Source organism: Vicugna pacos, unplaced genomic scaffold (assembly GCF_048564905.1).
Source record: "Vicugna pacos unplaced genomic scaffold, VicPac4 scaffold_20, whole genome shotgun sequence".
In the NCBI taxonomy this organism is placed as follows: domain Eukaryota; kingdom Metazoa; phylum Chordata; class Mammalia; order Artiodactyla; family Camelidae; genus Vicugna; species Vicugna pacos.
The window spans coordinates 45,410,010-45,554,188 of NW_027328741.1; the positions used below are offsets into that span (position 1 = coordinate 45,410,010).

At 32.9% G+C, this 144,179-nt stretch overlaps 1 long non-coding RNA gene across 1 annotated transcript; it reads right to left on the reverse strand.

The window, feature by feature from the left end:
• Positions 1–26,924: 26,924 nt before the first annotated feature.
• On the reverse strand, positions 26,925–28,502 carry LOC140693714 (uncharacterized). The gene is made up of 2 exons (XR_012069413.1): positions 28,277–28,502; positions 26,925–27,205 (listed from the first exon to the last, which is right to left on the reverse strand). It is a non-coding gene; the product is annotated as an uncharacterized lncRNA (long non-coding RNA).
• Positions 28,503–144,179: the final 115,677 nt, after the last annotated feature.

Sequence of the window (144,179 nt, forward strand, 5' to 3'; positions counted from 1 at the left end):
ATTCCTTTGGTTAGTATGTTTGTTTCAACCACATTGTTTCACAACATTAACATAAGAGATCTTTTCATTCCTTTGGATCAGTTTTAATTTCCTTCACCAATATTTTCTGTTTTTTAACGTATAGGTTTTCACCTTACTTGTTACCTTCATTTCTAGATGTTCTTAACATATATATATAATTATATACATAATATTTTTAAACTCGTTTCCTACACAAATACAGCAGGCAGAATGCAGTGGCAAGACATATTCAAAGTCCTGAATGAAAGAAAATTGTAATCTAAGATACTTTATCAAGCAAGGCGATCTTTTAGAATAGAAGGAGAGATAAATAACTTCCACAAAAGGAAATACTAAAAGAATTTAGAAAGAGAAAAAGAAATAATGAAAGATCTACTCTAATTTAAAAGGAAGCAGGATGCCATAGAAAAGAGAAAAGTATAATTAGAAAGGCAATAGCTAAAATGACTTACAACAGAATAAATATCATGTTGTAAAACAGGACATCAAAATTTTTAAGGGCCAGAGAGTGAAACAGGACAATACAGAGTATTTTCTCCTTCTTTCTGTTTTCTGTAAAATGGGTAAGAGTTTGTATTCTTATCAGTTAAATTAAACAGATATTGTACGGGTCAATATAAATACAAAACAATGTAACCATAAGTCAAAATCTTACAATGAAGTCACAAAGCCAAAAGGAAATCAAGATAAAAGGAAACTTATCAAGCCACAAAAAGAAAAAGAAATGAACAAAAAGGAAATACCAAATCAACTGGAAAATGAAGTTCAAAATGGAAATAAACACCAGTCTATCAATAATTATCACAATGGTTAATGGACATTGTGGTTCAATCAAAAGATATATATTGTCAGGTGGGATAATATAACAAGACCCTACATTATGAAGCATACAAGAGACCTACTTTAGAAAGAGGAACAGATATCAATTGAAAGTCAGAAGATGGAAGAATATATTCCATGCAAATGCACATAGCAAGAAAGCAGGACTAGTAGTACTGACTTCACACAAAAGAGACTTTACAAGAAAGGACATAGACAAAGATAAACAAGGACATGATATAATGATTAAAGGAGCAATACTAAATGAGGGTATTATACTCATTAAGATATATGCACTCAATATAGGAGCACCTAAATACATAAAGGAAATACTAATAGATAATAAGAGAGAAATCACTGGGAACACAATCACAGTAGGAGACTATAACACCACATTACCATCACTGGAATGGTCTTTCACACAGAAAATTAATAAGGGAACAAAGATACTAATAGACATGATTAAATAATTGGAGTTGGTTGATACATTCAAAGCATTACTTCTACCCAAAACAGAATATACATTCTTTTCCAGTGCGTATGGTGCATTTTCTAGGAAAGATTATGAGCTCAGGCACTGAAGAAGTCTCAACAAATTTAAGAAGAAAAAAATTATTTCAAGCAACTTTTCTGTGTATAATACCATGAAAAAAGAAATCAATCACAGAAAAACAGGGAGAAAAATGTCAGCATCCAGATTAAAAAACATGGTACTAAAACAAGTGGGGGGGTGATCAAGTAAAAGAAGAAAATATAAAATATCTTAAGAAATATGACAAAACACTACACAAAGTCTAAGGAATACAGTTAAAGCAGACTTTAGAGGGAAGTTCATAGTGACAAGGCCCTCCTCAAAGTAGAAGAACAATTGCAAGTAAATAATCTAATGTTCTATGTAAACTAATCAAGAAAAGAAGAGCAAACAGAACCAAAAGTCAGAAGATAGAGGGAAAATTTAAAGAAGAAAGAAGAAATAATTGAAATAGAGATTAAAAAATAGAAAAAATCAATCAAACTATTTTTGAAATAGTAAACAAAATTGACAAATCTCTGGACAGACTCACCAACAAGAAAAGAGAGAGAACACAAATAATATAAGAAATGAAAATGGAGAAACTACAAAGTGTACAACAAATTTACAAAATATCATAGGGGAATTACATGAGCAACTGCATGGAAACAAACTGGATAACCAGGAAGTAATGGATAAGTTTTTGGAAATATTCAGCCCACCAATATTGCATCTAGGAAAAAGTAACCATTTGAAAAGACAGATCACCAGAAATGGAATAGAATTATCAATAAAATAAAAAATCTCTGTAAACAAAATTCAGACCCAAATAGCTTCACTGGGGAATTTGACCAAACATGCAAAGAAAAATCCATACCAGTCCTCCTCAAACTCTTCCAAAAGATTTATATGGAGAGAGTACTCCCAGACTCACACCATAAGGCCAAAATTAACCTGATAATGAAACCAGACAAAGACACTACCCCAAAAAGAAAACTATAGGCCAATATCATTGATAAACATAGATGTAAATGTGCTTAAGAAATTATTAACAAACAGAATCCAACATCACGTAAAAAAAATCATGAACCATGGTCAAGTTTGGTTCATCCCATGAACACAAGGATGGTTTAACATATGCAAATCAATCAATCAATTGTGATACACCATATCAACAAAAGAGAAGACAAAAATGATATGATCATCTCATTAGATGTAGAAAAAGGATTTGATAAAATTTAACACCTATTTGCAATAAAATTTCTTATCACAGTGGGCATAGAAGGACCATATCTCAACATAATGAAAGCTATTTATGAAAAAAATATAGCTAGCAAAATACTCAATGGTGAAAATCTGAATCCCTTCCCAAAAAACCTGAGACAAGACAGGATGCCCATTCTCACAATTTCAATTCAATATAGTCTTGGAAGTCCTAGCCACAACGTTCAGGCAAGAAAAAGAAATAAAAGTTTCAGACTGGAAAAGAAGAGGTAAAATTGTCACGATATGCAGACATGACACTATATACAGAAAAGTGTAAAAGCTTCACAAAAAAATTACTTAGGGTAAAAAAGGAACTGGGCAAGGTACCCAGAGTAATGTATAAAAACCAATTGTATTTCTTTACACTAACGTTGAATCAACAGGAAAACAAATTATAGAAACAACCACTTTTATAACTGCACCAAAAACTATAAAATATTAAGAATACCTCTGACCAAGTAGGTGAATGACTTATACATGGAGAACAAGAAAACATTGATTGAGGAAATCAAAAAACATTTGAAGAATTGAAAAGATACCCAATGGTCTCATAATGGAAGAAATAATATTGTTAAAATGGCAATACTGCCCAAGGCATTCCACAGACTTAATGTGATTTCCTATCAAATTATGCAAAACATTTCTTTTTAGGACTGAAACAAATGATCCTAAGATTTATATAGAAACAAAAAAGATCCATAATTTCCAAAACAATACTGAAGACAAATAAAGAGGCTACAGCAATAACCCGCCTGGTCTCCATACACTATTGCAGAGCTACAATAATCAAAATGACATGTTATTGGTACAGAAACAGGCATATTTACCAATGGAACAGAATAAAGAGCCTAGGAATAGATCTACAGTCCAATGTACAATTAATATTTTACAGAGTAATCAAGAATATGACAGAGAAAAGACCATCTCTTCACCAACTGTTGTTGGGAAAACTGGATAGAGGCATCAGAGCAATGGAGTTAGAACACTCCATCACTCCATACACAAGAATAAACACAAAATGGCCTGAAGAGTTAAATATAAGGCAAGACACTGTAAATCTCCTAGAAGAAAACATACACAAAACACTCTGAGATAAATCTCAGCAATGATCTCGTAGAACAGAGTATCCAGGTAATGGATGTAACAGCAAAATTAATAAATGGGACCTAATTAAACTTATAAGCTTTTGCACAGCAAAGGGAACCATAAACAAACGAAAATGACAACCTACAGGATTAAAAAAAATATTTAGAAGTGATGAAACTGACAAAGTCTTAATTTCCAAAATATAAAGACTTCATACAACCTAATAATAATAATAAAAATCAAGAAACCCTATCTGAAAATGGGCAGAAGCCCTAAACAAGCAATTCTCCATTAGAGACATATAAATGTCACATAGAAATATGAAAAAAAATTGCTCACTGTCATTATCTGGGAAGTGCAATTTAAACCTATAATGAAGTGTCACCTCACGATAGTCACAATGGCCATCATTCAAAGTCCACAGACAATAAATTCTGGGGAAGCTGTGGAGAAAGTGAACCCTCCTACACTGTTGGTACAAGTGTAGTTTGGTGCTGTCATTGTGGAAAACAGGATGGGGATTCTTCCAAAGAATAAAAATAGACTTAACATAAAATCCAGATATCTCACTTCTGGGTATATATCAAAGAGAACACTAATTCAAAAGTCACCTGCACCCCAGTGTTCTTAACAGTGATATATACAACAGCCACGAAATGGAAGCACCCTAATTGTCCATCAACAGATGGCAGTATGCAGAATTCATGCCATATTTACACAATGGAATAATATTCTGGCATAAAAAATGATACAGAAATGACATTTGCAGCAAAATGGATGTCCCTAAAAAGTGCCATTCTGATTGAATTATGCCAGAAAGAGAAAGAAAAATAACACATGACATGATATATGTAGAACCTTAAAAATAAATTTGGATGAGAACACTATGATTTGATCTACAAAACGGAAACACCCTTGCAGATCTACTTAATAATCTTATGGTTTCTACAGAAAGGGGATAGGACAGAATATATTTGGGAGCTGAAGATTTATAAATGTTATCCATTATATATAAAACTAGATTGTTTCAAGACGTCATTTGTATGACACAAGGCAGTATGTTAAATATCGTGAAGATAAATTTAATAGGAACACAAATATATGCATGAAGTGGAACACTGTGTTATACACCACAGATTGACACATTGTAAATGGCAGTATTTCAATGATAAATAAATGAATAAATAAGTAAATAAATAAGTAAATAAATAAATAGATAGATAACATTTAATAATAAAAGAAATACAAAGATTCACACTACTTAACATTCAGCTCAAGAATCTAAGAGTAAACAAAAAATAAAGAAGAAAATTGAATGAATGAGAGTAAGGCAAATAACAAGAGAAACAATTGAAAAAATAAAAAAAAACCTAAGTCTGTTTCTTTTAAACATAAAGTGGACAAATGTTTAGGTTCATTAAGAAAATAAAGACTGAAATAAAATTAGAAATAAAAGAGAAGATATTACCACTGATGTTGTAGAGATGCAGAGCATCATAAGAAATTACCACTAGCCAACAAATTGAATGACCTAGAACAGAAGACAAATTCCCAGAAACATATGTCTTCCAATACTAAATCAAGAAGAAATTAGCAAGTAAAATTGTGCAAAAGTGTGTATGAGTAAATCAGTAATCCAAATCTCACAAACCAAAAAATATTTACAAGAAGACTTTACCGGTGTATTTTGTCATACATTTGAAGACAATTTTTCACCAATTCTTCCCCAAATCTTCCAAGAATTTGAAGGGGGTGAAAGTTTCCAAACTTGTTTTATGATGCCAGCTTTATTTGCATAACAATTTTAGAAAGGACACTATACGCAAAATATAGAATATTAGCCCTGATGTACGTTTGTGCCAAAATTCTCAACAAAACACAAGCAAAATGAATTCAACAACACATTCAATATATCATACACATACATGAGTAAAGAGATTTATCCCTGGGTTTAAGGATACTTCAAAATATTCAAATCAATAAAGGTGACATGCCACACTAATAGAATGAGAAGTAAAACTCACATAATCATCTCAGTAGGTGCAAAAAGAGCATTGTATATAATACAACACCCTTTTAAGATACTCCCAACAAATTAAACTAACCCTGTCAGTGGCAAGATATCATATACACACAAACACTGTGTGGAGAGAAGCGAAGAAGTTCCCTGTTTATTTATTCTTAGAAGAAGCATTTATACAGGACATGCACAATAACTCACATATCATCTAAGTTATAACAATGTTAATAAAATTAAACTATTTATGTCCCCATGCTCCTGCAGTAAGCACAGGATGTTATATGATAAAGGATTCTTTTAAAGTTCATCACGGAATTTCATTAAGTAGGCCATCTCTTATCCAGCAGGCTGTGCCTGTCTTAGGTTGTCTTCCTCTGAGGATCTTACCCAGCATAGGCTATCCAGCCATCCATACTGGATACATTTAGTAGGCCATTTCTTCTCCAGCCTAGATATGTGACATTCCTCACAGCTTGTTTACCAGTTCAGCCCATGGGCTTATTCTCTAGAGCCTTCTGACATGGGCCTACAAACACAACATCCCTTGACAGAAAAATGGATGAAGAAAATTTGATGTATATATGCAATGGAATCAATACTTTGCATTCCTATCAACAGTGTCCACGGTGTTCCTTTTTCTCCACAATCTCACCAACATCGATAACTTTTCTTTTTGAAGAGAACCTTCTGACAAGTGTGAGGTCTTGTCTCAGTTTTGGCTTATGACTTTCCTAGTAATTAAATCTGTAAACATATTTTCATGTGTCATTTAGCCAACTTTATGTTTTCTACAGAAAATTGATTCAGATCTATCTATTCAGTTCCTATGGACATTTTGTTTAATTGGATTGTTTGGTCTTTTTTGTTGTTGTGGTGTATGAGTTTGCCATTTATTTTGGATATTAACATGAATGGAAAATATCTCTTTCAAATATATTCTCCCATTTTGCTGGTTGAATTTTAATTTTATTGATCATTTCTTCTGCAGTGTAGATGTGTTTAGACTGATACAATAATCATTTCTTAGTTTTGCTTCTGCTTCCCTTGGCAGAGGAGACATATGAAAAATCAAATTAAGTCAAGTGTACTTCTTATATTTTACCCTAGGATTCTTTGTTCTCAGGTTTTAAGTTTTATATATCCAGGAGTGGAATTGCTGGGTGATATGATAGGCCTATATTTATTATTTAAAGGCACTTCCATACTGTTTCCAAAGTGGTTGCACCAATTTTCATTCCCAACAACAGCGTTGGAGAATCCCTTTTTCTCTACAACCTCCAAAGTCTTTAATATTTGTAGACATTTGGATGACAGCCCTTCTCAATAGTGTGATGTAAAACATTGTTTCATTTTTGTCTTGCCTTTGTATATTGATTAGCAATGTGAGCATATCTTTATGTTCCTGTTTGTCATCTGTGTGTCTTCTTTGGAGAATTGTCTTCTGCTCATTTTCTGGCTGAGTTGTTTGTAGATATTTGAATTGGAGTTATATGAACGATTTGTGTATTTTAGAAATTAGCCTCTTGTTGATTGCATTGTTTCCTAATGTTTTCTCCCATTTGGAAGTTCATATTTTCATTGTGTTTATTTTGATGTGTTGAAGCTTTTAAGTTTAATTAGGATCTATTTGATTATCTTGTTTTTAATGTTTTCAGATTTGGAGAGTGACATAAGAAAACTCTATGACAATTTATCTCTTGTTTTGCCGATGTTAGTTTCCAGGAGTTATCTTGTGTCATTTATTTGATTCAGATATTTAATACATTTTAAGTTTATTTTTGTACAGTGCGAGGGAGTGTTCTTATTTCATTGATTTACATGTTGCTGTCTAGTTTTCTCAACATCACTTGCTGAAGACTGTGTTTTAGGCATTGTATATTTTGTTTACTTTGTCATAGTTTAGTTGACCATAAGTGTGATGTTATATTTCTGCCTCTGTGTTCTGTTCCATTTATATCGCTGTTTGTTCATTTTCCAATATTGTGCTGTTTTGATTACTGTATTTTTGTAATAAAATCTGGTTTCTGGAAGGGTTATGGTTTATGCCTCCAACTTTGTTCTTTTTGCTCATTGTTTCTTTTACAGTTCTGTTTCTTTTGCAGTTCCTTACAAATCTTAGGACTTTTTTTATTTCTGTGGAAAATATCATGTAGTTCGATCTGAATCACTTTATATCTGTAGACATCATTTGTAGTATGTATATTTTAACCATATTAATTCCTCTAAAGTAAGACCTTGAGATTTCATTCCATTTCTTTGCATCATCTTCAAATTTCTTTTTCAGTGTCCTATTGATTTTATTATCTTGGATTTTTCATAGGTTTTTCATTTTTTGATCTGATTTCAAATGTATGTTTTAAAATTATGTTATATTTCATTGTTAGTGTAAATAAATGTGACAGTTATTGTATATTAATCATGAATCATGCTACTTTGCTAAATGTCTTTATTAGTTTTAGTTGTTGTGGTGTGGAGAATAATTAGGGTTCTCTATATAGATTATTATGTCATCTAAATTAAAAACAGTTTTACTTCATTCAATACAACTTGAATAAATTTTTTTCTAGTACGATTGCTGTTGTTGGGACATCCCATAGTGTGTTTAATAGAAATGGTGAGTGTGGGCATCCTTGTCTTATTCCTTAATTTGGCTTTCAGTTATTCACTTTTGCATATTAAGTTGTCTGTGGTTCTGTAATTAATGACTTTAGTTATGTTGAGATATATTTCCTGAATCCTACTTTGGTAAGAGGTTTCTGTTGTTGTTGTTGCTGTTGTTGTTGTTGTTGCTGCTGTGCTTTTGTAATGAATAAATGCTGAATATTGTGAAATGGTTTTTATGGGTTTTTTGGGATGACCACCCGTTTTCTCTTTTTCTTTTATAATGTGTTGTATCAAACTGATTGATTTGTGTATGTTGAACTTCTCTTGTGACCCTGCAATGAATCCAATTTGTTTATGGTGTATGATACATTTTAGGTATTGCTGGATTTAGTTTGCTAATAATATTTTGTAGAATATTTGAATCTAAATTAATCAAATGTATTGGCTTGAAGTTCTCTTTACCCGTACAATATTGGTTTTGCTATTAGGGTGATGAAATCTTCATAGTATTAATTTGGGGGTTTCCCACATCTTCACTATTTTTGAATAGTGTGGAGAGTATAAGTCCTGCTTTGTATTTTTGAACAGTTATCCAATGGAGCTGTTTAAATCTGCACTAATGTTTAAAAATTTTTTTAAATGCAGATTCTATCTGTCTTCTAGTAATCAGTTTGTTCAAATTATTTTTTCTCCTTATCTCTTAGTTTTTCTAGACATTTGTCTATTTCTTCTAAGTTGTCCAGTTTATTGGCATGTAAGTGTTGACAAAATGATCCTTTTTTTGTATATCTGAGGTAATAATTGTTATTTCTCTTTTTTTATTTCTTACTTTATTTCTTTGGAGCATCTCTCTTTTCTTCATGATGCACCTGGATATAGGTTATTTGATTTTGCTTATCTTAAAAGAAAACATAAAACAAAATCTTTGGTTTTACTACACTTTTGCATATTTTTTCTCTAATTTATATTTACACCTGTAATATTTAGGATCATGTTTTTTTTCTTTTTTTAACTTTTTTTATTTGTTTAGAGTCATTTTACATAGTTGTCTCAAATTCCAGCATAGAGCACAATTTTGCAGTTCCAATGAACATATATACATTTGTTATCCCATTTTTTCTTCTGTGAGCTGCTGTTAGATCTTTTATATATTTTCCTGTGCTATATAGTTCAAACCTGTTTATCTATTCTATAATTTTGACCTCCCAGTCTATCTCTTCGCGCCCCTCACCACGTTGGCAACCAAAATTTTGTTTTCTATTTCTGCGAGTCTTTTTCTCTTTTGTATTTGTGCTTTTTTTGTTTTGTTTTGTTTGTTTTTAGATTCCACTGATAATCCATCTCATATGGTATTTTTCTTTCTCTTTCTGGCTTACTTCACTTAGACTGATTTTCTTCAGGGGCATCCATGTTGCTGAAAATGGTGATATGTTGTCAATTTATATGGCTGACTAGTATTCCATTGTATAAATATACCACCTGTTCTTTATCCAGTCAACTGTCGATGGACATTTAGGCTGTTTCCATATCTTGGCTATTGTAAATAGTGCTGGATATGAAAATTGGGGGGCAGGTGTAATCCTGAAGTGGGGTTCCTTCTGGATTTATTCCCAGGAGCGTTATTTCTGGGTCATATTGTAAGTCTATTCCTAGGCTTTTGAGAAATCCCATCCTGTTTTCCACAGTGGCTGCACCAAACTCTATTGCCACGAGCAGTGAAGGGCGGTTCCCTGTTTCCCACAGCCTCTCCAGCATTTGTCATTTGTGGATTTTTGAGTAATGGCCATTGTGACTGGTGTGAGATGATACATCATTGCAGTTTTGATTTGCATTTCTCTGATAATCAGTGATACTGAGCATTTTCTTATGTGCATTTTGAACATGTGTATGTCTTCCTTGGAGAATTGCTTGTTTAGGTTTTCTGCCCATTGTTGAATTGCATTGTTTATTTTTTCTTATTCAGGTGAATGAGCTGCTTATATACTCTGGAGATCAAGCCTTTGTCTTTTTCATATGCAAATTTATTTCCCATTCCGTAGGTTGTCTTTTTGTTTCACTTCCGGTTTCTTATTTTGCAGAACTTTGCAAGTTTCATTTTGTCTCATTTATTTACTCTTGCTTTTATTTCTTCTATGAGAAAATTTTAGAGACATATGTCACATAATATTTTGCCTATATTTTCCTCTAAGAACTTTATTTTATATTGTCTTATGTTTAAGCCTTTGATCCATTCTGAGTTTATTTTTGTTTATGGTGTTCTAGCTTCATTGGGAGTGTTCTAGTTTCATTTACGTGCTGCTGTCCAGTTTTACCAACACCATTTGCTAAATGGACTGTCTCAATTCCATTGTATTTTCTTGACTACTTTGTCTAAGTTTAATTGAGTAAATGTTTGTGGGTTCATTTCTGGGCTGTCTATTCTGTTCCATTGGCCTATATGTCTGTTTTCCTACAAATATAGTGCTGTCATGTTGACTGCAGCTCTTTACTATTATCTGTTTCGTTAGCACAAAGAAATGCCACTGATTTTTGACCTTAATCTTGTAAAGTGCTGCATTGCTGAATTCTTCGATCAACTCTAGTAATTTTTGTCTGGATCTTGAAGGGTTTTCTATGTATAGTAACATATTATCTGTATGTAGTGACTTTTACCTCTTCCTTTCCAATTTGCATCCATTTACTTCTCCCTCTTGTTTGATTGCTGTGGCTAGGACTTCCAAGATTATATTGAGTTGGAGTAGTGATTGTGTGTATCCTTGTCTTGTCCCAGATTTTAGTGGGAAGATATTAACTTTCTCACAATTGATTACTTTGCTGGCTGTATGTTTGTCTTCTATAGCTTTCATGATGCTAGATATGTTCCTTCTATGCCCACTTTGGTGATAGTTTTCATCATCGGTGGGTGTTGAATTTTATCAAATGCTTTTCCTGCATTTATTGAGATAATCATGTGGTTTTGGTCCTTCTTCTTGTTGATGTGCTGTATTACATTTATTGATTTGCATATGTTGAACCACCCCTGTGTCCCTGGCATGATCCCCAATTTGCCATGATGTATAATCTTTTTTCTGTGTTGTTGGATTCTATTTGCTACTATTTTGTTGAGGATTTGATGTCTGTGTTCATCAGAGATAGTGGCCTATAATTCTCTTGTTTGGTAGTGTCTTTGCCTGGTTGTGGTATGAGGGTGATTTTGGCTTCATAGAATCACTTTGGGAGTATTCCTTCCTATTTACTCTTCTGGAGGATTTTGAGAAGTACTGGTATGAGCTTTTCTTTGTATGTTTGGTAGAATTCCGCAGTGAAGCCGTCCGGTCCTGGACTTTTATTTGTAGGGAGGTTTTATATTGCTATTTTGATTTCATTTCTAGTGCTCTGCTTGTTCAAGGGGTCAGTTTCTTCTAGATTCATTCTTGGTGGACAGTATGTTTCCAGAATATTGTCCGTCGCCTCTAGGTTATCCAGTTTGTTTCCATATAATTTTCATAATATTTTCATATGTTATTCTGTATTTCTTTTTTATTTGTTGTAATTTCTCCATTCTCCTCTCTTATTTTGCTTATTTGTGCTCTCTGTCTATTCTACTATTTGAGTTTGGACAGAGGTTTTTCGATTTTAGATAGTTTTTCCAAAAACCAGATTTTGGATTGGTGGAATTTTTTCCCATGGTCTTTTTAATCTCTATTTTATTTATTTCCTCCCCAATATTTATGATTTCCTTCCTTCTGCTGCATTTGGGGTTTTTTCTTCTTCTTTTTCTAGTTCATTCTGCTAGTGGGCTAAATTGTTTATTTGTGATTGTTCTTCATTTATGAGGAAGGCCTGCATTGCTATAAACTCCCCTCTCAGCACTGCTTTTGCTGTGTCCCATAAATTTTGTATTGTTTTGCTTTCATTTTCTTTTCAAGGTACTTTTTCATTGCAGCTTTGATTTCGTCATTGACCCATTGGTTTTTTAATAACATATTACTTAATCTCCATGTTTTCCTTTGTTTTCTTGTTTCTCTGTTGTTCATTTCTAGCTTCATGGCATTGTGGTCAGTAAAGGTGCTTGAGTTTATTTCTATCTTCTTAAAATTGCTGAGGATTCTTTTGTGCCCAAGTATATCCTGAAACCTGGAAAATGTCCCATGTGCACTTGAAAAGAATGTATATACTATTTTGTGGGGGGTACAATGTTCTGGAACTATCCACCAAGTGTAATATTTCTATTGTATTATTTAAATTCACTGTTGCCTAATTTATTTTCTGTCTCAGTGATCTGTCCAGTGATGTTAATATAGTGTTGAAATCTCCAACTATGATTAGATTTCCGTCACTATCCCCCTTTATATCTGTTAATAATTATTTTATGTATTTAGCTGCCCCTCTATTTGTTGCATATGTATTAACGAATGTGCTATCCTCATCTTGTATCACTCCTTCAATCATTATAGAATGTCCTTCTTTATCTTTCTTTATGTCCTTTGTTTTTAAGACCATTTTGTCTGAAATCTTTACCGCAACACCTGCTTTTTTGGCTTTTCCATTTGAATTGAAAACCCTTTTCCTTCCTTTCACTCTCAATCTTTATGTGTCCTTCCCCTTAAAATTTGTCTCTTGTATGCATCATATTGAATGTTCTTGCTTTATTATCCAGCATGCTACTCTATGACTTTCGACTGGAGCATTTAGTCCATTAACATTTACAATAATCGATGATATGTTTGTGTTTATTGCCATTTTGACCTTTTATTTGCAGTTGATTTGATATTTCCTCTTTGTTCCTTTCATCTTCCTTTTATGGTTTGGTCATTTTCCTCTGTATTATCATGAATTTTATTTTGTTTCAGTGACTACCTGATAAGTATTTGTCTTGTTGTTACCCTTTTTTATGTCTTTTAGACCATTATTGAAACTGTTTTTATTAAACTCATAGTAACATGATCTCAAACCCATCATACCGAGAATAAAAATTTTAAAAGGAATGACCAAAAAAATAAATTCTCTATTTTCCTTCCTCCCTCTCCCACTCTCAATGATTTGTATATGTTGTTTTAAAATATTGTGTGTATTTTATTTGTTATTCATGAGTTATCACGTTTCCAGCTGTGAGTTTCACATTTCTGAAGGATCCTGCTGCTTTTCTATTTAGAGTAGACATTTCAATATTACTTCTAGCATGGGTCTATTGTTGCTAAACTCTTGTAGCGTTTTCTTGTCTGTGAAATACTTTATGTCTCCTTCTACTATAAAGGATAGGCTTGCTGTTTAAAGTATTCTAGGGTATATCACTTTTTCATTCAGGAATTTGAATATCTTTCCACTCCATTCTGGCCTTTAGTATTAGTTCAGTGAAATCAGCTGGGAGCCTTATGGGAATTCCTTTCCTCCCAACTATTTCAAAAAATGGAGGAAGGAAAATTCCCAAAGTTATTCTTTGAGGCCACCAATTCCATGATAACAAAACCAGTCACAGACACTACAAAAAAAAAGTAACCAAAATGTAAAGCCAATATCCTTGATGAATATACTCTCAAAATTCCCCAAAAATCATCAACAAATTAATCCAGCAGTTCATAGAAAGTATTATACACGATGATCAGTTGGATTCCTTCCAGAGTCACAAGGATGATTCAAAATACACGAGTCAATCAGCATGACTCATTTTTAATAAAGGAAGGACAAAATTCACAGGGCCATGTCAATACACACAGAAAAACCATTAGACAAAATTCAACATACATTCATGATCAGAAGTCTCATGAAAGTGATTACATTAGGAAAATCTCTCAACTTACTAAAGGCCATATATAATAAATTTTAATACTCAGGGGAAAGACTAAAGACTTCTGGGTAATTTCGGGAAAAACAGAAGGATTCCTACTCTCAACACTTCTGTTCCGTGGTAAAAGAAGAAAGGAAAAGGAAAGAAGAAGAAGTAAAGAAAGGCAAAATGGAAAGAAAGAGACAAAATTGACACCATTAATGATGACATAACAATCTACATAGAGTCCTAAGGGCTCTACACAGACTATTATGAACAATAAAAAATTTCAGCAAGGGAGCAGGGTATAAAATTAATGTAAAGAATTCTCTTGCGTTGCTACACATTAATCATGAGATACCCTAACATGTACGTTGAATGCAATACTATTTAAAATCCCATCCCACCGAATATCTTGGAATAAATGTAACCACATATATGAAATATCTACACACGGAAAATTAAAAAGCATTGACAAAGAAATTAAAAAAGATTCAAAGAGTTGGAAAAATGTCTTGTGCTCTGGATTGAAGGAGTTAACATTGTTAACATGGCCTTACTAAACAAAGAAACCTATAGATTTAGTGCAACTCGTGTTATGAAGCTTTAGTATTTCCCACAGAACCAGAAAAATATAACTCTAAGTTTTACATGAAACTATTAAAAATTGCCAAAATAATCTTCAGGTAAAACAACAAATCTGGAGGTATAAATCTCCCGGTTACCTTACTATAATACAAACCTACAGTAATAAAAACAGCATGGCATTGGCACAGAGATATAATCCATAAAATCATATAGAGAGCCTAGAAATATTTCCACACACCTATGAGTAATGGATGAATGATAAATGAGGCAAGAGTACACAATGGAGAAAAGACAGTCTCGTCAAAGGATGGTGTTGGGAAAGCTGGACATCTTCATGTAAAACAGTGAAATTAGAGCATTCCCTGACATCATATACAAAAATAAACTCCAAGTGTTTTAAGGACCTAAATGTAAGGCCTGATACCTTAATTCTGCTAGAAAGGAATATAGATGATACCCTATTGGATATATATCATAGGAATATTTTCTTATATCAGTCTCTATGGTAAAAGAAATAAAAGCAAAACTAAGCAAGTGGGACCTAAACAAACTTAAAAACTTCTGCACAGATAAGTACACTATCAATGAAATGAAAACATTGCCTGTGTAATTGGAAAACATATATGCAAACAATGCAAGTGACCAGGGGTTAATAGATGTAGGTTAATAGATGTAACATGGATTTAGGTTACCCAACTCAAGGTGAAAAACAAAAGTCCAATCAAAAACAATAGCAGAGTACCTGAGTTAATATTTTTCCAAAGAAAACATATAGATGAGTAACAGGCAGGTGATAAAAATGCTCAACATTACTAATTACTAGGTAATTGCAAATCAAAACCACAATGTGTTATCACTTCACACTGGTCAAATGGCTATCATCAAAAAGTCTACTAATAGTAAGTGTTGGAGACAATATGGAGGAAACAAATCACTTGTATACTTTGGTAGGAATGTAAATTGGTACAAATTCTATTTAAAACACTATTCAGATTTCTTTAAAAAGAAAAAAGAGAACTACAATATTACACAGTAATAACTCTCCAAGGATAAATCTGGGGAGAAACACTAAATTGAGAAGAACTAATGTTCACAACAGCACAGTTTATAATATGCAAGACAGGGAAGCAATCTAAAAGTCCACAGTAGACTATGGACTTAAGAATATATGATGGTTCTATAAATATGCGATGGAATAATACTCAGCCATGAAAAATTATAACACATTGCTATTTCAGCATCATGAATGGACCTAGTATATACTTTGTTTAGTGAAGTAATTTAGACAAAGACAAAAGTATATAATTTAATTTATATGTGAAATCTAAATAATAACACTTATCTGTTTACATCTATCTAAAGCTATCTATTGATAGATGATAGATAAATAATTAGATAGAAGGATATATACATAGGCACATGATAGATAGATAGGTAGATAGATAAATAGATAGATTGATAGAAACATGGTAGAAGGATAGAGAGATTTGATAGACAAGACTGAAGCAGACTGAAAGAAACCAGTAAACATTTATGTTTACCAAAGATGAAGGGAAAGGCAATTTAATGGTAGGACATTGACAAATACAATGTAATATACATAAAGGAGATAAACAACAAGGATAATCTGTATAGATCACTGAGTTATTCACAATAACATAAAATAATTGAATGTTACAATTATTGTAATCATTTATAATGCAATATAATCTACAAAGATGTTGGAATCACTAAGCTGTACATCTGAAACTACACAATATAGTACATCTACTGTACTTCAATTAAAATTAAAACATCTCATGTATAATTTAGTCATTTTTGTGCTGATAGCATCTTCCTTTAATATTGTTTTATTTTTACTCTTTACATTTTATGACTACAGATTAAAATTGTTTCTTATACTGTTTTGAACAACTTACCAGATTGATGTATCTATATTTTTTGCAACTGATTTCCTATTTTTCTCTCTTTAATCCATATAGAATAGTAGCATTTAAAAACATACCCAAAGAAACAGTTACAAATTTCTTGTGGTCTCTGCTTAGCATTTTGTTCAATGTTTTGTGTATTTTTGCCATTTTATTTTTCTTAGAATAGCTCTTTTCTTCACCTCTTGTAAGATGTGTCTGTTTTGCTTTTTTAAACCTTTCAGGTTTTGTTTGTCTGCTAAAGTCTTTATTTTCACTTTATATCTAAGCGATAACTGAGCAAGGTAGAGTATTCTTAGTTGAGAGATTTTTTATATCAGTAGTTTGAAAATGTCATTTTATTTACCCTTGACATATGTTTTCTGCTCAGAAATCTGCTGATAGCCTAATGGGGGTTCCTTTCTAGATTATCATAACTTTCTTTCACTGTCTTTAAAATTTTACTCTGTCATTCACTTGCCAATTAGCATATGACATATCTTGAAGGAGGTCTCTTTGTCTTAAAGTTATTGGTGTTTTGTTGGCTCACAGACTTGTATATCAGTTCCTTACCCAGGTTCGGGAAGTAATCAACTATTACTTCTTTAAATAAACCATCAGCTGCCATCTAATTTTCTTCTCCATCCAGGATTTCACTCAATTGTACACTTCCTGAAGAAGTCTGATGGCTATTGTAGAATTTCCTCACTTTTTAATATCTTGAATTTCTGCCCTCTCCTATCATTTCTAGTTTTGTTTTGGTGACTTTGCTAATCTCTCTTCCACAAAGACAGTCTTCTTCCAATGCTTTCTGTTGCATTCTTCATCTCATTTACTAAGTTCATCTGGTCCTCAAACAATGTTTGGTTATTTTACAGTTTCAGTCTATTAGGTAATGTTTTACTTACCATCATTTATTTTAATTCTGAGCTCACTAAACTGCTTTCTGAGTTTTGTTTTTGTATTGAGTTTCTGTATGACACCTATTTGGATTCTCTATTAGTTATATGGCAACATTCCATGACTTTATCTTTGTTTACTGCAAGGTTGACATTGTGTGAGTGTGTGTGTGCGTGTGTGTCTGCATCTGTGTCGGTGTCCGTGTGTTTGTATCTGTGTGAGTGTGTGCCCTAGAATGTTACTGTGATTGGTCATGATCTTGGTAAATTATTGCTCTGATGACACTAAATAACATAGAGGGAGTTGGAGTCCTTGCTTTTTTGTTCTGGTAGTTTAAATTACTGCACAATATTTGGTTTTATTTACCTGAGCTACCTCTGATAATAATTGAAAATGGCACTTTCCAGTCGTTACTGTCTGGATAAATAATTGCTTATATTGTCAATTCTTGGACATCTCTGGTAGTTAATGCCACTGTAGTCACTGGGAAGGTGAACCCTTCCTTTTATCTGTTATTCCTTGAGACTCAGTGTACACATTGAGGAAAGGTGTAAAGACAGGTGGGTAGATGGAATCAGACAAGTGTCTTAGCCATGTCCAGTGTTGCAAGGTACCTTGTCTCCACCACTGTGAATGGGGAGTAGGAAAAGTGTCATGAATGTCTGAGTGTCTGAAGGATGGAATTTCTGTCTCCATTGTGGCTCCCTCTTAGTTACCTGTGACCATGAGTACTGGTGCAGTTGGAGACTGAAGTTGTGTGAGCCACTGAGACCCTGTTTCTACTGGGTACTCTGAACCTGTGGGCTCAGATACCCTAGTCAGTGGGACTTGGATGCAGGCACCAACACTGCTCTTCCCTCAGTTCAGCCTCCTTTATTTATTTTACCCCATCAAACTTCAGCTGTACACATGCGTTCTGGAGTATTGTTTTGTGTTGTACTTATTTTTGTTGAAATGTGATCATTTCACTGACTGTAGATTTAAGTGGAGAGGCAGAAATAGCTTAAACTTATGTCACTTTTTTAAAACTGTATGCATTTTCATTAAAAAGCTTAAATTCTACTAAGGACATTATAAGAACAGTAAAGAAATTGAACATATCACTTCCCTTAATTTCAGAGTACTACAAAATATTTTGTTTTTCCTGTGTTCTTTTCTTCAATGTTTTTCCCACATACATGCACATTTTACTATAATATATGCCTATAATCTCCTTAAAATCATTTAAATTATTAAAATATTTCTCTGTGCTGTAAATATACACCTGTTGCTTCTCTAATTTATAACTAGTAGCTTGCACATTTCTGTCTTCTATATCCAAATTCCCTGTTCCCAGAGGAAACCACTACTTGGTACACTACACATATATATGTGATTCTGTCTCTGTTTTTTATGATTATTTCTCTTATATCTTTAGTTTCCTCATGTAAGTGATAACATAGAGTGTTTTTCTCTGTATGACTTATTTTCGTATGTGCAACACACTCTGGGTCCAGTCACATTACTCAGAATGGCAGAATTTTATTTTTTGATATGACAATGACTAAGTATTTATTATGTTATCTATATCTCATGTCTACTTCAGACAATCATCTGTTGATGGGCAGTTGAGTTGTGCATCTATCCTTGACTATTATAAATGATGATGTTAAGAACATTTGGGGTAATATATACTTTAAAATTAATGTTTTCATTTTTTTCAGATTTATACCAAAACCTGGAATTGCTGCAACATATAATGCTTCTATTTCTACCTTTTATGGGCACTGTCCACACTTTTATAATAGTGGATGCATCAATTTATATTTCCACCAAATGTGTACCTGAGTTCCCTTTTATCAACATTCTTATAAATGTTTGTCATTTGAAGACTTTTTATTAGCAATTTTGGTTGCTGTGAGATTATATTTCATTCTGGATTTTATTTACATCTTCCTAATGAATAGCAATGTTATGTTTCTTTTTATGTGCATGAAAATCATCCACATGTCTGTTTTTGAAAGTTTCCAAGAAGATCCTTAAACTGTTTTTAAGTTGGGGTCTTTGATTTTTAAATAATGTGCCTTATATACTATATATATATTATTGATATTAACAAAATGTTGGTTTCATTGTCTGAAATTCTTGCTATTCTGTGTTTTGTAATAAGTCTTGCTGAAGGTTTCCTTTGCTCTGCAAAAGATTTTGCACTTCACCCTTTTACAAGAAGTGGAATCCCTGTATCACATACTATATCTATTTTTTCCACAGTAATCTAAAAACTGTTATTGTCAGTTTTCCTTTTTTTTCACTTAGGAGTTAGAAGAAAAATAAATATTGCTATGATTTATCTCAAAGTCAGTTCTGCTCCTGTTCTTGGTCAGAAATTGTATAGTTCCAGGTTTTACATTTAGGAAATTAATCAATTTTTATCTTATTTTTATATTATGGAAGGAAGTGCTCTTACATCTTCCATTTACATGTACTGTCCAGTTTTCCCAGAACTACTTGTTGAAGAGACTGCCTTTTTTCCATTGTATACTCTTGCCCCCTTCATTGTAGACTAATTGACCATATGTGTGTGGGTTTATTTTAGGACTCTTTATTTGTTCCATTGATCTGTGTGTCTCTTTTAGTGCCATATTTTGATGCTTTCATTACTATAGCTTTGTTGTATGTTCTAAAGTCAGGGAGGATAATAACCACAGCTTTGTTCATTTTTCAAAGAAAATTTTAGAAAATTTGGCTCTTTCATATTTTTGAATAGGTTTTAGCATATTTCTCCTTGTTTTGTGAAGTAACATGGCTTCTGTGAGAATAGAAATTTACTTAAAGATAAAACCTGGGAAAAATAATAAAGTGTGGAGGATAAATCATACAATATTAAACAACAAATGGATTGCTGTATAAATCAAAAATTATATATGAAAATATAACTACAAAAAAATTCCATGGGGTATAGCAAAAGCAGTATTAATAGGGATGCTTATAGCAAAATAATCCCACTTATACAAATAAGAAACATCTCTCTCTTTTAACATAATCTTACAAACAAAAGATGTAGCAAAATATTAAACAAACTTATTAGTAGACAGAAAGACATCTGAAAGGTCAGAACATAAATAAATAAAATAAACATTAAATTAGAAACATCTAATCAAACTAAATAATGGCTTTTGAAAGAAAAATAAAATTGATAAACTTTTACCAGACTCATCAGCAAAATAAACAGTACAGATTAATAAGCTAAAAAAATGAATAAGAAGTTACAGCTTATATCAAAGTAACACAAAGCATCATAATGAGATAAAAAATACATGGCAATTAATATGCAAACCCTAGAAGAAATGGACTATTTGTTAGAAAGACATAATCTCCCGGATGGAATGAGAAACAGAAAATATGAACAGATTATCACTAATGAAATTGAACATGTAGTTAAATAAAATCTCCCAAGAAACAAAATTCCAGGCCTAGACAGCTTCACAGGTGACTCTGCCAAACATTTAGAAAAGAGCTATCACCTATACTTCTCAGAGAATTCCAAAAATTTGCAGAGGAAGGAAGGCTTCCTACCCCAATATTCTGTATCACACTACTACTAAAACTGGAACAAATACCTCATAAAAATGCAGGTTAAATACTATTGATAAGCATAGATACAAAAATCATCACTAAAATGTTAGCAAAGCAAACAATACATAAAAAGGATTATAAATTATGAATAATTCCATTTATTCCAGGGATGTAAATGTGATTCATTATGAACAAATTAATTAATATGATATACACCTAACAAATTGAAGAATAAAAATTATATGGTCACCTCAAAAGAATCATATTATATTTAGGCCAATTCAGTATCTATTTATGATTATATTTCTCCTCAAAGTGGGCATAAGGAAACATACCTCAACACACTTAAGGTCATATATGACAAGAACTCAGCTAACATGACTCTCACTGATTAAAAGCTGAAAGAATCTCCTTTTGGAGCAGGAAGAAGGCAAGAATGTTCTCTCTTACTACTTTTATTCAGTATTGTATTGGAAATTCTAGCCATAGCTATCCAAAATAAATATAAATATAATACAGTGAATTAAGAAAAGAAGTAGACGTATCTGTATGCAAATGAAATAATTTAAATTGAAATCCTAAAAATGATGCCACAGAACTACTAGGGATTATCAATGCATTTGGCAAAATTTCAGAATGTAAAATTAACATACAGAAATCTTGCATTCCTACTTACTAACAACAAGTTAACAGATAGAAAAATTGAGGGAACTGTCTCATTTACTGTTGCATTCCAAAAAAAAAAAAATCAAAAATATATCCAACCGAGGAGGTAAAAGACCTGTACTCAGAACACTATAAAATATTTATAACAGATATTGAAGATAATGAAAACAGATGAATGGATATACTCTGTTCATAGAGTAGGAAAACAATATTGTTTAAATGACAGTAGTAGACAACAAAATACACAAATTAAATTCAGTCCCTATTAAAATACCTAGTGCATTTTCAGACACTTACAAAAAATAATTATTAAATTTACATGTAAACACAAAAGAGTTGAAATCACTAAAAAAATAAAAGAAAAGAAAACAAACTATAAACCCAAACAACTTTGACAAAAACAAAGAGGATGTATCACTGTCCCTGATTTTAAACTATAGTACAAAGCTACAGTAATGTATATGGTAGTGGCACAGAACAAATAGAATAATGGAACACAACGGAATGCCAAAAAATGAAATCAGACAGTTATGGTCATTTAGCCCATTACTGAAATGAATATACAGTGGGGGAATGGGAACCAACAGGCACATGAAATCGGTCAACATCACTAACCATCAGAAAAATGCAACTCCAAAACACAATGAGATTTTATGTCAGTCCTGTCATAATGATTATTATCAAAAAGATAACAAATATGTGTTGGTGAGAATGTAAGAAAAAGAACCCTGATGCACTGATTGAATGAATGTAAATTTGTGCTGCCACTGTGGAAAAAAGTATGGAGTTTTATCTAAAAATTAAAAATGAAATATGATCCAATATTTCTATATTTGGATACTTATTCCAAGAAAATAAAAACACTAATCAGAGAAGATATAGTCAGTCCTATATTCACTGTGGCATTATTTAAAATAGCCAGGATATGGAAGCATATTAATTGCTCATCAATAGATGATGGATAAAGAAGATATGTGTTTATAGTATATATATTGACCCATCTATTAACTAAAGATTTATCTATATATATATACACACACACTAAATATATATATATATGTATATTTATTATTATGTACAAACACACATAAAAATACAATGGGGTATCACTCAGATCTAAAATGAATAATTTCTTGTCATTTGCAACAAATTGGTAGACTAAGAGGGTTATATGCAAAGTGAAATAATTCAGGTAGAGAATGACAAATGCTGAATTGTTTTACTCATAATTGGAATTTAAAACAAATGAACACAACAAAACAGAAAAGGAGTTACACATAAAGAAAAAAAGAGTTCGTTCAAAAAAAGGAAGGAAATGTGGTGAAGAAAAAGAAATAGTTGAGGAAAATTAAGAGAGAAAATTTTCAATTTGCAAACTAAATGAGTCAGTGAAAAAAATGTACTCTATGGGGAATAGTCAATAACTATGAAATATCTTTAGATAGCAACATATCATAACTAGATTTATTCTTCTGATCAGTTTGAAACATATTAAATATAGAAAAGAGTATGTTGTGTAAGAGAAACTAACACAGTGTTATACATTAATGTACACTTCAAAAACAAAGAAACATACTTATAGAAAAAAGATTACATTTGAAGTTAACAGAGGCAGGGGTTGGGAAAGGAGAATTTAATTAATGCACTCAAAAACTACAAACATCCAGTAGTAAAATAAACCTGTTATGGGGATGCCCCATAGTAACATGAAAATTACAATTAATACTGTTCTATGTTCTATATGAATGTTGCTAAGAGATTAGACCATATGTTTTCTCATCACAACCAAAAGACAAATTGCATTTCTTTAAAATTGTATCTAAATGAGATAATGAATACTCCCTAAAATTGCTATGATATTTATTTCATGATATTTGTAAATCAAATCACTATCCTGTGCACCTAAACTTTCACAATGTTTTTTGCCAGTTATATATCAATAAAAGCTGAAGGAAAAATGGAAAGTCAATGGTAATTATTTCCCATGTCATTTCTCATGATTGTTTATGCAGCAAGTAAACTTGAGTCATGATATAGTTATCCTAGGTAAAGATACTAAAAAATAAGTGATTCTAATAAATTATTCATAAAGATAATATTAAAATTAGTGTTTTACCATGCCTTAAACTTTCTTCATGTTAACAGCCCACTGTTTCTGAAGGCATCAAAATTTCACTCTGTGTATTCATCTGAGATTAGGGAATAGATACAAATTTAATAATGGCTGCTCTTGCTGTGAGTGATAAAGTTCACTGTCTCTGAATGATGGTCTCATCTCCCTGACAGCATCTGTAAGAAATGATCATGCTAGGTTGCTAAAAATCTCAGCAAGGTAAAATCTCAGAAATCCTACAATTCTTAACTGTTTTGCAATGGGAATGCAATATTGACAAAGACTTGATTTTGGATAAAAATGTGGTGTTTTCTCATGGTTTAATTAGGGGATGTGTGAATAATGCCAGAGATCCAAAACAAACATTCTTGCTCAAGTGCTGGGCAAAGATGTGTAAAGATTCTGCATTATTAGGACTGAGGACTGCTTTCAAAATGATGACTACACTCACTCTATTCCAGGTAGTCCAAGGAAAGAAAGGTTATTGCAATTTGTAGTTGAACAGGAATAAGTCAGTGGTTCAGTCTCTATAAATTAATCAACGGGTGTTCAAAGACAAAATAAGTTATGTCAACAATGAGAATTAAAAGAAAAAAGCTTGGATATATACTTAAATTAATAAGAGACACAGTCCTGTGCTGGGCTCTGGGGACTGGAGTATGTATATGCTTCAGTCCAATTCAAGGGTTCAGTGGCCTGGCCCTAGCATCAGTTCGGGATTCAACGAACAGGTAACAAATTGTATACTGGGAGAAATATAATCTACCTCTCCCTGATCGGAAGAAATTCTGGTGGCTCAATGGAACTCTTAATTCACAGAGATACTGCCAGATGCAGAGGAATAATTCACTGATTACTCAGCTAAGAAAAAGTTACTGCTTAACAATCCATCTTCACACACACACAGTGGTAGACAGATTTGCAGTATTTAGTGGGAAGAATTCAGTCGGCCGATCTCATAATAATTTTCAAAGCACAACCCCACTTTTGTAATTTTGCCAATAGTCTAGATTTCCCTGGTAGAAAACCACAGATGGACAAACAAACAAAATTCTTCTTTAGAATTTCTAATTTTGAAATTAAACTGTAACTTTTGACTTATCAGTATAGAACCCTGTTAAGATGATCATGGTAAGACCCATTGACTGATAAGAGAGCTGGAAACTAACTATTGAATCAATCCATCTGAGCCCCAGAATGCTAATGTAAGCAACAACATAGCCACCATCAGATTTGAGCTGACAAATATAAAAGTTTGATGTTTCTGTTGTAGGAACAACCACTGCTGTCCAGACACAGTTCTCCTGCTGCAAGTGGGCTCTTTTCTTCTCTTGGTAAAGGTCATATTGCTGGGATATTGCTAGAGATTACCCTGGCCCATTTGCCCATTCTCCATATTATCAATGGCTTTCTTCACAACTGATGACACATATTTCAGGACTCAAAGTGCCATTCAATTATTATCAGCTGGCACTGGCAGCATGATTGTGAGCAGAAGCCTAAGGCTCCCTGACATTGCCTACAATTTTTCCAGCATTTCAGTGCATTTCACATTCTGAAAATGCTTCACATTTTATTTTAAATTAATGGGAAATTGTCAAATCTTCCATGAATATTTCATATTTCCTAATATCTGCAGAAATTTGGTATTCTTGCAGTTGAACAAATTTTTAATTCCACAACCCTCACCTCCTTCTAGTCCTCACATATAAGATTGCAATTTTGTTACTGAATATGACCACCACATACAAGGGTCTAGTACCTATTAGATACTCCCTTGGTAAAGGTTAGAAGGGGGAAGGTTTTGTGGGTTGTACAAACGTTCATTAAAGGTTTGCAATGGCACTGTCTCTTCTGTACAAAGCTCTGATTCTAAGAAATAAATTAAATAGAAGTCAGGATAGTAATTGGTATGGGGAAGAAATTCAGCTATTTTGGGGTGGGTGGGTGATGAAGAGACAGGAAAAAACCCAACAAATGAGAATGGAATGCTTTAGTCCTCTGGAGGCATGAATTAAGAAGAAACTCATACTTTGTCTCCTGGACCTGCCTCCAATTACTGTCTTGAATGACTAGTATTTGGGCTATGAAACGAGCTATTTTGTGGTGAAGAGTAAAGACCATAACGAAATATTTTGAAAACCATGAGAGTTTTGTTGTTTCAGGAAAGTAGATTTTGCTTAAAGTCAACATGTATTTTTCATTCACTAAATACTAAAATGTATCAGGTGGCATGTGCTTTGCTTACTGTGCTGGTATCCAAGTTAGACAAGGAATGGGGAATAGATAGAAAATATCTGGAGGAGGTGGTTTCTGTGCTGACACTGGGAAAGTGTAAGTAGGTAAAAGGAGGACACCGAAATTCCAAGGATGAGCTGGAGCCAAAGTGTTGAGTTTGCAACTTAAATTGTTGACAAGCATTTGCCTGGATGTATCTCTAGATACAGTGAAATGTAAGGATATGCCAAGGTAGTCAGTTGCCAGATTTATAAATAAATGACTAAACAGAGTTAAGTTTGTGGGCTAAGAGTTTTTAAGGAATTAAGTGCCACCCTGAGGACGTAAGAATGTATTTGGCTGGAACATAAAAGCAAAATAAAGTATTGACTAGAAAATATAGTGTAGAATCTTGAGGGCAGGAAATTAAAGAACCAACTGGAATGCTTTGAGAACAGCACAAAGAAGACCATAGATAAAATTACTTCTTAAATTGTACCAAATGCTGAATGTGCCATCTGAGACTACATCATGTGAGCTTTATGATTCCAGGGATGACATAAGAGAGATCATGATACCTGGGCCAGTTCCTGCATTTATTTCCAGTTCCAACCTATCCTAACTTAACACTTTTAATTCTTTCCAGGATGAACCAGAAACCACTTAGTAATTTTCCCTCTCTCCATGTTTTAGTCTTTTTCCAAATTCTTCCATTTCTTCTTCTTCCTTACAAGAAATTATTTAAATTTACTCCCATATTTTTCCATCAAATGATCATATCAAATATCTATTTTTGTGTTTAAATGGTAACTTAGTCTCCCATTTAACTCTTAACTCTATTTAAAATAAATAAGGAAAATACAGATACACATCTATGTTTATTGTTCAAATAAGAAAATTGCAGATATTTGTCGACATTTGCCAACATCAATTTTAATCTTTGTTATCCTGCATAATCTGGTAGTCCTATGGTAGATCAGTTGTAATTTGATTGACGTCCATAAGCTGAAGATGGCTGATGAGTTGGCCTTGAAGGAGAGTTAGCTGATATATCAGCTATCACTGGCACTGGAAACCGTGTGTTGCTCCCTGGTTGAAGCTGAGAAAATCGACCTTCATTGGCAGATATGTTGTGATATCTATTTGGAAAAGTAGAAGGCTCCAACATCTGTCCAAAATAATTGCTCTGTGTGGGAGACAAGATGCTGTACTGAGAAGTAGAAGTTGTAGCTGTAATGAAGTTCACAACATGGCCATTTGCTTCAGTGTAGCTGCTTTGGGAGTGCCCGTGGACAGTGGTCAACTGATTTAAAATAGCACGTTGATCCACAGCAATTTGTTCTGGTGGTCTAACTGACATTGATGATGGAGGAGAAAAATTACCTCTGATCCGGGTAGTTGTATCACCAATTATGTGGCTAGTAGAGGGCTTTATTATTAGAGGCATGTTTAAATTTGCAGAAGGCAAAAATGCATTTTCTGCACTAGTGTCAGTCACAAAACCAGAGTTATGATTATCCACATAATCCCCTGCTTAAATGTGCTTCTTCTTGAATTCTTCAGCCAATGAAGATATCAGAGGGGCATTTTTAATCCCAACTCTTCTTTTAATTCTCACTAAAAGCTGGGGACAAACTAGTTTAAAATTTGGATAATGATAGAACTGCAGCTAGACCCAAAGGAGAAAGATTTTAGTAAAATTTAAACCAAAATACAAGACTACAATAAGCCTAACCTATAAAATCTCAGATTTCAAGTTTACAATGCAAAGATAATATTATCAAAATATGAACATTGCTGACAATATTTTGAAGTTCCTTATTTGGAAAATACACATTTAAATAGTATAGTCATCAAATTTAAGGGTTAGCATTTGCAGTAACTGTGAATGCCACTTTTAAAAAGCAGCTTTAATAACTTTATTTAGATTTCTGATAAGATTCATGGTTGCAAGAAAAGTTTCTCATAATCTTGACTACTTAAGACACTGACCTAATTTTTTAGAAAAAATAAAGTATTTTAGCCTTAGTAGTTTTATAAAATTTTCAAAATCTAGCTTTACATTTACATTACCATAGATTGGTGTACAAAATAAAATTTTATATATAAGTTACCAAGCGGTAACTAAAATATCGGAGTACCTTGCTTAAAACAGAAACTACTTTTTCTTCTGCTAGAAAGACATCTATACAAGCAGATCTTTGAAAATTCTGCCACTCTTTACTAAACCCATAAAGTTTAAGCTGTGTAACTTAACTTTTCATACTTCCAGTTTCAAATATTCTGAAAGAGGCGTTTCTTTCCAAAACTTCCTTCTTAAAGACATCTTCATCAATCACTATGGAAGTTCCATTATCATCCCACAAGATGGATTTAAATTGGTCACTCCCAGGCATTTTCCAGAGTTTTCTTGGAAATGCCAGAAAACAAAAATCATTATCTTCATCTGGTTTAGAGACACAATATTTGTAAAATGTTCGTTATATCAAGAATTCTTCAGACAATGTCTGAAAAGCATTTTCTTCAGTCATAGACTTCAAGTCCAAGTCATCAGAGAATATTTGTTCACACAGTAGAGATCTACTGGAGTTTACTGAACCAGTTGATCCATATTTATGGGACACATCTTCAAATTCTGATGAAACTTTTGCCATTTAAATAACTTTTTCTACAGCTACATTTCTAATCTGTGGGATTTTGAGCACTGCAGATTCAAATGATGCTGCAGCAGGCCTGTAAAGATAAACTGCTAGGCCATCATAATGGTTCTCACCCTGAGTAGATGTGACATCACAAAACGACTGGTCTCCTAGCAAATCAAGTGAAACATTCAGCCACTGTTTACTTCTCATTCATTTACTTAAAATGAAGCATATATGATGGTTACTTTTATAGTTTTCAGTAAATATTGTCCCCACAAAATCTTTTTAAATAATTTAATTTTGGGGTCTATGAAATAAAACCAATCTGCAACCTTTTGTACACAAATTTATACCAGATTGGTGAACAGAGTATAAATAAAGAACAAAATATATAAAATAATTTTAAAGTTTCGGAATTTAAAGTGAAACTTGTGTAAACTTGTACAGAAAAGGTATACATATTTCATTATAATTTGTAATTAATGTGAAACTAAATTTGATTTGGAAATGGAAGTAGTTATTTATCTGTGTACTTTACAATAAGTAGCTCTATATTCAAAACATGAGCAGAATAATTATCAGCTTATTTGGTATGTTTATAAATAAATGGTAAATATTTATGAAATAAAACTAGATTAAAAAAATGAATCAAATTTAAGAAATCCCAAAGGGGGGAGTTTTTGTTTTAAATTGTAATTCAGTGCTCTATGTAAAACAAAAGTAATTTAGTATTCTACTTTAAAATTAAAAAAGAGATAATCTTATAGTATACTTACTAAAGTTTATTTTTACCGTTCTTTCATTCAGAGGTTTTTCAGTCCCTAGAAGTAATAAACTTTCTTCTCATCTTTATAATCCATACTCTTGTGGCTTCTGTTAAATATTCCAAAATGATGTTGATAAATACACTTATACACAAGATCCTGGGTTCAATAAAATATGCCTCCATTAAGGAGCAAACAAACAAACAATGAAAAAACAAAGAAATAACAATATATGTGGGTTGGGATGGAAAATACCAGGTAATGCAATTTAGGAAGCAATATGTTTCTCAGTCCTGAAACAGCTGGCAATGTTACTATAATGCGGCATTTTAAGGCAAGTGTTTTGTGCACCAGTTGTTAATAATAGCTATGTTCTGTATCAGTAATCTGTAGTAGATCCAGTTCTAAAAAATTTGTATTATTTATTTAGATATAAATTCCAATAAGCATAAGCCAAATTCAAAATGAGTCATAGAATGTTTCAATAAATAAGTGTTCACTCAAGCTACAATGTAAATTTTTCCTTCAGTATGTGTATATTCCATTCAAAGTAAATATTAGCAAGCTGAATTCATGGCATATTATAAGTATTATAAAGTATAGTTAAGTTGGATTTAGTCCTGATTCATAAATTTTATTTAACGTATGAAAATCTATAAATGTGATCCATCCCTTAAAAAACAAAGAATTGAAAAATAACAATCTCAATATATGTAGGAATATTTTTCACAGATCTGATCTTAACATTTTTATAAAAAATTCTTAACAAATTCGCTCTAGATATAATATGACTAAACATAATAAAAGCCATATATGAGAAACCCATGACTCACATCAAGTTCAATGTTAACATACAGGAAGGTTTTCCTCTGGTCCTATAATAAGAAAAAGTAGCTCATTCTCACAAGTCATAAATTACACTACTAGAAGTCCTAGCCAGAACAACTAGTCAAGAAAAATTATAAAATGCATACAACTTGCACGCAAGCAGTAAAATTTTTAAAGATGACCTATTTATACATAGATAACAAACTTCATAGTCTCCTCCAGTGACTGATAGAAATAATGAACAAACCAAGAAAACTTGCAGAATATAAAATTAATATGCAAAATATCCATTGCATTTTTATATAGTAACAACACATTATCAGAAAGAGAAATTAGGAAGACAATTGCGTGTAAATTTATACCAAGAAGAATAACATAGGAATATATTTGATAAGTGAAATAAATTATCTAAGCATAGATCTATAAATTACAGCTGCAAGAAATATAAGTAAACAAAATATATAAAAGATATTCTGTGCTTACTGATTGTATACAATGTGAGGAAATATTCTAATCTATATTTCACTTGTTCAATCTCACCAGCACAACTTTTTCAGGAGAATCTCCTTTCTTCATTTCATACTCTTGCTTCCTTTTTCATGGGTTAATTGATCATAGGTGTGAGGGATTATATCTCGTTGCTCTATTCTCTTTTATTGATAGGTGTCAGTTTTAGAGCCAGTATCATATTGTTTAAATAACTAAAGCTTTGAAAGACTGTTTAACATCTGAGAATTTACACTATTAAATTTAATACTCTTTTTCAAGATTATTTTGTCAACTCATGATTTTTGTGTTTACATTAAAATTTTTGAAATTATTTCTTCTATTTAATGGAAAAATCTCATGGGTATTTTAACAAGAATCAAATTAAATATAGATTCCTTTGGGTAGTATGGTTGTTTGAAACACATTGTTTCACAACATTAACATAAGAGATCTTTTAATTTCTTTGGAACAGTTTTAAATTCTACAATCAATTTTTTCTATTTTTTATTATAAACGTTTTCTCCTTATTTGTTAACTTCATTTGTAGGTATTCTTTACATATATATATATATAATTATATACATTATATTTAGAAAAACGTTTCCCACACAAATACAACAGACAGAAGGCAGTGGCAAGACATATTCAAAGTCGAGAATGAGAGAAAGCTGCTATCTAAGATAATGTATCAAGCAAGGCTATCCTTTAGAATAGAAAGAGAGATAAATAACTTCCACACAAGCAAATACTAAAAGAATTTAGCAACAGAAAAAGAAATAATGAAACATCTTCTCTAAAAATGAAGAAGCAGGATGCTATAGAAATGAGAAAGTAATAATTAGAAAGGCAATAGCTACAATGACTTACAACAGAATAAACATGATGTTGTAAAACAGGACATCAAAATTTTTAAGTGTCAGAGAGTGAAATAGGAGAATACAGAGTATTTTCTTCCTGTTTCTCTTCTCTGTAGGATGGGTTTGAGTTTGTATTCCTTTCAGTTAATATAAACAGTTATAGTAACGGGTCAATATACATACAAAACAGGGTAGCCATAAGTCAAAATCTTACAATGAAGTCACAAAGCCAGAAAAAAAACAAGATAAAAAAGAAAACTTATCAAGCCACAAACAGAAAAAGAAATGAACAAAAGAGAAATACCAAATCAACTGGAAAATTAAGTTCAAAATGGAAATAAACACCAGTTTATAAATAATTTTTACAAATGTTAATGGACTTAGTGCTTCAATCGAAAGATATATATTGTCAGATTGGATAATATAACAAGACTCTACATTATGAAGTATACAAGAGACCCACTTTAGTAAGAGGAACACCCATCAATTGAAAGTCAAAAGATGGAAAAGTATATTCCATGCAAATGGAAATGACAAGAAAGCAGGAATTGCAGTACTGACTTCACACAAAATAGACTTTGCAAGAAAGGCCATAGAGAAAGATAAACAAGGACATGATATAATAATTAAAGGAGCAATAAAAATGAGGGTATTATACTCATTAAGATATATGCACTCAATATTGGAGCACCTTAATACAGAAAGCAAATACTAATAGATAAAAAGTGAGAAATCAATGGGAACACAATCACAGTAGGAGAATATAACTCCCAATTACCATCACTAGACTGGTCTTTCAGACAGAAAATTAATTAGGGAACAAAGATTCTAAAAGATACGATAAAATAATTGGAGTTGGTTGATGTTTTCAAAACAGTACTTCTCCCCAAAACAGAATATATATTCTTTTCCAGTGCACATGGAACATTTCCTAGGATAGTTTATGTACTCAGGCACAGAAGAAGCCTCAACCAATTTAAGAAGATAAAAATAATTTCAAGCATCTTTTCTGAGTATTATACCATGAAACTAGAAATCAATCACAGAAAATGGAGAAAATATGACAACATGTAAATTAAAAAACATGGTACTAAAACAAGGGGGGAGGTGTTGTAGTAAAAGAAGAAATTAAAAAAATCTTGAGAAATATGTCACAACACTTTACAAAGTCTATGGAATACAGTTAAAGCAGGCTTAAGAGGGAAGTTCATAGTGACAAGTTCTGCCTCAAAGTAGAAGAGCAATTTCAAGTAAATTTTCTAACGTTCTATGTAAACTAATCATGAAAAGAAGAGCCAACAAAACCAAAAGTCACCAAAAAGTGGGAAAATAAAGATCAAGGGAGAAAGAATAGAAATAAAAATTAAAAAATAGAAAAAATCAATCTTATTGTTTTTTGAAATAATCAACAAAACTGAAAAAACTCAGGACAGCTCACCAACAAGAAAAGAGAGAGCACACAAATAACATAAGAAATGAAAATGGAGAAACTACTAAGAGTAAAACAAATTTGCATAATATCATAAGGGATTACCATGAGCAACTGCATGGAAACAAACTGGATAACCTAGAAGAAATGGAGAAGTTTCTGGAAATATTCAGCCCACCTTTATTGCATCAAGAAGAAATTGACCATTTGAACTGACAGATCACCAGAAATGGAATAGAGTTATCAATAAAATAAAAAATCTCTGCAAACAAAATTTCAGACCCAAATAGCTTCACAGGGGAATTTGACCAAACATACAAAGAAAAATACATAACAGTCCTCCTCAAATACTTCCAAAAGATTGATATGGAGCTAGAACTCCCAAAATCACACCATAAGGCCAACATTAACCTGATAACTAAACCAGACAAAGACACTACCTAAAAAGAAAACTATAGGCCAATATCTTTGATAAACATATATGTAAAATTCCTTAAGAAATTATTAACAGAATCCAACAGCATGTAAAAGATCATGCACCATTATCAAGTTAGGTTCATCCCAGGAACACAAGGATGCTGTAACATATGCAAATCAATCAATCAATTGTGATACACCATATCAACTAAAGAGACGACAAAAAAGCACACGATCATCTCAGTAGATGCAGAAAAAGCATTTGATAACATTTAACACCTATCTGCAAAAAAATTTCTTATCCCAGAGGGAACAGAGGCACCATATCTCAACATAATAAAAGGTATTTATGACAAATATGTAGCCAGCAAGCTACTCAATGGTGGAAAAACTGAAACCCTTCTCACAAAAATCTGAGACAAGATAAGGTTGCCCATTCTCACAATTTCAATTCAATATAGTCTTGGAAATCCTAGCCACAATGATGAGGCAAGAAAATTTGATTTCCTATCAAATTATGCAAAACATTTCTTTTTAGGACTGAAACAAATGATCTTAAGGTTTAAATAGATTCATAAAAGATCCATAGTTTCCAAAGCAATATTGAAGTAAAAGAAAGAGGCTGGAGGCATAACCCATCAGGTCTACATACACTATTGCAGAGCTACAATAATGAAAATGACATCATATTGGTAAAAAAACAGGCATATGGACCAATGGAACAGAATAGAGAGCATAGGAATAAATCTACAGGTCTATGTTCAATTAATCTTTGACAGAGTAGCCAGGAATATGAGAGAGAAAAGACCATCTCTTCACCAGCTGGTGTTGGGAAAACAGGACAGAAGCATGCAGAGCAATGGAGTTAGAACAATCCTTCACTCCATAAACAAGAATAAACTCAGAATGGCTTGAAGACTTAAGTATAAGCAAGACACAGTAAATCTCCAAGAAGAAAACAGGCAAAACACTCTGAGATAAATCTCAGCAATGATGTCCTAGAATAGACAACCCAGGTAAGGGCTGTAAGAGCAAAATTAATAAATGGGACCTAATTAAACTTATAAACTTTTGCACAGCAAAGGGAATCATAAAAGAAGCCAAATGACAACCTACAAGATTAAAGAAAATATTAAGAATCGATGCAACTGATAAAGTCTTAATTTCCAAAATATAACGTCTTCATACAACCTAATAAGAATTAAAAAAAAAACAAGAAACCCGATCTCTAAATGTGCAGAAGCCCTAAATAAAGAAATCTACAATAGAGACATTCAAATACCACACAGATATATGAAAAAAATTACTCACTATCATTATCAGAGAAGGGCAATTCAAAACTATAATGAAGTATCACTTCACAATAGTCACAATGGTCATCATTCAAAAGTCCACAAACAATAAATACTGTGGAAGCTGTGGAGAAAGGGAACCCTCCTACACTGTTGGTAGGAATGTAGATTGGTGCAGTCATTTTGGAAACAAGGATGGGGATTCCTATAAAGAATAAAAATAAGCAAAATATACGATCCAGCCATCCCACTTTTGGGTATATATCAAAGGGAACCCTATTCCCTAAAGACACCTGCACCCCAATGTCCTTAGAAGTGCTATGTACAAGAGTCACAACATGCAAGCAACCTAATTGCCCAACAACAGATGACAGTATAAAGAAGTTATGCCATATTTACAAATTGGAATAATATTCTGGAATAAGAAATGATAAAACAATGATATTTGCAGCAAAATGGATGTCCCCCAAAAGTGCCATTCTAATTGAAGTAAGCCAGAAAGAGAAAGAAATATAATACATGACATTACATATGAAGAAGCTTAAAAAAATATTTGGATGAAAACACTATGATTTCATCTACAAAACTGAAACACACTAGCAGATCTGCTAGAAATTTTATGATTACTGCGGAAAGGGGCTGCCAGAGGATATATTTGGGAGCTGTAGATTTATAAATGTTATCCACTATATATAATAAAAGATTTTTTCAAAATTTCTTTTGTATGACACAGCACAGTAAGTTAAATATCATGAAGTAACGTTTAATAGGCACAGAATTATACACATGTACGGGGACACTATGATGTACACCACAGATTGACACATTGTTAATGGCATACTTCAATGATAAATAAACGAATAAATATGTAAATAAATAAATAAATGACATTTAATAATAAAAGAAAAACAAAGATTCACAATACTTAACTTTACACATCAAGAATCTAGGAGAAAACAGAAAGAATAAAGAAGAAAATTGATTCAATGAGAGTAAGGCAAATAACAAGAGAAACAATTGAAAAGATAAAATAAATACCAGTCTCTGTTTTTTTTAAAAATAAAGTGGACAAACATTTAGGTTGGCTAAGAAAATAAAGACTCAAATAATATTAGAAATAATAGATAAGATATTAGCTCTCATGTTGTAGAGATGCATAGCATTATAAGAAATTACCACTCGCCAAAAATTTGAATGACCGAGAACAAAAGACAAATTCCCAGAAACATATGTCTTCCCATACTGAATCAAGAAGTAATTAGAAAGTTAAATAGAGCAAAAGTGTGCATGAGTAATTTAGTAATCCATACCTCCCAAACCAGAAAATATTTACAAGATGACATTACTGTTGAATTCTGTCATACATTTGAAGACAATTTTTCACCAATTCTTCCCCAAATCTTCCAAGAATTTGAAGGGGGTGAAAGATTCCAAACTTGTTTTATGATGCCAACTTTATTTGCATAACAATGGTAGAAAGAACATTAGATGCAAAATATGGAATATTAACCCTGATGAACACATGTGATAAAATTCTCTACAAAACAGAAGGAAAATGAATTCAACAACACATTTAATGTATCATACACATGCATGAGTAAAGGGATTTATCCCTGGGTTTAAGGATACTTCAAAATATTCAAATCAATAAAGGTGACATTCCACACTAATAGAATGTGAAATAAAACTCACATAATCTTCTCAATAGGTGGAAAAAGAGCATTGTATATAATGCAAAATTCTTTTAATATACTCCCAACAAATTAAACTAACCCTGTCAGTGGCAAGATATCATATACACACAAACACTGTGTGGAGAGAAGCGAAGAAGTTCCCTGTTTATTTATTCTTAGAAGAAGCATTTATACAGGACATGCACAATAACTCACATATCATCTAAGTTATAACAATGTTAATAATCTTAAGCTATTTATGTCCCCATGCTCCTGCAGTAAGCACAGGATGTTAAATTATCAAGGATTGCTTTAAAGTTCATCACGGAAATTCATTAAGTAGGCCATCTCTTAACAAGCCGGCTGTGCCTGTCTTAGGTTGTCCTCCTCTGAGGATCTTACCCAGCATAGGCTATCCAGCCATCCATACTGGATACAATGAGCAGGCCATTTCTTATCCAGCCTGGATATGTGACATTCCTCACAGCTTGTTTATCAGTTCAGCCCATGGGCTTATTCTCTAGAGCCTTCAGACAGGGGCCTACAAACCCAACATCCCTAGAGAGAAAAATGGATGAAGAAAATTTGATGTATATATGCAATGGAATCAATACTTTGCATTCCTATCAACAGTGTCCATGGTGTTACTTTATCTCCACAATCTCACCCACATCTATTTCTTTTCTTTTTGATGAGAACCTTCTGACAAGTGTGAGGTCTTGTCTCATTTTTGGTTTATGACTTACCTAATAGTTTATAACTCTGAATATATTTTCATGTGTCATTTAGCCAACTGGATGTTTTCTACAGATAATTGATTCCGATCTATCTATTCAGTTCGTATGGACACTGTTTTTATTTGGATTGTTTGCCCTTTTTTGTTGTTGTTGTCGGGTAAGAGTTTGCCATATATTTGGATATTAACACTTGATTGGAAAACATCACTTGAAAATATATTCTCCCAGTGAGTTGGTTGACTTTTAATTTTTTTGATCATTTCTTCTGCAGTGTAAATCTGTTTAGAGTCATACAATCGTATTTTGTTAGATTTGCTTCTGCTTCCCTTGCCAGAGGAGACATATGTAGAATCAAGGTAAGTCCATTTTCAGAGTGTACTTCTTAAGTTTTACCTTAGGATTCTTTGTTTTCAGGTTTTATGCTTTACATGCGCAGGAGTGGGATTGCTGGATCATATGATATTTCTATCTTTATTATTTAAAGGAACTTCCAAAATGTTTCCAAAGTGCTTTCACCAATTTTCATTCCCACAAACAGCGTTGGAGTGTCCCTTTTTCTCCACAACTTTCCCAGTCTTTATTATTTGTAGAGATTTGGATGACAGCCCTTCTCACTTGTGTGAGGTAAAACATTATTTTATTTTTGTCTTGCCTTTGTATAATGATTAGGAATGTTAGCATGTTTTTATGTTTCTGTTTGTTATCTGTGTGTCTTCTTTGGAGACTTGTCTTCTGCTCATTTACAGGCTTAGTTGCTTGTAGATTTTTGAAATGGTGTTGTATGAACGATTTGTGTATTATAGAAATTAGCCTCTTATTGAATGCATTGTTTCCTAATGTTTTCTCCCATTTGGAAATTCATCTTTTCATATTGCTTATTTTGCTGTTTAGAAGGTTTTAATTTTTATTAGGACCTATTTGTTTATTTCGCTTTTACTCTTTTCAGCTTGGGAGCTGGACATTTGAAAAATTCGCTGCAATTTATGTTTTGTTTTGCATCTGTTAGTTTCCAGGAATTTTATTGTGTCAAGTATTAGATTGAGATATTAAAAACATTTTGAGTTTATTTTTATACAGTGTGAGGTAGTGTTCTAATTTCATTGATTTACATGTAGCTCTTTTGCTTTCTCAACATAACTTGCTGAAGACTGTGTTTTAGGCATTGTATGTTTTTGTTTCCTTTGTCATAGTTTAGTTGACCATAGGTGTGATGTTTTATTTCTGCCTCTGTGTTCTGTTCTAGTGATATAGATGTTTGTTCATTTTCCAGTATTGTGCTGTTTTGATTACTGTTTATATAATATAGTCTGAGATCTGGGAGGATTATGGTTTATGCCTCAAACTTTGTTCTTTATCCTCATAGTTCTTTTGCCTTTCTGGTTCATTTGCAGTTCCATACAAATCTTAGGACTGTTGAAATTTCTGTGAAAAATATCATGTAGTTCGATCTGAATCACTTTATATCTGTTGACGATCTTTTGTAGTATGTATATTTTAACAATATTAATTCCTCTGTACTAAGACCTTGAGATTATTTTCCATTTCTTTGCATCATCTTCAAATTTATTTATCAGTGTCCTATAGATTTTATTATCTTGGTTTTTTTCTTAGGCTTTTCATTTTTGATCTGATATAACATGGATTTTTTAAAATTATGGAATATTTCATTGTTAGTGTAAAGAAATTGACTGTTTTTGTATATTAATCATGAATCATGCTACTTTGCTAAATGTGTTTATTAGATTTAGTTATTTTGGTGTGGAGAATCTTTAGGGTTCTCTGTATAGATTATCATGTCATCTAAAATAATAACAGTTTTACTTCATTCAGTCCAACTTGAATAACTTATTTTCTTGTCTGATTGCTGTTGCTAGGACCTCCCATACTGTGTTTAATAGAAATGGTGAGAGTGGACATCCTTTTATTATTCCTTAATTTGCCTTTCAGTTATTCACTTTTGCATATTATGTTGTCTGTGGGTCTGTAATTAATGACTTTAGTTATGTTGAGATATATTTCCTGAATCCTACTTTGGTAAGTGTTTTCTGTTGTTGTTTCTGTTGTTCTTGTTGTTGTTGCTGTTGTTGCTGCTATTTAATGAATAAAATTTGAAGTTTGTGAAATGCTTTTTATGGATTTATTGGGATGACCACATCATTTTCCCTTTTGGTTTGGTTAATGTGGTGTATCAATCTGATTGATTTCATGTAATTTCATCCTCTCTTATGACCCTGTAATGAATTAAAATTTACATGGTGTATAATTCATTTTAGATTTTGCTGGATGTAGTTTGCTAATGATATTTTTTAAAATGTTTGCATCTATATCAATTAAAGATATTGACTTGAAATTCTCTTCGCCTGTATTTTGTTTGTTGGCTTTGCTATCAGGGTGATGATAGCTTCATAGAATTAATTTGTGAGTTTCTCACATCTTCACTATTTTTGAATAGTTTGAAAAGTATAATTTCTGCTTTGTATTTCTGTACGGTTTTGCATGGGAGCTGTTTAAATCTGCACTAACGTTTAACGATTTTTTAAATGCAGATTCTACCTTTTTTCTAATAATCAGTTTGTTCAAATTATTTGTTTCTCCTTATCCCTGTCTCTTTCTAGACATTTGTCTTTTTCTTCTAATTTGTCTAGTTTATTGGAATGTAAGTGTTCACAAAATGATCCTTTTTGTATATCTGAGGAAACAATTGTTATTTCTCTTCTTTTATTTCTTACTTTATTTCTTTGGAGCATCCATATTTTCTTCATGATACACCTGGCTAGAGGTTTTCTGATTTTGTTTATGTTAAAAAGAAAACAAAAACAAAATTTTTGGTTTTACTACTCTTTGCATGGTTGTTTTTTCCCTCTAATATATATTTGCACCTGTCATATTTAGGATCATGTTTTTTTCTTTTTAAACTTTTTTTAATTGATTTTTAATCATTTTACATATTTGTCTCAAATTCCATTGTAGAGCACAACTTTGTAGTTACAATGAACATATAAACAGTTGTCCCATTTTTTTCCCCTGTGAGCTGCCGTAAGATCTTTTATATATTTCCCTGTGCTATAAAGTAAAATCCTGTTTATCTATTCTACAATTTTGACCTCCCAGCCTATCTCTTCCCACACCCCAGCCACTTGGCAACCAAAACTTTGTATTCTCTTCCTGCGAGTCTATTTCTGTTTTGTATTTATGCGTTATTTATTTGGCTTTGTTTTGTTTTTAGATTCCACACATGTGCCATCTCATATGGTATTTTCCTTTCTCTTTCTGGCTTACTTCTCTTAGACTGATTTTCTCCAGGACCATCCATGTTGCTGAAAATGGCATTATGTTGTCAGTTTATAAGGCTGACTACTAGTCCATTGTATAAATATACCACCTCTTCTTTAGCTAGTCAACTGTCGATGGACATTTAGGCTTTTTCAATGTCTTGGCTATTGTAAGTAGTGCTGGCTATGAACATTGGGGTGCAAGTGTCATTCTGAAGTGGGGTTCCTTCTGGATTTATACCCTGGAGCGGGATTCCTGGGTTATATGATAAGTCTATTCCTAGCGTTTTGAGGAATCTCCATCCTGTTTTCCACAGTGGCTGCACCAATCTGCATTGCCACCAGCAGTGAAGGACGGTTCCTTTTACTCCACAGCCTCTCCAGCATTTGTCATTTGTGGATTTTTGAATGATGGCCATTCTGACTGGTGTGAGGTGAAACCTCATTGCAGTTTTGATTTGCATTTCTCTGATAATCAGTGATATTGAGCATTTTCTGATGTGCCTTTTGATCATTTGTATGTCTTCCTTGGAGAATTGCTTGTTTAGGTTTTCTGCCCAATTTTGGATTGGGTTGTTTATTTTTTTTTATTCAGTTGGATGTGCTACTTATATACTCTTGTGATCAAGCCTTTGACGGTTTCATATGCAAATTTTTCCCATTCCGTGGGTTGTCTTTTTGTTTTAGTTCTGGTTTCTTTACTGTGCAGAAGATTGTAAGTTTCATTAGGTCTCATTTGTTTATTCTTGCATTTATTTCTTCTACAAGAAAATTTTTGAGACGTATGTCAGATAATGTTTTACCTATATTTTCCTTTTGTAAGTTTATTGTATCTTTTCTTATGTTTAAGTTTTGATCCTTTCTGAGTTTATTTTTGTGTATGGTGTTCTAGCTTCATTGGGAGTGTTCTAGGTTCATTGAATTACATGCTGCTGTCCAGTTATCCCAACACCAGTTGCTGAATGGACTATCTCTATTCTATTGTAATTTCTTGCCTCCTTTGTCTAAGATTAATTGACCAAACGTTTGTGGGTTCATTTCTGGGCTCTCTATTCTGTGTCATTGGCCTATATTTATGTTTATCTACCAATACAGTGCTGTCATGTTGAACGTAGCTGTATAGTATTATCTGAATCATTAGCGTAATGAAATGCCACTGATATTTGAACCTTAAACTTGTAACCTGCTTCCTTACTGAATTCTTTGATCAGCTGTAGTAAATTCATTCTTTATCTTGTGGGATTTCTATAAATAGTAACATATTATCTGCATATAGTGAGACTTTTATCTCTTCCTTTCCAATTTGCATACCTTTTACTTCTCTCTCTTGTTTGATTGCTGTGGCTAGGACCTCCAAGTCTATCTTGTGTAAGAGTCATGATAGTGTGCATCCTTTTACTTTCCCAGATTTTAGTAGGAAGAATTTGACTTTCTAACTGTTGAGTACTATGCTGGAAATAGGTTTGTTATTTATAGCTTTCATGACGCTGTGATATAATCCCTCTATGCCCACTTTGGTGAGTTTTCTTATCATACATGGGTGTTGAAATTCATCAAACGCATTTCCTGCATCTATTGAGATGATCATGTTGTTTTGGTCCTTTCTCTTGTTGATGTGCTGTATTACACTGATTGACTTGCATATGTTGAACCACCCCTGTGTCCCTGGCATGATCCCAACTTGGTCATGAAGTATATTCATTTTTCTGTGCTGTTGGATTCTATTTGCTACTATTTTGGTGAGGACTTTGTGTCTGTGTTCATCTGTGATATTGGCCTATAATCCTCTTTCTTGGAAGTGTCTTTGCCTGGTTGTGGTATCAGGGTGATTGTGGATTCATAGAATGACTTTGGGAGGATTCCTTCCTTTTCAAACTTCTGGAAGAATTTGAGAAGAAATGGTATGAGTTCTTCTTTGTACGTTTGGTAGAGTTCCTCAGTGAAGCCGTCCGGTCCTGGATTGTTATTTGGAGGGAGGTTTTATATTGCTATTTTGATTTCATTTCTAGTGCTCTGATTGTTCAAGTGGTCAGTTTCTTCTTGATTAAGTTTTGGTGGACAGTATGTTTCCACAAATGTGTCCATTTCCTCTAGGTTATCCAGTTTGTTTCCATAAACTTTTCATAATATTCTTGTATGATATTCTGTTTTTATATTATATTAGTTTGTAAATTCTCCATTCTACTTTCTTATTTTCCATATTTGTGCTCTCTCTCTTTTCTTATTTTTGAGTTTGGCCAGTGGTTTCTCGATTTTACTAGCTTTTTCGAAAAAGCAGCCTTTGGATTGGTTGATTCTTTTCCTAGGGTCTTTTTAAACACTATATATTTTATTTCCTCCCCATTATTTATGATTTCCTTCCTTCTGCAGCCTTTGTGGTTTTTTGTTCTTCTTTTTCTAGTTCATTCTCCTGATGGGTAAAATTGTTAATTTGTGATTGTTCTTCTTTTTTGAGGAAGGCCTGTATCTCTTTAAACTCCTCTCTCAACACTGCTTTTGCTGTGTCCCATAAATTTAGTGTGGTTTTGCTTTCATTTTCTTTTTTCTCAAGGTATATTTTCATTTCAGCTTTGATTTCTTCATTGACCCTTTGGTTTCTTAATAACATATTGTTTAATCCCCATGTTTTGCTTTTGTTCTCCTTTGTTTCTCTGTTGTTGATTTCTAGCTTCATGGCATTGTGGTCAGTAAAGATGCTTGAGGTAATTTCTATCTTCTTAAAATTGCTGAGCTTTCTTTTGTGCCCATGTATATCATGAATACTGGAAAATGTCCCATGTGCACTTGAAAAGAATGTATATACTATTTTGTGGGGGTGCAATGCTCTGAAAATATCCACCAAGTGTAATATTTCTATTGTATTATTTAACTTCTATGTTGCCTAATTTATTTTCTGTAACTATGACAAGTCCAGTTATGTTAATGCAGTGTTGAAATCTCCAACTATGATTAGATTCCCAACACTATCCCCTTTTATATCTGTTAGTAATTATTTCATGTACTTAGGTACTCCTCTATTTGTTGCATATGTATTTATGAGTGTGCTATCTTCATCTTGTATCACACCTTCAATCATTATAAAATGTCCTTCTTTATCTTTCTTTATGGCGTTTGATTTAAAGATTATTTTGTCTGAAATCAGTACTGCAACACCTGCTTTTCTGGCTTTTCCATTTGTATGAAATACGCTTTTCCATCCTTTCACTCTCAATCTATATGTGTCCTTCTCTCTGAAGTGGGTCTCTTGTATGCAGCATATTGAAGGTTCTTGCTTTATTATCCAGCCTACCACTCAATGACTCTGACTGGAGCATTTAGTCCATTAACACTTACAATAATCGATGATATGTTTGTGTTTATTGCCATTTTGACCTTAACTTTTCAGTTGATTTGGTATTTCATCTTTGTTTGTTTCATCTGCCTTTTTTGGTTTGGTCATTTTCCTTTGTATTGTCATTAAATTTATTCAGTATTAGTGACTCCCTGAATAAGTTTTTGTCTTGTTTTTACCCTTTTTTATGTCTATTAGACCATTGGTATAACTGATCTTATTAAACTGATAGTATCATGATCTAAAAACCATCCTACTGAGAACAAAATATTTTAAAAGGAAAACCCCCCCAAAAAATTCTCTATTTTCCTTCTTCCCTTTCCCACTCTCAATGATTTGTATCTCTTGCTTTCAAGTTTTGTGTTTATTTTATTTGTAATTCTTGAGTTATCACGCTTCCAGCCGTGAGTTTTATATTTCTGTAGCATCCTGCTGCTTTTCTTTGTAGAGTACAATTTTCAAAATATCTTTTAGCATGAGTCTAGTGTTGCTAAACTCTAGTAGCTTTTCTTTTCTGTGAAATTCTTTATGTCTCCTTTTACCATAAATGATAGCCTAGCTGGTTAAAGTATCCTAATGTATATAATTGTTTTCATTCAGGACTTTGAATATATCTTGCCACTCCATTCTGTTCTGCAGTATTTTTTTTTGTGAAATCAACTGTGTGCCTTATAGGGATTCCCTTGTAACTCACTCTTTGCTATTCTCTTTCTGCCTTTAGGATCATTTCTTTCTCCTTGTCTCTGGCCATCTTAATTACATGTCTTGTTGAGGGTTTATTTGAGTTCTTCCTGTTTGGGACACTCTGAGCTTCCTGTATTTGGATATCTGATTTCTTCTTTACGTTTGGGAAGTTCTCAGTCATGATTTTTTCAAACACCTTTGCAATCCACTTTGATCTTTCCTCCCCTTCTGGGAAATTTATCATGCCAATATTGGCATGCTTTCTATTATCCAATAGGTCTCTTATGCTTTTTTCATTTGTTTCTCATTGTTTCACTTGTAGCTCTTCTCATTGTCTGCTTTCTATTGTCCTGTCTTCTAAGTCACTAATTCATTCCTCTGCATTGTTTAGTCAGTTTTGTGACATCTTTAGATCATTCCTCATCTCAGTCAACGGTTTTACCTTTTCTACTCAGTTCTTCTTTATAGCTTCCATTTCATTTTTAACATATTTTATATGTCTGAACACTATGTTTTATTTCCTACAGTAATTTGATCACTTCTTTTTTGAAATCTTGATCTAGTAGGATATTGATGTCTATTTCACTGATCATTCTTTCAGGGGATTTCTCTTGCTCTTTTAATTGGGAATGGTTTGTCTGCTTCTTCATCTTGCACCTACCTCTCTGGCACTGTGGTTTATGGAGTATCAGTTATCTACTGTGGTCCTAAAGGAGGTTATCTACCTAATGTCTATTTAGTAATACAACTAAAAAAGAGTTAAAAGAGAGAGGGAGACAAAGAATTTTAAAGAACGGGAAATAAATGTTTGAAGACATTGTAAAATACATAATAGAAGAGCAAGTTGAAGCAGAGTTTTGAAAAATAATAATAATAAAAATATTTTTGAAATTTCAATGGGATTTGAAAGGGGGTATTTACAATTGCCTAAGAAGTAAACATTAAGAGGGTAATAGAAAATGGAACAGGAAAAATCAGATTAAAACAAGGGGGTGGTCAGTGTCCTCCTGGAGACTGTGTAATTTTAATGTGAACTCTTTCTGTATTCATCCTGGTTTGGAAGCTCAGCTTGCTTATTCCAGTCGCCCTCCATTGGGGCCCTTATCTGTGCAGCTCCCAGGGCCTGTCGGCAAGCAGATCACTCCTACTCCCAACAGTGGTTCTGGAGCAGCTCTCTTTATTGTTGGCTGTCTTGTCACTGCCGTGACCGATGCCTCATTCAGAAGTTTCAGACTGACCAGGCAGGAGTGTGCATCAATCCCTCTCCCAGCCACATGGTCAGGGGCTGCCTTCCAGCCCAAGTGTTCAGTGGCCAACAGCCCCCTCAGGGTGCCAGTCTCACCACTGTTATGTACCCTGTCACTCATCTGGACCAAAACCCAGTGCCTTGTTTGCCTTGGCAGAGCAAGTTCTCTGAGGAAATAGGACAGAAAGATCTTATCTGCCTCAGGCTGTAGACAAGTCCCCATCTGGTGCTTGAGGCTGCTAAGTCCTTAGGAGTGAATGCAGGTTTTGCTCTCGCTGCTGCCAGGGTGCAAAACACCAGAGGCTATGGTGGCTGTGTCTGAGCCCCAGGTTTCTTGTCATAGATAGTTTTGTGGCTTTTCAGAGATGGGGAATGCACCTTTCCCCTCCCAGTACACGTCTGCCCTGTTGTTAAATGGAGGGCCCAGGTTATTCCCCCCTGTGCACTGACAGCAATGGCACACAGCTCCCTCCATTCCCCTAGGCTGCCTCAGTGCATCCATCCTCATCTTTCACCCAGATCAGGCAGCATGGCCCTGCCCCCAGCTGCCAGGATGCATCTTGCATTCGGGGTCACAGGGATCTTCTGTGCCTGTTTAACTTAGTATTGTCAGTCAACTTATACTCTGTAGAGGTCCAATCCTTGGAGGTGCTCCCTCCATCCTGCAAACCTCTCAGTTGGAGAGGGGAAACCCAGTGAATGAGTGCCAGTCTTTCTTTGCTGCTCCCTCCCTGTGGGAACTGTCCCAATCTGTTTTGCCTTTTCTTCTTTCATTCTTCATTTTCTTCTACCAGTTTTTATGCATCTTAATCTTTTGAAGAGGACATTGTTCTATCAGAGTTTTGTAGGTTCTCTGGTTAGCTGAGTGGGTCTGTGGATGTGAGTCTTGGTGCACTTATAGGAAAGGTTGAGCTACGAGCATCCTTCTGATCCATCATCTTGGCCTCCCCCACAATAAGTCTCACTATATGGTGGAAGATAAACACGCCAGGAAATACATGGAAAAGATGTTTCTTGGGAATGATAAGAAAGTGCAGTTTGCAATGTTCAGCTCATACAAAATACGTTTTAAAATAAGGGCCACAATGAAAGATAAATATGAAATTATATAAAGAAAAAGAGATCAATATAAAAATAGAGTATTACACTCATTAAATTATATATGGACCCAGCACTGTAGATCCTAAGTATAAAAAGAAATATTAGTAGACATGAAGGAATTAATTCATTATAAATCAGTAATAGTAGATGGCTTGAACACCTCACCATTCTGATGGCCATATCATCCAGAAAGAATATCTGTAAGGAAACAGAGTTCTTAATGGCATATTAGATCATTTGAGTCTAACTGAGCTATTGGACACTGCATCAGAAAAGGAGAACACAATAATTTCTCAAGTGTGCACAGGATGTTATCTAAGGAATAAACCACATATTATGTCATGAAATGAGCCTCAGGAACTTTAACCTATTACAGATTACAGCAAATATTTTCCATACACAAAATTATGAAACTATGCAACAACTCAAAAAAGAACAGGAAAAACACAAACATGAGATTAAACCTCATCCTTTAAAAAAATAAAATAAAACAAGGTCAATGATGAAATCAAAGAGGTCATAAAATCATACCTGGGGAAAAATTGCAATGAAAACACAGCTTCATCAAATGTATGGGATGCAGCAAAGGCAAATCTAAGAGGGAAGTTTAGAACAAATCTAAGAGGGAAGTTTAGAACAGTTTCTACAAGGAAAAAGAAAAACCTCACAAAAAGGATAAAGCTTACCACCAAAAATAACTAGAAATAAGAAGAAACAAAACCCAAAGGCAGTAGAATGAGAAATCTCTGATGATTAGTTTGAAAATAAATAAAATAAAAATTAAAAAAGAAATTAAAATTCATAAAATCAACAGCTATTTTTTCATAAATATTTTTACATATTGATAAGCATTTAGCAAGGCTTATCAAGAAATACAGAGTGGACCCAAACAAAATAAGAAATGATACAGTAGAAATGATTTCTGATAGTACAGAAATGCAAACAAAGATTATGGAAGCACTCTGAGCAGTTACGTGACAACCAACTGGACTACCTTAAAGAAATGGACAAATTTCTTGAAACGTACTGCCTGCCAACACTGAATAAAATGAAAAATGAAAACTTGAAAAGAGCAATCAGTTAAGTTAAATAAAATCTATAATTTTAAAAACATGCCTTGAATAAAATGCCTAGATGCCTTCAATACAAACTCTTTCCTCTCAACTATTTCAAAAATTGTAGGAGGAAGGAAAATTCCCAAGGTTATTCTATGAGGCCACTAATACTATGATAACAAAGCCAGTCAAAACACTACCAAAAAAAAACCCAAAAAATGTAAACACAATATCCTTGATGAATATATATTCAAAAATCCCCCAAAAACATCATCAAATACATAGAAAGGATTATAAATGAGGATCATTTGGATTCCTTCCAGAGTCACAGGGATAGTTCGACATACACAATTCCATCAGCATGACACATATTTAATAAAGGAAGGGCAAAATTCAGAGGACCATGTCAATACAGAATGAAAAAGCATTGGACATAATTCAACATACATTCGTGATCAGAACTCTCATGAAAGAGAGTACAATGGGAACATCTCTCAACACACAAAAATTCATTTATAACAACTTATAATACTTAGGGGAAAAGCTGAAAGCCTTCTGGGTAAATTTGGAAACAAGACAAGGATTCCTACTCTCAGCACTTCTGTTCCATAGTAAAAGAAGAAAGGAAAAGGAAAGAAAAAGAAGTAAAAGAAACGCAAAATAGAAAGAAAGAGGCAAAATTTTCACCAGTACTGATGACATAACAATCTACATAGAGTCCTAAAGCCTCCACAGAGACTAATATCAACAATAAGTAATTTCAACAAGGGAGCAGGGTACAAGATTAATGTAAAATTGTCTGTTGCATTTCTACACATTAAACATGAGACACCATAAAATGGACATTGGAAGCAATGCTATTTAAAATCCCACCCCCCGAATACATTGGAATTAATGCAACAAATATATGAAAGCTCTATATACTTAAAATAAAAAAAAATTGACAAAGAAATTAAAAATGATTCAATAAAATGGAAAGATGTCTTGTGCTCTTGGATTGAAGGAGTTAATATTGTTAACATGGCCGAACTACACAAAGAAACCTACAGATTTAGTGCAATTCCTGTTACGAAGATGTAGTATTTCCCACAGAACCAGAAAATAAATAAATCTGTTTTACATAAAAACATTAAAAATTGTCAAAATGATCTTGAGAAAAAACAACAAATCTGGAGATATAAACCTCCCTGATTCCTTACTATACTACAAAGCTACAGTAATAAAAACAGCATGGCATTGGCACAGAGATATAATCAATAAAATCAGATAGAGAGCCTAGAAATAATTCCACACACCTATGGGCAATGAATCAATGTTAAAAGAGGCTAGATTACACAATGGAGAAAAGACAGTCTTGTCAATGGATGCTGTTTGGAAAGTTGGACATCTACATGTAAAACAGTGAAATGAGAGCATTCCCTGACATCATGTAAAAAAATAAACTCCAAGAGTATTAAGGACCTAAATGTAAGACCTGATACTATAAAACTTCTAGAAGGGGATATAGGTGATACACTATTGGAAATATATCATAAGAATATTTTCTTGTATCAGTCTCCTATGGCTGAAATAATAAAAGCAAATATAAGCAAATGGGACCTAAATAAACTTGAAAACTTCTTCACAGCTAAGGACACTTGAATGAAATGAAAACACTGCCTGTGTAATTGGAAAACTTATCTGCAAATAGTGCAAGTGACCAGGGGTAAATAGATGCAGATTAGAAGATGTAACATGGATTTAGGTTACCCAACTCAATGTGAAAAACAAAAACCCAATCAAAAAAAGAGCAGAGTACCTGAGTTAATATTTTTCCAAAGGAAACATAGAAAAGGGTAACATGCAAGTGATAAAAATGCTCAACATTACTAATTATTAGTTAATAGCATTTCAAAACCACTTTTTAATATCTTATATCTCTGCCCTCCCCTATCATTTCTTGTTTTGTATTGGTGAGTTTGCTAATCTCTCTTCCAAAAGGCAGTCTTCTTCCAATGCTTTCTGTTGCATTATTCATATCATTTATTAAGTTCGTCTCATCCTCCAATAATGTTTGTTTGTTTCATAGTTTTAGTCTCTTAGGTAATGTAATCTGTATCATCATTTATTTTATTCATGAGCTAGCTAAACTGCTTTCTGAGTTTTGTTTTTTGTATTGAGTATCTGTATGACATCTGTTTGGATTCTCTATTAGTTATACGGCAATATTCCATGACTTTAAGTTTGTTTCCTTCAGGGTTGATATTGTGTGTGTGTGTGTGTGTGTGTGTGTGTGTGTGTGCGTTTGCCTGTGCGTGTGTGTCTGTGACTGTGTCTGTGTCTGTGTCGGTGTCTGTGCCTGTATCTCTGTGTGTGCGTGCCCTATAATATTACTGTGATTGGTCATGATCTTGGTAAATTATTACTCTGATGACACTAAAACACAGATTGGGATTTGGAGTCCTTGCTTTTGTTTTCTGGTAGTTTGCAATATTGCACAATTTTTGGTTTTACCTATCTGAGCTACCTCTGATAATATTTCAAAATGGCACTTTCCAGTCGCTACTGTCTGGATAAAAGATTGCTTACATTGTCACTCCTTACACAACTCTGGTAGTTAATGCCACTGTTGTCACTGGGCCGTTGAATCCTTTCTTTTATCTGATATCCCTAAAGACTCTGTGCACACACTGAGGAATAGTGTAAAGACAGGTGGGTCATTGGAATCAGGCAAGTGCCTTTGCCATGTCCAATGTTGCAAGGTACAATGTCTCTACCACTATGAATGTGGAGTAGGGAGAGTGTCATGAATGTGTGAGTGTCAAAAGGATGGAAATTCTGTCTGCATTGTGGCTCCCTCCTAGTTACCTGTGACCGTGAGTACTGATGCAGTTGGAGGCTGAAGATTTGTGAACCACTGAGACCCTGTTTCTACTGAGTTCTCTGAAACTGTGGGCTCAGATACCCTAGTAAGTGGGCCTTGGTTGCAGGCACCAACACTGCTTTTCCCTCATTTAAGCCAACTTTATGTGTTTTAGCTCACCAAACTTCAGCTGTACACATGTGTTCTCTAGTATTGTTTTGTGTTGTAGTTATTTTGGTTGAGATGTGATTGTTTCACTGACTGTAGATTTAAGGGTAAAGACAGAAATAGTTTAAACTTATGTCACTTTATTCAAAGTCTATAATTTTTCATTTAAAAGCTTAAATTCTAATAAGGACATTATAAGAACAGTAAAGAAAGTGAACAAATCACCTCCCTTAATAACAGAGTGCTACAAAATATTTTGTTTTTCCTGGGTTTATTTCTTCAAAGTTTTTCCCACATGCATGCACATTTTAGTATAATATATGCCTATAATCTCTTTAAAATCATTTAAATTATTAAAATATTTCTCTGTGCTGTAAATATAGCCCTGTTGCTTTTCTATTTTTTAACTAGAATCTTCCATAATTCTGTCTTCCCCATCCTTCTTCCCTGTCCCCAGTGTAAACCACTACTTGGTACACTACACATATATATGTGATTCTGTTTCTTCTTTTTATGATTATTTCTCTTATATATTTAGTTTCCTCATGTAACTGGTAACATAGAGTGTTTTTCACTGTATGTCTTATTTTCCTATGTGCAACACTCTCTGGGTCCAGTCACATTGTTTCAAATGGTAGAATTTTATTTTTTGATATGAGAATGACTACGTATTTATTATGTTATCTATATCTCACATCAACTCAGCCAATCATCTGTTGATGGGCAGTTGAGTCGTGCTTCTATCCTTGGCTATTATAAATGATGTTGTTAAGAATGTTGTGGGTAATATATCCTTTAAAGTTAATGTTTTCATTTTTTTCAGATTTATATCAAAAACTGGAATTGCTGCAACTTCTATTTCTAGCTTTCTTAGCACTGTCCCCACTTTTATAATAGTGGATGCATCAATTTATATTTCTAACAACAGTCTACTTGGGTTCCATTTTATCGACATTCTTATTAATGTTTGTCATTTGAAGAATTTTTTTAATAGTCATTTTGGCTGCTGTGAGATTATATTTCATTCTGGTTTTGATTTATGATTTCCTAATGAATAGCAACATTATGTTTCTTTGTGCATGAAAATCATCCACATGTCTGTTTTTGAAAAGTTTCCATGAAGATCCTTCAACTGTTTATAAGTTGGTGTATTTGTTTTTTAAATATTGAGTCTAATATGCTATATATACATTATGGATATTAACATCTCATTGGTTTCATAGTCTGAAACTCTTCCTTCTATTCTGTGTGTTGTCATAAGTCTTGCTGAAGGTTTCCTTTGCTCTGCAAAAGGTTTTCATTTCACACTTATACAAGAAGTGGAATCACTGTATCACATAGTACATCTATTTTTTCCTCAGTATAATTAAAAACTGTTATTGTTAATTTTCTTTTTTTTACTTAGGAGATAGATCAAAAATAAATATTCCTATGATTTATCACAAAGGCAATTCTGCTCCTTTTCTTGGTCAGAAATTGTATAGTTTCAGGTTTTACATTTAGGAAATTAATCCATTTCAGTTTTATTTTGTATAGTATGGATGGAAGTGCTCTTACATCTACCTTTTACATGTACTGTCCAGTTTTCTCAGAGCTAATTGTTGAAGAGACTGCCTTTTTTCCATTGTATACGCTTGCCTCCTTCATTGTAGACTAATTGACAATATACGTGTGTGTTTATTTTAGGACTCTTTATTTTGTTCCATTGATCTATGTGACTCTTTTAGTGATATAGTTTGATGTTTTGTTTACTGTAGCTTTGCAGTATGTTCTAAATTCAGGGAGGATAATACCTACAGCTTTGTTCATTTTTCAAAAGTAATTTTAGAAAATTTGGGTCTTTCACAATTTTGTATAAATTTTATTATTTTTCTCCTTGTTTTGTAAAGAAACATATGGATTATGTGAGAATAGTAATTTACTAAAAGAAGAAAACCTGAGAAAAATTGTAAAGTGTGGAGGATAAATCATACAATATTAAGCAACCAATGTATTCCTGCATAATTCAAAGAAAAATACATGAAGAAATATGACAACAAAAACAAAGTCCATGTGATATAGCAAAATCAGTATTAATAGTGAAGCTTATAGCAAAACAATCTCATTTATACAAGTAAGAAACATCTCTCACTTATAACATAATCTTACAAACAAAAGATGTTGCAAAATAATAAACAAACTTGTTAGTAGAAAGAAAGACAGATGAAAGGTCAGAATATAAATAAATAAAATAACCATTAAAAAAAGGAACATCAAAACAAACTACATAATGGCCTTTGAAAGATAAATATAACTGATAAACATTAATGAGACTCATGAGAAAAAATAGAGTACAGTTTAATAAGCTCCAAAATAAATGAGAAGTTACAGCTTATATCAAAGTAACACAAAGCACCATAAGATGATACAACAAATTATATACCAACTGAAATGGAATCCCTAGAAGAAACGGAAAATTTCTTAGAAAGACAAAATCTCAGAATGGAATGAGAAGTAGAAAATATTAACAGATTATCCTTAATGAAATTGAATTAGTAATTAAACAAAATCTCCCAAGAAACAAAATTCCAGGCCTAGACAGCTTCACAGGTGACTTCTGCCAATCATTTAGAGAAGAGCTATCACAAATACTTCTCAGAGAATTCCAAAAATTTGCGGAGGAAGGAAGGCTTCCTACCCCGCATTGCTGTATCACACTAGCACTAAAACAGGAACAAATACCTCATAAAATTTCAGTTTAAATACTACTGATAAGCATACATGCAAAAATCATCAATAAATATTAGCAAAGCAAACAAAACATTAAAAGGATGATACAGTATGATTAACTCCCTTTTATCCCAGTGATGTAAAATTGATTCATTACCCACAAATTAATCAATATGATACACGAAACTAACAAATTAAAAAATAAAAATTGTATGGTCACCTCAAAAGTGTCTTAAAATCTTTTGACAAATTCAGTATCTATTTATGATTAAATTTCTCCTCAAAATGGGTATGAGGAAACGTACCTCATTACAGTTAAGGTCGTATAAGACAAGTACTCAGCTAACATGACACTCACTGATTAAAAGCTGAAAGCATCCCCTGTAAGAGCAGGAAGAAGACAAGAATGTTCACGTTTACCACTATTATTCAGTATTTTGTTGGAAATTCTAGCCATAGATTTCCAAAATAAAAGTAAATACAATATAGCTATTTCAGAAAAGGAGTAAAAGAATCTGTAAGCAGATGAAATACTTTAAACAGAAATCATAAGAAGATGCCACAATACTACGAGGGCTTATCAATGCATTGGTAAAATTTCAGAATATAAAATTAACATACAGAAATCTTGCATTTTTACACACTAACAACAAGCTAACAGATAGAGAAAGTGAGGGAACTGTTTCATTTACAGTTGCATTATAAAAAAAAATCAAGAAATGTATCCAACCAAGGAGGTAAAAGACCTATACTCAGAAACCTATAAAATATTTATAATAGAAATTGAAGATAATGCAAACAGATGAAAGGATATACTGTGTTCATAGATTAGGAAAAAAATATCTTTTAAATGACAGAACTAGCCAAGAAAATACACAAATTAAATTCAGTGCCTTTCAAAATACAAATGGCATTTTCAGACACTTACAAAAAATAATTATTAAATTTGCATGTAAACACAAAAGAGTTGAAATCACTTAAAAAAAAAGAAAAGAAAACAAACTTAAAGCACAAACAACTTTGACAAAGAACAAAGAGGATGTAACACTGTCCTTGATTTTAAATTATATTACAAAGCTACAGTAGTGAATATGGTAGTGGCACAGAACAAACAGAATAATGGAACAAAACAGAATGCCTAAAAATGAAATCAGAAAGTTATAGTCATTTAGCCCATTACCAAATAATGAATATACAGTGGGGGAAAGGTAATCAACAGGCACATGAAAATGGTCAACAGAACTAACGATCAGAATAAAGCAAGTCCAAAACCCAATGAGATATTATGTCACTCCTGTCAGAATCACGATGATCAAAAAGATAACAAATATAAATATTGGAGAGGATGTAAGAAAAAGCACCCTGATGCACTGCTTGAGTGAATGTAAATTTGTGATGCCACTGTGGAAAACAGTATGGAGATTTATCTAAAAATTAAAAATGAAATATGATTCAACATTTCCATATATGGATACTTATTCCAGGAATGTAAAAACATAATCAGAAAAGATAAATTCTATCCTGTATTCACTGTGGCATTATTTACAATACCCAGGCAATAGAAGCAAATTAATTGCTCATCAATAGATGATGGATAATGAAGATGTGTGTTTATAGCATATATATCAACCCATCTATTAACTATAGACTTATCTATATTTATTTATATATACAAATAAAATAAATATATATATATATGTATATTTATATATATGCACACACACACATAAAAATACAATGGGTTTTTACTCAGCTCTAAAAAGAATAAGTTCGTGTCATTTGCAACAAATGGGAAGACCAAGAGGATAATATGCTAAGTGAAATAAGTCAGAGAGAGAATGACAAAGGCAGAATGGTTTTACTCATATTTGGAATTTAAAACAAATGGATACAACAAAACAGAAAAGGAGTTATAGATATAGCAAGAAACAGGTTGCTCACAAGAAGGAAGGAATTGTGGTGAAGAAAAAGAAATATTTGAGGAAATTTAAGAGACAAAATTTTCCATTTGCAAATTAAATGAGTCAGGGACAAGAAATGTACTGTATGGGGAATAGTCAATAACTGTGAAATATGTTTAAATAGCAACATATCATAAATATATCTATTCTTGTGATCAGTTTGAAATGTATCAAAAATGGCAAATAGTATGTTATGTAAGAGAAAATGCCACAGAGTTATAGACTAAAGTATGCTTCAAAAACAAACACACACACTTATAGAAAAAAAAATTAGATTTGTAGTTAACACAGGCAGGGTTTGTGAAAGGAGAATTTGATTAATGCACTCAAAAGCTACAAACCAACAGCCGTAAAATAAACGTCTTCTAGGGATGCCCCATAGTAACATGAAAATTAAAATTAATACTGCTTTATGTTCTATATGAATGTTGTTAAGAGAGTTGACCATAAGTTTTCTCATCACAACCAAAACACAAATTGTATTTCTTTAAAATTGTATCTACATGAGATAACGAATTCTCCCTAAACTTGCTATGATATTTATTTCATGATACTTATAAAAAAATCACTATTCTGTGCACCTAAACTAACACAATGTTTTATGCCAATTATATCTCAATAAAATCAGAAGGAAAAATGGAAATTCAATGATTATTTTTTCCATGTAATTTTTCATGATTGTTTTTGCAACAATTAAACTTCATTCATGATATACTTATCCTAGGTAAAGAGACAAATAAATAAGTGATTCTAATAAATTATACATAAAGATACTAATAAAATTAGTGTTTTACCATGCCTTAAACTTTCTTCATGTTAAAAGCCCACTGCTTCTGTAGGCATCAAAATTTATTCTGTGAATTCATCTGAGTTTAGAGAATGGAATACAAATTTAAAACTGGCTGTTCTTGCTGTGATTGATAATGTTCAATGTCTCTGACCGATGGTCTCATCTCCCGACAGCATCTGTTAGAAAGGAACATGCTAGGTTGCTAAAAATCTCAGTTTCATAAAATCTCAGAACTCCTACAATTTTTAACTTTTTCAATGGGAATGCAATACTGACAAAGACTTGATTTTGGATAACAATGTGTTTTTTACTCATGGTTGCATTAGGAGATGTGAGGACAAACCCTGATATCCAGAACAAACATACTTGCTCAAGTGCTGGGCAAAGAAGTGTAAAGGTTCCCCATTATTAGGACTGAGGGCCGCATTCAAAATGATGACCACGCCCACTCTATTCCAGGTAGTCCAAGGAAAAATGTTTATTGCAATTACTAGGTGAACAGAAATAAGTCAGTGGTTCAGTCTCTATAAATTATTCAAAGGGTGTTCAAAGCCAAAATAAGTTGTGTCAACAATGAGAATTTAAAAAAATGAAAACATAGACATAAGCTTAAATTAAAAAGGAGACACAGTCCAGTGCTGCGTTCTGGGGACTGGAGAATGTATATGCTTCAGTCCAATTCAAGGGTTCATTGGTTGGCCCCAGCATCAGCTCGGGATTCAATGAAGAGTTAACAATTAGTATACTGGGAGAAATATAAACTACCTCTACCTGATCGGAAGAAAATCTGGTGGCTCAATAAAACTCTTAATTCACAGAGATTCTGCCAGATGCAGAGGAATAATTGACTGATGACTCAACTAAGACAAACTTAGTTACAGCTTAACAATCCACCTTCACTCACACACACACTGGTAGACAGATTTGTAATATTTAGTAGGAAGAATTCAGTGGGCATAGCTCGGACAAAAGTTTTCAAAGCACAGGCCAACATTTGTACTTTTGCCAATGGTCTAGTTTTCCCAGTTAGAAAATTACACATGGACAAATAATATTCTTCCTTAGAATTTCTAATTTTGAAATTTTACTGTAGCTTTTGACTTATCAGTATAGAACCTTGTTAAGATGATCATGTTAAGACCCACTGTCTGATAAGAGAGCTGGAAACTAGCTGCTGAACCAGCCCATATGAACCCCAGACTGCTAATGTAGGCAAAAACATAGCCACTATCAGTGTTGAGCTGATAAAATTAAAAGATTGATGTTTCTGTTGTAGGAACAACCACTGCTGTCCAGACACAGATTTCCTGCTGCAAGCGGGTTCTTTTCTTCTCTTGGTAAGGGCCATACTGGTGGGATGTTGCTAGAGCTTACCCTGGCCCATTTGCCCATCTTCCAGATAATCAAAGGTTTTCTTCACAACTGGTGACAAATTTTCAGGACTCAGTGTTGCCATTCCACTCTTTTCAGCTGACAATGGCTGCACTATTGTGAGCAGAAGCCTTAGGCTACCTGACATTGCCTACAATTTTTCCAGCATATCAGGGCATTTCACATTCTGAAAATGCTTCACCTTTTATTTTAAATTAAAGGGAAATAGTCAAAGTCTTCCATGAATATTTTATATTTCCTAATATCTGCAGAAATTTGGTATTCCTACAGTTGGACAAATTTTTAATTTCACCACCCTCACCTCCTTCTAGTCCACACAATTTAGATTGCAATTTGGTTCCTGAATATGACCACCACTACAAAGGGTCTAGTTTCAATTAGGTACTTACTTTGTGAAGTTTAGAAGGGTCACAAATTATGTGCGGTGTATAAACATACATTAAATATTTGCAATGGCACTGACTCTTCTGGACAAAGCTCTGATTCTAAGAAGTAAATTAATCAGAAGGCAGTGTAGTTATTGGTATGGGGAAGAGAATCATCTATTTTGGGTTTGGTGGGTGTTGAATAGACAGGAAAAAATCCAGCAAATGAGAATGGAATGCTTTAGGCCACTGGAAGCATGAATTAAGAAGAAAATAATATTTTGTCTCCTGTACCTACCTCCCCTTACTGTCTTGTGTGACTAGACATTGGGCTATGAAAAGAGCTAGTTTGTGGTGAAGAGTAAAGACCATAACGAAATAGTTTGAAAACCATGAGAGTTTTGTTGTTTCAGGAAAGTATATTTTGCTTAAAGTCAACATATATTTTTCATTCAATAAATAGTAAAATGCATCCTTTGGCATGTGCTGTGCTTACTGTGCTGGTATGCAAGTTAGACAAGGAAAGGTGGATAGACAGAAAATATCTGGAGGAGGTGGTTTCTGTTCTGAGACTGGGAAAATCTAAGTAGGTAAAAGGAGGATATCCAAAGTCCAAGGATGAGCTGGAGTAAAAGTGGTGAGGTTGCAGCTAACATAGTTGACAAGCATTTGCCTGGATGTATCTCCAGATACAGTGAAACATAAAGATATGCCAAGGTAGTAGATGCCAGATTTAGAAGAAAATGAATAAACTAAGTTAAGTTTGTGGGCTTAGATTTGGAAAGGCATTAAGTGCCACCCTGATGATGTAAGCTTGTTTTTGTCTGGAACATAAAAGCAACATGAAGTATTGACTAGAAAATATAGTGTAGACACTTGAGGGCAGGAATTGAAAGCACCAATTGGAATGCATTCAGAACAGCACAAAGAAGACCATAGATAAAATTAGTTCATTAATTCTACCACATGCTGAATGTGCAATCTGAGACTACATCTTGTGACCTTTATGATTCCAGGGATGACATAAGAGAGACCATGATCCCTGGGCTGGTTCCTGCATTTATCTCCTGTTCCAACCTATCCTAACTTAACACGTTTCATACTTTCCAGAATGAAACAGAAACTACTTAGTACTTTTCCCTCCCTACATATTTTAGCCTTTTTCCAAATTCTTCCATTTACTCTTCCTCCATACAAGAAATTATTTAAATTTACTCCCATATTGTTCCATCAAATGATCATATCAATCAAATATCTCTTTTTTTCTTTAAATGGTAACTTAGTCTCCCATTTAACTCTTAACCCTATTTAAAAATTATAAGGAAAATACAGGTACACATCAATGATTATTGTTCGAATAAGTAATTTGCAGATATTTGTGGACATATGCCAACATCAATTTTAATCTTTGTTATCCTGCATAATCTGGTAGTCCTCTGGTAGATCAGTTGTAATTAGGTTGACGTTCATAAACTGAAGATTGCTGATGAGTTGACCTTGAAAGAGAGGTAGCTGATGTATCAGCTGTCACTGGCACTGGAAACAGTGCGTTGCTCCCTGGTTGAAGTTTAGAAAGTCGGCCTTCATTGGCAGATATGTTGTGATATCTATTTGGAAAAGTAGAAGGCTCCACCATCAGTCCAAAGTATTTGCTCTGTATATGAGACAAGATGCTGTACTGAGAAGCAGAAGTTGTATTTGTAATGAAGTTCACACACGGCCATTTGATTCAGTGTAGCTGCTTTGAGAGTGCCTGTGGACAATATTCAACTGATTTAAAATAGCACGTTGATCCACTGCAATTTGTTCTGGTGGTCTAACTGACACTGATGATGGAGGAGAAAAATCATCACTGATTGGGGTAGTTGTATCACCAATTATGTGGCTAGTAGAGGGCTTTCTTATTAGAAGCATGTTTAAATTTGCAAAAGGTAAAAATGCTCTTTCTCTACTAGCGTCAGCCACAAAACCAGAATTATGATTATCCACATTAACTCCTGCTTTAATGTGCTTCTTATTGAAATCTTCAGCCAATGGAGATACCAGAGAGACATTTTTAATCACAACTCTTCTTTTTATTCTCATTAAAAGCTGGGGAAAGCGTCATTTAAAATTTGAATTATGGTAGAACTGCAGCTACAACCAAAGGAGAAATATTTTAGTAATATTTTAAACCGAAATACAAGACTACAATAAGCCTAACCTATAAAACCTCAGATTTCACGTTTACAATGGAAAGATAATATCATCAAAAGATGAACATTGCTGACTATATTTTGAAATTCCTTATTTGGAAAATACACATTTAAATAGTATAGTCATCAAATTTAAAATTTAGTATTTGCATTAATGGTGAATGTCACTTTTCAAAAGCAGCTTTAATACATTTATTTAGATTTCTGATAAGATTGATGATTGCAAGCAAAGTTTCTCATTATCTTGAATACTAAATTTACTGTCCTCATTTTTGGAAAAATGAAGAAATTTAGCCTTAGTAATTTTATACAAATTTCAAAATCTAGCTTTACATATATATTACCATAGATTGATGTACAAAATAAAACTTTATATATAAGTTACCAAGTGGAAACTAAAATTTCTGAATACCTTGGTTAAAGTGGAGACTTCTGTTTCTTCTGCCAGAAAGTCAGCTAGACAAGCAGATCTTTGAAAATTCTACCGCAATTTACTAAACTCATAAAGGTTAAGCTGTCTAACTAAACTTTTCAGACTTCCAGGTTCAAATATTCTGAAATGGGCCTTTCTTTCCACATTTTCCTTCTTAAAGACATCTTCATCAATCACTATGAAAGTTCCACTATCATCCCAACAGATTGAATTATATTCGTCATTCCCAGCCATTTTCTGGAGTTTTCTTGGATATGTCAGAGAACAAAAATCAGTATGTTCATCTGGTTCATAGACACAATGTGTGTAACATGGTTTTTTTATCAAGGATTCTTCAGACATAGTCTGAAAAGCATTTTCTTCAGTCATAGACTTCAAGTCCAAGTCCCCACAAATTATTTGATCACACAATAGACATCTACCAGAGTTTCCTGAACCTGTTGGTCCATCTTTACGAGACACAAGTTGAATTTCTGAAGAAACTTGTGCCATCTCAAATAACTTTTTCTATGGCTACTTTTCTAATCTGCATGATTTTGTGCACTGTAACTTCAAATGCTGCTCTGGCAGGCCTGCACAGATAAACTGCTAGGCCATCACAATGTTTCTCAACCTGAGTAGCTATGACATCACAAAAAACTCTTCTCCTAGCAACTCCAGTCTAACATTCAGCCAGAGTTTACTTCTCATTCATCCAGTTAAATTGAAACATATAGGATGCTGATATTTATAGTATGCTCTGCAAATATTATCCCCACAAAATCTTTTTAAATAATTTAATTTTGGGGTCTATGAAATAAAACCAATCTCCATACTTTTGAACACAAATTTATACCAGATTTGTGAACAGAGTATAAATAATGCACAATATATATAAAATAAATTCAAAGTTTTGTAATTTAAAGTGAAATTTGTGTAAAACCTGTACATAAATAGTATAACTATTTCATGATGATTTGTAATTAATGTGAAACATAATTTGATTTGGAAATGGAAGTAGGTATTTATCTGTGTACCTTAAAATAAGTAGCTCTATATTCATAACATGAGCAGAATAAATATCAGTTTATCTGGTATGTTTATAAATAAATGGTAAATATTTATGAAATAAAATGATATTAAAATAATCAACTTTTAGAAATCCCAAAGTTGGGAATTTTTGATTTAAATTGTAATTCAGTTCTATAAGTAAAACTAATGTAACAAAATATTCTACATTAAAATTACAAAAGAGACAATCTTATTGTATATTTACAAATGTTTATTTTTGCCATTCTTTCACTCAGAGGTTTTTCCGTCCCTAGAAGTAATAAATTTTCTTGTCATCTTTATAATCTATACTCTTGTGGCTTCTGCTAAGTGTTCCAAAATGAGGTTGATAAATACACATATGCACAATATCCTGTGTTCAATAAGCAGTGCCTCCATTAAGGTGCAAACAAACAAGTAATCAGAAAACAAAGAAACAACAGTATATATGTGTTGGGGTTGAAAAGACCAGGCAATGCATTTTAGGAAGCAATATGTTTCTCAGTCTTGAAACAGTTGCCATTGTTAGAACAATATGGCATTTTAAGGCAAGTGATTTGTTCACTATTTGTAAATGATAACTATGTTCTGTATCAGTAAACTGTAGTAAGTCCAGTTCAACCAAAATTATATTCTTTATTTAGACATAAATTCCAGTAAACATAAGCCAAATTCAAAATGAGAGATAAAATTTTTAAATAAAAAAATGTAAAATCAAGCTACAATGTAAATTTTTCCTTCAGTATCTGTAAATTTCATTCTAAATAAATTTCAGCAACCTGAATTCATGGGATATTATAAGTATTATAAACTATATTTAAGTAGGATTTAGACCTGATTCATAAATATTATTTAAAATATGCAAATTAATATATGTGATGACATCCCTTAAAATACAAAGATTTTTAAAAAAATTTCAAAAAATGTAGGAAAATTATTGAGAGATGTGATCTTAACTTTTATATAAATGTATTCTTAACAAATTAGCTCTACATAGAATGTAACAAAACATAATAAAAGCCATATATGAAAAACCCATGAGTAACTTCAAGTTCAATGTTAACATACAGGAACGTTTTCCTCTGGTATAGTAATAAGAAAAAGTAGCTCATATTCACAAGTCCTAGAATTCCTAGCCAGAACAACTATTCAAGAAAAAATATAAAGGTATACAACTTGTAAAAAAGCAGTAAAGTATTTACAGATGACATAATTATACATAGATAGAAAACTCCATAGACTCCTCTAGTGACTGTTAGAAATAATGAACAAACAATACATTTGCAGAATAGAAAATCAATATACAAATATCCGTTGCATTTTTGTATAGTAACAACAAATTATCATAAATATAAATCAGGAAAACAATTGTGTGTAAATTTATACCAAAAAGTATAAAATAGGAATACATTTGGTGAGTGAAATAAAAGATCTAAACATAGATTTATAAATTACAGATGTAAGATATATAAGTAAAAAATTTAAATAGAAAGATATTCTGTGCTCATGGATTGTATAAAATGTGAGGAAATATTCTAATGTATCTTTTCAATGTTCAGTCTCCCCAGCACTAATTATTGAGCAGAATGTCTTTTCTTCATTTTATACTCTTGTTTTCTTTTTCATGGGTTAATTGATCATAGGTGTGAGGGAATATATCTGGCTGCTCTATTCTCTTATATTGAATGGTGTCTGTTTCTGAGCCAGTATCATGTTGTTTTAATTACTAAAGATTTCTAGGACTATTTAACATCAGAGAACTTTACACCATTAGATTTAATACCCTTTTTCAAGATAATTTTGGTAACTCATGATCTTTGTGGTTACATATAAATTTTGAAATAATTTGTTCTATTTGAAGGAAAAATCTCATAGGTATTTTGATATTAATCACACTAAATGTAGATTCCCTTTAGTAGAATGGTTGTTTCGACCACATAGTTTCACATCATTAACATAAGAGGTCTTTTCATTTCTTTGGATCAGTTTTAATTTCCTTCACCAATATTTTCTGTTTTTAATGTATAGGTTTACAACTTATTTGTTAACTTCATTTCCAGGTGTTCTTTACATATATATAATTATATACATAATATTTGTAAACTCCTACACAAATACAGCAGTCAGAAGGCAGTGGCAAGATCTATTCAAAGCCCTGAATTAAAGAAAGCCATAATCTAAGATAAATTATCAAGCAAGTCTATCCTTTAGAATACAAGGAGAGATAAATAACTTTCACACAAGCAAATACTAAAAGAATTTAGCCAGAGAAATAGGAATAATGAAAGTTCTTCTCTAAATAAAAAAGAAGCAGGATGCTATAGAAACGAGAAAGGCATAATTAGAAAGGCAATAGCTACAATGACTTACAACAGAATTAATATGATGTTGTAAAACAGGACATAAAAATTTTTAGGTGTCAGAAAGTGAAACAGGACAATACAGAGTGTTTTCTTCTTGTTTGTCTTCTCTGTAGGATGGATTTGAGTTTGTATTCTAATCAGTAAAATTAACAGATATAGTACAGGTCAATATAAATACAAAACAAGGTAACCATAATTCAAAAGCTTACAATGAAGTCACAAAGACAAAAAGAAACCAAGATAATAAAAGAAAACTTATCAAGCCACAAAAAGAAAAAGAAATGAACAAAAAAGAAATACCAAATCAACTGGAAAATGAAGTTTAAAATGGAAATAAACACTGGTCTATCAATAATTATCAGAAATGTTAACGGACATTGTGGTTCAATCAAAAGATATATATTGTCAGATGGGATAATATAACAAGACCCTACATTATGAAGCATACAAGAGACCCACTTTAGTAACAGGAGAACACATCAATTCAAACTCAGAAGATGTAAGATTATATTCCATGCAAATGCACATGACAAGAAAGAAGGACTAGCAGTATTGACTTTACACAAAATAGACTTTATAAGAAAGGCCATGGAGAAAGATAAACAAGGACATGTTATAATGATAAAAGGAGCAATAAAAAATAAGGGTTTTATACCCATTAAGATATGTGCACTCAATATAGGAGCACCTAAATTCATAAAGCAAATACTAATAGATAAAAAGAGATTAATCACTGGAAAAACAATCAAAGTAGGAGATTATAACACCTCATTATCATCACTGGACTGGTCTTTCACACAGGAAATTAATAAGGGAACAAAGTTACTAAAAGACATGATAAAATATTTGGAGATGGTTGATACTTTCAAAACAGTACTTCTCCCAAAAACAGAATATACCTTCTTTTCCAGTGCACATGGAACATTTTGAACGAAAGATCATGTAATCAGGCACAGAAGAAGCCTTAACAAATTTAAGAAGATAAAAGTTATTTCAAGCATTTTTTCTGAGTATAATACCATGAAACTCAAAATCAATTCAAGAAAAACAGGGGAAAAAAATGACAGCATTCAGATTACAAAATATGGTACTATAACAAGGGGGGAATTGATGAAGTAAAATAACTAATTAAGAAATATCTTGAAAAATATGACAAAACACTACACAAATTCTATGGAATACAGTTAAAGCAGGCTTAAGAGGGAAGTTCATAGTGACAAAGCACTCCTCAAATTAGAAGTGCAATTTCAAATAAATAATCTAACGTTCTCTGTAAACTAATCATGAAAAGAAGAGCACACAAAACCAAAAGTAAGCAGAAAGGGGGAAAAATAAAGATCAAGGAGGGAAGAATTAAAATAGAGATTAAAAAATAGAAAATAATTATCAAACATTTTTTGAAATTTTAAACAAAATTGACAAATCTCTGGACAGGATCACCAACAAGAAAAGAGAGAGAACACAAATAATATAAGAAATGAAAATGGAGAAACTAGAAAGATTTCAACATATTTACAAAATATCATAAGATAACACCATGAGCAACACTATGGAAACAAATTGGAAAACCAGGAAGAAATGGAGAAGTTTATGGAAACATTCAGACCACCAATATTGCATCAAGAAGAAATTAACCATTTGAACAGATAGATCACCAGAAATAGAATAGAATTATCAATAAAATAAAAAATCTCTGCAAACAAAATTCAGACCCTAATACCTTCACTGGGGAATTTGAACAAACATAGAAAGAAAAATCCATACCAGTCCTCCTCAAACTCTTCCAAATTTTGATATGGAGAGAGTACTCCCAAACTCAAACCATAAGGCCAACATCAAACAGAAACCAAAACCAGACAAAGCAACTACCCCAAAAAGAAAACTATAGGCCAATATCATTGATAAACATAGATGTAAAAGTCTTTAAGAAATTATTAACAGACAGAATCCAACATCATTTAAAAAAAAGAACACGCACCAATGTCATGTTAGGTTCATCCCAGGAACACAAGGATGGTTTAACATATGCAAATCAATCAATCAATTGTGATACACCATATCAACAAAAGAGACGACAAAAACGATATGATCATCTCAGTAGATGCAGAAAAATCATTTGATAAAATTTAACATCTATTTGCAATAAAAGTTCTTATCACAATGGGCATAGAGGGAATATATCTCAACATAACAAAAGCTTTTTATGACAACCATATAGCCAGCAAAATAATCAATGGTGAAAAACTGAAATCCTTCCCACAAAAACCGGAGACAAGACAAGGATGCCCATTCTTACAATTTGGAAGTCCTAGCCACAACGATCAGGCAAGAAAAAGAAATAAAAGGATTCAGACTGTAAAAGAAGAGGTAAAATTGCCATGATATGTAGACATGACAGTATATATAGAAAACTGTAAAAGCTTCACAAAAAATACTTAATGTATAAAGGAACTGGGCAAGGTAGCAAGAGTAATGTACAAAAACCAATTACATTTCTTTACACTACCATTGAAGCAACAGGAAAACAAAATATAGAAACAACCCCTTTTATAACTGCACCCAAAACTATAAAATGCTTAAAAATAACTCTGACCAAGGTGTTCAATTACTTATACATTGAGAACAAGAAAACATTGATTGAGGAAATCAAGAAAGATTTGAAGAATTGAAAAGATACCCAATGGTCTCATAATGGAAGAAATAATATTGTTAAAATGGCCATACTGCCCAAGGATATCCACAGACTTAATCTGAGTTCTAATCAAATTATGCAAAACATTTCCTTTTAGGACTGAAACAAATGATCATAAGATTAATACAGAATCAAAAAAGATCCATAACTTCCAAAATTATATTGAAGACAAAGAAAGAGGCTGGAGCAATAACCCGCCTGGTCTCCATACACTATTGCAGAGATACAATAATCAAAACGACATGATATTGGTACAGAAACAGGCATATGGACCAATGGAACAGTATAGAGAGCTTGGGAATAAATCTACAGTCGTATGTTCAATTAATATTTTACAGAGCAGCCAAGAATATGACACTGAAAAGACCATCTCTTCACCAACTGGTGTTGGGAAAACTGGATAGCAGCATCAGAGCAATGGAGTTAGAAAAATCCTTCACTCCATACACAAGAATAAACACAAAATGACTTAAAGACTTCAATGTAAGTCAAGACATAATAAATCTCCCAGAAGAAAACATAGGCAACACACTCTGAGATAAATCTCAGCAATGATCTCCTAGAACAGCCTATCTAGGTAATGGATGTAAGAGCAAAATTACTACATGGCACCTAATTAAACTTATAAGCTTTTACACATCTAAGGCAACCATAAACAAAGAAAAATGACAACCTACAGGTTTAAAGAAAATATTTAGTAATGATGCAACTGACAAAGGCTAAATTTCAAAAATATAAAGACTTCATACAAACTAATAATAATAATAAAAAGAAACCCAATCTGAAAATGGGCAGAAGCCCTAAACAAGCAATTCTCCAATAGAGACATACAAATGCCACGCATATATATGAAAAAAAAATTACTCACTGACATAATCAGAGAAGGGCAATTCAAAACTATAATGAAGTATCACTTCACAATATTCACAATGGCCATCATTCAAAAGTCCACAAACAATAAATGCTGGCAAAGCTGTGGAGAAAGGGAACCCTCCTACACTGTTGGTAGGAATGTAGTTTGGTGCAGTCATTGTGGAAATCAGGATGGGGATTCCTCTAAATTATAAAAGTAGAATTAACATATGATCCAGCAATCCCACTTCTGGGTATATATCAAAGGGAACCCTAATTCAAAAAGACACCTGCACCCCAATGTTCTTAGTAGTGCTATATACAACAGCCACGACATGGAAGCAACCTAATTGTCCAACAACAGATGACAGTATACAGAACTTATGCTGTATTTAAACAATGGAATAATATTCTGCAATAAAAAGTGATAACACAATGACATTTGCAGCAAAATTGATGTCCCAAAAATGTGTCATTCTAATTGAAGTATGACAAAAGAGAAAGAAAAATAAAACATGACATGACATATAGAAACTTAAAAAAATAATTTGTATGAGAACACTATGATTTCATCTACAAAACTGAAACACACTTGCAGATCTAGTTAATAATCTTATGGTTACTGCAGAAAGGGACTGGTAGGGGACATATTTTGGAGCTGTAGATTTATAAATGTTATCCACTATATATAAAAATAGATGTTTTCAAAATTTCTTTTGTATGACACAGGGCAGTAAGTTAAATATCGTGAAGTAACCATTAATAGGCACATAAATATATGCATGTACAGGGACACTGTGCTATACACCACAGATTGACACATTGTAAATGACTGTAATTCAATGAAAAATAAATTAATAAATATGTAAATAAATAAATAAATAAATAATACTTAATAATAAAAGAAATACAAAGATTCACACTGCTTAACGTTAAACATCAATAATGTAGGAGAAAACAGAAAGAAAATGAAGAATATTGATTCAATGAGAGTAAGGCAAATAACAAGAGAAACAATTGAAAAGATAAAAAAAAAAATACCTAAGTCTGTTTCTTTTGAACATAAGTGGACAAACGTTTAGGTTGGCTAAGAAAATAAAAACTCAAATAAAATTATAAATAAAAGAGCTGATCTTACCACCGATGTTGTAGAGGTGCATAGCATCATAAGAAATGACTAGGCAACGATTTGCAAGACCTAGAATAAAAGACAAATTCTCAGAAAGATCTGTCTTCCAATACTGAATAAAGAAGAAATTAGAAAGTTAAATAGTGCAAAAGTTTGTATGAGTAAATCAGTAATCCAAACCTCCCAAACAGAAAATTTTACAAGATGACTTTACTGGTGAATTCTGTCATGCATTTGAAGACAATTTTTCACCAATTCTTCCACAAATCTTTCAAGAATTTGAAGGGGGTGAAAGATTCCAAACTTGTTTTATGATGCCAGCTTTATTTGCATAACAAAGCTAAAAAGGACATTAGATGCAAACTATGGAATATTATCCCTGATGAACATATGTGCCAAAATTCTCAATAAAACCCTAGCAAAATGAATTCAACAACACATTTAACGTATCATACACATACATGAGTAAAGGGATTTATCCCTGGGTTTAAGGATACTTCAAAATATTCAAATCAATAAAGATGACATGCCACACTAATAGAATGAGAAATAAAACTCACATAATCATCTCAATAGGTGCTAAGAGAGCATTATATATAATGCAACATCCTTTTAAGATACTCCCAAAAATTTAAATTAACCCTGTCACTTGCACGATATCATATACACACAAACACTGTGTGGAGAGAAGCGCAGCAGTTCACTCTTTATTGATTCTTAGAAGAAGGGTTTATCTAGGACATGCACAATGACTCACATATCATCTAAGTTATAACAATGTTAATAATCTTTAACTATTTATGTCCCGTTGCTCTTGCAGTAAGCACAGGATGTTATATGATAAAGGATTGTTTTAAAGTTCATCACAGAAATTCATTAAGTAGGTCATCTTTTATCCAGCTGGCCATGCCTGTCTTAGGTTGTCCTCCTCTGAGGATCTTACCCATCATATACTATCCAGGCATCCATACTGGTTTCATAGAGTAGGCCATTTCTTATCCAGCCTGGATATGTGACATTCCTCACAGCTTGATTATCAGTTCACCCCATGGGCTTACTCTCTAGAGCCTTCAGACAGGGGCCTACAAACCCAACATCCCTTGACTGAAAAATGGATGAAGAAAATTTGATGTATATATGCAATGGAATCAGTACTTTTCCTTTCTATCAAAAGTGTCCACAGTGTTCCTTTTTCTCCACAATCTCACCAACATATATTTCTTTTCTTTTTGATGGGAGCCTTCTGAAAATTGTGAGGTCTTGTCTCATTTTTGGTTTATGACTTTCCTAATAATTTATAACTCTGAACATATTTTCATGTGTCATAGAGCCAACTCTATGTTTTCTACAGAAAATTGATTCAGATCTAACTATTCAGTTTGTACGGACACTTTATTTAATTGGATTTTTGGTCTTTTTTGTTGTTGTGGTGGTGTATATGTTTGCCATGTAGTTGCATATTAACACTTGATTGGAAAATATCACTTGCAAATATATTCTCCCATTGTGTTGGTTGACTTTTCATTTTATTGTTCATTTCTTCTGCAGCGTAAATCTGTTTAGAGTGATACAATCATATTTTGTTAGTTTTGCTTCTACTTCCCTTGCCAGAGGAGACATATGTAGAATCAAATTAAGTCCAATATCAGAGTGTACTTCTTATGTTTTACCATAGGATTCTTTGTTTTCAGGTTTTATGTTTTATATGCCCAGGAGTGGGAATGCTCTGTCATGTGATAGATCTATTTTTAATATTTAAAGGAACTTCGATACAGTTTCCAAAGTGGTTGCACCAATTTTCATTCCCACCAACAGCATTGGAGAGTCCCTTTTTCTCCACAACCTCCCCAGTCTTTGTTATTTGTAGACATTTGAATGACAGCCCTTCTCAGTAGTGTGAGGTAAAGCATTATTTTATTTTTGTCATGCATTTGTGTAATGATTAGGAATGTGAGCACATTTTTATTTTCCTGTTTGTCGTCTGTGCGTCTTCTTTAGAGAATTGTCTTCTGCTCATTTTCCGTCTGAGTTGTTTGTAGATTTTTGAAATGGAGTTGTATGAACGATTTGTGTATTTTAGAAATTAGCCTCTTGTTGATTCCATTGTTTCCTAATGTTTTCTCCCAATTGGAAATTCATCTTTTCATTCTGTTTATTTTGCTGTATAGAATCTTTAAGTTTTGTTAGAACCTATTTGATTATTTTGCTTTTATTGTTTTCAGCTTGGGAGTGTGACATAAGAAAATTTCGCTACAATTTATGTCTTCTTTTGCTTATGTTACTTTCCAGGATTTTTATTGTGTCATGTGTTAGATTCAGATATTTAAAGCATTTTGAGTTTATTTTTGTAGAGTGTGAGGGAGTGTTCTAATTTCATTAATTTACATGTAGCTGTCTAGCTTTCTCAACATAACTTGCTGAAGACTGTCTTTAGGCATTGTATATTTTTGTTTCCTTTGTCATAGTTTAGATGACCATAGGTGTGATGTTTTATTTCTGCCTCTGTGTTCTGTTCCAGTGATATAGTTGTTTGTTTTCCAGCATTATGCTGTTTTGATTACTGTTTTTGTCATATTGTCTGAGATCTGGGAGGGATGTGGGTTTTTCCTCCAACTTTGTTCTTTATCCTCATTGTTTCTTTTGCAGTTCTGGTTCATTTGCAGTTCTGTACAAATCATATGACTGTTTTTAGTTCTGTGGAAAATATCATGTAGTTCGATCTGAATCATTTTATATCTGTAGACATCATTTGTAGTATGTATATTTTAACAATATTAATTCCTCTAAACTAAGACCTTGAGATTTCTTTCCATTTATTTGCATCATCTTCAAATTTCTTCATCAGTGTCGTATTGATTTTTTATCTTGGTTTTTTCATAGGTTATTAATTTTTTGATCTGATTTCATATGGATTTTTTAAAATAATGGAGTATTTCATTGTTAGTGTAAATTAATGTGACAGTTCTTGTATATTAATCATCAATCATGCCACTTTGCTAAATATCTTTATTAGTTTTAGTTGTTTTGGTATGGAGAATCTTTAGGGTTCTTTATATAGATTATTATGTCATCTAAATTAATAACACATTTACTTCTTTCAATCCAACTTGAATAACGTTTATCTTGTCCGGTTGCTGTTGCTAGGACTTCCCATACTGTGTTTAATAGAAATGGTTAGAGTGGGCATCCTTGATTTATTCCTTAATTTGTCTTTCATTTATTCATTTTTGCATATTATGTTGTCTGTGTGTCTGTAATTAAACACTTTAGTTATGTTGAGATATATTTCCTGAATCCTCCTTTGGTAAGAGTTTTCTGTTTTATTGATTCTGTTTTTCTTGTTGTTGTTATTGTTGTTGCAGCTTTTTAATGAATAAAATTTAAAGTTTATGAAATGCTTTTTATCGATTTATTGGGATGACCACATCATTTTCCCTTATCCTTGGGTTAATGTGGTGTATCAAACTGATTGATTTCTTGTAATTTCAACCTCTCTTATGACCCTGCAATGAATTAAAGTTGATCATGTTCTATGATTCATTTTAGGTACTACTGGATTTAGTTTTCTAATAAATTTTTTTAAATTTTTGCATCTATAACAAAGATATTGGCTTGAAATTCCCTTTGCTTGTACTGTGTTTCTTTGCTTTGCTATCAAGGTGATGAAAGCTTCATAGAATTAATTTGGGAGTTTCCCACATCTTCATTATTTTTGAATAGGTTAAAGAGTATAAGTTCTGCTTTTTATTTTTGTACAGTTCTCCACAGAAGCTGTTTAAATCTGCACTATTTTTAAACTTTTGTTGAATGCAGATTCTAACTTTCTTCTAGTAAACAGTTTGTTCAAATTAATTGTTTCTCCTTATCCCTATTTGTAGATATTTGTCTATTTCTTCTAAGTTGTCCAGTTTATTGGCATGTAAGTGTTGACAAAATGATCACTTTTTCGTATATCTGATGTAACAATTGTTATTTCTTTTTTTTATTTCTTACTTTATGTCTTTGGAGCATCTCTCTTGTCTTCATGATGCACCTGGGTAGAGGTTTTTTGATTTTGCTTATATTAAAAGGAAACAAAAACAAAATCTTTGGTTTTACTACTCTTTGCATTTTTCTCTCTAATTTATATTTACACCTGTAATATTTAGGTTCATATTTTTTTTCTTTTTTTAAATATTTTTTAATCATTTTACAATGTCATCTCAAATTCCATTGTAGAGCACAACTTTTTAGGTACAATGAACATATATACATTTGTTGTCCCATTTTATCCCCTTTGAGCTGCCGTAAGAACTTTTATATATTTTATATATTTTATTAATTAAAATTATTAAAATATTAATATATTTTATATATTTCCCTGTGCTATATAGTACAATCCTGTTTATCTATTCTACAGTTTTGACCTCCCAGCCTATCTCTTCTCACACCCCACCCCTTGGCAACCTAAACTTTCTATTCTCTGCCTGCGAGTCTATTTCTTTTCTTTATTTATGTGTTCTTTGTTTGGATTGGTTTTGTTTTTAGATTCCACACATGAGCCTTCTCATTTGGTACTTTCCTTTCTCTTTCTGGCTTAGTTCACTTAGACTGATTTTCTTGAGGACCGTCCATGTTGCTGAAAATTGCATTATGTTGTCAATTTATAAGACTGACTACTATTCCATTGTATAAATATACCACCTCTCTTTATCCAGTCAACTGTCGATGGACATTTAGGCTGTTTCAATGTCTTGGCTATTGTAAATAATGTTGGATATAAACATTTGGTTGCAGGTGTCATCCTGAAGTAGGGTTCCTTAAGGATTTATTCCATAGAGCGGGATTTCTGGGATATATGGTATGTCTATTCCTAGGGTTTTGAGGAATCTCCATCTTGTTTTCCACACTGGTTGCACCAAACTGCATTGCAACCAGCAGTGAAGGACATTTCCCTTAATTCTACAGCCTCTCCAGCATTTGTCATTTGTGGATTTTTGAATGATGGCCATTCTGACTGGTGTGAGGTGATACGTCATTGCAGTTTTGATTTGCATTTCTCTGATAATCAGTGATATTGAGCATTTTCTGATGTGCCTTTTATCATCTGTATGTCTTCCTTGGAGAATTGCTTGTTTAGGTCTTTTGCCCAATTTTGGATTGGGTTGTTTATTTTTTCTTATTCAGTTGGATGAGCTGATTATATACTATGGTGATCAAGCCTTTGACGGTTTCATATGTAAATTTTTTCCCATTCTGTAGTTTATCTTTTTGTTTTATTTCTGGTTTCTTTACCTTGCAGAAGATTGTAAGTTTCATTAGGTCTTATTTGTTTATTCTTGCTTTTATTTCTTCTATGAGAAAATTTTCGAGAAATATGTCAGATACTGTTTTTCCTATATTTTCCTCTTGGAGGTTTATTGTATCTAGTCTTATGTTTAAGTGTTTTATCTATTTTGAGTTTATTTTTGTGTATGGTGTTCTAGCTCCATTGGGAGTGTTCTAGCTTCATTGAATTACATGCTGCTGTCCAGTTTTCCCAACACCAGTTGCTGAAGAGACTATCTCTATTCCATTGTAATTTCTTGCCTCTTTGTCTAAGATTAATTGACCAAACATTTGTGGGTCCATTTCTGAGCTCTCTGTTCTGTTCCATTGATCTATATGTATGTTTTTCTGCCAATACAGTGCTGTCATATTGACTATAGCTCCATAGTGTTATCTGAATCATTAGCGTAAATAAATGTCACTGATTTTTGAACCTTAATCTTGTAACCTTCTACATGATGAATTCTTTGATCATGTGTAGTAAATTTTGTCTGGATCATGTAGGGTTTTCTATATATAATAACATATGATCTGCATATAGTGAGACTTTTACCTCTTCCTTTCCAATTTGCATCCCTTTTACTTCTCTCTCTTGTTTGATTGCTGTAGCTAGGACTTCCAAGTCTATCTTGAGTGGGAGTAGTGATAGTGTGAATTCTTTTACTGTCCCAGATTTTAGTGGAAAGTATTTGACTTACTCACCATTGAGTAGTATGTTTGCTAGGTTTGTTATCTATAGCATTCATGATGTTGAGATATATTCCATCTATGCCCTCTTTGGTGAAAATTTTTATCATACGTGGGTGTTGAATTTTATGAAATGCTTTTCCGGCATCTATTGAGATTATCATGTGGTTTTGGTCCTTTCTCTTGTTGATGTGCTGTATTACAGTGATTGATTTGCATATGTTGCACCACCCCTGTGTCCCTGGCATGATCCCCACTTGGTCATGTTGTATTACCTTTTTTCTGTGTTGTTGGATTCTTTTTGCAACTATATTGGTGAGGATTTTGGCGTCTCTTTTCATCAGTGATATTGACCTATAATCCTCTTTTATGGTAGTGTATTTGCCTGGTTGTGGTATCAGGGTGATTTTGGCTTCATAGAATCACTTTGGGGGTATTTCTTCTTTTCAATCATCTGGAAGATTTTGAGAAGGACTGGTATGAGTTCTTCTTCTATGTTTGGTAGAATTCTTCTGTGAATCCGTCTGGTCCTGGACTGTTATTTGTAGGGAGGTTTTATAATGCTATTTTGATTTCATTTCTAGTGCTCTTCTTGTTCAAGGGGTCAGTTTCTTCTTGATTTAGTCTAGGTGGACATTATGTTTCCAGAAACTTGTCCATCTCTTCTAGGTTATACAGTTTGGCTCCATATTCTTTTCATAATAATCTCATATGATATTCTATATTTCTATTTTATTTGTTGTAAATTCTCCATTCTCTTTTCTTATTTTGGTAATTTGTGCTAACTCTCTTTACTTCTTTTTGTTTGGCCAGAGGTTTTCCGATTATACTTACCTTTTGGAAAAACCAGCTTTGGGATTGGTTCATTTTTTAGTATGGATTTTTTAATCTCTATTTTATTTATTTCCTCCCCAATATTTATGTTTGTCTTCCTTCCGCTGCCTTTGGGGTTTTTCTTCTTCTTTTTCTAGTTCATTCTGCTGCTGGTTTAAGTTTTTTGGGGGGGTTGTTCTTCTTTTATGAGGATTGCCTGTATCACTATAAACCCCTCTCTCAGCACTGATTTACTGTGTCCCATAAATTTGGTTTTGCTTGCATTTTCATTTGTCTCAAGGTACATTTTCATTTCAGCTTTGATTTCTTCATTGACCTACTGGTTTTTTAATAACTTATTGTTTAATCTCCATGTTTACCTTTTATTCTCCTTTATTTCTCTGTTGTTGATTTCTAGCTTCATGGCATTGTGATCAGTAAAGATGCTTGGGGTAATTTCTATCTTCTTAAAATTGCTGAGGTTTCTTTTGTGTCCAAGTACATTATGAATCCTGGAAAATGTTCCACGTGCACTGGAAAAGAATGTATATCCTATTTTGTGGGGGGTGCAATGCTCTGAAAATATCCACCAAGTGTAATATTACTATTACACATATTCTATTATTTAACGTCTCTGTTGCCTATTTTATTTTCTGTCTCGATGATCTGTGCAGTGATGTAAATGCAGTGTTGAAATCTCCAAATATGAATCCCCCTTTATATCTGTTAGTAATTATTTTATGTACTTAGGTGCTCATCTATTTGTTGCATATGTATTAATGTGTGTGCTATCCTCATAATGTATCACTCCTTCAATCATAATAAAATGTCCTTCTTTATCTTTCTTTATGGCCTTTGTTTTAAAGGCTACTTTGTCTGAAATCTGTTCTGCAACACCTGCTTTTTGGCTTTTCAAATTGTATGTAATAACCTTTTCTGTCCTTTCACTCTCAATCTATGTGTGTCCTTCTCACTGAAGTGGGTCTCTTGTATGCAACATATTGAAGGATCTTGCTTTTTTATCCAGCCTGCCACTCTATGACTTTCAACTGGAGAATTTAGGCCATTAACATTTACAATAATTGATGATACGCTTTGGTTTATTGCCAATTTGACATTATATTTGCAGATGATTTGCTATTTCCTCTTTGTTCCTTTCATCTTCCTTTTAAGTTTTGGTAAGTTTATTTTGTATTATCATGAATTTTATTAATTTTTAGTGACTCCCTGATAAGTATTTGTCTTCTTGTTTCCCTTTTTTATAAGCCCATTAGACCATTAGTATAACTGCTTTTATTAAATGGATAGTAACATGATCTCAAAGCCATCCTACCGAGAAGAAAAAATTTAAAAATAAAGACCAAAAAAAAATTCTTATTTCCTGTCTCCCTCTCCCATTCTCAATGATTTGTATGTCTTGTTTTAAAATTTTGGGTTTATTTTATTTGTAATTCATGAGTTATCACCTTTAAAGCTTTGAGTTTCACATTTCTGTAGCATCCTGCTACTTTTCTTTTTAGAGAAGAAATTTCATTAATACTTTTAGCATGGGTCTAGTGTTACTGATCTCTTGAAGATTTTTCTTGTCTGCGAAATTCTTTATGTCTCCTTCTACCAAAAAGAATAGCATTGCTGGTTAAAGTATCCTAGGGTTTATCTTTTTTTTTTTCATTCAGGATTTTGAATACATCTTGCACTCCCTTCTGGCCTGTAGTATTTCTATAGTGAAATCTGCTGGGAGCCTTAGGGGGATTCCCTTGTAACTCACTCTTTGCTATTCTCTTGCTGTCTTTAGAATCATTTCTTTCTCCTTGACTCTGGCCATCTTAATTATATGTCTTGGTATGGGTGTATATGTGTTCTTCCTTTTTCAGACACACTGAGCTTCCTGTATTGGATATCTGATTTCTTCTTTAAGTTTGGGACGTTCTCAGTCATGATTTCTACAAAAAACTTTGCAATCCCCTTTGATCTTTCTTCCCCTTCTGGGACTTCTATCATGCCAAGATTGGCATGCTTTCTATTACCCATGGGTCCCTTATGCTTTTTTCATTTGTTTCTTGTTGTTTCTCTTGTAGCTCTTCTGATTGGATGCTTTCTATTGTCCTGTATTCTAAGTCACTAATTCTTTATTCTGTGCTATATATTCAGCTTTGCTACCCCTTTAAATCTTTCCTCATCTCAGTCAATGAGTTTACCTGTTCTATTTGGCTTTTATTTATAGATTCCATTTCATTTTTGACATATTTTGTATCTCTAAACTTTATCTGTTTTATTTCATTCAGTATTTTGATCACTCCGTTTTTGAAACCTTGATCTAGTTGGATATCAATGTCTATTTCACTTATTCTTTCAGGGGATTTCTCTTGTTCTTTTAATTGGGAATGGTTTCTCTACTTCTTCATCTTTCTGCTGTCTCTCTGGGACTGTAGTTTATGGAGTATCAGTTATCTACTCTGGTCCTAAAGTAGCATATCTACCTAATGCCTATGTAGTAATACAACTTGGGAAAGAGAAAAAAGAGAGAGAGATAAAGAATTTTAAAAAAGGGAGAAATAAAGCTTTGAAGACATTGTATAATGAATATTAGAAAGCAAGTTGAAGCAGAGATTTGAAAAATAATAATAATAATAAAAATATTTATCAAAATTTCAAAGGGATTAAAATGGGGTTATTTATAATTGAATAAGAAGTAAAATTTAAGAGGGTAATAGAAAATGGAACAGGTAAAAGCAGATTAAAACAAGGGGTCGTCTGTGTCCTCCTAGAAACTGTGCACATTTAATGTGAAGTTTTTCTGTATTCATTCTGTTTTGGAAGCTCATCTTTCTGTTTTCAGAGGCCCTCCATTGGAGCCTTCATTTGTGATGCTCCCAGTGCCTATCTGCAAGCAGATCGCTCCTGCACACATCACTGCACCTGGAGCAGCTCTCTTTACTGTGGGCTGCTTGTCACTGCCCTGCCCGATGTTGCAGTGAGATGTTGCAGACTGACCAGGCAGGAGTGTGCATCATGCCCTCTCCCAGCACCATGGTCAGGGACTGCATTCCAGCTCAAAATTTGAGGGGCCACCCGCCCCCTCAGGTTGCTGATCACTCTGCTCCTCTGTGCCACTGTACGCTCTGCCTCAGATTTGCCCACCAGAAGTGGGCTTATGTAAGAATGAGGAACAGCTGTGTCCCTGGTCTGGGCTAAAACCCAGCTCCTTGTGTGTCTTGGCAGACAAGTTCTCTGAGGAACCAGGACAGTAGGATACTATTTGCCTCAGGCTGTAGACAAATCTCTGACTGGACCTTGAGGCTGCTAAGTCCTTAGGTGTAGATGCAGGTTTTGCCCCCACTGCCACTTGGGTGCAAAGCTCCAGAGGCTATGGTGGCTGTGTCTGAGCCCCAGCTCTCTTCACCTAGAAACCTTTGTGGATTTTCAGAGATGGGGATTGCACCCTTCCCCCACAGGGCACATCTGCCCTCTTGTTTAATGGAGGGCCCAGGTTGTCCTGCCCTGTGCACCCACAGCCATGGCACAAGGCCCACTCCACTTCCCTGGGCTGCCACAGTTTAGCCATCCCCATCTACCACCGAGCTCGGGCAGCATGGCCCTGCACCCAGCTTCATGTCTGCATCTTCGGCTGGGTGTCACAGGGATCCTCTTTACCTGTTTAACTTAGTTCTGTCAGTCAACTTATACTATGTACAAGTCCAACCCTTGTAGGCTCCCCCCTCCGTCCTGCATAACACTCAGTTGGAGAGAGGAGATGCAATGAATGAGCACCAGTCCTTCTTCACAGCTCCCTCCCCATGGGACCTGTCCCACTCTGTTTTGCCTTTTCTTCTTTCTTTCTTCCTTTTCTCCTACCATATTTTTCACATCTTTATCTATTGAAGAGGACAATGTTCTGTCAGACTTCTGTAGGTTCTCTGGTTTGCTGAGTGGGTCTGTGGATGTGAGTCTTGGTGCTTTTGTGGTAAGTGTGAGCTACGAGCATCTTTCTACTCCACCATCTTTGCCACCCCCCCAGAAAGTCTCACTTTATGGAAGTGGATTATAGTATGGAAAAAATGTAAAAGATATTCCATGGAAATGACAAATAAGTGCAGATTGCAATGCTCAACTCATACAAAATACGTTTTAAAAGAAGACCGAAATGAAAAAAATATGAGATTATATAAAGAAAAAGAAATCAATAAAAAATAGGGTATTACACTCATTAAATAATATATGGACCCAACACCATAGATCATAAGTGTAAAAAGAAATTTTAGTAGACACTATGAAAGAATTAATTCATTATAAAACAATAATAGTAGATGAGTTTTGCACCTCACTTTTCTGATAGCCAGATCATCCAGAAAGAATATCTGTAAGGAAACAGAGGTCTTAACAGCATATTAGATCATTTGAACCTAACTGAGCTATTAGACACTGCATCAGAAAAGCAGAAAACACAAACTTTTCAAGTGTGCACAGGATGTTATCTAAGGAATTAACCACATATTATGTCATGAAATGAGCCTTATTGACTTTAAGCAAATATAGATTACAGCAAGTATTTTTCCATATACAAAAGTAGGATGCTATGCATCAACTCTAGAAAGAAGAATAGGAAATGCACAAACATGAAGTCAAATAACATCCTTTAATAAAATAAAATAAAACAAGGTCAATGATAAAATCAAAGACGAGATGAAATCAAAGAGGTAATAAAATCATACCTGGAGATAAATTACTATGAAAACACAGCTTCATAAAACATGGAATGCAGCAAAGACAAATCTAAGAGGGAAGATGAGAACAAATCAGGACTTCTAGAAGGAACAAGAAAAACCTCATAGAAAGGACCTAGCATACCACACAAAACAACAAGAAATAAGAGCAAAACCCAAAGGGAGTAGAATGAGAAATCTTTAATGATTATGTTGAAAATAAATAAATTAAAAGTTGAAAAATAAATTACAAATCGAAAAATCAACAGCTTTAAATTTTCTTAAAAATATTAACGAACAGGTAAGCATTTAGCCAGGCTTATTAAGAAATACAGAGCCTGGACCCAAACAATATAAGAAATGAAACAGTAGAAATAACATCTGATATTACAGAAATACAAAAAGATTATGAAAGCATTATGAGCTGTTACATGACAACCAAATGGACGACCTAAAAGAAAAAGCCACATTTCTAGAAATATACAGACTGCCAACCCTGAATAAAAAGAAAACTGAGAACTTGAAAAGAGCAATCAGTATAAGTTAGATAAAATCTATAATTTTAAAAACACCCCTTGAACATAATGCCTGGTTGCCTTCACTAAAACCTCTTTCCCCAAAACCATTTTAAAAAATGAAGGAGGAAGGACAATTCCCAAATTTATTCTATGAGGCCACATTTACCCTGATAAAAATACTAGTCAAAGACACTACTTAAAAAAAAATGAAAATGAAAATCCAGTATCCTTGATGAATATACATTCAACAATCCTCAAAAAACATCATCAAATGAATCCACCAATATATAGAAAGGATTATACATGATGATCAGTTGGATTCCTTCCAGAGTCACAAGGATGGTTCAACATACACAAGTCAATCAGCATAAAACATATCTAATAAAGGAAGGACAAAATTCACAAGACCATGTCAACACACAAAGAAAAAGCATTTGACAAAATTCAACATACATTCATCATCAAAACTCTCATAAAATTGAGAACAATGGGAACACCCCTCAACATACTAAAGGCCATTTATTACAATTTATAATACACATGGGAAAGCCTGAAAGTCTTCTGGGTAAATTCGGGAACAACACAAGGATTCCTACTCTCACCACTTGTGTTCAATATTAATAGAAGAAAGGAAAAGGAAAGAAAAAGAAGTAAAAAAAAAAATGCAAAATGGAAAGAAAGAGGCAAAATTGTCACCAGTACGGCTGGCATAACATTCTGCATAGAGAGTAATAAGGGCTCCACACTATTATGAACAATAAATAATTTCATCAAGGGAACAGGGTACAAGATTAATGTAAAGAAGTCTCTTGCATTTCTACACATTAATCATGAGATACCATAAAATGGACGTTGAAAGCAAAAGTATTTAAAACCCCATTCCCCCGAATATCTTGGAATAAATGTAACCACTTATGTGAAAGATCTAAACACTGTAAATTATAAAATATTGACAAAGAAATTTAAAAATGATTCAAAGAAATGGAAAGATCCCTTGTTCTCTTGGATTGAAAGAGTTAACATTGTCAACATGGCCGTACTACAAAAAGAAACCTACAGACTTAGTGAAATTCCTGTTATGAAGATGTAGTATTTTCCACAGAACCAGAAAATAAATAACTCTAAGTTTTACATGAAACCATTACAAATTGCCAAAATGATATTGGGAAAAAACAACAAATCTGGAGGTATAACCCTCCCAGATACCTTACTATACTGCAAACCTACAGTAATAAAAACAGCATGGCATTGGCACAGAGATATAAACAATAAAAACAGATAGAGAGCCTAGAAATAATTCCACACACCTATGAGCAATGAATCTGTGATAAAAGATGCAAGAGTACACAATGGAGAAAAGACAGTCTCGTCAATGGATGGTGTTTGGATAGCTGGACATCTACATGTAAAAGAATGAAATGAGAGCATTCCCTGACATCATATACAAAAATAAACTCCAAGTGTATTAAGGACCTAAATGTAAGACCTGATTCTATTAAACTGCAAGAAAGTAATATAGATGATACCCTATTCGTTATATATCATAGGAATATTTTCTTATATCAGTCTCCTAAGGCAAAAGAAATAAAAGCAAAAATAAACAAGTGGGACCTAAACAAACTTGAAAATTTCTACACAGCTAAGGACACTATCAGTGAAATGAAAATACTGCCTGTGTAATTGGAAAACATATTTGCAAACAATGCAAGTGACCAGGGGTTAATAGATGTAAGTTAATAGATGTAACATGGATTTAGGTTACGCAACTCAAGGTGATAAACAAAAACCCAATCAAAAACAAGAGCAGAGTACCTGAGTTAATATTTTTCCAAAGAAAACATACATATGAGAAACAGGCAAGTGATAAAATTGCTCAACATTACTAATTATTACATAATTGCAAATCAAATCCACAATGAGGTGTCACTTCACACTTGTCTAACGGCTATTATCAAAAAACCTACAAATAGTAAGTGTTGGAGACGATGTGGAGGTAAGAAATGTCTTATATACTCTTGATAGGAATGTAAATTGGTACAACTTCTAAGGAAACATTATTCAGATTTGTTTAAAAACTAAAATTTAACTACCATAAGACACAGTAATAACTTTGCCAGGAAAAATCTGGGGAAAACACCCTAAGTTCAGAAGAACCAATGTTCACAACAGCACTGTTTATAATATGCAACACAGGGAAGCAATCCAAGTGTCCTCAGTAGACTATGGACTTAAGAAGATATGATGTTTCTATAAATATGCAGTGGAATATTGCTCAGTCATGAAAAAGTATAACAAATTGCTCTTTCAGCATCATGAATGGACCTACTAAATATTGTGCTAGGTGAAGTAACTTAGACAAAGACAAAGTTTATAATATAGTTTATATGTGATATATAAAGAATAACACATATCTGTGTACATCTATCTATAGCTATCTATTGATAGATGACAGATAAATAGATAGAAGTATAATACATGATAGATAGATAAATAGATAGACAGATAGATAGATATATACATGATAAATAGATAGGTATATAGATTGAGACATGATGGAGAGGTAAAGAGATTAGATAGACCAGACTTAAGCAGACTCAAAGATATGGGAAAAAGTTTATGTTTACCAAAGGGGAAGGGAAAGAGAATTTAATGGTAAAAAATTGAAAGATAAAAATTAGTATACATAAAGGACGGAAGCAACATGGATAATCTGTATAGATCATGGAATTATACATATTAGCTTAAAACAATTGCATGTTACAATCATTGTAATAATTCATAATGCAATATTATCTACAAAGTGGTAAGAATAACTATGCTGTACATCTGAAACTACACAATATAGTACATCTAGTGTACTTCAATTAAAAATAAAATGTCTCATGTATAATTTAGTCATTTTTCCGCTGATAGAAGCTTCCTTTAATATTGTTTTATTTTTACTCTTAACCTTTTATGATTACTGACTGAAATTATTTCTTTTACTGTTGTTAACATGTTACCAGTGTGAAGTATGTATATTTATTGCCCCTGGTTCCCTATTTTTCAATCTTTAATCCATATAGTATAGTAGCATTTAAAAACATAACCAAAGAAACATTTGCAAATTTCTCGTGGTTTCTCCTTAGGATTTTGGTCAATGTTTTGCATATTTTTGCCATTTTATATTTCTTAGAAGACTTGTTTTCTACACCTCTTATAAGATATCTCGGTTTTGTTTTTTGCATTTTCAGGGTTTTTTTGTCTGGTAAAGTCTTTACTTTCACTTTATATCTAAGTGATAACAGTGTAAGTATTATTGGGTGAGTTGTTTCTTATTACAGTAGTTTAAAAATGTAATTTTATTTACCCTTGGCCTATATTTTCTGCTCAGACATGTGCTGATGGCCTAATGGGGGTTCCTTTGGAGATTATCATAACTTTTTTTGGCTGCCTTTAAAATATTTTCTCTGTCATTGACTTGCCAATTTGCATATGACGAATCTTGAAGGAGGTCCCATTCTTAAATTTATTGGTGTTTTGTTGGCTCACAGACTTGTATATCAGTTCCTTACACAGGTTCAGGAAGTTATCAACTACTAATTCTTTAAAAAACCATCAGCTGCCTTCTAACTTTCTTCTCCCTCCAGGATTCCACTCTAATGTGCACTTCCTGTGGTAGTCTGATGGCTAATGTTTAATTTCCCCACTTTTTAATATCTTGTATCTCTGCCTTCTCCTATCATTTTTAGTTTTGTAGTGCTGAGTTTGCTAATCTCTCTTCCACAAAGACAGTCTACTTCCAATGCTTTCTGTTGCATTCTTCATCTCATTTATTAAGTTCTCCTGGTCCTCCAACAATGTTTGGTTTTATTATAGTTTCAGTCTCTTTGGTAATGTATACCTTATCATCTTTTCATTTATTCCTGGGCTCACTAACCTGCTTTCTTAGTAATGTTTTTTGTATTGTATTTCTGTATGACACATATTTGGATTCTTTATTTGTTATATGGTAATATACCATGACTTTAAATTTGTTAGCTGCAGGGTTGACATTGTGTGTGTGTGTTCAGGTGTGTGTGCATGTGTGTCTTTGTCTGTGTAGGTATATTTGTCTGTGTATCTTTGTGTGTGCGTGCCCTATAATTTTACTGTGATTGGTCGTGGTTTTGATAAATTATTGCTCTGATGACACTAAATAACAGATTGGGAGTTGGAGTCCTTGCTTTTATTTTCTGGTAGTTTGCAATATTGTGCAATTTTTGGTTTTACTTACCTGAGCTACCTCTGATAATATTTCAAAATGGCACTTTCCAGTAAATACAGTCTGGATAAAATATGTCCTTTCATTGTCATTTCTTAGACTTCTCTGTTAGTTAATGCCACTGTTGTCACTGGGACGTTGAACCCTACATTATATCTGATATCCCCTGAGAGTGCACACATTGAGAAAATTTGTAAAGACAGATGGGTATTTGGAATTAGGCAAGTGCCTTTGCTATGTCCAGTGTTGCAAGGTAGCTTGTCTCCACCACTGTGAATGGGGAGTAGGGACAGTTTCATGAATGTCTGAGTGTCTGAAGGATGGAATTTCTGTCTCCATTGTGGCTCCCTCAAGGTACATATGACCATGAGTACTGTTGCAGTTGGGGGCTGAAGCTGTATGAACCACTGAGATCCTGTTTCTGCTGGGTTCTCTGAACTTGTGTACTCAGATATCCTAGTCAGGGGGCCTTGGTTGCAGACACCAAATCTGCTCTTACCTCACTTTAGCAACCTTTGTCTGTTTTAGTCCACCAAACTTCACCTGTTCACATGTGTTCTGGAGTATTGCTTTGTGTTGCAGTTACTTTTGTTGAGATCTGAACTTTTACTGACTGTAGATGTAAGGGGAGAGACAAAAATTGTTTAAACTTATGTCACATATAAAAGTAAATCCTTTTTCAATTAAAAGTTTAAATTCTACTAAGGACATTATAAGAAAGCTGAAGAAAGTGAACAAATCACCTCCCCTAATACCATAGTACTACAAAATACTTTGATTTCCTGGGTTCTTTTCGTCAAAGTTTTTCCCACCTACATGCACATTTTACTGTAATATATCCCTATAATCTCTTTAAAATCAATTAAATTATTAAAATATTTCTCTGTGCTGTAAATATAGCCCTGTTGGTTCTCTAATGTATTACTAGTAGCTTGCACATTTCTGTCTTCTCCATCCTACTACCCTGTCCACACAGGAAACCACTACTTAGTACAGTACACATATATATGTGATTCTGTTCCTGTTTTTTATGATTATTTCTCTAATATCTTTATTTTCCTCATTTAAGTGACAACATAGACTGTTTTTCTCTGCATGACTTATGACTTATTTTCCTATGTGCAACACTCTCTGAGTCCATTCACATTGTTCCAAATGGCAGAATATTATTTTTTAATATGGCAATGACTAAATATTTATTATGTTATCTATATCTCACATCTACTTCAGTGAATCATCTGCTGATGGGCAGTTGATTTGTGCATCTATCCTTGGATAATATAAATGATGATGTTAAGAATATTGGTGGTAATATATCCTTTAAGTTAATGTTTTCATTTTTTCTGAGATTTATACCAAAAACTGGAATTGCTGCAACATATAATGCTTCTATTTCTAGTTTTCTGAGCACTGTCCACAATTTTATAATAGTGGATGCATTAATTTATATTTCCACCAACAGTGTACCTGGGTTACCTTTTATTGACATTCTTATTAATGTTTGTCATTTGAAGACTTTTGTTATTAGCCATTTTGGTTTCTGTGAGATTATATTTCATTCTGGTTTTGATTTATGAATTCCTAATGAATAGCAAAGTTAAGTTTCTTTTTATGTGCATGAAAATCATCCACATGTCTGTTTTTGAAAAGTTTGAATAAACATATTTCAACTGATTTTAAGTTGGGGTCTTTTTTTTAAAATATTGATTCTAATATACTATATATATATATTATGGATATTAACAAAATGTTGATTTAATTGTCTGAAATTCTCCCTTTTATTCTGTGTGTTGTCATAAGTCTTGCTGAAGGTGTCCTTCACTCTGTATAAGGTTTTGCACTTCACACGTATTCAAGAAGTGGAATCCATGTATCACATAGTTCATCTATTTTTTCCTAGTATAATTAAAGTCTGTTATTGTTGATTTTCCTTTTTTTTAATTAGGAGATAGATCAGAAATAAATATTGCTATGATTTATCACAAAGGCAGTTCTGCTCCTGTTCTTGGTCAGTAATTGTATAGTTTCAAGTTTTACATTTAGGAAATTAATCCATTTTTATCTTATTTTGTATACTATGGAAGGAAGTGCTCTTACATATTTCTTTTACATGTACTGTTCAGTTTTCCCAGAACAACTTGTTGAAGAGAATGCCCTTTTTCCATTGTATACTCTTGTCTCCTTCATTGTAGACTAACTGACCATATGAATGTGGGTTTATTTTACAACTATTTATTTTGTTCCATTGATCTATGTGACACTTTTAGTGATATATTTTGATGTTTTGATTACTGCAGCTTTGTAGTATGTTCTAAACTCAGGGAGGATAATACCAACAGCTTTGTTCATTTTTCGAAGATAATTTTAGAAAATTTGGGTCTTTCACAATTTTGTATAAATTTTATTATTTTTCTCCCTGTTTTGTGAAAAAACATATGAATTCTGTGAGAATAGAAATTTACTAAAAGGAAAAACCTGAGAAAAGTTTTAAAGTGTGGAGGATAAATCATACAACATTAAGCAACCAATGGATTGCTGCATAAATCAAAGAAAAATATATAAAGAAATATGACAACAAAAACAAAGTCCATGGGGTATAGCAAAAGCAGTACTAATAGGGATGCTTATAGGAAAATAATCCCACTTATACAAATTAGAAACATCTCTCTCTTAAAACATAATCTTACAAACAAAAGATGTAGAAAAATAATAAACAAACTTGTTAGTAGAATGAAAGACAGCTGAAAGGTCAGAAAATGAATTAATAAAATAGATTAAAAATAGAAACATCTAAACAAACTAAATAATGCCTTTTGAAAGATAAACATAACTGATCAACTTTAATGAGACTCATGAGCAAAAAAGAGAGAACAGATTAAAAAGCTCCAAAATAAATGAGAAGTTATAGCTTATATCAAAGTAACACAAAGCCTCATAAATAATACAAAAAATTATATGCCAATTAAAATGGAATCCCTAGAAGAAATGGACAATTTCTTAGAAAGACTAATCTCCAGGATGGAATGAGAAATAGATAATTTTAACAGATTTTCACTAATCAAATAGAATAAGTAATTAAACAAAATCTCCCAAGAAACATAATTCCAGGCCTAGACAGCTTCACAGGTGACTTCTGCCAAACATTTAGAGAAGAGCTATTACCTATACTTTTCAGAGAATTCCAAATATTAGCAGAGCGAAGAAGGCTTCCTAGCCCACATTTCTGTATCACACTACTACTAAAACAGGAACAAATAACCATAAAATTACAGGTTAAAAACTACTGATAAGCACAGATGCAAAAATCATCACTAAATTGTTAGCAAAGTCAACAAAACATTAAAAGGATTATACAATATGATTAAGTCCATTTTATGCCAGGTATGCAAAACTGATTCATTACCCACAAATTAATCAATATGATACACCAAACTAGCAAATTGAAAAATAAAAATTATATGGTCACCTCAAAAGGGTCATAAAATGTTTTGACTAATTCAGTATCTATTTATGATTACATTTCTACTCAAAGTGGGCATGAGGAAACATACCTCAAAACAGTTAAGTTCATAAATGACAAAAACTCAGCTAACATGACACTCAATGATTAAAAGCAGAAATCATCTCCTGTAAGAGCAGGAAGAAGACAAGAATGCTCACTCTTACCACTGTTATTCAGTGTAGTATTGGAAATTCAAGCCATAGATTTCCAAAATAAAAGTAAATAAAATATAGCTGTTTCAGAAAGGGAGTAAAATAATCTGTTTGCAGATGAAATACATTAATCAGAAATCCCAAAGAAGATGCCACAAAACTACTAGGGCTTATCAATGCATTTGGTAAAATTTCAGAATGTAAAATTAACATACAGAAATCTTGCATTTCTACACACTAACAGCAAGCTAACAGATAGAGAAAGAGAGTGAACTGTCTCATTTAGAGTTGCATTCCAAAAAAAAATTCAAGAAATCTATCCAACCAAGGAGGTAAAAGACCTGTACTCAGAAAACTATTAAATATTTTAAACAGAAATTGAAGATAATGCAAACAGATGAAAGGAAATAATCTGTTCATATATTAGGAATTGAATATTGTTTAAATGACAGTACTAGCCAAGAAAATACACAAATTAAATTCAGGGCCTATCAAAATACAAAAGGCATTTTCAGACACAAAAAATAATTCTTAAATTTACATGTAAACACAAAAGTGTTGAAATCACTAAAAAAGAAAAGAAAAGAAAACAAACAAACTAAAAACACAATTTCTTTGACAAAGAACAAAGAGAAAGTATCACTGTCCCTGATTTTAAACTATATTACAAGGCTGCAGTAATGAATATGGTAGTGGCACGGAACAAACAGAATAATGGAACACAAAGAATGCCTAAAAATGAAATCAGACAGTTATGGTCATTTAGCCCATTACCAAAAAATGAATATACAGTTGGAGATAGATAATAAACAGGCACATGAAAATGGTCAAGATGACTAACCTTCAGAAAAATGCAAGTCAATAACACGAGATTTTATGTCACTCCTGTCAGAATGACTATGATCAAAAAGATAACAAATATAAATATTGGTGAGGATGTAAGTAAAAGAATCCTGATGCAATGCTTGAGTGAATGTAAATTTGTACTGCCACTGTGGAAAACACTCTGGAGTTTTATCTAAAAATTAAAAATGAAATATGATCCAACATTTCTATAACTGGATTCTTATTCCAAGATAAAAAAACACTAATCAGAAAAGATAAATTCAACCCTATATTCACTGTGGCATTACTTAAAATAGCCAGGATATAGAAGCAAATTTATTGCTCATAAATAAATAATGAATAAAGAAAATGTGTGTTTATAGTATATATATCTACTCATCTATTAACTACAGATTTATCTATATTTGTATATATATATATACACACACTAATAAATATATATGCACACTATATATATATATGCACACACACACATAAAATTTCAATGGGTTTTTACTCAGCTCTAAAAATTATAAGTACTTGTCAGTTGCAACAAATAGGTAGACAAAGAGGGTAATTTTCAAAGTGAATAATTCAGACAATGACAAATGCTAAATGATTTAACTCATATTTGGAATTTAAAACAAATGAATATAACAAAACAGAAAAGTAGTTATAGATAAAGAAAGAAACAGGTTGCTCACAAGAATTAGGGAAATGTGGTGAAGAAAATGGAATAGTTGAAGAAAACTAAGAGAGAAAATTTCCAAGTTGCAAATTAAATGAGTCAGGGACAAGAAATGTACTGTATGGGGAATAGTCAATAACTATGAAATATATTTAAATAGCAACATATCATAACAAGATTTATTCTTGTGATCAGTTTGAAATTTATTAAAATTTGCAAGCAGTATGTTATGTAAGAGAAACTAACACAGTGTTATACATTAAATTACACTTCAAAAACAAACAAACATACTTATAGGAAAAAAAACAGATTTGTAGTTAACAGAGGAAGGAGATGGAAAAGGAAATTTAGATTAATGTACTAGAAAGATACAACTTCCAGCTGTTAAATAAACGTGTCCAAGGGATGGTACCCATTAACATGATAAATACAATTAATACAGCTTTATGTTATATATGGATGCTGTTAAGGGAGTAGACCATAAGATTTCTCATCACAACCAAAAGAAAAATTGGATTTCTTTAATATTTTATCTGAAAGAGAAAATGAATTCTCCCTAAAGTTGCTCTAATATTTATTTCATGATACATGTAACTAAAATATCTACCCTGTGCACCTAAACTTACACAATGTTTTATGTCAATTACATCTCAATAAAAGCAGAAGGAAAAATGGAAAGACAATGATCATGGTTTCCCATGCCATTTCTCATGATTGTTTTTGCAGCAAGTAATCTTGAGTCATGATAGACTTATCCTAGGTAAAGATACTAATAAATAAATGATTCTAATAAATAATGCATAAAGATATTAATATAATTAGTGTTTTACCATGTCTTAAACTTTCTTCATGATAACAGCCCACTAAATCTATAGGCATCAAAATTTTACTCTGTGTATTCATCTGAGATTAGGGAATGGTTACAAAGTAACAATGGCTGCTTATGCTGTGAGTGATAAAGTTCACTGTCTCTGACCAAAGTTCTCATTTCCCCAATAGAAACAGTAAGAAAGGAACATGCTAGGTTGCTAAAAATCTCAGCATGGTAAAATCTCAGAACTCCTTCAATTCTTAACTGTTTTGCAATGGGAATGCAATACTGACAAAGACTTGATTTTGGATAACAATATAGTGTTTTCTCATGGTTGCATTAGGGGATGTGAGGATAATCCCTGAGATCCACAAGAAACATTCTCGCTCTAGTGCTGGCAAAGTAATGTAAATATTCTGCATTATTAGGACTGAGGACTGCTTCCAAAATGATGACTTTGGTCACTCTAATCCAGGTAGTCCAACGAAAGAAAGGTTATTGCAATGTGTAGTTGAACGGGAATACATCATGGTTCAGTCTCTATAAATTAGTCAATGGGTGTTCAAAGCCAAAATAAGTTGTGTCAACAATGAGAATTAAAACAAGAAAATACTTGCACATAAGCTTAAATTAAAAAGGAGACATAGTCCTGTGCTGGGCCCTGGTGACAGGAGTATGTATATGCTGCAGTCCAATTCAAGGTTTCAGTGTAATGACCCTAGCATCAGCTCGGGATTCAATGAACAGGCAACAATTAGTACACAGGGAGAAATATAATCTACCTCCCCATGATCGTAATAAAATCTGGTGGCTCATTGAAACTCTTAATTCACAGAGATTCTGCCAGATGCAGAGGACTAATTCACTGATGACTCAAATAAGACAAACTTAGTTACTGCTTAACAAATCATCTTCACACACACACAGTGGTAGACCGACTTGTAGTATTTAGTGGGAAGAATTCAGTGGGCAGAAATCAGAGACTAGTGTTCAAAGCAACAGCCAACTTTTGTACTTTTGCCAATAGTCTAGTTTTCCCAGGTAGAAGTCTACACATGGACAAACAATATTCTTCTTTAGGATTTCTAATTTTGAAAGTAAACTGTAGCTTTTGACTTATCAGTGTAGAACCATGTTATGATGATCAAGGTAAGACCCACTGTCTGATAAGAGAGCTGGAAACTAGCTGCTGAACCAGCCCATCTGAACCCCAGACTGCTAATGTAAGCAGCAACATAGCCATCATCAGAGTTAAGCTGACAAATTTAAAGCTTGATGTTTCTGTTGTAGGAACAACCACTGATGTACAGACACAGATCTCCTGCTGCAAGTGGGCTCTTTTCTTCTCTTGGTAAAGTCATTGATATGATGGTGCTAGAGTTTACCGTGGCCCATTTGCCCATTCTCCAGATTATCAAAAGCTTTCATCACAACTGGTGACACATTTTCAGGACTCAGTGTTTCCATTCCAGTCTTATCGGCTGACACTGGCTGCATGATTGTGAGCAGAAGCCTTAGGCTCCCTGACCTAGCCTACAATTTTTCCAGCATTTCAGGGCATATCACATTCTGAAAATGCTTCACCATATATTTTAAATTAATGGGAAATAGTCAAAGTCTTCCATGAATATTTTATATTTCTTAATATCTGCAGAAATTTGGTATTCTTGCAGTTGGACAAATTTTTAATTCTACCGCCCTCACCACTTTGTAGTCCACACAGTTTGGATTGCAATTTGGTTACTGAATATGACCACTGCAACCAAGGGGTTAGTACCTCTTTGATACTTACTGCGTGAAGGTTAGAAGGGGCACTAGTTTTGTGGGGTACATAAACCTACATAAAATGATTGCAACATCACTCTCTCTTCTGGATAAACCTCTGATTCTAAGAAGTAAATTAATTAGAAGGCAGTATAGTTATTGGCATGGGGAAGAGAATCAGCTATTTTGGGGTGGGTGGGTGATAAAGAGACAGGAAAAAATCCAGCAATTGATAATGGAAAGCTTTAGGGCTCTGGAGGCACGAATTAAGAAGAAAATAATACTTTGTCTCCAGTACCTACCTCCAATTACTGTCTTGATTGACAAGGACTTGGGCTATGAAAAGAGCTAGTTTGTGGTGAAGAGTAAAGACAATAATGAAATAGTTTGAAAACCATGAGAGTTTTGTTGCTTCAGGAAAGTAGATTTTGCTTAAAGTCAACATGTATTTTTCATTCACTAAATACTAAAATGCATTCTGTGGCATGTGATGTGCTTATTGTGATGGTATCCAAGTAAGACAAAGAAAGGGGGATAGACAGAAAATATCTGGAGGAGGTGATTTTTGTGCTGAGACTGGGAATGTCTAAATAGGTAAAAGGAGGATATCCTAAGTCCAAGGCTGAGCTGGAGCAAAATATGTGAGGTTGGATTTAATACGGTTAACAAACATTTGCCTGGATGTATCTCCAGAAGCATAGAAACATAAAGATATGCCAAGGTTTTCAGATGCCAGATCTATAAAGGAATTACTAAACTATGTTGAATTTGTCGGCTTAGATTTGGAAAGGCATTAAGTGCCACCCTGAGGAATTAAGCTTGTCTTTGGCTGGAACATAAATGTAACATAAAATATTCACTTGAAAATATAGTGTAGAGTCTTGAGGGGAGGAAAAGAAAGCTCCAATTGGAATGCTTTGAAAACAGCACAAAGAAGACCATAGATAAAATTACTTCTTAAATTCTACCACATGCTGAATGTGCCATCTGAGACTACATCATGTGACCTTTATCATACCAGGGATGACAAATTAGAGACCATGATCCTTGGGCCTGTTCCAGTATTTATTTCCCGTTCCAACCTATCGTAACTTACACATTTAATACTTTCCAGGTTGAACTAGAAAACACTTAGTAATTTTCCCTCTCTCCATGTTTTAGTCTTTTTCCAAATTCTTCCATTTTGTCTTATTCCTTAGAAAAATTATTTAAATTTTCACCCATATTGTTCCATCAAATGATCATATCAATCAAATATCTCTTTTCTTCTTTGAATGGTAGCTTAGTCTCCCATTTAACACTTTACTGTGTTTTAAAAAAATATAAGGAAAATGCAGGTACACATTTATGTTTATTGTTCAAATAAGAAAATTGCAGATATTTGTCAACATTTGCCAACATCAATTTCAATCTTTGTTATCCTGCATAATCTGGTAGTCCTCTGGTAGATAATTTGTAATTAGGCTGATGTTCATAAACTGAAGATGGCTTATGAGTTGGCCATGAAAGAGAGGTAGCTGATGTATCAGCTATCACTGTCACTGGGAACCATGGGTGGCTCCATGGTTGAAGTTTAGAAAAACGACCATCATTGGCAGATATTTTGTGATATCTATTTGGAAAAGTAGAAGGCTCAACCATCAGTCCAAATTAATTGCTCTGTATGGGAGACAAGATGCTGTACTGAGAAGTAGAAGGTGTAGTTGAAATGAAGTTCACAACACAGCCATTTGTTTCAGTGTAGCTGCTTTCAGATTGCTCGTGAAAAGTGGTCCACTGATTTAAAACAGCACGTTGATCCACTGCAGGTTTTCTGGTGGTCTAACTGACACTGATGATGGAGGAAAAAAATCACCTCTGATCGTGGTATTTGTATCACAAATATTGTGGCTAGTAGAGGGCTTTCTTATTAGAGGCATGTTTAAATTTGCAGAAGGTAAAAATGCACTTTCTCCACTAGTCAGCACAAAATCACAATTATTTTTTATCACATTTCCCCCTCCTTTAAATTGCTTCTTGTTAAATTCTTTAGCCAATAAAGATACCAAAGAGGCATTTTTAATCCCAACTCTTCTATTTATTCTCTCTAAAAGCAGGGGAAAGCCTAGTTTAAAATTTGGATTATGGTAGATCGGCAGCTACAACAAAATGATAAAGATTTTAGTAATATTTAAATCAAAATACAAGACTAAAATAAGCCTAACCTATAAAACCTCAGATTTCACTTTTACTATGCAAAGATAATATCATCAAAATATGAACATAGCTGATGATATTTTGAAGTTCCTTATTTGGAAAATACACATTTAAATAGTATAGTCATCAAATTTAAGAAGTTAGCATTTGCAGTAACGGTGAGTGCCACTTTTGAAAAGCAGCTTTAATATCTTTATTTAGGTTTCAGATAAGATTTATATTTGCTAGCAAAGTTTCTCATAATCTTGAATACTTAAGGCACTGTCCTCATTTTTAGAAAAAATAAAGAATTTTAGCCTTAGTAGATTTATACAATTTTCAAAATCTAGCTTTACATTTATATTACCATATATTCATGTAGAAAATAAAATTTTATATATAAGTTACCAAGTCATAACTAAAACTTCTGAATTCCTTGCTTAAAACATAGACTTCTTTTTCTTCTGCCAGAAAGTCAGCTAGACAATCAGATCACTGAAAATTCTGCCGCACTTTACTAAACCCATAAAGGTTAAGCTGTCTAACTAAACTTTTCATACTCCCAGCTTCAAATATTGTGAAAGGGGCCTTTCTTTACAAAACTTCCTTATTAAGGACATCTTCATCAATCACTATGGAAGTTCCATTATCATCACACCAGAGGGATTTAAATTGTCCACTCCCAGCCATTTTCCACAGTTTTCTTGGAAATGTCAGAGAACGAAAATAATTATCTTCATCTGGTTCCTAGACACAATGTGTGTAACATGTTTTTTTTATCAAGGATTCTTCAGACTAAGTCTGAAAATCATTTTCTTCAATCATACACCTTAAGTCCAAGTCCCCAGAGAATGTTTGATCACACAATAGAGATCTACTGGAGTTTCCTGAACCATTTCATCCATCTGAAGGAGACAAATCTTGAATTTCTGAAGAAATATGTGCCATCTCAAATAACTTTTTCTACAGCTACTTTTCAAGTTATCATGATTTTGAGCACTGCAGCTTCCAATGCTGCTTAGGCAGGCATGAACAGTTTAACTGCTAGGCCATCAAAATGGTTCTTAACCTGAGTAGCTGTGACATCACAAAACGACTGGTCTCCTAGCAAACCAAGTGTAAAATTCAGCCAGTGTTTCCTTCTCATACATCCAGTTAAAATGAAACATATAGGATGAATATTTTTATAGTGTGATATGCAAATATTTTCCCCTCAAAATCTTTTTAAATAATATAATTTTGGGGTTTTGAAATGAAACCAATCTACTTCCTTTTGTACAAAAATTTATACCAGATTTGTGAACAGAGTATAAATAATGCACAAAATAAAAAAAAAGTTAAAGTTTTGGAAATAAAGTGAAATTTGTGTAAAACATTACAGAAAATGTAAAACAATTTCTTGATCATTTGCAATTAAATTGAAACATAATTTGATTTGGAAACGGAAGTAGTTATTTATCTGTGTACTTTACATTAAGTAGATCTATATTCAAAATATGAGCAGAATAAATATGTTTCTTTGGTATGTTTATAAATAAATGGTAAATATTTATGAATTAAAATTAGATTAAAATTATCAATCAAATTTAAGAAATTCCAAAGGAGGGAAATTTTGTTTTAAATTGTAATTCAGTGCTATAAGTAAAACAAATGTAATTTAATATACTACTTTAAAATTACAAAAGAGAAAATTTTATTGTACACTTACAAATGTTTATTTTTGCCATTCTTTCATTCAGAGGTTTTTCAGTCCCAAGAAGGAATAAATTTTCTTGTCATCTATATAATCCATACTCTTATGGTTTCTGTTAAGTGTTCCAAAATGATGTTGATAAATACACTTATACACAAAATCCTGGATTCAATAAGCAGTGACTTCATTAAGGATGAAATAAACAAACAAACAAAAAGCAAATAATATAATTATATGTGGGTTGGGGTGGAAAAGACCAGGTAATCACTTTAGGAAGCAATATGTTTCCCAGTACTGAAACAGTTGGCATTGTTAGTATATTATGGCATTTTAATGCAAGTGCTTTGTGCACCTATTGTAAATAACAGCTATGTTCTGTATCAGTAAACTGTAGTAAATCCATTTCTACCAAAATTTATATTCTTTATTTAGAAATAAATTCCATTAAACATAAGCCAATTTCAAAATGATTGATAAAATTTTTAAATAAATAAATGTACACTCAAGCTACAATGTAAATTTTTCCTTCAGTATGTGTATATTCCATTCTAAATAAATATTAGCAACCTGAATTCATAGCGTATTATATGTATTACAAAATATAGTTAAGTATGATTAATTCCTGATTCATAAATATTATATAACATATGCAAATCAATAAATGTGATACCATCCCTTAAAAAACAGAGAATGCAAAAGTAACAATCTCCAAAATGTAGGAAAAGTATTGACAGAACTGATCTTAACTTTTGTATACAAAAAATTGTTAATAAATTCGCCCTAGAAAGAATATATCTAAAGATAATAAAAGCCATATATGAAAAACCCATGACTAACATCAAGTTCAATGTTAAAATACAGGAAGGTTTTCCTCTGGTCCAGCAATATGAAAAATTAGCTCATTTTCACAAGTCCTAAATTACACTACTAGAAGTCCTAGCCATAACAACTAGTCAGTAAAAAATATAAAAGGCATCCAACTTGTAAACAAGCACTAAAATTTTTACAGATGACATAATTATACATAGATGGAAAACTCCATATTCTACTCCAGTGACTGCAAGAAATAGTCAACAAAATTAGTAAACTTGCAGAATACAAAATCAATATACAAATATCCCTTGAATTTTTATATACTAACAACACATTATCAAAAATAGAAATTAGGAAAACAATTGTGTGTAGATTTATACCAAAAACATTAAAATAGGAATAAATTTGATAAGTGAAATAAAATATCTAAACATAAATCTATAAATTTAAGGTGCAAGAAATATAAGTAAACAAAATAAATAAAAGACATTCTGTGCTCATAGATTGTGTGCAATGTAAGGAAATACTATATTCCATCTTTCACATGTTCAATCTCCCCAGCATTACTATTTGAGGAGAATGTCTTTTCTTAATTTTATACTCTTGTTTCCTTTTTCATGGGTTAATTGATTATAGGTGTGAGGGATTATATCTGGTTACTCTATTCTCTTCTATTGATTGGTGTCTTGTTTTGAGCCAGTATCATGTTTTTTAATTACTAAAATTTTGTAGGACTGTTTAACATCAGAGTACTTTACATTATCAGAATTAATTCTCTTTTTCAAGATTATGTTAGCAACGCATGATCTTTGTTGTTCCATACAAATTTTGAAATTATTTGTTCTATTTAATGGAAAAATCTCATGAGTATTTTGACATGAATCACACTAAATGTAGATTGCTTTGGGTAGTATGTTTGTCTCAACCACATAGTTTCACATCATTAACATAAGAGATCTTTTAATTTCTTTGGGTCAGATTTAATTTCCTTCATCTATGTTTTCTATTTTTTCACGTATAACTTTTCATCTTATTTGTCAACTTGATTTCTAGGTATTCTATACATATATATATATATATATATAATTATTTACATTATATTTGTAAACACATTTCCTACACAAATACAACAGGCAGAAGGCAGTGGCAAGACATATTCAAAATCCTGAATGAAAGAAACTGTAATCTAAGATAATTTATCAAGCAAGGCTATCCTTTAGAATAGAAGGAGAGGTAAGTAACTTCCATAAAAGCAAATACTAAAAGAATTTAACAAGTGATAAAGAAATAATGAAAGATCTACTCTAAAGAAAAGAAGCAGGATGCTATAGAAAGGAGAAAGGCATAATTAGAAATGCAATAGCTGCAATGACATACAATAGAATATACATGATATTGTAAAACAGTACATCAAAATTTTTAAGGGTCAGAGAGTGAAACAGGACAATACAGATTATTTCCTTCTTGTTTCTGTTCTCTGTAGGAGGGGTTAGAATTTGTATTCTTATCAGTGAAAATAAACAGATATAGTAACGGTTAAATATACATACAAAACAGTGTAACCATACATCAAAAGCTTACAATGAAGTCACAAAGCCAAAAAGAAACCAAGATAATAAAAGAAAACTTATCAAGCCACAAAAAGAAAATGAAATGAACAAAAAGAGAATATAAAATAAACTGGGAGATGAAGCTCAAAATTGAAATAGACACCAGTCTATCAATAATCATCACAGTTGTTAATAGACTAACAGCTGCAATCAAAAGATATATATTGTCAGATGGGATAATATAACAAGACCATACATTATGAAGCATACAAGAGACCCACTTTAGTAAGAAGAACACACATCAATTGAAAGTCAGAAGATGGAAAAATATTTTCCATACAAATGGACATTACAAGAAAGCAGGACTAGCAGTACTGATGTCACACTAAAGAGACATTAGAACAAAGGCCAAAGAGAAAGATAAACAAGGACATGATATAATGATTAAAGGAAAAATATAAAATGAGGGTATTATACTCATTAAGATATATGCACTCAAAATAGGAGCACCTAAATACGTAAAGCAAATACTAATAGATAAAAAGGAAGAAATCGTTGGGAACACAATCACAGTAGGAGAGTATTATTCCCCATTACCATCACTAGACTGGTCTTTCAGACAGAAAATTAATAAGGGAATCAAGATACTAAAAACACAATGCAAAGATTATGGAATACAGATAAAGCAGGCTTAAGAGGGAAGTTCATAGCGAGAAGGCCCCTCCTCAAAGTAGAAGAGAAATTTCAAGTAAATATTCTAACGTTCTATGTACACTAATCATGAAAAGAGAGCAAAAAAAAACCAAATGTCAGCAGAAAGCGGGAAATAATGAAGATCAAAGAAAAAATAATTGAAATAGAGTTTAAAAATTGAAAAAATCAAACTCTTTTTTGAAATAGTAAACAAAATTGACAAAGCTCTGGACAGAATCATCGACAAGAATAGAGAGAGAACACAAATAACATAAGAAATGCCAATGCAGAAACTTCAAAGAGTACAACAAATTTGCAAAGTATCATAAGGAAATACCATGAACAACAGTATGGAAACAAACTGTATAACCAGGAAGAAATGCAGAAGTTTCTGGAAACATTCAGCCAACAATTTTTGCATTAAGAAGAAATTAACCATTTGAACAGACAGATCACCCAAAATGGAATAGAATTATCAATAAAATAAAAAATCTCTGCAAACAAAATTCAGACCCAAATACCTTCACTGGGGAATTTGAGAAAACATACAAAGAAAAATCCATACCACTCCTCCTCAGGCTTTTCCAAAGTTTGATATGGAGAGAGTACTCCCAATCTCACACCATAAGGCCAACATAAACCTGATACCAAAACTACACAAAGACACTACCCAGAAAGAAACCTATAGGCCAATATCCTTGATAAACATAGATGTAAAAGTCTTTAAGATATTATTAACAAACCGAATCCAACAGTATGTAAAAAAGATTATATACCATGGTCAAGTTAGGTGCATACCAGGAACACAAGGATGGTTTAACATATGCAAATCCAATCAATCCATTGTGATACACCATATCAACAAAAGAGACGACAAAAACGATATGAACATCTCAGTAGATGCAGAAAAATCATTTGATAAAATTTAACATCAATTTGCAATAAAAAGTTCTTATCACAGTGGGCATAGTGGGACCATATCTCAACATAATGAAAGCTGTTTATGACAAATATATAGCCAGCAAAATACTCAATGGTGAAAAACTAAAATGCTTCCCACAAATACCTTAGACAACAAGGTTGCCAATTCTCACAATTTCAATTCAATATAGTCTTGGAAGTCCCTAGCCACAATGATCAGGCAAGAAAAAGAAATAAAAGTATTCAGACTGGGAAAAGAAGAGGTAAAATTGCCACGATATGCAGACATGACACTATATAGAGAAAACTGTAAAAGTTTCACAAAAATACTTAGGGGAAAAAAGGAACTGGGCAACGTACCCAGAGTAATGTACAAAAACAAATTGCATTTCTTTACACTACCATTTAATCAACAGGAAAACAAAGTATAGAAAGAACCACTTTTATATCTGCATCCAAAACTATTAAATGCTTAAGAATAAATCTGACCAAGGAGGTGAATAACTTATATATGGACAACTAGAAACATAGAGGAAATCACAAAAGATTTCAAGAATTGAAAAGATACCCAATGGACATGAAATGGAAGAAACAATATTGTTAAAATGGCCACATTGCCCAAGGCAATCTACAGACTTAATGTGATTTCCAATGAAATTATGCAAAAAAATTTTTTAAGGACTGAAACAAATGATCCTAAGATTAACACAGACTCATAAAAGATCCATAATTTTCAAAGCACTATTAAAGAAAAAGAAAGAGGATGGAGGAATAAACCACCAGGTCTCCTTACACTCTTGCAGAGCTACAGTAATCAAAGTGACAAGATATTGGTACAGAAACAGGTATTTGGACCAATGGAACAGAATAGAAGGCCTAGGAATAAACCTAAAGGCCTATGTTCAAGTAATCTTTGACAGAGTAGCCAAGAATATGACAGAGAAAAGACAATCTCTTCATCAACTGGTGTTGGGAAAACTGGATAGCAGCATCAGAGCAATAGAGTTAGAACACTCCTTCACTCCATACACAAGGATAAACTCAAAATGGCTTGAAGACTTAAATGTAAGGCAAGACACAGAAAATCTCCTAGAAGAAAACATAGGTAAAATACTCTGAGATAAATCTCAGCAATGATATCCTAGAACAGCCTACCCAGGTAATGGATGTAAGAGCAAAATTAATTAATGGGACCTAATTAAACTTATAAGCTTTTGCACAGCAAAGGGAACCATAAACAAAGCAAAATGAAAACCTACAGGATTAAAGAATAATTTTAGAAATGATGCAACTGACAAAGACTTAATTTCCAAAATATAAGACTTCATACAACCTAATAATAATAAAAAAAACAAGAAACCCAATCTTAAAATGGGCAGAAGCCCTAAACAAGCTATTCTCCAATAGAGATATACAAATGCCATACAGATATATGAAAAAAAATTGCTCACTATCATTATCACAGAAGGGCAATTTAAAACTATAATGAAGAATCACCTCACAATAGTCACAATGGCCAGCATTCAAAAATCCACAAGCAATAAATGCTGGGGAAGCTGTGGAGAAAGGGAACCCTCCTACACTGATGGAAGGAATGCAGTTTGGTGCAGTCATTGTGGAAACCAGGATGGGGCTTCCTCAAAAGAATAAAAATAGACTTAACTTACGATCCAACAATCCCACTTCTGGGTATGTATCAAAGAGAACTCTAATTCAAAAAGACACCTGTACCCCAATGTTCTTAGCAGTGCTATATACAACAGCCACGACATGGAAGCAACCTAATTGTCCAACAACAGATGACAGTATTCAGAAGTTATGCCGTATTTACACAATGGAAAAATATTCTGCAATAAAAAATGATAAAACAATGACATTTGCAGCAAAATGTATGTCCCCAATAAGTGTCATTCTAATTGAAGTAAGCTAGAAAGAGAAAGAAAAATAATACATGACATGAAACATGTGGATCCTTAAAAAAAATTGGATGACAACACAATGATTTCATCTACAAAACTGAAGCACACTCGCAGATCTACTAAACAATTTTATGATTACTGTGGAAAGGGGCTTTGAGAGAATATATTTGGGAGCTGTAGATTTATAAATGATATCCACTATATATAAAAATAGAGTTTTTTTCAAAATTTCTTTTGTATGACACAGGGCAGTAAGTTAAATATCTTGAAGGATCATTTATTAGGCCCACAAATGTATGCATGTACAGGAACACAGAGCTATACATCACAGATTGACACATTGTAAATGGCAGTACTTCAATGATAAATAAATGAATAAATATGTAAATATATTAATAACTAACTAACTAACTAACTAGCTAACTAAATAAATAATATCTAAATAAAACTATTTAGTAGCAAATGAAATACAAAGATTCACACTACTTAAATTTGCACTTGAAGAATCTAGGAGAAAACAGAAAGAATAAAGAAGAAAATTGAATGAATGTGAGTAAGGAAATTAACAAGAGAAACATTTGAAAAGATAAAAAGAAAACCTAAGTCTGTTTCTTTTAAACATAAAGTAGACAAATTTTAGGTTGGCTAAGGAAATAAAGACTCAAATAAAATTATAAATAAAAGAGAATATTTTAACACTGATGTTGTAGAGATGCAAAGCTTCATTAGAAGTTACCACAAGCCAACGATTTCAATGACTTAGAACAAAAGACAAATATCCAGTAACATATGTCTTCCAATACTGAATCAAGAAGCAATAAGAAACTTATATAGAGCAAAAGTGTGTATGAGTAAATCAATAATCCAAACTTTCCAAACCAGAAAAATTTACAACACGATTTTACTGGTGAATTCTGTCATACATTTCAAGACAATTTTTCACCATTTCTTCCCCAAATCTTCCGAGAATTTGAAGAGGGTGAAAGATTACAAACATGTTTTATGATGCCAGCTTTATTTGCATAACAATGGTAGAAAGGACATTATATGCAAAATATAGAATATTATCCCTGATGAACATATGTGCCAAAATTCTCAAAAATCACAAGCAAAATGAATTCAACAACACATTTAATGTATCATAAACATACATGACTAAAGGGATTTATCACTGGGTTTAAAGATTCTTCAAAATATTCAAATCAATAAAGGTGACATGCCAAACTAATAGAATGAGAAATAAAACTCACATAATCATCTCAATAAGTGAGGATATAATGCAACATACTTTAAAGATACTCCCAACAAATTAAATTTACCCTGTCAGTGACACGATATCATATACACCCAAACACTGTGTAGACAGAAGCGAAGTAGTTCTCTGTTTATTGATTCTTAGAAGAAGGGTTTATATAGGACATGCACAATACCTCACATATCATCTAAGTTATAACAATGTTAATAATCTTAAGCTGTATATGTACCCATACTCCTGCAGTAAACACAGGATGTTAAATGATCAAGGATTGTTCAAAAGTTCATCATGGAACTTCATTAAGTAGGCCATCTCTTCTCCAGCCGGCTGTGCCTTTCTTAGGTTGTCCTCCATTGAAGATCTTACCCAGCATATTCTATCCAGCCATAATTGATACATAGAGTAGGCCATATATTACCCAGCCTGGATATGTGACATTCCTCACAGATTGTTTATCAGTTCAGCCCATGGGCTTATTCTCTAGAGCCTTAAGACAGGAGCCTACAAACCCAGCATGCCTTGACCGAAAAATGGATGAAGAAAATTTCATGTATATATGCAATGGAATCAATACTATGCATTCCTATCAACAGTGTCCATGGTGTACTTTCTCTCCACAATCTCACCCACATCTATTTCTTTTCTTTCTGATGAGAGCCTTCTGACAAGTGTGAGGTCTTGCCCCATTTTTGGTTTATGACTCTGAACATATTTATAATTTAATTTATAACTCTGAACATATTTTCATGTGTCATTTAGCCAAATATGTTTTCTACAGAAAATTGATTCAGATCTATCTATTCAGTTCCTATGGACTTTTTTTTAGTTGCATTGTTGGGTCTTTTTTGTTATTGTTGTGGGGTCAGTGTTTGCCATATATTTTGGATATTAACACTAGATTGGAAAATATCACGTGAAAATATATTCTCCCATTCTGTTTGTTGACTTTTCATTTTATTGATCATTTCTTCTGCAGTGCAAATTTGTTTAGAGTGATACAATCATATTTTATTAGATTAGCTTCTGCTTCCCTTGCCATGGAGACATATGTAGAATCATATTAAGTCCAATGTCAGAGTGTACTTCTTATATTTTACTCTAGGATTCTTTGCTTTCAGGATTTATGTTTTATATGCCCAGGTGTGGGATTGCTGTGTCATATGATTGGTCTATTTTTATTATTTAAAGGAACTTCCATAAAGTTTCCAAAGTGATTTCACCAATTTTCATTCCCACCAACAGCGTTGGAGAGTCCCTATTTCTCCACAGCCACTCCAATCTGTATTATTTGTAGACATTTGAATGACATCCCTTCTCAATATTGGGAGGTAGAACATTATTTTATTTTTGTATTGCCTTTGTATTATGATTAGCAATGTAAGCATGTTTTTCTTTTCCTGTTTGTCATCTGTGTGTCTTCTTTAGAGAAATGTCTTCTCATTTTCTGGCTGAGTTGTTTGTAGATATTTGAAATGGAGTTGTATGAAAGATGTGTGCATTTTTGAAATTAGCCTATTGTTGATTGTATTGTTTCCTAATGTTTTCTCCCATTTGGAAATTCATCTTTTCATTTCGTTTACTTTGCTGTATAGAAGCATTCAAATTTATTTAGGACCTTTTTGTTTATTTTGTTTTTATTGTTTTCAGCTTGGGAGAGTGACATAAGAAAATTTTCCTACAATTTATGTCTTGTTTTCTCTATGTTAGTTTCCAGGAGTTTTATTGTGTCATGTTTTAGATTCAGATATTTAAATCATTTTGAGTATATTTTTGTACAGTTTGAGGGAGTGTTCTAATTTCATTGATTTACATGTAGCTGTCTAGCTTTCTTACCATCCCTTGCAGAAAACTGTCTTAAAGGCATTGTATATTTTTATTTCCTTTGTCATAGTTTAGTTCCCCATACATGTGATATTTTATTTTTGCCTCTGTGTTCCATTCCAGTGATATAGATGTTTGGTTGTTTTCCAGCATTGTGCTGTTTTGATTACAGTAATTTTGTAATATAGTCTGAGATCTGGGAGGGTTATTGGTTATGCATCCAACTTTGCTCTTTTTCCTCATTGTTTCTTTTGCAGTTCTGGTTCTTTTGCAGTTCCATACAAATCATAGGACTCTTTTTAGTTCTGTGGAAAATATCATGTAGTTCGATCAGAATCAATTTATATCTGTAGACATAGTTTGTAGTTGGATATTTTAACAATATTAATTCCTCTAAACTAAGACATTGAGATTTCTTTCCATTTATTTACATCATCTTCAAATTTCTTTATCAGTGTTCTAATCATTTTATTATGTTCGTTTTTTCATAGGTTTTTCATTTTTTGGTCTGATTCATATAGATCTTTTAAAATTATGGAATATTTCATTGTTAGTGTAAAAAATGTGACAATTTTTGTATATTAATCATGAATCATGCTACTTTGCTTAATGTTTTTATTACTTTTAGTTGTTTTAGTTTGGAGAATCTTTAGGGATCACTATATAGATTATCATGTCATCTAAATTAATAACAGTTTTACTTCATTCAATCCAACTTGAATAATTTTTTCCTTGTCCAATTGCTTTGCTAGAACTTCCCATACTGTGTTTAATAAAAATGGTGAGAGTGGGCATCCTTGATTTATTCCTTAATTTGGATTTCAGTTTTTCACTTTTGCATATTATGTAGTCTGTTGGTCTGTAATTAATGACTTTAGATATGTTGAGATATATTTCCTGCATCCTAATTTGCTAAGAGGTTTCTGTGATTGTTGATGTTGTTGTTGTTGTTGTTGTTGTTGATGTTGTTGCTGTCTCAATGAAAAAATGTTGAATTTTATGAAATGCTTGTTATGGATTTATTGGGAAGACCATGTCATTTTCTATTTTTCTTTTGTTAATGTGGTGTATCAAACTGATTGATTTGTGTATGTTGAACCTATCTTATGACACTGCAATGAATCCAAGTTGATCATGGTGTATGATTCATTTTAGGTATTGCTGGATTTAGTTTGCTAATAATATTTTATAGAATTTTTGCTTCTAAATCTATCAAATATAATGGCTTGAAGTTCCCTTTGCCCGTACTTTATTTGTTGGTTTTGCTATCAGGGTGATGAAACTTCATAGAATTAATTTGGGATTTTCCCACATCTGCACTATGTTTGAATACTAAGAATTGAATAAGTTCTGGTTTGTATTTTTGTACAGTTCTCCACAGGAGCTTTTGAAATCTACACTTCTATTCAAAAATTTTTTAAAATGCAGATTCTATCTCTCTTCTAGTAAACAGTTTGGTCAAATTATTTGTTTCTCCTTATCTCTGTCTCTTTCTAGACATATGTCTATTTCTTCTAAGTTGTCCAGTTTATTGGCATGAAATTTCTGACCAAATGAACACTTTTTTGTACATCTGGGGTAACAATTGTTATTTCTCTTCTTTTATTTCTTAATTTATTTCTTTGTAGCATCTACCTTTTTTTCATGATGCACCTGGATAGTGGTTTTTTGATTTGCTTATCTCAAAAGGAAAACATAAATCAAAATATTTGGTTTTATTACTCTTTTGCATAGTTTTTTTTCTCTATAATTTATATTTACTCCTGTAATATTTAGGATAATGTTTTATCTTTTTTTAACTTTTTTATTGATTTAAATACATTTTACAAAGTTGTCTCCAATTCCAGCGTAGAGCACAATTTTTCAGTTACAAAGAACATATATACATTTGATGTCTCATTTTTAATTTTTGAGATGCCGTAAGATCTTTTATACATTTCCCTGTGCTATACAGTACAATCCTGCTTATCTATTCTACAATTTTGACCTCCCAGTCTATCTCTTCCCACCCCCAGCCATATGGAAACCAAAATTTTATATTCTATGACTGCAAGTCTATTTCTTTTTTTTATTTGTCCTTTTTTTGTTTTGTTTTGTTTTGTTTTTTGATTCCACTGATGAGCCATTTCATATGGTATTTTTCTTTGTATTTCTGGCTTACTTCACTTAGACTGATTTTCCCCAGGATCATCCATGTTGCTGAAATAGGTGTTATGTTGTCGGTTTATATGGCTGGCTTGTATTCCATTGTATAAATATACCAACTCTTCTTTATCCAGTCAACTGTCGATGGACATTTAGACTGTTTCCATGTCTTGGCTATTGTAAATAGTGCTGGCTATGAACATTGGGGTGCAGATGTCATGCTGAATTAGGGTTCCTTCTGGACTTATGCCCAGGAGTGGGATTCCTGGGTCATATGGTAAGTCTATTCCTTGGCTTTTGAGGAATCTCCATCCTGTTTTCCACAGTGGCTGCACCAAACTGCATTGCCACCAGCAGTGAAAGATGGTTCCCTTTTGTCCACAGTCTCTCAAGCATTTGACATTTGTGGATTTTTGAATGATGGCCATTCTGTCTGGTGTGAGGTGATACATCACTGTAGTTTTGATTTGCATATCTCGGATAATCAGTGATATTGAGCATTTTCTGATGTGCCCTTTAATCATTTGTATGTCTTCTTTGAAGAATCGCTTGTTTAGGTTTTCTGTCCATTTTTGGATTGGGTTGTTTATTTTTTCTTATTCAGTTGGATGAACTGCTTATATACTCTGAAGATCAATCCTTTGTCGGTTTCATAGGCAAATTTTTTTTCCCATTCCGGATGTTGTCTTTTTGTTTTGCTTCCGGTTTCGTTACTGTGCAGTAGCTTGTAAATTTCATTATGTCTCATTTGTTTATTCTTGCTTTTATTTCTTCTACGAGAAAATTTTCGAGAATTATGTCAGATAATCTTTTGCCTGTATTTTCCTCAAGGAGGTTTATTGCATCTTGTCTTATGTTTAATTCTTTGATCCATTCTGAGTTTATTTTTGTGTGTGGTGTTCTAGCCTCATTGGGAGTGTTCTAACTTCATTGATTTACATGCTGCTGTCCAGTTTTCCCAACATTTGCGGAAGAGTCTGTCTCTATTCCATTGTATTTTCTTGCCTCCTTTGTCAAAGTTTAAATGACCAAAAATTTGTGGGTTCATTTCTGGGTTCTCTATTCTGTTCCATTGGTCTATATGTCTGTTTTCCTAAAAATACAGTACTGTCATGTTGACTGTAGCTCTATAGCATTATCTGAATCGTTAGCATAAAGAAATTCCACTGATTTTTGAACCTTAATCTTGTAACCTGCCACCTTGCTGAATTGTTTGATCAGCTACAGTAATTTTTGCCTGGATCTTGAAGGGTTTTCTATATATAGTAACATACTTTCTGCATACAGTGAGAGTTTTACCTCTTCCTTTCCAATTTGCATCCCTTTTACTTCTCTCTCTTGTTTGATTGCTTAGGCTAGGACTTCCAAGATTATATTGAGTTGGAGTGGTGATAGTGTGCATCCTTTCCTTTTCCCAAATTTTAGTGGGAAGATTTTAACTTTCTCACCATTGAGTACTATGCTAGCTGTAGGTTTGTTATCTATAGCTTTCATGATGCTGAGATATGTTCCCACTATGCCCACTTTGTTGAGAGTTTTTATCATATGTGGGTTTTGAATTTTATCAGATGCTTTTCCTGCATCTATTGAGATGATCATGTGGTTTTGATCCTTTCTCTTGTTGATGTGCTGTATTACATTGATTGATTTGCATATGTTGAAACACCCCTTTGCCCCTGGCATAATCCCCACTTGGTCATGATGTATAATCTTTCTTCTGTGTTGTTGGATTCTATTTCCTACTATTTTGGTGAGGACTTTGGCGTCTGTGTTCATCAGTTAATTTGGACTATAATTCTCTTTGTTGGTAGTGTCTTTGCCTGGTTGTGGTATCAGTGTGATTGTGGCTTCATAGAATCCCTTTGGGAGTATTCCTTACTTTTCAATATTCTGGAAGAGATTGAGAAATACTGGAATGAGTTCTTCTTTGTATGTTAGGTAGAATTACACAGTGAAACTGTCCAGTCCTGGACTGTTAAATTTAGGGAGGATTTATATTGCTATTTTGATTTCATTTCTAGTGCTCTGCTTGTTCAAGGGGTCAGTTTCTTCTTGATTAAGTCATGGTTGACAGTATGTTTCCAGAAACTTGTCCATTTCCTCTAGGTTATCCAGTCTGATTCCATAAACTTTTTATAATATTCACATATGATATTCTGTATTTCTATTTTATTTGTTGTAAATTCTCCATTATCCTAACTTATTTTGCTAATTTGTGATCTCTCTCTTTTCTTTCTTTTGAGTTTTGAAAGAGGTTAGTTGATTTTACTTACTTTGTCAAAAAACCATCTTTTGGAATGGTTGATTTATTTCCTATAATGTTTAAATCTCTATTCAATTTATTTTCTCCACAATATTTATCATTTCTTTCTTTCTGCTGCCATTTGGGTTTTTTCCTTCTTCTTTTTCTAGTTCATTCTGCTGTTGGGTTAAATTGTTTCTTTCTCATTGTTCTTTTTTAAGGAAGGCCTGTATCACTATAAACACCCCTCTGAGCACTGCTTTTGCTGTGTCCCTTAAATTTTGTGTGGTTTTGCTTTCATTTTATTTTGTCTCAAAATTTCATTTCATTTCAGCTTTGATTTCTTCATTTACCCATTGGTTTTTTACTAACATATTGTTTAATATCCATGTTTTCCTTATGTTCTCACTTGTTTCTCTATTGTTGATTTCTAGCTTGATGGCATTGTGGTCAGTAAAGATACTTGGGGTTATTTCTATATTCTTAAATTTGCTGAGGTTTCTTTTGTATCCAAGTACATCATGAATCCTGGAAAATGTTCCAAGTGCCCTGGAAAAGAATGTATATCCTATTTTGTGGGGGGTGCAATGCTCTGAAAATATCCACCAAGTGTAATATTACTATTACACATATTCTATTATTTAACTTCTTTGTTGCCTATTTTATTTTCTGTCTCGATGATCTGTGCAGTGATGTAAATGCAGTGTTGAAATCTCCAAATATGAATGCCCCTTTATATCTGTTAGTAGTTATTTTATGTACTTAGGTGCTAATCTATTTGTTGCATATGTATTAATGAGTGTGCTATCCTCATAATGTATCACTCCTTCAATCATAATAAAATGTCCTTCTTTATCTTTCTTTATGGCCTTTGTTTTAAAGGCTATTTTGTCTGAAATCAGTTCTGCAACACCTGCTTTTTGGCTTTTCAAATTGTATGGAATACCTTTTCTGTCCTTTCACTCTCAATCTATGTGTGTCCTTCTCTCTGAAGTGGGTCTCTTGTATGCAACATTTTGAAGGATCTTGCTTTATTACCCAGCCTGCCACTCTATGACTTTCAACTGGAGCATTTAGGCCATTAACATTTGCAATAATTGATGATACCCTTTGGTTTATTGCCAATTTGACATTATATTTGCAGATGATTTGGTAATTCCTCTTTGTCCTTTCATCTTCCTTTTATGGTTGGTAAGTTCCTTTTGTATTATCATGAATTTTATTTAGTTTTATTGACTCCATGATAAGTACTTGTCTTCTTGTTTCCGTTTTTTATAAGTCCATTAGACCATTACTATAACTGCTTTTATTAAATGGATAGTAACATGATATGAAACCCATCCTACTGAGAATAAAAAATTTAGAGAGAAAGATCAAAAAACAGATTCTTTATTTCCTGCCTCCCTCTCCAATTCTCAATAATTTGTATGTCTTGTTTTAAAATTTTGGGTTTATTTTATTTGTAATTCATGAGTTATCACCTTTAAAGCTGTGAGTTTCACATTTCTGTAGCATCCTGCTGCTTTATTTTTAGAGGAGAAATTTCAATAATTCTTTTAGCATGGGTCTAATGCTGCAAATCTCTTGAAGATTTTTCTTGTCTGTGAAATTCTTTATGTCTCCTTCTACCATAAAGATAGCATTGCTGGTTAAAGTATTCTAAGGGTTATCATTTTTTTTCATTCAGGACTTTGAATATATCTTGCACTCCCTTCTGGCCTGTAGTATATGTGTTGTAAAATCAGCCAGGAGTCTTAAGGGGATTCCTTTGTAACCCACTATTTGCTATTCTCTTGCTTCCTTTAGATCATTCCTTTATCCTTGACACTGGCCATATTAATTATATGACTTGCTGTGGGTGTATTTGGGTTCTTCCTGTTTGGGACACACTGAGCATCCTTTACTTGGATATCTGATTCCTTAAGTTTGGGAAGTTCTCAGTCATGATCTCTTCAAACATCTTTGCAATCCCATTTGATTTTTCCTCCCCTCCTGGGACTTCTATCATGCCACGATTGGCATGCTTTCTATTAACCCATAGGTCCCTTATGCTTTTTTCATTTGTTTCTCATTGTTCCTCTTGTAGCTCTTCTGATTTCTATTTTCCTGTCTTCTAAGTCACTAATTCATTCCTCTGCATTATCTAGTCAGCTTTGTGCTGCCTTTAGATCATTCCTCATCTCAGTCAATGGTTTACCTATTCTACTCGGCTCTTCTCTATAGCTTCCATTTCATTTTTAACATATTTTATATCTCTAAACACTATCTTTTATTTCCTTCTGTAATTTGATCACTCCTTTTTTGAAATCTTGTCCTAGTAGGCTATCGATGTCTATTTAACTGATCTTTGTTTCAAGGGATTTCTCTTGTTCTTTTAATTGGGAATGGTTTCTCTGATTCTTCATCTTGCTCCTACCTCTCTGGCACTGTGGTTTATGGAGCATCAGTTATCTACTGTGGTCTTAAAGGAGTTTATCTACCTAATGCCTATGTAGTAATACAACTTAGAAAAGAGAAAAAAAGAGAACAAGAGACAAAGAGTTTTAAAGAAGGGGAAATAAATATTTGAAGACACTTTATAATGCATAATGGAAGAGCAAGTTGAAGCAGAGTTTTGAAAAATACTAATAATTAAATTATTTTTAAAATATTTCAAAGGGAATAATATGGGGCTATATATAATTGCTTAAGATGTAAAAATTAAGAGAGTGATAGAAAATGTAACAGGTAAAAAGAGATTAAAACAAGGGGGTGATCAATGCCCTCCTGGCGACTGCATAATGTTAATGTGAATTCTTTCTCTATTTATCCTGTTTGGAAGCTCATCTCCCTGCTTTCTGAGGCCCTCCATTGGAGCCCTTGTCTGTGCTGCTCCCAGTGCCTGTTGGCAAGCAGATTGCTCCTACACCCAACACTGCATCAGGAGCAGTCTTCTTTACTATGGGCTGCTTGTCACTGCCCTGCCCATTGCTGCAGTCAGCTGTTGAATACTCACCAGTCAGGAGTGGGCATCATGTCCTCTCCCAGTACCATGGTCAGGGGCTGCATTCCAGCCCAAAATTTGAGGGGCAACATGCCCCCTCTGTGTGCCGGTCACTCCACAGCTTTGTGCCACTGTATGGTCTGCCTCGGGTTTGCACACTGGAAGTAGGCTCAGGGAAGACAGAGGAATGGCCCTGTCCCTAGTCTGGCCCGAGGCCCAGCTCCTTGTTTGTCTTGTTGAAGCTAGTTCTCTGAGGAACCAGGACAGAAGGATCCTGTCTGCCTCAGGCTGTGGAGAATTCTCTGTCTGGCCCATAAGGCTTCTAAATCCTTAGGAGTGGATTCAGATTTTGCCCCAGCTGCTGCCTGAGTGCAAAGCACCATAGGGTATGGTGGCTGTGTCTGAGCCCCGGCTATCTTCATCTAGAAACTTTTGTGGATTTCCAGACAAGGGTATGCACCCTTCCCCCCAGAGGGCACATCTGCCCAGTTGTTTTATGGAGGGCCCGGGATGTTCTACCCTGTGCACCCACAGCCATGGCACACAGCCTCCTCCATTCCACCAGACTGCCTCAGTGCACCCAACCCCATCATCCACCCAGCTCATACAGCATGGCCCTGCCCCCAGCTTATGGGCTGCATCTTGGGCTGGGTGTCTGTGCCTGTTTACTTAGTTCTGTCAGTCAACTTTTACTTTGTACAGATCCAAGCCTTGAAGGCTACCCCTCCATCCTGCTAACCTCTCAGTTGGAAGGGGGAGACACAGTGAATGAGCACCATTACTTCTTAGCTGCTCCCTCCCTGTGGGACCTGTTCCAATATGTTTTGCCTTTTCCTCTTTCTTTCTTCCTTTTCTCCTACCAGACTTTTGCTTCTTTATCTTTTGAAGAGGACAATGTACTATCAGAGATCTGCAGGTCCTCTCATGAGCTGAGTGGGTCTGTGATGAGTCTTGGTGCATATGTGGGAAAAGGTGAGCTATGAGTATCCTTCTCCTCCACCATCTTGGCCTCCACCCCAATAATTCTCATTTTATGGTGGAAGATAAACACAGCCAGGAAATAGATGGAAAAGATATTTCATGGAATTGACAAGAAAGTGCAAATTGCACTGCTCAACTCATACAAAATATGTTTTAAAATAAGAGTCACAATGAAAGATAAATATGAGATTACATAAAGAAAAAGATCAATATAAATATGGAGTATTACATTCATTAAATTATATATGGACCCAACACTGTAGATCATAATTATAAAAAGAAATATTAGTAGACATGAAATAATTAATTCATTATAAAACAACAATAGTAGATGAGTTTAACACCTCACTATTCTGATGGCCATTTCTTCCATAAAGAATATCTGTAAGGAAACAGAGGTCTTAATGACATATTGGATCATTTGAACCTAAATGAACTATTGGACACTGCATCAGAAAATGAGAATACATAAGCTTCTCAAGTGTGCACAGGATGTTTTCTAAGGAATTAACCACATGTTATGTCATGAAAGGGGCCTCAGGAACTTTAAGCAAATATAGTTTACAGCAAGTACTTTTCCATAAACAAAAGTGTGAAAGAATGCATCAAATCTAGAAAGAAGAACAGGAAAGCACCAACATGAGATTAAACAACATCCTTTAAGAAAATACAATGAAACAAGGTAAAAGATGAAATCAAAGAGGTAATACAATCATACCTGGGAACAAATTACAATGAAAATACAGGTTCATAACATGTATGGGATGCAGCAAATGCAAATCTAAGAGGGAAGTTTAGAACAATTATAGCCTTTTACAAGAAATAGAAAAACTCACACAAAGGACCAAGCTTACCACCCAAACTAACTATAAATAAGACCAAACAAAACCCAAAGTCAGTAAAATGAGAAATCATTAATGATTAGGTTGAAAATAAATACAATAAAATTAAAAAATAAATTAAAAATCATAAAATCAACAGCATTTATTTTCTTAAAAATATTAACAAATAGATAAGCATTTAGACAGGCTTATCAAGAAATATAGAGAGTGGACACAAACAAAATAATAAATGAAACAGAAGAAATAATATCTGAAAATGCACAAATACAAACAAAGATTATGAAAGCACTCTGAACAGTTACATTACAACCAACTGGTCGACCTTAAAGAAATGGACAAATTTCTTGAAACGTACAGCCTGCCAACACTGAATAAAGAGAAAACTTACAACTGGAAAAGAGCAATCATTATAAGTTAAATAAAACCTATAATTTTAAAAACACCCCTAAAACAAAATGCCTGGATGCCTTCACTAAAACCTCTTTCCTCCAAACTATTTTATAAAATGAAGGAGGAAAGAAAATTCCCAAAGTTATTCATTGAGTCCAACAATACCATGATAATAAAAACCAGTGAAATACACTATCAAAAAATGTATGAAAATGTAAAGCCAATATCCTTGATGAATATACATTCAAAAATCCTCAAAAAACATCAACAAATTAATACAGCAATACATATAAAGGATTGTTCATGATGATCAGTTGGATTCCTTCCAGAGTCACAAGGATGGTTCAACATACACAGTCAATCAGCATGACACATATCTAATAAAGGAAGGACAATATTCACAGGACAATGTCAATACACACAGAAAAATCATTAGACAAAATTCGACATACATTCATGACCAGAACTTTCATGAAAGTGAGTACATTGGGAACATCTCTCAACATACTAAAGGCCACTTATAACAATTTATAATACTTAGGGGAAAGGCTGAAAGCTTTCTGGGTAATTTCGGGAACAATACGATTCCTACTTTCAGCTCATCTGTTCCATAGTAAAAGAAGAAAGGAAAAGGAAAGAAAAAGAAGTAAAAGAAATGCAAAATGGAAAGAAAGAGGCAAAATTCTCACCAGTACTGATGACATAACTATCTACATAGAGTCCTAAGGTCTCCACACAGACTATTATGAACAATAAAATATTTCAGCAAGGGAGCAGGGTACAAGATTAATGAAAATAAGTCTCTTGCATTTCTACACATTAATCGTGAGATACCATAAAATGGACGTTGAAAGCAATACTATTTAAAATCTCATCTCCCCAAATATCTTGGAAAAAATGTAACCACATTTATGAAAGATCAACACACTGAAAATAAAGAAACATTGACAAAGAAATTAAAAATGAGTCAAAGAAATGAAAAGATGTCTTGTGCTCTTGGATTGAAGGAGTTAATATTGTTTACATGGCAGTACTACACAATGAAACATATAGGTTTAGTGCAATTCCTGTTAAGAAAGTGTGGTATTTCTCACAGAACAAGAAAATGAATAACTCTAGGTTTTACATGAAACCATTAAAAATTGCCAAAATGATGTTGAGAAAAACAACAAATCTGAAGGTATAACCTCCCGGATACCTTACTATACTACAGTCATTCAATAATAAAAACAACATGGCATTGACACAGTGATATAATGAATAAAAACAGATACAGAGCCTAGAAATAATTCCACACACCTATGAGTAATGAATCAATGATAAAAGAGGCAAGAGTACACAATGGAGAAAAGACTGTCTCATCAATGGATGGTGTTGGGAAAGCTGGACATGTACATGTAAAACAGTGAAATTAGAACACTCCTTGACATCATATACAAAAATAAACTCCAAGTGTATTAAGAACCTAAATATAAGACCTGAAACTATAAAACTGCTAGAAAGGGATATAGGTGATACTCTATTGGCTATATATCATAGGAATATTTTCTTATATCAGTCTCCTAAGGCAAAAGAAATAAAAGCAAAACTAAGCAAATGGCACCTAAACAAACCTGAAAACTTCTGCACAGTTAAGGACAATATCATTGAAATGAAAACACTGCCTGCGTAATTGGAGAACATATTTGCAAACATTGCAAGTGACCAGGGGTTAATAGATGTAGGTTAATGGATGTAAAATGGATTTAGGTTACCCAACTCAATATGAAAAAAAAAACCCAATCAAAAAAAGAGCAGAGTACCTGAGCTAATATTTTTCTAAAGAAAACATACAGATGAGTAACAGGCAAATGATAAAAATGCCCAACATTACTAATTTTTGGTAATTGCAAATCAAAACCACAATGAGGTATCATTTCACACTGGTCAAATGGCTATTATCAAAAAGTCTACAAATAGAAAGTGTTGGAGAAGATGTGGAAGAAACAAATCTCCTGTATACTCTTTGTAGGAATGTAAATTGGTACAACTTCTATGGAAAACAGTATACAGATAACTTTAAAAATAAAAAGAGAACTACCATACGACCCAGTAATACCTCTCCTAGGAAAAATCTGGGGAGAAACACTAAATTGAGAAAAACCAATGTTCACAACAGCACTGTTTATAATATGCCAGACAGGAAAGCAATTCAAGAGTCCACAGTAGACTATGGACTTAAGAAGAAATGATGCTTCTATAAATATGCAATGGAATATTACTCAACCATGAAAAATTATAACACATTGCTATTTCAGCATCATTAATGTGCTTAGTGAAGTATCTTATACAAAGACAAAAGAATATAATATAACTTATGTTGAATCTAAAGTATAACAAATATCTGTGTACATATATCGATAGCTATCTATTGATAGATGACAAATAGAAAGAAGTATAGATACATAGATACATGTTAGATAGATAGATAGTTAAAAAGATAGGTATATAGATAGATAGACAGACAGATAGATAGAGAAATGGTAGAGAGATAGAGAGATTAGATAGGCAAGACTGAAGCAGACTGAAAGATACGGGAAAATATTTATGTTTACCAAAGTGGAAGGGAAAGACAATTTAATGGTAGGACATTGACAAATACAAAGTAGTACACATAAAGGAGATAAGCAACAAGAATAACCTGTATAGATCAGGGGATTATACATAATAACATATAATAAATTTATGTTACAATTATTGTAATAATTTATAATGAAATATAATCTTCAAAGTGGTTGGAATAACTATGCTGTAAATCTGAAACAACACAATATAGTCCATCGACTTTACTTCAAATAAGAATAAAATATCTCATGTATAATTTAATCCTTTTTCTGCGGATAGCATCTTCTTTTAATATTGTTTTATTTTTACTCTTTACTTTTTATGAATACAGATTCAAATTATTTCTTTTAATGTTGTGAACATCTTACAAGATTGATGTATCAATATTTATTGCAACTGATTCCCTAGTTTTTCTCCCTTTAAACCATATAGAATAGTAACGTTTAAAAACATACCCAAAGAAACAGTTGCAACTTTCTCGTGGTCTCTGCTTAGTATTTTGTTCAATGTTTTGTGTATTTTTGCCATTTTATTTTTCTTAGAAGAGCTCTTTTGTGCACCTCTTGTAAGGAATCTCGGTTTTGTTTTTTTATCTCATTCAAGTATTGTTTCTCTGGTAAAGTCTTTATTTTCACGTCACAACTAAGTGATAACTATGCAAGGTAGAGTATTTTTAGGTGAGAGATTTCTTATTTCAGTAGTTTGAAAATGTTATTTTATTTACCCTTGGCATATGTTTTCTGCTCAGAAATTTGCTGGTAGCCTAATGGGAGTCCCTCTGTAGATTATCATAAGGTTTTATGGCTCCCTTTAAAATTTTACTTTGTCATTGACTTGCCAATTTGCATATGACGTATCTTGAAAGAGGTCTCTTTGTCTTTAAGTTATTGGTGTTTAGTTGGCTCACAGACTTGTATATCAGTTCCTTACCCAGGTTCGGGAATTTATCAACTATTACTTCTTTAAATAAACCATCAGCTGCCTTCTAACTTTCTTCTCCGTCCAGGATTTCACTCTAGTGTGCACTTTCTGAAGAAGTCTGATGGCTATTGTTGAATTTCCTCACTTTTTAATATCTTGTATCTCTGCCATCTCCTATCATTTTTATTTTGTATTTGTGAGTTTGCTAATCTCTCCTCCACAAAGATGGTCTCTTCCAATGCTTTCTGTTGCATTCTTCATCTCATTTACTCAGTCCATCTGGTCTTCCAATAATGTTTGGTTATTTTATAGTTTGAATCTCTTAGGTAATGTATTCCTTATCATCATTTATTTTAATCCCGAGCTCACTAAACTTCTTTCTCAGTTTTGATTTTTGTATTGAGGTACTGTATGACATGTCTCCGGATTCTCTATTACTTATATGGCAATATTCCATGACTTTAAGTTTGTTTGCTGCAGGGTTGTCATTGTGTGTGTGTGTGTGTGCACGTGTGTGTGTACGTGTGCGTGTGTCTGCATCTGTGTCGGTGCCTGTGTGTGTGTATCTGTGTGTGTGCATGCTCTATAATGTTACTGTGATTGGTCATGATCTTGATAAATAATTGCTATGATGACACTAAAAAACAGATTGGAAGTTGGAGTTCTTACTTCTGTTTTCTGGCAGTTTGAAGTATTGCACAATATTTGATTTTACTTACATGAGATACTTCTGATAATAATTCAAATTGGCACTTTCCAGTCGCAATTGTCTGGATAAAAGATTGCTTACATTGTCACTTCTTAGACATCTCTGGTAGTTAATGCCACTGTTTTCACTGGGCCAGTGAACCCTTCCTTTTTTTGTGATATCTATTGAGACTCAGTATACACATTGAGGAAAGTTGTAAAGACAGGTGGGTCGTTAGAATCATGAAAGTGCCTTTACCATGGCCAAAGTTGCAAGGTACCTTGTCTCCACCACTGTGAATGGAGAGTAGGGACAGTGTCATGAATGTCTGAGTGTCTGAAGGATGGAATATCTGTCTCCATTGCGGCTCCCTCCTGGTTACCTGTGACCATGAGTACTGGTGCATTTGGAGGCTGAAGCTGTGTGAACAACTGAGACCCAGTTTCTACTGGGCACTTTGAAGCTCTGGGCTCAGATACCCTAGTCAGTGGGTCTTGGACGCAGGCACCAACTCTGCTCTTCCCTCAGTTCAGCCACCTTTATGTGTTTTAGCCCACCAAACTTCAGCTGTACATATGCGTCCTAGAGTATTGTTTTGTGTTCTAGTTATTTTTGTTGAGATGCGATTGTTTCACTAACTGTAGATTTAAGGAGAGAGACAGAAATATTTTAACCTTATGTCACTTTTTTAAAAGTATATGCTTTTTCATTTAAAAGCTTAAATTCTACAAAGGACATTAAAAAACAGTAAAGAAACTGAACAAATCACCTCCCTTAATATCAGAGTACTACAAAATATTTTGATTTTCCTGGGTTCTTTTCTTCAATGTTTTTCCTACATACATGCACATTTTAGTATAATATATGCCTATAATCTCTTTGAAATCATTTAAATTATTAAAATATTTTTCTGTGGTGTAAATATAGCCCTTTTGCTTCTCTAATATATAACTAGTTGCTTGCACATTTCTATTTTCTCCATTTTCCCTGTCCCCACAGGAAACCACTATTGGTACACTATACATAAATATGTGATTCTATTTCTGTTTTTTATGATTATTTCTCTTATATATTTACTTTCTTCATGTAAGTGATAACACAGAGTGTTTTTCTCTGTATGACTTATTTTCCTATGTGCAACACTTTCTGGGTCCATTCTCATTGCTCCAAAAGGCAGAATTTTATTTTTTGATATGACAATGACTAAGTATTTATTATATTATCTATATCTCACATCTACTTCAGCCAATCATCTGTTGATGGGCAGTTGAGTTGTGCATCTATCCTTGACTATTACAAATGATGTTGTTAAGAACATTGTGGGTAATATAGCCATTAAAGTTAACGTTTTCATTTTTTTCAGATTTATATCAAAAACTGGAATTGCTGCAACATATAATGCTTCTATTTCTAGTTTTCTGGTCACTGTCCGCACTTTTATAATAGTGGATGCATCAATTTATATTTCCACCAACTGTGTACCTGAATTCCATTTTATCGATATTCTTATTAATGTTTGTCATTTGAAGACTTTTTTAATAGCCATTTTGGTTGCTGTGAGATTATATTTCATTCTGGTTTTGATTTATGTTTTCCTAATGAATAGCAATGTTAAGTTTCTTTTTATGTGCATGAAAATCATTCACATGTCTGTTTTTGAAAAGTTTCCATGAAGATCCTTAAACTTTTTTAAATTGGTATGTTTGTTTGTTAAATCTTGGGTCTAATATGTTATTTATATATTATGGATATTAACAAAATATTGGTTTCATTGTCTGAAATTCTTCATTCGATTCTGTGAGTTGTCATAGTCTTACTGAAGGTTTCATTTGCTCTGCAAAAGGTTTTGCACGTCTCTCATACAACAAGTGGAATCGCTTTATCACATATTACATCTATATTTTCCTCAGTAAAATTGTAAACTGTTAATGTTAGTTTCCTTTTTTTTCTACTTAGGAGTTAGATCAAAAATAAATATTGCTATGATTTATCTGAAAGGCAGTTCTGCTCCTCTTCTTGGTAAGAAATTGTATAGTTTCATGTTTTACATTTAGGAAATTAATCCATGTTTTATCTTATTTTTTATACTATAGAAGGAAGTGCTCTTACATCTCCGTTTTATAAGTACTGTCCATTATTCCCAGAACTACTTGTTGAAGAGACTGCCTTTTTTCCATTGTATAATCTTGTCTCCTTCATTGTAGGTTAATTGACCATGTGTGTGTGGATTTATATTAGGAGACTTCATTTTATTCCATTGTTCTACGTGTCTCTTTAGTGCCATTTTTTGATGTTTTCATTACTGTTGCTTTGTAGTATGTTCTAAAGTCAGGGAGGATAATACCCACAGTTTTGTTGGTTTTTCAAAGATAATTTTAGAAAATTTGGGTCTTTCATATTTTTGAATAAATTTTATTATTTTTCTCCTTGTTTTGTGAAGAAACATATGGATTTTGTTAGAAAAGAAATTTACTAAAAGGAAAAACCTGGGAAAAATTGTAAAGTGTGGAGGATACAATATTAAGCAACAAATGGATTACTGTATAAATCAAAGAAAAAAATATATAAAGAAATATGACTACAAAAACAAAGTCCATGGGGTATAGAAAGTGCAGTATTAATAGGGATGCTTATAGCAAAATAATCCCACTTATACAAATAAGAAACATCTCTCTCTTATAACAGAATCTTAAAAAAAAAGATGTAGCAAAATAATAAACAAACATGTTAGTAGAAAGAAAAACAGCTGAAAGGGCAGAACATAAATAAATAAAATAAAGATTAAAAATAGGAACATCTAATCAAACTAAATAATGGCTTATGAATGAAAAATAATATTGATAAACTTTAACCAGACTCATGAGCAAAATAGACAATACAGATTAATAAGTTCCAAAATAAATGAGAAGTTACCATTTATATCAAAGTAACAAAAAGCATCATAAGAATATACCACAATTTATATGCCAATTGAAATGGAAACACTAGAAGAAATGGACAATTTCTTAGAAAGACATAATCTCCAGGACGGAATGAGAAATAGAAAATATGAACAGATTTTCACAAATGAAATTGAATAAGTAATTAAACAAAATCTCCCAAGAAACAAAATTCCAGGCCTAGAGAGCTTCACAGGTGACTTCTGACAAACATTTAGAGAAGAACTATCACCTATAATTCTCAGAGAATTCCAAAAATTTGCAGAGGAAGGAAGGCTTCTTACCCCACCTTTCTGTATCACACTACTACTAAAACTGGAACAAATACCTGATAAAATTACAGGTAAAATATTATGGACATGCATAGATGCAAAATTCATTACTAAAATGTTAGCAAAGCAAAAAATACATTAAAAGGATTATAGTTTATTATTAAATTCATTTTATTCTAGGGATGAAAAAGTGATATATTAACCAAAATTTAATTAATATGATAAAACACACTAACAAATTGAAGAATAAAAATTATATGGTCACATCAAAAGAGTCATAAAATTTTATGAAAAATTCAGTATCTATTTATAATTATATTTCTCCTCAAAGTGAGCATAAGGAACATACCTCAACAGACTTAAGTGCTCATATGACAAGAACTCAGCTAACATGACACTCACTGATTAAAAGCTGAAAGCATCTCCTTTAAGAGCAGGAAGAAGACAAGAATGCTCACTCCTAACACTTTTATTCAGTATAGTATTGGAAATTCTAGCCATAGCAATCCAAAATAAATGTAAATATAATATAGCTAATTACGAAAAGGAGTAAAAGTATCTGTATGCAGATGACATAGTTTAAATTGAAATCCTAAAGAAGACGCCACAAAACTATTTGGGCTTATCAATGCATTTGGTAAAATTTCAATGTAAAATTAACATACAGAAATCTTGCATTTCTACACACTAACAACAAGCTAACATATAGAGAAAATGAGGGAACTGTCTGATTTACAGTTGCATTACAAAACAAATCAAGAAATGTATGCAACCAAGGAGGTAAAAGATCTGTACTCAGAAACATATAAAATAACTATAACAGGAGTTGAAGATAATGCAAACAAATGAAAGGATATACACTTTACATAGATTACAAAAAAAATTGTTTAAATGACAGTACTAGACAACAATATACACAAATTAAATTCAGTACCTATCAAAATACCAAGGGCATTTTCAGACACAAAAATTAATTATTAAATTTACATATAAACACATAAGAGTTGAAATCACTAAAAAAAAGACATGAAAAGAAAACAAACAAACTAAAAACACAAACAAATTTGACAAAGTACAAACAGGATGTATCACAGTCCCAGATTTTAAGCTATCATACAAAGCTGCAGTATTAAAAAGAATATGGTAGTGGCACAGAACAAACAGAATAATGGAACACAAGAGAACGTCTAAAAATGAAATCAGAGTGTTATGGTCAATTAGCCCATTATAAAAATGAATATACAGTGGGGAAAATGTAAGCAACAGGCACATGAAATCGGTCAACATCACTAACCATCAGAAAAATGCAAGTCCAAAACACAGTGAGGTTTTATGTCACTCCTGTCAGAATGACTATTATCAAAAAGATAACAAATATAAGTGTTGGTGAGGATGTAAGAAAAACAACCCTGATGCACTGCTGGAGTGAATGTAAATTTGTGCTGCCACTGTGGAAAACAGTATAGAGTTTTATCTTAAAATTAAAAATGAAATATGATCCAACAATTCCATATCAGTGTACTTATTCCAAGAAAACAAAAACACTAATCAGAAAAGATAAATTCAACCCCATATTCATTGTGGCATTATTTACAATAGCCAGGATATAGAAGCAAATTAATTGCTCATTAATAGATAATGGATAAAGAATATGTGTGTTTATAGTATATATATCTACACATCTATTAACTACAGATTTATCTATATTTATATATATATATACACACAAATAAAAATATGCACACACACACATTAAATACAATGGGTTATTACTCAGCTCTAAAATGAATAAATTCTTGTTATTTGCAACAAATGGGTAGACAAAGAATATAATATTCTAAGTGAAATAAGTCAGAAAGGGAATGACAAATTCTGAATGGTTTTACTCATACTTGTAATTTAAAATAAATGAAAATAACAAAACAGAAAAGGAGTTATAGATATAGAAATAAACAGGTTGTTCACAAGAAAGAGGGAAATGTGGTGAAGAAAAAGAAATAGTTGAGGAAAATTAAGAGAGAAAATTTTCCAGTTGCAAATTAAATGAGTCAGGTACAAGAAATATGCTGTATGGGGAATAGTCAATAACAATGAAATATCTTTAAATAGTAACATAACAAAACTAGATTTATTTATGTGATCAGTTTGAAATGTATTAAAAATAGCAAACAGTATGTTGTGTAAGAGAAATTAACACACTGTTATAGATTATAGTACACTTCAAAAACAAACAAACATACTTATAGAAAATAAAATTAGATTTGTATTTAACAGAGGCAGGGGTTGGGAATGGAGAATTTGATTAATGCACTCAAAAGCTAAAACCTCCAGCCGTAAAACAAACGTATTCTAGGGATGACCCATAGTAACATGAAAATTAAAATTAATACTGCTTTATGTTATATATGAATGTTGTTAAGAGAGTAGACAATAAGTTTTCTCATCACAACCAAAAGACAAATGGTATTTCTTTAATATTTTATCTAAATGAGATAATGAATTCTCCCTAAAGTTGCTACGATATTTATTTCATGATACTTGTAAATCAAATCACTGTCCTATCCACCTAAACTTACACAATGTTCTACGCCAATTATATCTCAATAGAAGCAGAAGGAAAAATGGAAAGTCAATGGTCATTTTTTCCCATGTCATTTCTCACTATTGTTAGTGCAGTAAGTAAACTTGAGTCATAATATACTTATCCTTGGTAAAGATACTAATACCTAGGTGAATCTATTAAATAATACATGAAGATACTAATATAATTAGTGTTTGAACATGCCTTAAACTTTATTCATGTTAACAGCCCACTGCGTCTGTAGGCATCAAAATTTCACTCTGTGTATTCATCTGAGATTGGGGAATGGATACAAATGTTAACCCTGGCCACTCTTGCTGTGACTGATAAAGTTCACTGTCTCTAACTGATGGTCTCATCTCCACAACAGCATCGATAAGAAAGGAGCATGCTATGTTGCTAAGCATCTCAGCATGGTAAAATCTCAGAACTCCTACAATTCTTAACTGTTTTGCAATGGGAATACAATACTGACAAAGACTTTATTTTGGATAACAATGTGGTGTTTTCTCATGGTTGCATTAAGGGATGTGAGGATAATCCCTGAGATCCAAAACAAATATTCTTCTTCAAGTACTGGGCAAAGAACTGTAAAGGTTCTGCATTATTAGGACTGAGGACTGCTTTAAAAATGATGACTATGCTCACTCTATTCCAGGTAGTCCAAAGAAAGAAGGTTATTTCAATTTCTAGGTGAATGGGAACAAGTCAGTTGTTCAGTCCCTATAAATTAGTCAACGGGTGTTCAAAGCCAAAATAAGTTGTGTCAACAATGAGAATTAGAAGATAAAAAATTAGACATAAGCTTAAATTGAAAAGGAGACACAGTCCTATGCTGGGCTCCGGGGACTGGAGAATATATATGCCTCAGTCCAATTCAAGTGTTCAGTGGCTTGGCACTAGGATCAGCTTGGGATTCAATGAAAAGATAACAATTAGTATACTTGGAGAAATATAACCTACCTCTCCCTGATCAGAAGGAAATCTGGTGGCTCAATTAAAATCTTAATTCACAGAAATTCTTCCAAATGCAGGGGAATAATTCATTGATGACTCAACTAAGACAAACTTAGTTACAGCTTAACAATCCATTTCACACACACACACAGTGGTAGACAGACTTGTAGTATTTAGTGGGAAGAATTCAGTGGGCAGAGCTCAGAGAATAGTTTTCAAAGCACCAGCCAACTTTTGTACTTTTGCCAATAGTCTAGATTTTTCCAGGTAGAACACTGCAGATGGACAAACAAATAATATTCTTCCTCAGAATTTCTAATTTTGAAAGTAAACTGTAGATTTTGACTTGTCAGTATAGAACCCTGTTAAGATGATCATGGTAAGACCCACTGTCTAATAAGAGAGCTGGAAACTAGCTGCTTAACCAGCCCATCTGAACCCCAGACTGCTAATGTAAGCAACAACATAGCCACCATTAGAGTTGAGCTGACAAACTTAAAAGCTTGATGTTTCTGTTCTAGGAAAATCCACTGCTGTCCAGAAAGTGTTCTCCTGCTGCAAGTGGTCTCATTTCTTCTCTTGGTAATTTTCATATTGGTGGGATGTTGCAAGAGCTCACCCTGACGCATTTGCCCTTTCTCCAGATTATCAATGGCTTTCTTCACAACAGGTGACATATTTTTAGGACTCAATGTTGCCATTCCAGTCTTATCAGCTGACATTGGCTGCATGATTATGAGCAGAAGCCTTAGACATCCTGACCTTGCCTACAAATTTTCCAGCATTTCAGGGCATTTCACATTCTGAAAATGCTTCACCATTTATTTTAAACTAATGGGAAATTGTCAAAGTCTTCCATGAGTGTTTTATATTTCCTAATATCTGCAGAAATTTGGTATTCTTGCAGTTAGACAAATTTTTAATTCCACCACCCTCACCTCCTTCTAGTCCACACATTTCAGATTGCAATTAAGTTACTGAATACGACCACCCCAACCAAGGGGCTAGTACCTCTTATATACTACCTGTGTGAAAGTTAGAAGGGGTACAAGTTATGTGGGATGTATAAAGCTACATTAAATGTTTGCAATGGCACTCTCTATTCTGGACAAAGCTTTGATTCTAAGAAGTAAATTAATTAGAAGTCAGTATAGTTAATGGTATGGGGAAGGAATCAGCTATTTTGGGGAGGGTGTGTGATGAAGAGACAGCAAAATATCCAGCAAATGAGAATGGAATGCTTTAGGCCTCTGGAGGCATGAATTAAGAAGAAAATAATACTTCATCTCCTGTAGCTACCTCCACTTACTGTCTTGATTGAGTAGTCTTTGGGCTATGAAAAGAGCTAGTCTGTAGTGAAGAGTAAAGACCATAATGAAATAGTTTGAAAACCATGAGAGTCCTGTTATTCCAGGAAAGTAGATTTTGCTTAAAGTCAACATGTATTTTTCTTTCACTAAATACTAAAATGTATCCTGCGGCGTGTGCTTTGCTTACTGTGCTGGTATCCAAGTTAGACAAGGAAAGGTTTCAGAGACACAATGTGTGTAACATGGTGTTTTTATCAAGGATTCTTCAAAGTCTGAAAAGCATTTTCTTCACTCATAGACCTCAAGTCCGAGTTCACAGAAAATGTTTGATCACACAACAGAGTCTACCAGGGTTTCCTGAACCAGTTGGTCCATCTTTACGAGACACATCTTGAATTTCTGAAGAATCATGTGCCATCTCAAATAAATTTTCTACAGCAATTATCCTAATATGCATGGTTTTGAGCACTGCAGCTTCAAATGCTTCTTTGGTAGGCCTGCAGATAAACTGCTAGGTCTTCTCAATGATTCTCAACTTGAGAAGCTGTGACATCACAAAATGACTGGTCTCCCAGCAACTCAAGTGTAACATTCAGCCAGTGTTTCCTTCTCATTTATCCAGTTAAAATAAAACATATAAGATGTTTATTTTTATAGTGTGATCTGCAAATATTATCCCAATGAAATCTTTTTAAATAATTTAATTTTGAGGTCTATGAAATAAAACAAATCTCTATTCTTTTGTACAGAAATTTATACCAGATTTGTGAACAGAGAATTAATAAGGCAAAAATATATAAAATAATTTTAAACTTTTGGAATTTAAAGTGAAATTTGTGTAAAACGTGTTCAGAAAAATGTATGTTTATTTCAAAATCATTTGTAATTAAAGTGAAACATAATTTCATTTACAAATGGAAGTAGGTATTTATTTGTGTACTTTATAATAACTAGCTGTATATTCAAAACATGAGCAGAATAAATATCAGTTTATTTGTTTTGCATATAAATAAATGGTAAATTATTATGAATGAAAATTCGATAAAAATAATGAATCAAATTTAAAAAATCCGAAAAGGCGGAATTTTTTTAAATTGTAATTCAGTTCTATAAGTAAAACAATTGTAATGTAATATTCTACTCTTAAATTACAAAAGAGAAAATCTTATTGTATATTTACAAATGCTTATTATTGCCGTTCTTTCACTGAGAGGTTTTTCAGTCATCTTTATAATCCATACCCTCATGGCTTCTGTTAAGTGTTGCAAAATGATGTTGATAAATACACTTAAGCACAAGATCCTGGGTTCAATAAGCAGTGCCTCCATTAAGGGGCAAACAATCAAAACAATCAGAAAACAAATAACACTATATGTGTGTTCGGGTGGAAAAGACCAGATAATACATTTTAGGAAGCAATATGTATCTCAGCCTGAAACATTTGACATTGTTTGTAAAATATGGCATTTTAAGGCAAGTGCTTTGTTCACTAATTGTAAATAATAGCTATGTTCTGTATCAGTAAACTGCAGTAAATCCAGTTCTACAAAAAGTTATATACTTTATTTAGAAATAAATTCCACTAAACATAAGCCAAATTCAAAATGAAGGATAAAATTATTAAATAAATAAATGTACACTCAAGCTACAATGTAAATTTCTCTTTCAGTATGTGTACATTCAATTCTAAATAAATATTAGCAAACTTAATTCATTACATATTATAAGTATTATAAACTATAGTTAAGAGGGATTTAGTCCTGATTCATAAATATTAGTTAACATATGCAAATCAATATATGTGTTACAATCCCTTAAAAAGCAGTGAATTCAAAAACAACAATCTCAAAAAATGTAGGAAAATTATTCACAGATCTGATCTTTACATTTTTATAAACATATTTTAACAAATTCACTTTAAATAGAATGTAACTAAACATAATAAAAGCCACATATGAAAAACCCATGTCTAACATCAAGTTCAATGTTAACGTACAGGAAGGTTTTCCTTTGGTCCAGTAATAAGAAAAGTTAGCTCATTCTCACAAGTACTAAATTACACTACTAGAAGTCTTAGCCAGAAAATCTAGTCACGAGAAAATAAAAAAGGCATCCAACTTGTAAAAAAGCATTAAAATTTTTACAGATGACATAATTATGCATAGATGGAAAACACCATATACTCCTCCAGTGACTGTTATGAATAATGAACAAACATAGTATACTTGCAGAATACAAAAACAGTATACATATGTCCAATGCATTTTTATATAGTAATAAAACATTATCAGAAAGAGAAATTAGGAAAACAATTGTGTGTATATTTATGCCAAAAAGAATAACCTAGGAATACATTTCATATGTGAAATAAAAGATCTAAACATAGATCTATAAATTACAGGTGCAAGAATTATAAGTAAACAAAATAAATATAAAGATATTCTCTGCTTATCGATTGTATACACTGTTAGGAACTATTCTAATCTATCTTTTGTATTTTCAATCTCCCCTGCATTTCTTATTGAGGAGAGTGTCTATTCATTTTATACTCTTGCTTCCTTTTTCATAGGTTAATTGATCATAGGTGTGAGGGATTATATCTAGTTTCTCTATTCTCTTCTATTGATTGGTGTCTGTTTTTGAGCCAGTATCATGTTGTTTAAATTACTAAAGCTTTGTTGGACTGTTTAACATCAGAGAACTTTACACTATTAGATTTAATACAATTTTTCAAGTTTATTTTGGCAACACATGATCTATGTGGTTACATATAAATTTTTAAATTATCTGTTCTATTAAATGGAAAAATCTCATGGGTACTTTGATATGAATCACACTAAATGTAGATTGATTTGGGTAGAATGGTTGTTTCAACCACATTGTTTCACATCATTAACATTAGAGATATTTTCATTTCTTTGGATCAGTTTTAATTTCCTTCATCAATGTTTTCTATTTTCCATTATATATGTTTTCTCCTTATTTGTTAACTTCATTTCTATATATTCAATTCATATATATATAATTATATATATTATGTTTGTAAACCCGCTTCCTACACAAATACTACAGGCAGAAGGCAGTGGCAAGTCATACTCAAATTTCTGAATGAAAGAAAACTGTTATCTGAGATAATTTATCAAGTAAGGCAATCCTTTAGAATAGAAGGAGATATAAATAACTTCCACAAAAGCAAATACTAAAAGAATTTAGCAAAAGAAAAAGAAATAATGAAAGATCTACTCTAAATAAAAAAGAAGCAGGATGCTATAGAAAGGAGAAAGCCATAATTAGAAAGGTATAACTACAATGTCTTACAATACAATAAACATGATGTTGTAAAACAGAACATCAAAATTTTTAAGGCTCAGAGAGTGAAACAAAACAATACGGTGTATTTTCTTCTTGTTTCTGTTCTCTATAGGTGGGGTTAGAGTTTGTATTCCTATCAGTTATAATAAAATTTATAGTAATGTGTCAATATACATACAAAACTGGGTAACCATAAGTCAAAATCTTACAATGAAGTAAAAAAGCCAAAAAGAAACAAAGATAATAAAAGAAAACATATCAAGCCACAAAAAGACAATGAAACGAACAAAAAGGAAATACCAAATCAACTGGAAAATGAAGTTCAAAATGGAAATAAACACCAGTCTATCACAAATTATCACAAATGTTAATGGACTTAGTGCTTCAATCAAAATTATATATTGTCAGATGGGATAATATAACAAGACCCTACATTAAAAACCATACAAGAGTCCCTCTTTGGTAAGAGGAACACACATTAATTGAAAGTCAGAAGATGGAAAAGTATATTCCATGCAAATGGACATGACAAGAAAGCAGGACTAGCAGTACCGAGTTCACACAAAATAGACTTTATAACAAAAGGCCATAGAGAAATATAAACAAGGACATGATATAATGATTAAAGGAGCAATACAAAATGAGGGTATTAAACTCATTAAAATATATGCGTTCAATATATGAGCATCTAAATACATAAAGCAAATACTAATAGATAGATAGGGAGAAATGGATGGGAGCACAATCACAGTAGGAGACTATAACTCCCCATTACTATCACTAAACTGGTCTTTCTGAAAGAAAATTAATAAGGGAACAAAGATACAAAAAGATATGATAAAATAATTGGAGTTGGTTGATATTTTCAAAACAGTACTTCTCCCCAAAACAGAATATACATTCTTTTCCAGTTCACATGGAGTATTTTCTAGAAAAGATTATGTACTCAGGCTCAGAATAAGCCTCAACAAATTTAAGAAGACAAAAATTATTTCAAGCATTTTTTCTGAGTATAATATCATGAAACTTGAAATCCTTCACAGAAAAGCAGGGAGAAAAAATAACAGCACCCAGATTAAACAACATGGTACTATAACAAAGGGGGGAGTTGTTGAAGTAAAAGAAGAAATTAAAATATATCTTGAGAAATATGACAAAACAGTACACAATGTCTATGGAATACAGTTAAAGCAGGTTTAAGAGGGAATTTCATACTGACAAAGCCCTCCTCAAAGTAAAAGTACAATTTCAAATAAATAATCTAATGTTGTATGTAAATTAATCATGAAAAGAAGAGCAAACAAAACCCAAAGTCATCAGAAAGAGGGAAAATTAATGATCAAGGAGGAAAGAATTGAAATACAGATTTAAAAATAGAAAAAAAATTAATCAAATACTTTTTTTGAAATTTTAAACAAAATTGACAAATCTCTGGACAGGATCACTAACAACAAAAAAGAGAGAGAACACAAATAATATAAGAAATGAATATGGAGAAACTACAAAGAATACAACAAATTCACAAAATATCTTAAGGGATTACCATGAGCAACTGTATGGAAAAAAAATGGATAACCAGGAAGAAATGGAGATGTTTTTGGAAACATTCAGCCCACCAATATTGCATCAAGAATAAATTAACCATTAGAACAGACAGATAATCAGAAATGGAATAGAATTATAAATAAAATAAAAATTCTCCGCAAAAAAAATTCAGACCCAAATAGCTTCACTGGGGAATTTGACCAAACATACAAAGAAAAATCCATACCAGTCCTCCTCAAACTCTTCCAAAAGATTGATATGGAGAGAGTACTCCCAAACTCACACCATAAGGCCAAAATCAACCTGATATGAAAACCAAAGACACTACCCCAAAAAGAAAACTATAGGCCAATATCATTGATAAACATAGATGTAAAAGTCCTTAAGAAATTATTAACAAACAGAATCCAACATCATGTAAAAAAAAGATCATGCACCATGAACAAGTTAAGGTCATCCCAGGAACACAAGAATAGTTGAACATATGCAAATCAATCAATCAATTGTGATACACCATATCAACAAAAGAGAAGACAAAAACGATATGATCATCTCAGTAGATGCAGAAAAAGCATTTGATAAAATTTAACATCTATTTTCAATAAAAGTTCTTATCACAGTGGGCATAGAGGGACCATATATCAACATAATAATAGCTATTTATGACAGATATATGGCCAGCAATATACTCAATGGTGAAAAACTGAAACCCTTCCCACAGAAACCTGAGACAAGACAAGGATGTCCATTCTCACAATTTCAATTCAATATAGTATTGGAATTCCTAGCCACAATGATCAGGCAAGGAAAATAAGTAAAACTATTGAGAATGGAAAAGAACAGTTAAAATTGTCATGATATACAGACATGACACTATATATAGAAAACTCTGAAGCTTCACAAAAAAAATACTTAGGCTAAAAAAGGAACTAGGTAACGTAGCCAGATTAATTTACAAAAACCAATTACATTTCTTTACACTACCATTGTATCAACAGGAAATCAAAGTACAGAAACAACCCCTTTTATAACTGCACCCTAAAGGATATAATGATTAAGAATAGCTCTAACCAAGGTGGTGAATGATTTATACATGGAGAAGAATAAAACATTGATTAAGGAAATCAAGAAAGACTTGAACAATTGAAAAGGTACCCAATGGTCTTGTAATGGAAGAAATAATACTGTTTAAAAAGCCATACTGCCCAAGGGAATACATAGACTTAAACTGAGTTCCTATCAAATTATGAAAAACATTTCTTTTTAGGACTGAAACAAATGATCATAAGATTTATATAGAATCTAAAAGATCCATAATTTCCAAAACAATATTGAAGACAAATAAAGAGGCTGGGGCAATAACCCGCCTGTTCTCCCTACAGTATTGCAGAGCTACAATAATCAAAATGACATGATATTGGTACCGAAACAGGCATATGGTCCAATGGAACAGAATAGAGAGCCTATGAATAAATCTACAGGCCTATGTTCAATTAAAATTTTAAAGAGTAGCCAAGACTATGACAGAGAAAATATCATCTCTTCACCAACTGGTGTTGGGAAAAATGGATAGCAGCATCAGAGCAATGGAGTTAGAACAATCCTTCACCCCATACACAAGAATGAACTCAAAATGACTTGAAGACTTAAATGTAAAGCAAGACACAGTAAATCTCCTAGAAGAAAACATATGGAAAACACTCTGAGATAAATCTCAGCAATGATCTCCTTGAACAGCCTATCCAGGTAATGGATGTAAGAGCAAAATTAATAAATGGGACCTAATTAAACTTATAAGCGTTTGCACAACAAATGGAACCATAAACAAGACAAAATGACAACCTAGAGGATTAAAGAAAATATTTAGAAATGATGCAACTGACAAAGGCTAAATTTCCAAAATATAAAGACTTCATACAAACTAATAATAATAATAAAAAGAAACCCTATTTGAAAATGGGCTGAAGCCCTAAACAAGCAATTCTCCAATAGAGACATTCAAATGCCACACAGATTTATGAAAAAATAATTTCTCACTATCATTATCAGAGAAGGGCAATTCAAAAGTATAATGAAGTATCACTTCACAATAGTCACAATGGCCATCATCCAAAAGTCAAAAAACAATAAATGCTGGGGAAGCTGTAGAGAAAGGGAACCCTCCTACACTGTTGGTAGGAATGAAGTTTGGTGTAGTCACTGTGGAATACAGGGTGGGGATTCCTCTAAAGTATAAAAATAGACTTAACATATGATCCAGCAATCCCACTTCTGAGTATATATCAAAGGGAACCTTATTTCAAAAAGACAACTGCACCCCAATGTTCTTAGCAGTGTTATATACAACAGCCAAGACATAGAAGCAACCTAATTGTCCAACAAGAGATGACAGTATACAGACGTTATGCATTATTTACACAATGGAATAATACTCTGCAATAAAAAATGATAAAACAATGACATTTGCAACAAAATGGATGTCCCCAAAAAGTGTCATTCTAATTGAAGTTAGCCAGAAAGAGAAAGAAAAATAACACAGGACATGACATATGTAGAACCTGAAAAAAATAATTTGCATGTGAACACTATGATTTCATCTGCAAAACTGAAACACACTTAAAGATCTACTTAATAATCTTATGGTTACTGCAGAAAGGGACTGGTTGAGGATATATTTGGGAGCTGTATATTTCTAAATGTTATCCACTATATATATAAAAATAGATGTTTTCAAAGTTTCTTTTGTATGACTCAGGGCAGTAAGTTAAAAATCATGAAATAAAGTTTAATAGGCACAGAAATTTATGCATGTACGGGGACACTGTGCTATACACCACAGATTGATACATTGTAAATGGCATATTTCAAAGATAAATAAATGAATGAATACGTAAATAAATAAATAAATAAGTAAAAAATAATATTTAATAATAAAAGAAATACAATGATTCACACTACTTAACTTTACACATCAAGAAACTAGGAGAAAACAGAAAGAATAAAGAAGAAATTTGAATGAATGAAAGCAAGGCAAATAACAAGAGAAACAAATGAAAAGATAAAAATATTATACCTAAGTCTGTTTACTTTCAACATAAAGTGGACAAAAGTTTAGGTTGGCTAAGAAAATAAAGACTCAAATAAAAGTAGAAATAAAAGAGCTGATATTGCCACTCATGTTGTAGAGATGCATAGCATGATAAGAAATTAACACTAGCCAACGATTTGAATGACCTAGAACAAAAGACATATACCCAGAAACACATGTCTTCCAATACTGAAGCAAGAAGTAATTAGAAAGCTAAATAAAGCAGAAGTGTGTATGAGTAAATCAGTAATCCAAAACTCCCAAACCAGGAATAATTAACAAGATGACTTTACTGGTGAATTCTATCATACACTTGAAGACAATTTTTCACCAACTCTTCCCCAAATCTATCAAGAATTTGAAGGGGGTGAAAAATTCCAAAGTTGTTTTATGATGCCAGCTTTATTTGCATAACCATTCTAGAAAGGACATCATACACAAAATATAGAAGATTATGCCTAATGAATATATGTGCCAAAATTCTCAACAAAACACAAGCAAAATGAATTCAACAACACATTTAATGTATCATAAACATACGTGAGTAAAGGGATTTATCCCTGGGTTTAAGGATACTTCAAAATATTCAAATGAATAAAGGTGACATGCCACAGTAGTAGAATGAGTAAAAGATCTCACATAATCATCTCAATAGGTGCAGAAATAGCCTTATATATAATGAAACATCCTTTTAAGATACTCCCAAAAAATTAAATTAACCCTCTCAGTGGCATGATATCATATACACACGAACACTGTGTGGACAGAAGCGAAGCAATTCACTGTTTATTGATTCATAGAAAAAGGTTTTATATAGGACAGGCACAATGCCTCACATATCATCTAAGTTATAACAATGTAAATAATCTTAAACGATTTATGTCCCCATGCTCCTTAGTAATCACAGGATGTTAAATGATCAAGGATTGTTTTAAAGTTCATCACGGAATTTCATTAAATAGGCGATCTCTTATCCAGCCGGCTGTGCCTGTCTTAGGTTGTTCTCCTCTAAGGTTATTACCCAGCATAGGCTATCCAGCCATCCATACTGGATACATTGAGTAGGTCATTTCTTATCCAGCCTGAATATGTGACATTCCTCACAGTTTGTTTATCAGTTCAGCCCATGGGCTTATTCTCTAGAGCTTTCAGACAGGGGCCTACAAACCCAAGATCCCTTGACAGGAAAATGGATGAAGAAAATTTGATGTATATATGCAATGGTAACAATATTTTGCTTTCCTATCAACAGTGTCCATGGTGTTACTTTTTCTCCACAATCTCACCAACATCTATTTCTTTTCTTTTTGATGAGAACCTTCTGACAAGTGTGAGGTCTTGTCTCATTTTTGGTTTATGACTTTCCTTATAATATATAACTCTGAACATATTTTCATGTGTCATTTAGTCAACTGTATGTTTTCTACAAAAAATTGATTCAGATCTATCTATTCAGTTCCTACGGATATTTTATTTAATTGGATTGTTTGGTCATTTTTGTTGTTGTTATGATGTATGAATTTGCCATATATTTGCATATTAACACTTGATTGGAAAATATCACATGCAAATATATTCTTCCAATGTGTTGGTTGACTTTTCATTTTATTGATCATTTTTTCTTTAGTGTAAATCTGTTTAGAGTGATACAATCATATTTTGTAAGTTTTGCTTCTGCTTCCTTTGCCAGAGGAGACATATGTAGAATCAAATTAAGTCCAATGTCAGAGTGTACTTATATTTTACACTAGGATTCCTTGTTTTCAGGTTTTATGTTTTATATACCCAGGAGTGGGATTGCTGTGTCATATGATATGTCTATTTTTATTATTGAAAGAACTTCCATACTGTTTCCAATGTGGAAGCACCAATTTTCATTCCCACCAACAGCATTGGAGAGTCCCTTTTTGTCCACAACCTCCCGAGTATTTATTATTTGCAGACATTTTGATGACAGCCCTTCTCAGTAGTGTGAGTTAATACATTATTTTATTTTTGTCCTGCATTTGTATAATGATTAGCAATGTGAGCACGTTTTTATGTTCCAGTTTGTCATCTGCGTGTCTCCTTTAGAGACATGCCTTCTGCTCATTTTCTGGCTGAGTTGTTTGTAGATTTTTGAAATGGAGTTGTATGAACGATGTGTGTATTTTAGAAATTAGCCTCTTGTAGATTGCATTATTTCCAAATGTTTTCTCCTTTTTGGAAGTTCATCTTTACATATTGTTAATTTTGCTGTGTAGAACCTTTTAAGTTTAATTAGGACCTATTTGTTTATTTTGCTTTTATAGTTTTCAGCTTGGGAGAGTGACATAAGAAAATTTTGCTTCAATTTTTGTCTTGTTTTGCATATGTTAGTTTCCAGGAGTTATATTGTGTCATGTATTAGATTCAGATATTTAAAACATTTTGAGTTTATTTTTATACAGTGTGAGGGAGTGTTCTAATTTCATTGATTTACATGTAGCTGTTTAGCTTTCTCAACATCTCATCCTGAAAGCTGTAATTAAGGCATTGTATATTTTTGTTTCCTTTGTCATAGATTAGTTGACCATAGGTGTGATGTTTTATTTCTGCCTCTGTGTTCTGTTCCAGTGATATAGATGTTTGTTTGTTTTCCAGTATTGTGCTGTTTTAATTACTGTTTTTGTAATATAGTCTGAGATAGGAAGGTTGTGGTTTTGTTCTTTTTCCTCATTTGTTTCTTTTGCAGTTCTGGTTCTTTTGCAGATCCATACAAATCTTAGGACTGTTTTAATTTCTGTGGAAAATATCATGTACTTCGATCTGAATCACTTTATATATGTACACACCTTATGTAGTATGTATATTTTAACAATATTAATTCCTCTAAACTAAGACCTTGAGACTTCTTTCCATTTCTTTGCAACATCTTAAAATTTCTTTATCAGTTTCCTATTGATTGTATTATCTTGGGTTTTTCATAGGTTTTTAATTTTGATCTGATTTCATATGGGTTTTTTAAAATTATGGAATATTTCATTGTTAGTGTAAACAAATGTGACAGTTTTTGTATATTAATCATGAATCATGCTGCTTTGCTAAATGTCTTTATTAGTTTTAGTTGTTTTGGTGTGGAGAATCTTTAGGGTTCTCTCTATAGATTATCATGTCATCTAAAATAATAACAGTTTAACTTCATTCAATCCAACTTGAATAATTTTTTTCTTGTCCGATTGCTGTTGCTAGGACTTCCCATACTGTGTTTAATTGAAAGGGTGAGAGTGGGCATCCTTGCTTTATTCCTCAACTTAGCTTTCAGTTATTCACTTTTGCATATTGTGTTGTCTGTTGTTCTGTAATTAATGAGTTTAGTTATGTTGAGATATATTTCCTGAATCCTACTTTTGTAAGTGGTTTCTGTTTTTGTTGATCCTATTGTTCTTGTTGTTGGTGATGTTGCTGCTGTTTTAATGAATAAAAGTTGAAGTTTGTGAAATGCTTTATATCAATTTATTGGGATGACCACATAATTTTCCCTTTTTCTTTTGTTAATGTGCTGTATAAAACTGATTGATTTCATGTAATTTCAAACTCTCTTATGACCCAGTAATGAATTAAAGTGGATCACGTAGTATGATTCATTTTAAGTATTGCTGGATTTAGTTTTCTAATAATATTTTTTTTGAATTTTTGCATCTATATCAACCAAAGTTTTTGGCTTGAAATTCTCTTTGCTTGTACTTTGTTTGTTGGCTTTGCTTTCAGGGTGATGTAAGCTTTATAGAATTAATTCGTGAGTTTCCCACATTTTCACAATTTTTGAATAGTTGAAGAATATAATTTCTGCTTTGTATTTTTGTACAGTTCTCCACGGGAGGTGTTAAAATCTGCACTAATATTCAACGAATTTTTTAAATGCAGAGTCTATCTTTCTTCTAGAAATCAGTTTGTTCAAATTATTTGTTTCACCTTATTCCTGTCTATTTCTAGACATTTGTCTTTTTTTTTCTAAGTTGTCCAGTTTATTGCCATGTAAATCTTGACAAAATGTTCCCTTTTTTGTATATCTGAGGGAACAATTGTTATTTCTCCACTTTTAATTCTGACTTTGTTATTTTGGAGCATCTCTCTTTTCTTCATGATGCACTTTTCTAGAGGTTTTTTGAATTTGCTTATCTTAAAAAGAAAACAAAACAAAATCTTTGGTTTTACTACTCTTCTGCATAGTTGTTTTTTCTCTATAATTTATATTTACACCTGTAATATTTAGGATCATGTTTTTTCTTTTTTTAACTTTTTAAATTGGTTTTTAATCATTTTACAAAGTTGTCTCAAATTCCATTTTAGAGCACAATTTTTTATGTACAACGAACATATATACATTTGTTGTCCCATTATTTCCCCTGTGAACTGCCGTAAAATCTTTTATATATTTCCCTGTGCTATATAGTACAATCCTGTTTACCTATTCTACAATTTTTACCTCCCAGCCTATATCTTCCCACACCACAACCCTTGGCAACCAACACTTTGTATTCTCTGCCTGCGAGTCAATTTCTGTTTTGTATTTATGCCTTTTTTGTTTGGTTTGGTTTTGCGTTTTGATTCCACAAATGAGCCATCACATATGGTATTTTTCTTTCTGTTTCTGGCTAACTTCACTTAGACTGATTTTCTCTTGGACCATCCATGTTGCTGAAAATGGCATTATGTTGTCAGTTTATAAGAGTGACTACTATTCCATTGTATAAATATACCTCCTCTTCTTTATCGAGTCAAATGTCAATGGACATTTATGCTGTTTCCATGTCTTGGCTATTGTAAATAGTGCTGGGTATGAACATTGGGGTGTAGGTGTCTTCCTGAAATTGGGTTCCTTCTGGCTTTATGCCCAGGTGCGGGATTCTTGTGTTATATGGTAAGTCTATTCCAAGGCTTTTGAGGAATCTTCATCCTGTATTCCACAGTGGCTGCACCAAACTGCATTGCCACCAGCAGTGAAGGACGGTTCCCTTTATTCCACAGCCTCTCCAGCATTTGTCATTTGTGGATTTTTGAATGATGGCCATTCTGACTGGTGTGAGGTGATACCTCACTGTAGTTTTGATTTGCATTTCTCTGATAATCAGTGATATTGAGCATTTTCTGATGTGCCTTTTGATCATTTGTATGTCTTCCTTGGAGAATTGCTTGTTTAGTTCTTCTGCCCAGTTTTGGATTGGGTTGTTTATTTTTTCTTATTCAGTTGGATGAGCTGCTTATATACTCTGGAGATCAAGCCTTTGACGGTTTCATATGCAAATTTTTCCCTTTCCGTAGGTTGTCTTTTTGTTTTACTTCCGGTTCCTTTACTGTGCAGAAGCTTGTAAGTTTCATTAGTTCTCATTTATTTATTCTTGGTTTTTCTCTTCTACGAGAAAATTTTCCAGACATATGTGAGATAACGCTTTGCCTTTATCTTTCTCTTGGAGTTTTATTGTATCTTGTCTTATGTTTAAGTGATTTTTCTATTTTGAGTTTATATATTTTGTATGGTGTTCTAGCTTCATTGGGAATGTTCTAGCTTTATTGAATTACATGCTGCTGTCCAGTTTTCCCAACACCAGTTGCTGAAGAGACTATCTCTATTCCATTGTAATTTCTTGCCTTCTTTGTCTCAGATTAATTGACCAAACTTTTGTGGGTTCATTTCTGGGCTCTCTATTCTGTTCCATCGACCTATATGTATGTTTTTCTACCATTAGAGTGCTGTCATGTTGACTATAGCTCTATAGTATTATGTGAATCTTTTGCGTAAAGAAATGCCACTGATATTTGAAGCAAAATCTTGTAACCTACTACCTTGCTGAATTCTTTGATCAGCTGTAGTAAATTTTGTCTGGATCTTTAAGAGTTTTCTATATATGGTAACGAATTCTGTGCATATAGTGAGACTTTTACCTCTTCATTTCCAATTTTCATCACTTTTACTTCTCTCTCGTTTGATTGCTGTGGCTAGGACTTCCAAGTCTATCTTGAGTAGGAGTCGTGATAGTGTGCATTCTTTTACTTTCCCAGATTTTAGTGGGAAGAATTTGACTTTCTCACCATTGAGTACTATGCTGGCTGTAGGTTTGTTATCTATAGCTTTCATGATGTGGAGATATATTCCCTCTGTGCCCAATTTGGTGAGAATTTTTATCATACATGGTTGTTGAATTTTATCAAATGCTTTTCCTGCATCAATTGAGATGATCATGTGGTTTTGGTTCTTTCTCTTGTTGATGTGCTGTATTACATTGAATGATTTCCATATGTTGAACCACCCCTGTGTCCCTGGCATGATCCCCACTTGGTCATGATGTATAATCTTTCTGTGTTGAATTCTATTTGTTCCTATTTTGGTGAGGATATTGGCGTCTGTATTCATCAGTGATATTGGCCTATAATCCTGATTTTGTTAGTGTATTTGCCTGGTTGTGGTATTGATGTTTCACAGAGTGACTTTGGGAATATTACTTCCTTTTCAATCGTCTGGAAGTGTTTGAGAAGGACAGGTATGAGTTCTTCTTTTATGTTTGGTAGAATTCCACAGTGAATCCGTCCAGTCCTGGACTGTTATTTGTAGGGAGGTTTTATACTGCTATTTTGATTTCATTTCTAGTGCTCTGCTTTTTCAAGGGATCAGTTATGTCTTGATTTAGTCTTGGTGGACAGTAGGTTTCCAGAAACTTGTGCATCCCTTCTAGGTTTTACAGTTTGTTTCAATATACTTTTCATAATATTCTCATATGATAATTTGTATTTCTAATTTTTTGTAGTAATTTTTACATTCTCCATTCTTATTTTGGTAATTTGTACTCTCTCACTTTTCTTCTTTTTGTGTTTGGCCAGAGGACTGTCGATTTTACTTACATTTTGGAAAAACCAGCTTTGAATTGGTTGATTTTTCCTATGGTCTTTTTAATCTCTATTTTATTTATTTCCTCCCCAATATATATGATTTCCTTCCTTCTGCTTCCTTTTGGGGTTTTTTGTTCTCCTTTTTCTTGTTCATTCTGCTGGTGGGTTAAATTGTTTATTTGTGATTGTTCTTCTTTTTTGAGGATGGCCTGTATCACTATAAACACCCCTCTCAGCACTGCTTTTACTGTGTCCCATAAATTTTGTGGGGCTTTGCTTTAATTTTCTTTTGTCTCAAGTTAATTTTACATTTCAACTTTGATTTCTTCATTGACTCATTGGTTTTTGAATAACATATTGTTTAATCCCCATGTTTCCCTATTGTTCTCCTTTGCTTCTCTTTTGTTGATTTCTAGCTTCATGGCATTGTGGTCAGTAAAGAAGCTTGTGGTAATTTCTATCTTCTTTGAAATGCTGAGGTTTCTTTCCTGCCCAAGTACATCATGAATCCTGGAAAATATCCCACATGCACTTGAAAATAATGTATATCCTATTTTGTGGGGGGTGCAATACTCTTAATATATCCACCAAGTGTAATATTTCTATTGTATTATTTAAGTTTTCTGTTGCCTAATTTATTTTCTGTCTCGATGATCTGTCCAGTGATGTTAATGCAGTTTTGAAATCTCCAAATATGAATCCCCCTTTATATCTGTTAGTAATTATTTTATGTACTTAGTTGCTCCTGTATTTGGTGCATATGTATTAATGAGTGTTTTATCCTCATATTGTATCAATCCTTTAATCATTATAAAATGTCCTTATTTATCTTTCTTTATGGCCTTTGTTTTAAAGACTATTTTGTCTGAAATCAGTTCAGCAACACCTGCTTTTAGGCTTTTCAAATTATATGGAAAACCCTTTTCCAACCTTTCACTCTCAATCTATATGTGTCCTTCTCTCTGAAGTGAGTCTCTTGTATGCAGCATATTGAAGGTTCTTGCTTTATTATCCAGCCTGCCACTCAATGAGTTTTGACTGGAGCATTTAGTCCATTAACATTTACAATAACTGATGATAGGCTTTTGTTTATAGCCAATTTCACCTTATCTTTGCAGTTCATTTGGTATTTCCTCTTTGTTCCTTTCATGTTCCTTTTATTGTTTGGTCATTTTCCTTTGTATTATCATGAATTTTATTTCGATTTTGTGACACCCTGGTAAGTTTTTGTCTTCTTGTTACCCTTTTTTATAAGTCCATTAGACCATTACTATAACTGATTTTATTAAACGGATAGTAAGATGATCTCAAACCCATCCTACCGAGAACAAATTATTTTAAATGGAAAGACCAAAAAAATAAATTCTCTATTTTCCTGCCTCCCTCTCCCACTCTCAATGATTTGCAAGTCTTGTTTTAAAATTTTGTGTTTATTTTATTTGTAATTCATGAATTATCACCTTCCAGCTGTGAGTTTCACATTTCTGTTGCATCCTGCTGCTTTTCCTTTTAGAGAAGACATTTCAATAATTCTTTTAGCATGGGTCTAGTTTTGTTGAACTTTTGAACATTTTTCTTCTGTGTGAAATTCTTTATGTCTCCTTCTACCAAAAAGAATAGCCTTGCTAGTTTAAGTATCCTAGGGTATACAATTTTTTTCATTCAGGACTTTGAATATATTTTGCCACTCCCTTCTGGCCTGTAGTATTTGTGCAGTGAAATCAGCTGGGAGCCTTATGGGGATTTCCTTGTAACACACTCTTGGTGTCTTTTGGATCATTTCGTTATCCTTTACTCTGGGAGTCTTAATTATATGTCTTGGTATGGGTGTATTTGGGTTCTTCCTGTTTGGGGCACTCAGAGCTTCCTGTATTGGATATCTGATTCCTTCTTTAAGTTTAGGAAGTTCTCAGTCATGATATCT